This window comes from Nelumbo lutea, chromosome 8 (assembly GCF_056320005.1).
Source record: "Nelumbo lutea isolate HS-2025 chromosome 8, American lotus-T2T, whole genome shotgun sequence".
Taxonomy (NCBI): Eukaryota; Viridiplantae; Streptophyta; class Magnoliopsida; order Proteales; family Nelumbonaceae; genus Nelumbo; species Nelumbo lutea.
Window position 1 is genome coordinate 2,145,873 of NC_142691.1, and position 141,043 is coordinate 2,286,915.

Sequence of the window (141,043 nt, forward strand, 5' to 3'; positions counted from 1 at the left end):
AAATGTATGCAGATGCAGGCAAGGACTGAAACCTGACGGAGCAGACAGAAACCACGTGGTCGTCCATTTGAATTCAACGCCCTTACTCACCGGTGTTACCTTCGCTAGTTAAATGACTAAAATACCCTTCAATATTTGTTTAAAAAGCTTCTCTTTCCCAGACCAATAAAATAACCAGCCATCGCAGACACGAGTACACGACGATATATAAATATATACAAGGAACAGCAAGGAGAGAGGGCCGGTGTTGGGACCTTGGGCGTCTGTTCCGGTATCGAATCTGTTATTTTGCGAAAATGTAGGGTCTATTATAAGAAACCAAAACCCCAAAAATGCCCTTTTCTCTATCTTACGCAAGAGTCACGTGCGGTCTGATGTACGGCGTCGTGCTTTCCGCCGTTGGGGAGAGAGAATAGAAGTGTTGTTGTGTTGTTAGTGATACAAGTTATACACACAAACACAATATAGCGCCAGCGAGTAGCAAGTAAGTATCTCACAGTCTGCTAAAAATGGTCTGGTACGGACGGTTGCAGGCTTTAGGGAGTCCATCTTTATGGATAAAAGCAACGCGTCGAAGGAGATCAGCTTTCTTTTCTTCTGCTGCTGCTGCTGCTGCAGAGAATGGATCATGGGAGGTTTTGATGAGGAAGAAGCTTCTTTTAGGGTTCTCACTGGAGTCGCCAGCAGGTTACTATCTCTGCTTCTCCTCCTCCTCCTCCTCCATTGTTAGTCGTAGCCGTAGCTGCGCTCTTTATCTTTAGAGTGATAGTGGTGTTTCTCTCTCTTCTTCTGTGACCCCGCAAACCGCATTTTAAATGAATGCATTCATATCTTATGCTTCTGCTGCTCCTGCTCCTCCTGCTGTTTCTGCTGCTGCCGCTGTTGTCGCAGTCCTTACACCCTTGTCTTTATAGTTTCAGAAGCCCTAATTTCTTCTGTCTCTGCCACTTGACCTTTGCATTGCATTCATTACCCTAACTAATAATTGCTGCTGCGCCCCTCGTCTACTTCACCATCACGGCTCCACCACCTCCACCACCACCACCACCTACTACTACTACTACTTGTCTTCTACCACTACCAACACTGCTCTGTTCTGTCATTGCTTTTCCGCTGGGTTCCGGTAATCAACTTCCCTTTCCTCCAGCGATTTCTCTCCCCACCACCAATGGCGTCTCCCACTCGCTCCTCTTCTCCCGTTCCTTCTCTGCCTCCGCCTCGCCCCAAGTCCCCTCCTCAGTATCCTGATTTGTACGGCAAGCGTCGGGAGCTCTTAAAGGTTCAGATGCTCGAAAGAGAGATCGGCTTTCTTGAGGTCTGCAGCTTTTCCACATTCTCTCTCTCCTCTGTCTTTTTCTTCCTCTTCTTCTTCATCATCTCCTCTACAATTTACAACTGTTGGATTTGTACAGCCAGTTCCTGAAAATGGTATTTGATTAGATATATCTCCTATACATTCCAGATTCTGTACGATTATTATCTTTACATTTTCGTCGGATTGATTGGGTAAAACACTGCATCCTTTACATCAGAGTGAATTAGGAGAAAGGAATAGTATCAGCAACTAACTTCTTGAAAACATTAATTGGTTTTCCATCTCTTATCTTCTGGTCAAAATGAAAGCCGTCTTCTTCTAAACTAGCTACATTCACGAAATCGGGATCGCCCTTCTGGTTCAAATTGCACGCCTTCCTTGATTCTCAGCTTCCCACCGAGTGAAAAAACAAGCCTAGTAACTGACTCCCGTATTACCAAATCGACCTGCACTTTTCAAATTCATCTGCCACAGCTTAGAATTGAATCTTGCTTTTGAAGTTACATCCCTTCCTCCCGTTGTCGTATTTCATTATTTGAAAGAAATATTCTGGCACATGAATTCATTTCCGATTTTCTGAGCATAGACTTGGCTTATGTGGCGTATGCTTGGTCTAATCTGATAAATTACCTTGCTAGTTGAAAACCCAGAGTAAGACGGAAAAAAGGGATCGGTGAATGAGTTCCAAGAATGATTGCATCAAGACCTATATTAGTCATCCTCTATGTCTTTCACAGCTTACAACAGGAAATTTGAGTCAACCGTTACGATGGTTTCACCTAGTAGATCTCATGAGAGTTGTCATAAGGTACCCTGTATGAAATGAAACTAAATCAGATGACCAATGATGAACAGGAATTTCTTATTCTAACTTGTAGGGGAAAAATTCTTCCGTTCAAATAAATGTAATAAATTATAGACTTGAATAAAACAATAGCATTCCCTTTTATCTTCGTTGTGTGGCATGGTGCACTTCATTGTGTTCCAACTCCAAGTGTAGTGCAAGTTTTTACCAAAAAAAAAAGCCTACTGCAAGTAGTTTACATTCTACAGGACTTAATGAGAAACTGGTTATGCTATCATATTTGGGTGCAGATATTGCTTCAAATGAGAATAAACATGGAGCTTCTGGCTTCATTACAGCTTGGATTTATCGATCTTAGTCTGAAGCATCTGCAGCTTTTCTTTTCCTTCTTTTCCCATTTTTTTAATATAATCCACCTTGTTGAAGAAGATGACTTCTGTTTCTAAGTTCACTTTGAATAATTATCTCAGCCATGATTTACATGTTATCCTAACTCTGGCAGGGTAGCTTGTAATTAGATACCACAATTATGTTTCCAGGTTGATTGTCGTTTTAACAGGGATGACTATTAATTAAAACTTAGGCATATTGTAATTATAATATCCTGTGATAATTCAACTGTTGAATATAGAAGATGCTATTTACTCTGTTTAATTTATTTCACGAACTGTTAACACAAAGCAGGCATGTAGAAGGGGAACAACCTGAAAATATTGTTTATCTGTTTGAGAGTTACGGAAAATGAATAATGTCTTAATAGACAATTTGTTGCAAGCAGGACGAGTTAAAATCGCTTGAAGGCCTTCAACCTGCCTCTAGACGCTGCAAAGAGTATGCTTTTTCTTCTTCGTTTCTTCTTTTGTGCTTGTTCAATAGTTTCCTTACATAGCACCAGTTTACCTCATTTGACCGACCTATTGAAAGATTTTAATTGATGCATATTAGTCATTCTATGCTCTTCAGTTTATATCAGGAACATATGTAGGCTATATTATTAAAGAATTTGCAATTTTCACTTCGCAGGGTTCATGATTTTCTGATGGCAAACCCAGATCCTTTGATACCCACGTAAGATCTTACAACATCATATTTTGTTGTGGAAATTTGTAAAGTGATTCGATTTCTTATGCTTTTCTTTTTCAACCAGAAATCGGAAGATCCGTAGATCACATCGCTTCTGGAAATGGCTTTGGTACTTTTCCCGGTTCTTATCTTATCTCTTTTAATTCTGGAAGACATAAAACCCTGTTATTGCAAATGCATGCATAGGAAAGCATTTTCTTTAAATAGAAAACCAGAATGATGCATACTGCCAAATCAAAAACAGAATGGGAAATATTTTCTCTTACACAGTAAAATAACATATATAGATATATCTGAAATTCATTATAGGAATTATTGCGTTCTTCTCATGATTGAAAATATAAAATTTACCATGTCTTGAATCAACAATCATTTAATGCATGCTCAAATGAAACACTTAACTAATGCGTGCCTTTTTTTTTGTTTTAACAAGCATGCTATGTATTCTTGCTGTTTTTTCCTATTATTTCTTTTTCTAGCCTATAAAAGATTATTTCACAAATTTCTCTTTATGATTTGAACATCTTCCTTTGACTGCTATTCTCTTTATGTGGGCTATGTGCCATACACTTTTGAGCCTATGATGTTTCCATCATAACCACTGTAGATGTTACAAGTAAGCATTGTGGATCAGCCGTTAAGGAATCTCTGTGGGTTATTATGAAGGGCATATGATGTTTGAACAAGGTGTTTAAAGCAGATTTTACCAATGGTAACATACCCTAACATCTAGTGAAAGCATAAAAGTAATAACCAGTGACATTACCAAAAGGTGTTTAAATTTGCACATCCTGTTTTCTTCTTTCTTTTCTTGGGAAGGGGAGGCTCCAAGTCAGATTACTGTAAATGTAGAAACCAAAAACCTCCTAACATATGCCATCATGTGAAGGACTGAGTTTTGAAGGCATTCTTACCTTCTGTCATATCAAAGGTTTCTCTTCTCCCCTGCAAGGGGGTTGTTTGACTAGAAATGGTTCTGATCATTATTTACTGCTTACCAGAGATGAAGGAAGTAGTCAACCGTGACTAACTAGATTCAATCATGTTTACATGATTGTGTTGCAAATATTCCTTACAGGTTTGACTAGGAACATAATGATTTGATTTTAGAATACTCTTGTTACAAGTAGTGTTTTTGTTCTCCCATTTTGCTTTATTTTATAGTTGATTGGAAATTATTTTCCCTTTTCTCTTCTTTCCTTTATCTTTTTCTTTCCTTCATATCTTTTTTTCCCCTTTTGTATCAATTGGTCCAATTTAAATACTGAGATTCTTCCTTTAGTTCTCTAAATAATTACTTTCTGCATGCAAACCTGCAAGATCTTTTATTTTAGCAGACTATGCTTGTTGTATTTATTTCAATTAGGAACCAATTAAATATACCAAGCTGCTTGCAAGAGTCTTGGGCTTTGTATCTCATATGCACTCATTGCAGATCCAATCATCTTAGTCCTTTCAAACTAAGGAAACCTTTTGTGTTGGTGCCCAGTCCTATCAATACAAGGATAATGATATTATTCATTCCATTTGACATGTGTTATTTTTTACCTCCAAGTTGATTATTTGAGATGAGTTCCATTGGATGCCAGGATAATGCATGGTTACTAGTGGTTCATCTGTCATTGTGGATGGTATTAAGGCATTAAGATCCTTCTCATTTTCTTTCACTACAACATGTTTTTTGTGCAGTGGGAAGTCCTTCAACTTTTCATGGATTTGCTGCTGCTTCAGTGGGTGCTCACTTCGTTTATCAATGCCAATCTGCTGCAACTGCTGTCCATCAATGAAATGTTGGTTCTGCCGCTGGCCACGCTGCCATTGGCCACGCTGCAGCTGGCCTAGTTGTACTTGGCCTAGTTGCACCTGGCCCAGTTGCACCTGGCCTAGTTGCACTTGGCCTCGTTGCGCCTGTCTACGTTGCACCTGCCCACATTGCACTTGTATTCATTGTCACTGTCCCCATTGCCACTTGCCCACATGCTGCTGCTGCTTGGAGAAACCATCTTGCGGACAGTGTTGCACTCTTCCTTCTCTTTCTTGCCCAGATTGTGATCCTTGCAGTGGATGTACATGTTCTTGTCCTAAATGTACAAAGGTATGTCATTGTTCAAATTGTACAAAAACATGTTGTAGTCCCTGTTATCTATGTTAGTAGGCATTGATCATGTACGATTTCATAGATGGCTACCTTGTTCTTAGGCATGCTAATTTTATTCTATTGGAGTACAAGTGTTTAATAATTTTTGCCCCAGGTTGGACAAGTTCTATTTTAAGCTTTACAGGTAATAAATTTTGAATGTATCTAATGATTTATATTCTAGTTGTTCTGACACTTGTATTGAACAAGTTATTGGAGGTGCCAAAGGAGAGTGCACATTCTCTTTCCATTCAAACAGGCATGGTAGAATTCATTTAAAGGATTCTGCTTGGTTCCAACCCTAAGAGGTGAAAAGTGTCCAATTTGACCATATTTGATAAGCAAAAGAATTTGGTTGGATTAGTAAGAAATAGTTTAAGCGCTCATAATTTAACAATGAACATGGCACTAAAGAATAGAATGGCAAAACAGGATTCATGTAACTGACCCATGTAGTTAGGACAAGGCTTTAGATGATGATGATGAATCTCAGGGCTTTTTGAATGAAGTCCAAACTTTGTTTGGATACTACCATCTGTTGTATGGATATTTGGTTCATGGAAGTTTATGCTCTGCTAATTTTATGTAATCGTGTTGTTATTAGGAATAAAGAAAGTCAAACCCTTTCTATCTGGTGACCTTGTCCTTCTCATCGTATTATATTCTATTGAACCATTTAGAAAACTTGAAGTTGTCTTTATTCCGAGGGGATATTAGGATAAGATTTTGATGATTTGTGTAAGATAAAGTCTTGGGGGTGGGGAAGGGGTGAGGTCGGGGAAGAAATGTGCAATGGGAAAAGAGGTTACAAATGTACGCCACCTTATCTATAACAGTCTGGTTTCTAATTTCTAGTATAAGCAATTGACAATCAATTTGGCTTACGGTAATGGGGAGGGGTTTCTGGAGTCGTTTGACAATTCTGTGGCAGCAAATTTTGAGAGTTTAAAGCCTCCTCCAGTCTAACTTAGACTAGTTGGGTTAGATTTTGGGTATGAGAGTTAGGGCCTTCACAAGTTGCTTAAATCTTGATCCAAATGGCGCTGGCGGTTCTCCTTCAAATGGGTCCGGACCATTTTTGTCATGGCAACGATTCAGGGAGGTGAGCCTCAGCTACCATTGAACTCTTAGAGGCCGTCTTACACTTGGTAAATGCTGTCTGCGTCAATATTATGATTTGATTTTGTCCTTTCAGAAGAAAAAGTCAGGGATAAAGCAGTCCACATCAGAAATCTGAAATTAAGTCTATTAGTAGCCCCTATAAACTTTATCCCGTCCGTAGATTTGGCATCGATCCGTGATCAGAATTCATCCCACCTGTACGGATCCACGATCAGAATTCATCCCACATGGAGGTGCGGCTCAGATTTCTAGGGTGGATTGAACAATAAAAACCCCTATAGCCAATGGCATTAGGGAATGGAAAAAAATGCGGGCAAGCAGCACCCTCTACCACGTGATTTTGCTTGTGCAAGTTGAGTGAATCATATATATATATATATATATATATATATGAACTGACAGACTGACTTACAGTCTTACACTCCCATTTAATTGAACACATGCTGCAAGTTGCAGTAAGAAAAATCATCAACAGGTATTTAAAGAAAAAACTAAGATATTAGATAATGTCTAGTGGATGTTTATCTTAGAAAATGGTCGGAAATTAGGGGTGGATTTGAGTTGAGCCAAGCCAAATATTTGGTTTTTCGAGTTTGACTCGCTGAAATTGTGTTAGGCTTGAGCTTGAGTTCGAGTTTGATTTGAGTTAGAGATTTGAACTCGAGTTTGGCTCGGTTCGAAACTTGTAAGTTTGAGTTTGGCTTGATTCAAGCTCGATTATAAGTTGAGTTTTTTTTTTTTAAATAAAAATTATATATATAAAAATATTTTTTTATTTTACATGCAAAAAATTAAGAATTACAAAAATTATTTACTATTATACATAAAAATAAAAATATTATATATAAAATATTATTATATGTAATAAAAATTATTTATTATATATATTTATATATTTATATGTATATAATAAAAAATATTTATTAATTGTACAATAAATAAATATTGTACAATTAATTGTATATTTATATGTATATAATCGGCTCGAATCGAACCAAAAGGACTTTTTCAAGAGCTGAGTTCGAATAGCTGGTGAGAGAGATCGGCTGGTGGAAACTCGGACTCAGAGTCTATTAATTGTTCCTAAAAATAAATATGCCGATGTAATCAATTGTTTGAGTGATGGGAACACACAGTCCGTCCAAACAAACTGGACTGACAAATTTATCGCCTACTGGTAGGCATGCACGTGAAAATTTTGTTACATCCTAAAAAGAATATGGTAAAAAAGACAACCATACCAATTTTAGAAATTGCTTAATATGGACTTAAATAACATCATGTACTTAAAAACATAACCCTGTATTAATAATATATGCTGTTAAGATGTGACATCAGTTACTTGCTTAGTTGCTTTAAAGATCCAACTTTGTCATTTTATTGATCCTCCCCAATCAGATTGGGGCTGGTTGATCGTTTTTAATGATGTATCGATAATTGTTTGTAAGATAAATCAATTTTCCTATAATAAGCCCTATGTGGGTAACTAATTTTTTCATCTGAGGGGAAAATTGCAAAATATTATAAGATAAAACTGTCCTTTCGAATAATAAAACATATGGATAAAAGTGATTAATTGTTTAACTTGTAAGAAACTAGGTTATGGAAAAAAAAATGGGCTAAACATGAAGTATCACACTGAGACTTGGCCATCACTGCCATTTTAGCTGAGATTGTCGTGTCCGGCTTCCCACTTGGTTTTCTAATGGCTTCCATGATCATTTATAACGCCTTGACCACCATCTTTGCCAATTCAAGAGCTGGTTTATGCTATATACATGGTCTCTGCAATTAGGGTGTCAATTGGACTGGATTTTGTTCAATTTGGTCTAGTCCAATGTGAGTCCATTATAAATGGACCAGATCCAATTCAGTCCAATGAATATTTTGGACCGGTCCAATTCAATCTATTCAAACTTGTTTTTATTTAGATTGGTTTCAACCTAAATCTGGTCCATCGACACCTATATTCTTATCTTATATCAATGGACTAGATATTGACTTAAATTTGTTATGGATGGACCAGGTCCAATCCAACCTAATAAATATTTTGGACTGGACTGGTCCAATCCAATATCTCTTGTCGGTTGACACTCTTGTCTGCAGTTTTTCTCCCTCAAAAAAAAAAAATAATAATAATAACCATCTCTGGAATTAAGACTCAGTTTAGGAGTACAAATACAAATATGTCGAGTGAAAAACCTTATATTTTGTACGTATTTGCACTGTAGATATTTGTGTTTGTACTCTTTCCAAACTAAGGTGTATAACCTTCTTTGTTGTAAGCCAAAGGTCTGGATTTCCCTCCTTTGTTCCGGCTTTCAATTTCTGCAAACACCATTGTTGAGCTTCACTGCTAAATTCCTGATTCCATCACTGTTCCTTGATTTCTATGTTTTTTCCCCATTTGTGATTATATATATTTTAAGTCGCAAAACTCTGTTCTTCGGACCCACTTCCTGAATTTCAATTATTTGCAATAAACCGACTTATAAGAGCTTTGATGGCTCCCGTTGGAAATCTGGTTTATCTTTCAGCTCCTTTTTTTCGATTCTATTTTTATCTATGAATAGGCATTATCCTAATTCTATTATTCTCAATCTCAAGAACCAATCGGTTGTACTCCAAGCCTCACGTCTTGCATTCTTACCATTCACACAGAAGAAAATCAGTTCTTTGCTCCAATTGAGTTATCTACAAAGTACGGCAGAACTCTGCACTGAACTATTAATGGAACACAGAACTCAGACATTAGTAAGGAAGAAAATGACAATATTTGATAAGAATATCTTTTTCAAGAGAAGGGATGCATGTGTGCAGAGAGAGAGAGAGAGACTTTAGGAGATATAAATTGAAGAATACACTGCATTTCAGTAACCAGAAACGTAATTCCCTGGGATGCCACCCATCATAATATTAATTCCAACTCTTATAACATCCTTCTGTAAACTGCGACTCAAACGGCAGCAGCAACTTCTTCAAACACCTTCTAAACATCGAGAATAATGGCATAGTTTTCGCTGAAGTCTGAACCACTTGCAGGCCGCTGCAACGAATTATTGTGATGAAATTGTTCGCCAGAGAGAAGAGCAACTCCTAGGTGGCCGGAAAACACCTCACCGGTTAGAAATTACAGGAGAGCGCCTGATCTTGATCAATTGATCCGGCAACACCCTCATCCACATATGCATTGACAAGCTGATCAGCATCATTTATAAAAAAGCATGCATCATAGTCACCACCACTGGCACTGACCGTTTTTAATAAATTGACCAGAGTCATCCAACAGTGGTCCTAGCGGCAAAACGATTACAGGGGTGCTACCAGACCACATCCATGGCGTACTATGATAATTAAGCGGATCTTAAGCCAACCCTGATGCCAAACTCAGCGAAATATTCGGTCTGAGATCATGCACCCAACTTCTAACATCCCCAGTCCAATCCTTTTATTAAAAGGACCTATATGCATGGCTAGCTCCTACAGAATTTCAACTTAAAACACAGCAATTCAGGCTGAAGAAAACACCTCGGCACCAGAAGCCATCTTGGGCCATATAATGGGCTAAAGTTGTTGAACTGAATGACTTGATTGTGGGTGGGCATTTTGAGAAACATCAAAGTCGACTATGTTCCTGCAGCCCACCCAAGCTTCAGCAGCGTTGAATTTTTTATCCTTTGCCTGAAGAATAGCATCTTTCCAAGAGAATCATCTGCTTCGATTAATCTTTATGTGATTTCATGGTGGTTGCCGGTTGGTGGGGGTTTCTGGCCAACAAGTTTGAACGGATGAAGTATAATGAGCTAGAGCTCTGATTAGAAACCTATTGCCACCAATATTGAAAATTTCAGGATTATTAGCATTCACATAACAACATGAAAAAGCAAAGAAAAACTCAATTACCACAAGAATGACAAACTACAACTCATTTACTAAATACATTATTCAAGCACTGAAACTAAGATGGGGATTGGGTTTCCAAATTAAACAACTATGGTAGTGCAAATGATTTGGCTGCAAGTTTTGATTGCAGCTACAAACAGTGCAAATTCATTTGTACTGATGCAAAGCTATGATAGTGCAAATTGGCTGCAAGTTTTGATTTATTTTTGTTTCAAATTTTACCCTACTTTGTTTGTTTGTTTGAATTAAAAATGAAGTAAAATAAGACATAAAACAGAATAAAGTAAAATCCAAAACAAAATTAAACCAAAATTTACATTTTTTTTCATTTGTACTCTCATACATTTGTACTGATGCAAATAAAATTGCACTGCAACCAAACACAGCATCAAGATGATTCCAAAAAAAGTTCCTTTCTCTCACTCACATCTCGTTGAATAAAGCAAGGCTTACATCTTTGTTCCTTAAATATGATCTGCTCACATGGTTGCGTCTGCTCTTCAGCTTTGAAGAGTGAAGTAGTGAACTACTTTCTAATAGAGCAGGGGGCATCTTCACCGCCCAAATTGGACAGAAACATCCCAATCCCAAAACCAATCTGATTTATCAGGTCCTGGTTTTTCCAATTCAAGTACATGTTTTAGACGATAAAAGCCTGGGTTTGGATCAAATCTAGTATAGAATTTGCGAAGCAAAAACAACACCATCAAATTGCCCTCCTACTTGCATTAGAAAGGCCGGAAAGAAAGGAAAAAAAAAAAAATTGTGCATGTGCAGCACGAAAAATAATGTTGAACACTTTAGTTGTTAGAGCTGAAAGTAACACATTTTCCTTCTCGCAATAAAACCCTAGATCCTGTTATTTCCACTATTAAAGAAAATCTTAGGCTATGTTTGGAAGGAGTACAAATACAAATTTGTACAATACAAAACCTTGTTTTTTGTAATATTTTGTGTGCGTTTGCACTTTATATTTGTATTTGTATTTCTTCCAAACTGAGTCTCAGAATTTTTTCATGCAAAGATCTCAATACACTTATTTGCACTTTAGTGCAAACGAAAAGAAAGGCAAATTCTGGTTTAATTTTATTTTGGGTTTTACTTTATTCTGTTTCAAATCTTATTTTGTTTCATTTTTACTGTAATTAAACAAATTAAGATAAAATTTGAAACAAAATTTGCACGTAAATCATTTGAGCTACAAAAGTTTTGTATCAGTGCAAATTTACCAAACACAGACTTAAAGTTGTGTTTGGAAATGATGCAAATGGAGTATAAATCCTGGTTTATGGTAAATTTGCACTCTGGTCTGCGTGTTTGGCAACATTACATTTATGCATTGACAAATGATAGATCAATGTATATTTACATTGATAATAAGATGTAAAAATACATCAATAAAAAAGAAGTAAATAAACTAATCCAACTTTTCAATTTATATGAACCGTTTTATACTCTACATATTTGCGTTCACACTTATTTTATATTTGCTTTTTTCAAATAAAAAAAAAAACAATTGTATTTATGGGAAAGAGGTCTAAAACCCACTTTTATAAATAAAAAAACGCAACATATAAATTTAAAATGGACCTACTTGATGAACACCCGACTAGCAAGCTGCCAAGCTCACAAAGAAATTTATCAATTAGGTAATCCGCTCTGGTTATTCAAATTCTGTTTAGTTTTTTTGTTTGTTGGGTCTCTTGCTCTGTAATTCCCTTTCTTTTAATGTAAATCCATCAGTTACCAATGAGGAGTACTGAGTTGTAGCTGTAGCCTGTAGCTGCTAATCTAATCCGGTATTGCTGAGGAAAGGGAGCCACAAGGACAAATCCTTTTCCCTTCTCTCCCTAGTGTCCAAATTCCAACCACTTGATTTGTTATTTGCGTAAACGCCAAATACCATGCTTCAATTGGAAACTTCCCTTGTTGAATGGCAAATCCTCGTCTCGAACTCTCATTTGCGTTTCTTTTGGGTCTGTGCAGTATGCAAGGTTCTGGGAGATCCGAACTCGGGGGTAGTGGGCGTTACAGTCAAGTGCAGGATGCAATTTTTGCTCTTGCCACTCAAATCTCGTTTGTGATCCCGATTCCCCGAACATCACACACGATGTGGCAATATCACAAGATTAAGTGGACTATCACTCGGATGCCAAATCCAAGATAATAAACGAGACCAAACAACCCCAACCCCCACAAACAACCACGTTCTTACGTGGATCAAATCACACCGTTCGATTTACTGGGTCATGTTATTGCATTCATTTTCGGGACAAAAACCAGCGTCAGGACATCACTGTAATTGACTTGACACACAAAATAATCCCGATCTCACACTCAAACTACGAAATTGCCCTTACAACCTTTGTCCCCTTCCTGTGGCGGTATCCTATGAAAATTATTGAAACACCCGAGAATGGTCAGGATGAAATTCTGGCTGGGGTTGGATAATCTTATCCGTACATCCCACCACTACAACTTGAATCTTTGCAGGGTTACGTATACGTATATATAAATATAACAGATTGGCTTATCCTCATTCCTAGAAAAATCTCTACACAGGATGATGCCGGGAAGACATTATACCGGAAAGGCTAAGGGTACTGATGTAAATAAAGACAAAAGCCCATCCAATCAATTGAAAGACGACGTGGACAATTATACATAAATGGACGCGATGCGATGCGATAGCTCCTCTCTCTCTCTCTCTCTCTCTGTCCTCGCTTTTTTATTGAGTTGACGATGATTGAGGAGAGTGTGTAAATCCTCCTCCACCGGACAACCACCACCACCACGCCGACGATAAAAAGGAAGTTGAAGCAGAACCGAAGAAGGCTACGGCCACCGTCATGGCCATTTCGGTGCCTTCTATGATCAACTCCGTGTTTCTCTTTTTATGTGTGGTCCTTACTACCATCTCTCCCACGCTATCGTTCCATGGCGTTCAGACGTTCATCGTCCACGTGTCAAAATCACACCGACCTCCATACCTCACATCTCACCATTGGTACAGCTCCATCCTCCGTTCTCTTCCTCAATCTCCTCCCTCCACCAGGATCCTCTACGTCTACGACCACGCCATAACCGGCTTCTCCGCCCACCTCACCCAATCTCAGGTCGCCGAGCTCCAACGCATACCCGGCGTCCTCTCCATCCTCCCCGACCGTCCCCACCAACTCCACACTACCCGCACCCCTCACTTCCTCGGCCTTGCGGACACTTTCGGTCTATGGCCCAACTCTGACTACGCCGACGATGTCATCATCGGTGTCCTCGACACCGGTATCTGGCCTGAGCGTCGCAGCTTCTACGACTCCGACCTATCCGAAATTCCTTCCGGATGGAAGGGCACCTGCGAGACCGGCCCCGATTTCCCGGCCTCCTCGTGCAACGGGAAGATCATTGGAGCAAGAGCTTTCTACAGAGGATACGAAGCTGCCCTTGGAAGACCCATGAACGACACGGTGGAGTCGAAATCGCCGAGGGACACTGAAGGGCACGGAACTCACACGGCATCCACAGCTGCCGGAGCAGCCGTTAGAGAAGCTGGGTTTTATAAGTTCGCGGTGGGGGAAGCCAGAGGCATGGCTACCAGGGCAAGAATCGCTGCGTACAAGGTCTGCTGGAAACTCGGTTGTTTTGATTCCGATATTTTAGCCGCAATGGATCATGCCATCGCCGATGGCGTACATATAATCTCTCTTTCCGTTGGCGCGACCGGCTACGCACCTCCATACTATCATGATTCTATCGCCATCGGAGCGTTTGGCGCCATTCAGAAGGGCGTGCTTGTTTCTTGCTCTGCCGGGAATTCTGGGCCGGAACCGTACACCGCCGTCAATATTGCGCCATGGATTATCACCGTTGGAGCGTCAACCATCGACAGGGAATTTCCAGCGGATGTTGTGCTTGGCGATGGGAGAGTCTTCAATGGAGTGTCGCTATACTCCGGGGATCCGCTCGGCGATTCGGGTCATCTGTTACCTCTCGTGTATGCCGCAGACTGCGGCAGCAGACTGTGCTATCCGGGTAAGCTTGATCCGACGAAGGTGGCCGGGAAGATAGTCGTGTGTGACAGGGGAGGTAATGCTAGGGTCGAGAAGGGAAGTGCCATCAAGATATCCGGCGGAGCGGGGATGATTATGGCCAACACGGCCGAAAGCGGCGAAGAGCTCATAGCCGATTCTCATCTCCTCCCGGCGACTACGGTGGGTCAGACGTCAGGAGACAAGATCCGCGACTACATCAGATCAGATCCCTCGCCAACGGCCACCATAGTGTTCCGAGGGACGGTGATTGGGGCTTCACCCTCGGCTCCAAAGGTGGCATCTTTTTCGAGCCGTGGTCCGAACTATCAAACAGCAGAGATCCTGAAACCGGACGTTATAGCTCCCGGCGTCAACATCTTAGCCGGATGGACCGGGTACAATGGGCCGACCGATTTGGACATCGACCCGAGAAGAGTGGAGTTCAATATAATATCGGGAACCTCCATGGCCTGCCCGCACGTCAGTGGATTGGCCGCTTTGCTTCGGAAGGCATACCCGAAGTGGACCCCAGCTACCCTAAAGTCTGCCCTCATGACGACAGCGTACAACCTGGATAACGGAGGAAAGAATATATCGGATCTTGCAACTGGGAAAGAATCAACACCGTTCGTACATGGAGCGGGACACGTAGACCCAAATAGAGCCCTTGATCCGGGTTTGGTATACGATATAAGCGTGAATGACTACGTGGGATTCCTTTGCTCCATTGGATACGACGAGAAGATGATCGCGCTTTTCATCAGGGATGGCAATACAAGTGTGAATTGCAGTGCACAGAGCTTACCTAGTCCTGGGGATCTAAACTACCCATCTTTCTCTGTGGTATTTAAATTGAACGGCGGGAAAAATGTGGTGAAATACAGGAGAGTTGTTACGAACGTGGGAGATTCAGTGGATACGGTATACGAGGCGAAGGTATGGGGTCCAGATTCGGTTGAGATAAGTGTTTCGCCGAGTAAGCTTGTGTTTAGTGGAGAAGAAGAGAGGCAGTCGTATGAGATAACATTCAAGAGTGTGGTCCCACCAAATGAGACGGAGGAGCGTACAGCGTCAGCGTCCAAGTTTGGGTGGATAGAGTGGAGCGATGGAAGCCACAGAGTGAGAAGCCCAATTGCATTCTGGTGGCAGCCGGAGCTGGTGTCTTCCATTTGAATTTTAATCAATATACTAGTACTAGTGTAGTGGTCTAGCCGTGCAGGGAGTAGGGATAATCATCTGACGATGGTATTTAATATTCATGTTGGAATTGGAAATACTTGGATTTTATTTACGTTGGAATTGGAAAGACCCAGAATCAAGGAAAAGAATTGGAATCTACTTGATTATTCATTCATATACACTAAAAATTCAAATGTATATGTATGTATATCAAGAACAAAATGAATTCAAAATAACTTGTTGGAAACTTGGACCTAATTACCAGTCTTTTAGTATAAATACCAACACCCAACTTGCTTTTACGCTGAAAATCTAATCCTGCTCTGATCATCTCTCTTCCGTTTCTCATGCATAATGAATCAAAACAACAGGATTTTAATTACCAAAGTTAGCGGAAGATGGAGTGGAATTTGGTCCTTTGGATTCTAACATATTTTGGATTTAGTGGATCCAAGGCTGGTATTGTAGATATTGTTTGAGTTTAGTCAGAGGAGAGGGAGTAAGGAAGGACATGAGATGATAAGATGGGATAACATTCACCCCAATGTTTTTTGAACAGCCGTTGATTCAGGCCCTTGGACCGTTTGACCTGTGAACCGATCTGTTTTACATCAAATCTAAACTCTGGCCAAAAATTTTTTAATTGATTAGCGATCTGTTGACCTGGATGATAAAACTGTTGATCCATTTAATGGTTTTAATCGTTTCTTTTTATTATTATTATTATTTTTTCCATTGGAACAGGCAATTCATTCGGACCGATGGTCAGAATATTCTGATTCCGAACTGGCTTTTAAAACCTTATTCAACCTCCATATCCGATCATTCTAGTCCAAATACAACGAAATCAGCACTTGTGTAACAATGATTCTAAAAAGAGAAAAAGAAACAGAATTTCTTGTAGAATACATTTAAGTAGGGGTGTAAACAGATCGAATTCGAATCTGATTAGAAAATCCAATATCCAAATTTGATTTTATATCTGACAAATGTTCAAAATCTGAATTTGAATCTAATTAAATATTTGAATATTCAATTAATTAATTATTTTAGATAATTAATAAATATATAAAATAAATATTCTATTGATATAAAATATATAAATATATAAATTATTTATATAACTTAATTATTATATATAAAAATTATACAAAATATTTTATATATTATATATAAAAATTAAATAATCGATTGAATTTAGATATTTATTGAATCGAATAAGATCATATCCGAATTCGAATCCGATTAACTATTCGATAAGAATAAGATATCCGGCTTCAACCATTAAGTCGAATTATCCGAATCTAATTTGATTATACCGAATATCGAATTGGAAATCAGATTTTTAAATACTATTTACACCCCTACCATTTAAGTAGTTTCTCTGTTTCTCAAGTATATAGGGTACATTTAAGTAACTAAGCCTTATTTAAATTACAAATCGGATGCGGTGGGTGTGCTTTCGATTCAATTATAAACGGAATGAATCCACATCACCGTCGATCAGGTTTCAATTTCAGAGAAAACACTGTTTGTTTGTCAGCCCTAATTCCAAGTCCCAAGTGCTGCTTGGAACACTCCTTGGCATGAGCTGAAAGAAGGTTCTACCACATGGGCTGGTGTGGGCTGGTGCCGGAATGGGGCTAGGACCATCATTTACCTAATAGGCAAGAGCCCAGCTCTTGCTTAGCCAAGGGCCCAGGACCATCATTTGTATTTTTTCTTTTTTTTTTCTTAATTAGGTTTATAGATGTTAAATCGACCCTGTGACCCTCCTATTTTTTGTCACGTGGAGGGATATTATGACCAATCCAGGCCATCTATGAGATGAGGGATCCACTGGATCGGCGACATGTTCAATCCGTCCCGCAGTTCATAGAAGCCACAGGGACCATCTTGTGTGGGTGGATTTCAATAGGAATTAGATTTCGTTTGTGATTGTGTGTTGTTCATTGGTACCTGTGAGGTGGAACTGCCTTGCCACCACTGATCACACCATTAAGTCACCCTTTTTAATAGAACTTGTGATCCTCTTGGTACGTACATCCAACACTGATCATAGAACATCTTGATGTAATCTTCATAGAAAATTAGAAATACACGATAGAAACATTTGACACTCAATATCCAACAGAATAAGAATGAAATGGCGTATGGCTATTTCCTATTTTCCTCAATTACCCACGTTGTTTCATATTCTGCGAGGCTGAACCAACTCAAGTTCAGAAGGTGAAAGAAATAATTAAGAAGTTGAAGTTTGGAGAGATGGTAGGGCAATAAGTAAAATTTCAAAAACCAGCAATGTTCTGCAGTGAAAATGTCCCAAAGGAACATTATGTGTATGAAGAAAATGAGTCTCAATGACAAATATTTAGGCTCCAAGTTATGGATCAATAGTAGAGGATGTAAAGTTTACAAGAAAATCCTGTAAAGAGTTTAGGCATTAAAGGCTAAATATTTGAAAAATAAAAGCTTCTATAGAACAAAGGTTCATCAATCACAATCTTCATGGTGGAAAATGAGATGTTTGATCAAGAAGAGAAAGAAGCAATCTTAAAGGTGACATTCAGCAGAAATGAAACACACGATAGATTGCTTTGGAAGCCATCTGATAATGAAATTTATTCTGTTAAATCAGCTTACAGGTCCTTTTTAGCTCAACAAGAAGGTTGCTCATTACGTGATTCTCTTCACACATGGATCTGGAAAACCAAAATACCTTAGCATTACAAGCTTTTTGCATGGAAGTCGGTAAATGGTGGCCTGCTCACTCGAGCTAAGCTTTTTTCAAAGAAAATAGTAAACGAAAAGACTTGCATCCTTTGTGGAGAACATGACGATGAAACTGATTTCCACTTAATGGTGGAATACCCATTTGCAAGAGCTGTATGGATACAGGCCAATATTGAATTCAATCCAGAATCTTTTGAAGTCTAACCCATGCGTCAAGTTCAAAATTTTCAAATGGAACAAGGTTTGCAACAAAGGCTATTTGGAAAATGGGTTTTCTTATGAGATTGATATGGGAAGTGAGAAACCGCAAGTTCTTTCCAGAAGAAAAAGTGGATCCCGTGATCCCCTTAAGTAAGCAGAACTCCTTTTTGAATATGCAGAAAACCTTTTACATGTTCCACCAGCTTGATCAATCAGGAGGCTATATTGAATCAGAACGTTTCACCCTCTGGAGATGACACTTATTCTATTTCTGTTGACGGCTCTTTTGTCTCAAATTTGCAGGCTGGTATTGGCTTCGTAGTGCTTGTTATCCCCAACAAAAAATTTTGTTGCAACAGTTGGGAAACATTTGAAGGATTTTAAGCCCAGAATAAGCAGAGCAATGGACCATGTTGACTGCATTAAATTGGGCTCTAATTTTTGGTCTGGAACGAGTTCAAGTCTTCACAGATTCTGCTACTCTAAATTTTGGAGCCTGGATTTCTGAAAGCAAAAATCATATATACACTTTGAGAAAAATGGCATTCAGTTGGGTATGTGTCAAATTCAATGGAGGAGTAGGTTAAAATTAGAAATGGAGTTTGAGCAACTTAGGTTGGGTCAGGGTTCCATACCCTCACACAATCATCAAATCAGATTTCATAAAAAAACTGTCTCAACTTCAAAACATCGAAATAAGCCTTGAGGCAAGGAGACGTAACACATATATGATAGATAGTGTGTGCCTGTTTCAGAGAGGAAGAGAGTAGAGAGAGGGAGAACTTCATTTAGTAGACTAATTAGGTTAGTAATCTTTTTCTTGTTTTGTTGATAACGTACAAAGCATACAACTAACTCGAGCGAATGTAGATATTGTACCGAACCAGACAGCTTCCCACTCGGTCAGATTTTTTTTTTTTTTTTTCTTTTCCTTTGTTGATTGCATATCAGTCATCAGAAATCAAAACAGAGGACAGAAAGAGCAAAAATCCGTCCATTGGATTCCTCATCTTCATTGCTGTCCTGCTCTACCTGCCAAATCGTTTACGTCTCAAGAGAGACCCTCACCAGCTCACCTATCAAGCAAACAACAAATCCATCGCCAACACCCACACGCGACTCACGGGTGTGACCATTCATATGAAATGGGGCTTCGCACTTGGTGCTGAGCGTTGCTCCAGCTAAGCCAGCCAAATGCCGTCGTCCCCACCCTCCTCCCACTCGTGCCCTCCTCCTTCCTTGCCACAAACATCACGCTGTATTTCTGCTTCTCCCCAACCTCTCTGAACACCAGCCTCCTGGGCTTCACCGTTATTCCCACGCTCGCTGGCTCACCAACACTCACATCATACACTGACCCAGCCGGTCCCACATTAGTCAACTCTCGTGTGTATCGGACCATTCTCGTTTCGGCACTGAACAGTACAGAGAAGGATGGATAGTTTAGGTGACCCGGGTCTGCAAACCGCCGGGAGCAGGTGATATTGGGCCGCTTGGTGATCATCTGGATTTGGGCTATACTATAGTCCAAGGAGCAGAGGAATGCGATATAGTCCTCAGGTGTGGCGTCGTACACCAGCCCTGGAGACAGCGCCTTCTGTGGGTCCACATGTCCCGACCCATGGGCCCACGGGTTGGAGATTGCTCCACCAGCTGCATCACGGAGAGGGGATTTGGTGTTGTCACGGGTGTAGGCGGTGGTCATAAGGGCCGACTTGATGGCACTGGGGCTCCAATTTGGGTGGGCCGCCTTCAGCAACGCGGCCACCCCACTGATGTGTGGACACGACATCGATGTACCTGCATTCATCAGCGGCTAGGATCATCATCCAATCATAAAGAACAAATGATCCGTTGATATGATATGATGCGATCAACAGTTCAGATCGAAAGAGAGTGAGAGGGCTATCCTAACTATAACCCACTCAACAGTCACTTTAATCCAACACACACTGCACGTTTGGGCCCAAGCCCAGAGTCCAGACCCATGAACCCTACTTTTGGGTGGGCGGGTCATCATCATTTTCTTTTGTTACAATACGAACATACGTAAAGGCAAAATAATAGAAGAGTAGAAAGATGAAAGAAGCTTCTTAAGTCTTCCTCTTACTTTACATGATGATATATAATAGGGTAGGCCACTTACCAGACATGATGTTGAACCCGGTCTTCCTTGTATCTTTCACCAGACCAGTGGGTCCGACCGATTCAGACCAAGCTGCTAATATGTTCACTCCAGGTCCAATCAGATCCGGCTTCAGTATCTGGGGTGTTACCACGTTTGGTCCTCTCGAACTAAATGCTGCGACTACTGGTGATGGCGTTACATTCAGTACTGTCCCACCAAAACTCAGCACAGCCATCGGATTCGGATCTGATCTTAAATACTCCCTGATCATATCCCCTACCTTCCTCCCCACTGCAACCGCCGGAAGCAAATGGCTGTCCGCCACAAGCTCTTCGCCGCTGGCCGCCGTGTTCGCCAGTATCATGCCCAATCCGCCCGCATCACGAACTACCGCACCCTTCTCTACTCGCGCACTAATACCCCGGTCGCAGAGTACTACCTTCCCGCGAACCAGTTCCGGTTCAAGCGAACCAGGCAAGCACAAGTTGCTCGTCTCGTTCCCCTTGCCGTAGAACAAACTAACCGGTTTCGTTCCCATACCCTTTCCACTGTAGAGTGACACGCCGGAGAACCGCTTACCGTTACCGAGATGGGCGTAAGCTGGGAAATCCCGGTCGAGTGTCCCAGCACCAACGGTCGCTATCCACGGAGCAACATTGGCAAGTGATGCTCGACTTGGCCCACTGTTCCCGGCGGAGCAGGAGACAAAAATTCCCATCTCCATGGCCGTGAACGCTCCGATGGCGATGGTGTCGCGGTAGTAAGGTGCGGAACCACCCCCAAGGGAGAGTGATAGAACATCCACACCGTCGGCGATGGCCTGATCCATTCCGGCAAGTATGTCCGATCCGAAACAACCTGTGCTCCAACAAACTTTATAAGTGGCCACGCGCGCCCTTGTCGCCATCCCACGGGCTGTGCCGGAAGCATATCCGAGAAGGCTTGCATTCGCTACGTGTGACCCGGCCGCCGTACTGGCCGTGTGGGTACCGTGGCCGTCTCGGTCCCGGGGAGACTCCGTCTCTTTCGGTTTCTTACTGTAACTCGCACCAGAGGCCATGCGGTAACCCTTGGAGAAGCTGCGAGCGCCGATGAGTTTCTTGTTGCAAAGAGATGGGCTGAAGTCGGGGGCGGACTCGCACTCGCCACGCCATCGAGAAGGTACCTGGGGCATTCCGGAGTCATCGAAACTCTTAGACTCGGGCCAAACACCGGTGTCCAGGATGCCGATGATGACGTCCTTGGTGGCTTGGTCCAAATCTTGGGTACGGTGACCGGCCCACAAGCTCAAGTCGGTGTCGAGGCCTAGGAATTCTGGGGTACGAGTGGTGTGGAGAGTGTAAATGGAATCCTGGTAGACACCAAGGACGGAGGCAGATAGGCGGAGTGCCTCAACTTGGTCGGGGTCGAGTGAGGCGGCGAAACCGTGATAGGCAGTGGAGTAGGTATAGAGCAAGGTAGAGGAACCAGAAGAAGATAGAAACTGGAGTTGGGCGGAGTACCAGTCGTGGTGGGTAGCGTAGGATAAGGGCTTGAGATGATGTTTCATGTGAACAATGTACGTCTGTTTGGCAAGAACTGATAGACAGTGAAGAAGAAGAAGAAGAAAAGTGAAGCAAGACGACCAGGCCAAAGACGCCATGGCCATGGTGGGTGTGCGTATGAGGAGACTCTGAGAGAGAGAGGAAAGGGAATGGTGTGGGGATTTAAAGTAGGGAGTTAAGGAAAACGGCTCAACATGTGAAGTAATTACAAAAATGACAGTGCAGGTTGAGGGTGGAGACTGGAGAGTGGAGAGATAATAATATATGTAAATGGTAACGGTGCAATGGGACGATAGAGGAGATGGAAGTTGGGTTCGACGGCGTTAGGCGTTTGGCACAGTTGATGCCGGAAAATCAGATAAGGTAGGGCCCAAAAGCAAGTTGATATTTGATGATGTATCAATCAAAGTCATGACAGAGGAGGATTCTGTTCCTGTTTCCAGTAGAGCAGTGGGGACTGGGGACTGGGGGTGGAGTGAGTGTTGTTCTCCTTAACATTAACACGAGGAGGAGCTGGCAAAGGCAAACAGTCAAACACCATCCATGCAGTTTTGCTACTTTCTACTTTTCTCATTTCCCACCCCACCTCCCTCCCTAAAATCAGAAAAAAAAAAAAAAAAAGAAAAACCTCTGCCGCAATTCCCGGTAAAACGGTAATCACTTTTGAATTTCGACCCGTTCGTTGTAGACAGCAATAGGAGAGGAGACTAGACAAATATCCAGAATGTTGCTGTTACGTGTGACCCCGTGTGTGTGCGTGTGCGCGACTGTGCGGTGGTGGCAATAGTGTAATTTGGTTCGAATGGGGTCTCGGGTCTCCACATCCTTCAGGCTTCAGGCTTCTCGCAGGCTTCGGTCCTCCCTATTTGTTGGGAGATGGGAGTTTGGACTGCCATCTCACTCTCACATCCGGTGGTGTTGTGTTGGTGGCAACGGTTAAAAATATTTATGAGTGTTGTCTTCATTCTCTTTCACCAAACGGACTTGAGCTTGCCAGCCAACCACAGTCCCCATAGAGTGGGGCCATTCCATTCTACCAAGGGGTGTCCATTCGATTGGATTTGGTCCGATCCCATTGATGTGAATTCATTATAAATGGATCAGGTATAATCCAATCCAATGAATAACTTACATAATTTTGGACAGGTTTAACTTAATATTTGTACCATTCAATTTATTCAAATTCATTTTTATTTAGATTGATTTCGACCCAAATAATGGACACTTATATTTTTATCTTATATCAATAAACTGGATATTGGCTTAATCTAACTAAGTCTAATATAAATTTATTATGGATGGACCAGGTCTAGTCCAATCTAATAAAAATTTTGATGTGAATTCATTATAAATGGATCAGGTATAATCCAATCCAATGAATAACTTACATAATTTTGGACAGGTTTAACTTAATATTTGTACCATTCAATTTATTCAAATTCATTTTTATTTAGATTGATTTCGACCCAAAATCGATCAATGGACACTTATATTTTTATCTTATATCAATAAACTGGATATTGGCTTAATCTAACTAAGTCTAATATAAATTTATTATGGATGGACCAGGTCTAGTCCAATCTAATAAATATTTTGATGTGAATTCATTATAAATGGATCAGGTATAATCCAATCCAATGAATAACTTACATAATTTTGGACAGGTTTAACTTAATATTTGTACCATTCAATTTATTCAAATTCATTTTTATTTAGATTGATTTCGACCCAAAATCGATCAATGGACACTTATATTTTTATCTTATATCAATAAACTGGATATTGGCTTAATCCAACTAAGTCTAATATAAATTTATTATGGATGGACCAGGTCTAGTCCAATCTAATAAATATTTTGGATAAATTGGTCCGATCCACTTTATCTTTTTGGTCTGTCCAATCCATCCAAATTGATTTTAGATTTAACTGGGTCCAGTTCAAAACTGGTCCATTGACACCTTTAATTTCACCCATCAAACTTCCTAGTTCCTACTCTTTCCAACTTCGAGGCATATAAATAAAATAAAATTATAAAAGAAAATTTCCTATTCTATTTTTAAATGAAACCCTGCACAAATCGCTACGCATGCTCTCCTTCACTCAATGATCATCAATCTCCATTCTTTTTTACGCCTTTTCTTTTTTTATTTATTACTTCCACGCTGTTTTCATTTTTCACCTTTTTTTTATTCTCTTTTCTTTCTCCACCTTAACATTTTTTTACTTCAAATTCCAAACCCATTTCTGGGCCGCAGTAGTGAGCTTCGTAAACAAAGACAGTTCTCAACATGAAAAAAAGTAAGCAACCTTCAAGTTTGAATGGGACTATATGATTCCACATCCACGATTATGGGATGCGGTGGATGTATGATAGATACATTTATAAGCAGCTTCATAAAATAATTTGTTTGAGGGCCCTAAGTCACAATCGACGACGCAATAATAGATGGGGTGATCTTATGGAATGCCCTTGGATTAGCATCGCTGATAGTATCCAGTGGTCATGGTAAACGCTAAAGCCCATTGGCTATTATATTAATATGGAGCTCTAACGGCTACTTTTTTGAGAAATATGGAGTTGGGTAGTAGGAAATTTGGAATCCTACGACTGAGAGTTTGGATAAGGTGGTCCTTCAGTCCTTTGCTGTACCAAGTAATAAGTGTTCACGTCACACTTCTAAACTCTTCATTTGTTTTGTTTGTTTGTTTTTGTTTAGAGAGAGAGAGAGAATCTTGGTTGAGAAGGAAGTAGGAAGTGTGGAGTGGACATAATTAAAAACTAAAAACTAAAAAGGGCCATTTCCACTGGAGCACTATGGTATAATTTCTCCATTCTCACACTCTACCAACCCTATCTTTCTATTAAATTAATTATCACCGTTGTGAAAGTGATTGAAGTAATCAAGTAGGGAATCTTATAATATTAATTATACAATTCATCCATTCCACTTTCACAAACTTCCATCTCCCATCTTAACGTTTGTAGAGGCTCTCACTTCTCACTGTTTACTTTAGTAAGTCATTGCTCTCTGTCTGTCTCTCTCTCTCTCTCTCGATATTCTTTCATTCTTGGCCCAATCCGATTCATCTGTGTATCATTCCGGTAGTAGGAGAATCAATTGGGACACTCATCTACCCAACCCAACCCATAAAATTTTCAAGAAACAAAAAAGAATAGTGAGTTTTGAGTAAATCAATTGGGAGAACACTGCCGTATTCAGTATAGGATCAACCTGAAAGGTCATTATCTACTCTGTCAATCTAACAAGGAACGGCACCCTTCCCTGATCTTTCTACAAAATGGACGGTGTACGTAAACACGAGTCTTCTCGCTTATCATGTTGTGCTCTCCTATCAAGTATCAGCAACAGCAAACACATAAATAAAGAGAAAGAAAGAAAAGAAAGCGAAACACTGCGTAAGGCCTTTTAATCAGGTTTTGTCTCCCCGGCCCCTCTCAAAATTGGGATGTGTCCCCATCAACCCATCACCTCCCAACCAAACCAATTCCATTCGTCAGAGGGAGAAGGGAATTCTGAATTTAGAAGCATATATCCAAGACAGTAAACAATTCTTCGTTCGGCGACGACACATCATGTGGTTGTACAGAAAAGATTCCCTGCTGAAGCGCTCATCGAGTGCATGGTGCACCTCGAGAGCACAATTTTAAGTGCACAGACATCGAAGTGGTTAAGGCAGAGGCAGAAGGGTAAAAGTAATTTGTGAGCTTTTGTGGCATAATTGGAATGTTCGCTTCTTCATGCTCTCCCTCTCCTAATTGATGTTTTTCCTCTCAGCACTGACGCGCCCGTGGGGTTGACTGCTTTTAGTCGTGCCTCGTTCGAGCCTTAATAACAATAATTCCCCTTTTTAAATTATTATCTTTTGCCACTAATAATAATATGGAGGCTTTTAAAACGAGATTAGATTATCTGAAGCAATGGTTATATAATAAACTGTGGAACCATTGATAACACTCCACACAAGTCATATACATATATGATCCACAATCACTTAATCTCCCACAAAGCATTAATGACTAGTCTGGGACCTTACAATTGGTTCTACAGCCTACTAACTAGTCATCACTTTCAGTTAATCTGAATCCCTTGGATTATTATTTAAAACTCCTTTTCACTTTACCCAAATTCCCTTAAATTAATCCTGAGATTGCCACGAATGAAAATTGTACGATAATTTATTAAACTACCCTTCCATATGAAATTTTAAGGCTCATATCTTCATCCAAAATGGGCTTGGGACCTTTGGATTAGAAGAGGGTAAAACAAGAAATATCTTTCGTTATTTCGAAGAAAGAAGAATTGCTTAGAGGAGAACAGAACAATTAAGTGATTTAATAACAATGTACATTGCTTCACTGGGAAAAGGACAGAATATTAGGCTATTATCCAGTGCCAAGGACAATGATGTTTTTCATCGAGACAGATGTTAAGTTTCTTTTTCACTGGATGAGACACAAGGGGCGCATCCCTCACTTGGTTCTTCTAATTTCTTTCTACAAACCCTTAATTGGAGGCAAAGATCTTAAATGAACTAAATGGCAGTGTGTGAAAGAAGAACAAAGAAAAGAAAGCCTTGAGCAAAGTGGAAGGGCCATTGTTTTTTGATCCAGAAGATTTGAAGCAACTGGTGTTTCTCCCTGGTGGGTATTGCTCCAGCAAGTTTGTTAAACATACGTTCCCTATTATTTGACCTTTGACAAAAGGGAAAAATTGCAATTTTGTTTATACAGTCTAGGATAATGAAAGGAAAGTAATATTGAAACCCTCAAGTTTAATTCAATTTATGAAAACTTAGGGTATGTGTAAGTCTTTTACCCTAAAAATAATTAATGGCCTAATTGAACAACTTCTGTTAATGGTTACTCACACGGACACAGGTAAGTTCTAGCTAACAAATATGCCCTAACAGAGGGGAGTTTATGGAGGTTTTGACTTTTGAAAAGTCAGCATTAAGTTTCAGAGAAATGGAAAAGAAATATGAAGAACTTTACATCGTAAGCCTCAAAAAGTCAAATACCTGTAAACTGTTTTGCAAGAAATATGGTGACAAGATTCATATAGGCAACCCCATATAGTTGGGTAAGGCTTGGATGATGCGACATTGCCCTTCCAAGCCCGAAAAAGGAAAAACAACCCTTCGAAGGTCAGAATCCACACTAACATACGAAGGTATCAAGGTAGTAGCTCCCCATACATCCTGGAATACAACACTAGCTACGATCTCCCAAGTCCTAACAAATGCATATTAAGACCATGCGCCCAAATTGGCCAAAAGACTTGCAGCTTGATTCCCCATCTCGTTATAGAATATTTGAGAGATTCTTATAAATTTCTTGATCTAAGATAATTGATTTTGATGAGGGGTGATTTGGCCCAACTTGATGAATAGAGGACATGTGGACGAAACTTGTCAGCCAGGTGATGATTCAGCACTTCCGACCACCTCGGCAGATCGGTCACTTCGGGTGTCCCAGTCACTTCGGATTGCCCCGATCATAAGGTATCTCGGATGCCCGTATATGCCGATGAGACACGTAACAAATTCTAAAAGCTCGCCAATTATCTCCGAGCCTTTTGGGATCACGTTGCACAGCTGTAGATCTTTATCCTCATCCCGCCCGAATCGGGTAGACACAATGAGGTTTATCAGCCAATACGTTATCCACCTTTCGGAACAGAACAGACTCCTACTGCTCGGTGTAAGGATCTCGGAGAGGTTTTATGAGGCTCATGGCAACCCAACTATATAAGGGCATTAGCCCCCATAGCACAAGGTACGCACGATTATTTACTCACTAGCTTACTTGTATTCAAACTTTCAACTCGCTACCAAAATACTCGCCGGATTAGCCACCTCAAATTCTCTGATCCATTTTCTTACAGTTTGAACCAGTTCACTGAACGACCAACATCCAACTAACCCTTCGGCTAGAAGCTTCCAGATCGCACACCATCAGATTTGATACATGAAGCTTCAGATGTACCCATGAGATAGTCAGTGGGTGCACCGTGAACGCATGACTCGCCCACCTGAAGCATCAAATTTGATGCTGATACTTTATGACTGGAATTCATGTCAAGAGATTCACACCAAATGAACCTAGATTTTATTTAGATCCACCATTTTTCATGTAATCCATCTAGATCCCCATAGATTCAATAATCCAACTTAAGACCAACCAATATTTTCGTATTGGTAGGAACGCGTTTTGTTGGCAGAAGATCCCGATTCATTTTCGTAAAGGCCCAATCCTGTTACTCGAACCCGTAAAAGCAAACACATTTTGTCAGATGACTGACCCCATGTCTGGTTCAGTCAAATAGATGCCCTTCTTGGGAACTTAAATTTAGCCTATTTCTCCACAACTCAATTCAAGTGGAAAACTACAAGAAGTAAGCTCAAAGTAAATTAACAAAGTCCTCTAAAACCACATACACAAGTCTTTGATATGATTTGTGTGTGTGCGTATGTGTGAGAGAGAGAGAGAGCAGAAGAGACTAAAAAATATCAAACTGAATAATCATTTCATTAGTACTGGTTTAGTGTTGGTGAAATATACAAATAAATCGTACCGCTAGTATTTGAATCACAATACCAAGTACTCACTCTTTTTCTGCACAACAAAAAAGCATGCTCACTGTAGCTGACAAACATGCCACCTCAGCTACTATTGACTGCTAGTAGGTTCCCTGCCTTAAAGAATTCCAAATTAACCAACCACTTGCCCATCAATTGAATTTTTCATCTGTATACATTATCCCATATGTTGAGACCGATGTGTACAGAAGCAGTTTACATTAGGGAAAAGAGAACAAACTGTACTAAAAAAAGTGTAGATCAGATAATAACAATAAAGAGGGGGGAGGGCACCTGGAATCTCACGCACTTGTCTCAAATAATAGGGGTTGGTTTCCTCTTCGCTTCTCAGCTTCACCCTTCTCCCTCAAGTTTGGTGAAATGAGAAAATATTAGAAGAAACCAAAGCTACCAAGAGAACATATCAAGGAAACTTGAGTGCTATTGTTGATCTTGGATCTTCAACGAGATCAGTTCACTTTGATGCTGTTGGCCTCTGAGCCTTGAAGAACTTGGTAACCATCTCCGGAACCTCTCTGGACACCATCTGCTCGAAAAACATATACCTACCTAGTTACCAAGTTGACAATCCATTTGTTCAATTAAGGCATAAATGGATTAAAAAAATGCAGTATTTATACAAGCAATTTGATTTTGAACAAAAAACACCAAGGTAACTCATAACCAAGGGGTGGACCAAATTGGTAATAGGTAGATTACTGGTTTGGGCCTGGTCCCAGTCAAACTCAGTCCTGAACCAATGAGAAAACACCTAGATAAGGTCTCTCAGTAATAGACCCAGAACTGATCCAATTATCAATTGGACTTACCAGGCATTACCAGATAAAACCTGATTAGAACTAGGAGTTCTTTAATAGCTAATTCTTTTGCTTCTCTTTGATTGAGCTGCTTTCTAAGGGCCCATTTGGGAGCAAAGTTCGAATGCACCTTGATAAGCTGGATGGGCAAATTGGGTATTATGTTCACACTCTTTGGTGTTTTTTCTTTTTCAAAAATTAGTCAGAGGGGGTGGACTAAGGCCTCCAGCACTCTGAAATGGGTCAAAACCCCCAAAAGCCCATATTTAGCATATCTGTGACCTACCAATACAGGCTGGCTATGTTGCATGGTTCTTGTTTGGGAGAGCTGAAGCTTTGATTGAGCTGCTTCCACTGAGCCACCTTGAGGAAGCTACATAAAACAAGCTTCACCAGAAAGCCAACTTTTTGGCTGAATGACGGTGTATTCGGGATTTCCAGGTTTTTCACTAAACATAGCTTATAGGTTATACATGTGGGGCCCATCTAGCAAAGCCAAAAGCCACTCCGTGAAATCCCTTCCAAACAGGCAATCAGGAACATGACCATCCAGAATATTTGATGTTCTCAGCGGTCAAAAATATCCAATAGGAATAATAATCGACTTAAGAGGCCTCCTAGGTGAGATCTATAATTAGATTATGAAGAGAAAACATATTCTGCACTAATTTACTTACATATCTATTCTTTCATATATTGCCCGTCGCACTGAAGAGTTAAGGCCATAAGCAATTGAGTTGAATAAACCCTAAATCAAAAGCAATTAAGTAAGTTTATCTGCATAATGTTACCAGACAATATAGAGCACAAAGATGGTGCTAATTAGTAGAGTAATATGATATATAAATCAGCCATTTCAGTTCAACTCGTAAATACATATTCTGAAAACCCTACTCATTTACCCAGCAAAAATCACTCTTAATAAGAATGTTTCTGTGCAATCTATATGGAACACACCAGAGTTAAGGCCATAAGCAATTGAGTTGAATAAACCTTAAATCAAAAGCAATTAAGTAAGTTTATCTGCATAATGTTACCAGACAATATAGAGCATAAAGATGGTGCTAATTAGTAGAGTAATATGATATATAAATTGACCATTTCAGTTCAACTCGTAAATACATATTCTGAAAACCCTACTCATTTACCCAGCAAAAATCACTCTTAATAAGAATGTTCCTGTGCAATCTATATGGAACAAACCAGAGGCACAGGATTGACAACCATGTATAATATAACATCGTACACAGGCTACAAAGAAAATTTTCAATTAGAGAAATATTATTTATTAATAATCACTATCCATATTAACCTTAGGAATATTATATTGTTAATGGGACAATATCCCATAAAATACCTATGCAAACTCCATATACAAATGCACAATAGACTAACATCAAGGCAAAGATGTTGAGTTAACTTTCTCCCTTCTTTTCATCCCTCACCCCCCCCCCCCAAAAGGTCAGTTTTGCGTTTCTAATAACAGAAATTTATTGAGGAAGAGAGGGGTAAAAGAATAGAAGGAGATCAAAGGCGCAGATGTATGTGCAAGAACAGTAGTCTAAACAAACAAGTTTGTGCCCTTCCAAAAAAATAAATAAATCCACGTAATTTTTAGGCTAATTCAGGCATAGTTATGAGAAAGGATGTCATGATTTGCAAGTTCATGTGAATGAAAAATTAATTGCCCAAGGTCTAACAATATATATTATTCAAATGGATAGACCATATAACCAGTAATGAAAGAAAATGACATAGCATGACATTACATTAACCACTTAATTTTGTTTCAAAAAAGTACTAAAGATAAAATTCAAGAGACCAAAATACAAAGCAAAGGTAATATGAGAATGATAACGTTTACCTGATAGGTGGAAGCCAGGAAAACAAAAGCTAAAAAGATTAGGTAAATTAGGATTCAGTTGCAAAGGAATCTGTAAAGCTGATGAAGTTTGTGAATTTAATGGACTGGTTTGAGTTTTATAGATTAGTTCCAAAGCTAAGGATTGAAACACGCAGAAATCCATAGAGTTAAAGTCAAGGGGTGATATAATTAATGGAATATAAGGAAGTAAAATCTAAGAGGCAAATGAAGAAAAAAATTGATTCCTCTCAAGGTTTGGAAAGATTTGTGAGAGAGGATGATTTTGGTTAGGATACTTTCCAAGTAGGGCTGCAACTTGGGTTAGGTTAGCCTGAACCCAACCCCAAAAAATTGGGTTGGTTTGGGTTGGGATGGGTTCAAGTTCAGGTTAGGGTTTGGGTTGAAAAGCATGAACTCGACTTAACTTTGGATTGGGTTAGGGTTGAGGCTTTATCCAACCCAAACCTGACTTAGCTTAATATTTATATGCATAATTATCATATAAACAAGTATTTATGTAAGTACTATATATGCATGTATGCTTGTATGTATATATGTAACTATGCATGATGCATCTATCTATATGAATGAATGTTTATAAGAAAATGTTAACAATTATAAATTAGGCAAAATTTTTCTGTAGCATGATAACTATATCATTTTATATATGATGCTTTATCCAACCCAAACCTGACTTCGCTTAATATTTATATGTATAATTATCATATAAACAAGTATTTATGTAAGTACTATATATGCATGTATGCTTGTGTGTGTGTGTGTGTGTGTGTGTGTGTGTATATATATATGTAACTATGCATGATGCATCTATCTATATGAATGACTGTTCATAAGAAAATGTTAACAATTATAAGTTAGGCAAAAGTTTTCTATAGCATGATAATTATATCATTTTATATATGATAAAGTTAAAAATTAAATTGACCTCAACCCTTAATTATAGAAAAAAAGAACATTTGACAGATGGAAGTAGAGAAATTGGGCAAGCCTGAACCTAGCCCACGGCAAAACAATGAATAGGGTTAGCAAATTAAAAGGCCATGATCCACTTGTTGAAGATGAAAATTAGCCCTAGTTGAAGCCCACCAGTTCACTTCTGAAGCACACATAACAAAATAACAAGCCAGAAGTCCCTAGAATTAATCCTAGAAAGAACTCCTAGGCCTTGGGAACCACACAACCAAGTTGTAACTGTACCCAAAATCTCTTCATTCATTTAGAAAGCTCAAAATAGGGTGGTAAGAACTGTTGTCTGTTCCCAATGGTAAGGCAGTCAGCCTTACTGGATAAACTTATGGTTCTATTCCTTGCAATAAAATTCCTGGTTGCTCAAAGAACTATGTATAATTACATGGAGTTAAACATTACAGAACCCGCGATAAAGGACATGTCCACTGTCAGAACATAGGTGCGATCGTGTATCCAAGAATCAGAACCGAAAATCTACTCAGAGCACGGAAACACTAAAGCTTACGATATGCGCAGAACCCACTAAGGTAACAGTGCAACACTTGCGATGCTGCTCTCGAATACTTAAACGCTCCTGCAAGAGGGATTACACTGTACAACAAGCAAGCTTCTAGAAGAGGCCATAGTTATAAACGTGCTCACATGAGGACTCTAAAGATGGGAGTTCCCGATCCCATGGGATTCTTATAGACACGTGGCAAAACCTCAAGTCTCTTACTTGTTTGGTACCTAACAATTTTTAACCACTTTACCACAGTGGGAAAGTTTCCTTGTTCTCTCCATAACTTTTCTCTCAAACCCTAGCCTTTTTATCTATATAAGTAGGAGGGAATCAAAGCCTTCCAGAACAGACAACTTTCCTCCCACGTAAGACACCATTCTATAGCCCTAACCCTAGGGTTTCTCTACAACCTCCCCCCACCCCCCTTGGAAGCATGACCACTACGATCATGGAGTCCATGGCTCCAACACTATAAATGATATAACCTATAAAAAAAATAACTGTGAACGGTACAAGAAATTCAAAAGACATCCCAAGTCCCATCGTCATTCTATATTAAAGATGTTTTGTCCAGCTTCCTAAATTCTTGATTAGATTTTCAGTGGCTTTGAATAGTAGCAAGTAAAGAGGTTTATTTTAAATGCTAAATACATATTTTATTTTAAGAGTAAGAAAGACCTTTACTAAGACCAACCAATAGCATGCGATTCTTTTATGGACTACACCCATGAGAAGGCTCTAAATTTAACAAGAAAAATGCCCATGTTAAAAGAAACAGCGAAAAGGGCAATACAGGTTGGCCATGTTGGTTAGGTCCATTACCTAATTCTCATGGACATCAAATTGCCAAAAGAAAACCTTTGGAATGGATATTTGCATTCCTTAAAATGTTTAAATTGGAATTCCATAGAAATTATAATTCATATAAATTGAGCACATCCAAATTCCTAATTTGGAATTTCAACCTTAACTCAATCCATCCAAATCCCATAATCTAGATGCACCCTGCAGGTCATTACTTGATGCCAGTCCCAGCTACAGGTGTCTTGGTAGGGGTAGGGGTGAATTGCATACAGATCTAACCTCCAGCATTTTACCACAAAGAGGCCACTCTCAGAATCATTTGCATTATCATGTTTAACAACCAAAGAAACTCAGATAAGTTAGAAATTCTCATCAGACCCACATGCCACAGATATTTTTAGCCAGAACTCTCTCAGGGGACATCAAGTTTCCATGCCTTGGGTATCCAGATAGATAATCACATAAGTTCACAAGCAATCTTAAATAGAAGCATTTGGACATTTTTTTGACATGGATAGTTAACAGTGCAGGTCAAGTGGCAGGTTCAGTCTATCTTCCTCCTTAGGACAGGATTAGATCCAATTAGCTCGTCCACAGCTTCAAGTGTTGGTTATTTTTCCCCATATGACCATATCAAAGCTAGCCTCCCTTTTTCACAAGGGGTGCATGTTACAACTTCATGTCTCCCGAGGGAGAGATAGGTCAAGGATAAACTTAAATAGACAGCAGAAAAAAAAATTCCACAAATCCTTTTGTGCACCAGTTTCCTCAGTTCATGGCTCACTTCTAAGAACTCATCAAACTGGAAGCTTAGGATGATAGGATTGTCCAATCACAATGAATTCTGACCAAGAAATCTTCATACAAATATGTGCCTACATGCAAGGCACAAAGGTACTAGAGAGTAATTCTCTTTAGAAACACCATTCTTCAATATTGGGTCACACTGATGTCCTCTACACAGAAAGTAAGTTGAAATCCTAAAGATTATGAGAAATTCACTTCTAAGGGTTCATCAAATTGGAAACTTAGGATGATAGGATTATCCAATTTATCATGCAGTTGGTCCAACCGTCAAAAGAATCTTCTTCGTAAGAATGTGTGCTATAAGCTAGTTGTCCCTACATGCAAGGAACAGAAGAACAAGAGAGTATTATCTTAAGAAACACCACTCTTAAACTCAATATAGGATCAGAATGAAGCAATTCCTCAACACAGAAACTAAGCTGAAACCCCAAAGACTTTTGAGTAACAGATAGAAAAGTAGTAGGCGAATATGCTTAAAGAGACATACCATAAGTGAAGCCATCCCAACATCAAGAACGGAGAGCCAAAATATTTTGTGGTCTGGTTCAATAAAATCATGTATACGATTTATTGTTCCAAATGCCCATGATCCTATCAGAATCAGTGGATAGTAACCCCACCGGTTTAAAGCCTGACAAAGGAAAGAGGTCAAGGCCAGCAATAATGTAAAAGAATACTGTTTCATTAAACAACAAGAAACGTTCTCTTTGTAGGATATACTAAATTAACTAGCTATCAGAAAAATAAAAGGAAATAGAAAAATAACAAACTAGATTATATTTAAAAGCATACAGAAGACCTCTGGAAAGGTAGTTGAAGAGAATATGATTTTCCATGGGTAAATATTTTCCTAGCAAATCTTTTTTTTTTAAGGTAAATAAAGAAGAAAATTCATTAAATATAAAACAAATTACAAGAAATCCAAGTGACAAGGTATCACCCAACCAATGCACAATAACAATAAAAGCAAAAGACATCCACACAGATCTTTAGAACATATTACATCAAATAAAATTCATAGTGATCCAAAAATTCAATCCAAATTTTTCTCTTTTAAAACCTTCAAATTCTGGAAGAATCAGCACCCAATCCATAAGTTTTGCCCCAATGATTGCACCTAAAAACTCCTTGCTCTTCATTTTTTCTTCAAAAGTTCTATTTCTTTCTTTTCAAACTTCCCAACATACTGCAAATGGGTTGCAGCTCCAAAAAAACTTTGCTTTAATGTCTCCTTGAGCAATGGCCAAAGCTCAAAAATCTCCTTAGGCAAACTAGATGACCACCATTCCATCTTTAAGACTTAAGAGTCGGAAGAAATAACCCCAAATACCTTTTGAAAAACTGCAACTCGCCAACAAATGTAAAATATTTTCTTCCTCTAAAAGACAAAGCACACATCTATTTGTCATGTGAAAACATCTCTTCTTCATCTTATCTTGAGCGAGAATGCCGTCCATTGACACCAACCACACGAAATCCTCCACTCCTGGAGGGATTGGATCCCCCCCCCCCAAACACCCTCGACTGAAGTACTTTCTACCTGATTTCTTGCCAAGGCCTTGTAAAAGACCTAACCAAAAACTTACCATTCTTGCATTCCTTCAATCACTTTACATCTCCACCCCTGAGTCAATTTCCACATCTTGTAGTTTAGTCAACAGCCCGGCACATTCTTCCGCTTCCCAATCCAGCAAAGGTCTTCAAAAGGTAGGGCACCACACCACTTCCCCCTGCCTCACCTCATAACATTGAGAAATTGCCACCCCCTTCCTGCTCAAACTATACAGTCTTGGACATAGATCACAAAGTTTCCTCATCTCTACCCATTCATCCTCCCAAACCAAATATTTGACCCATACCCACCCTCAAAACAAGAAAGGCTGCAACAAAGAATGATAATTTCTATATTAGAGATCTTCATCTCTAATAGATCTTTCAATTTATATGTATGAGGACTTCCACACATTGGGTGAACTACATTGGCTCTCACAGTTCAGGTCTCTACCAACAACTATTGTGAATGACTCACAAAAGGGAAAAGAGAGAGAAAAAAAAATGCAAAGTACAAAAAGCTCACATCCTTCTTTATCTCTTGAGCATTTGAGCTTGCTTTGAAAAATCCCTCTTATTTTGTATTATTTGAATGTAGTGGAAAAAGAAAAAGGTAATTTTTCAGGATTTTCAGAACAAGATTCTAATAAACTTTGACCTTTGGCTAATCCACTCTTTAATTCTATCGTGGATAAAAAGAGTTGAAGAGGGAAGGAACGAATACATACACCAAAGAAAAAAAGGTAGTAATGCAAGAATTATCTAGAAGATCATATTTGATAACTAAGTACCTGATGGAACACATGATTTTACATGGGACCATATAACACTTTATTCACTGTGACATATAAAGGACACACATCCAACCATGTCTTGAAGGAAAAGAGGCACTTGCTTTAATTATCATGGTTTCTAGTGACACTTTGAACAGAACCAGTATGAACACTGTTTCTTAGCAGCATCAACCATGCTATAAGAAACTAAAAGTTGTTCTAATTTGTAAATTTATTCTTTTCTATTTTAACTGATAACTGCTTAACACTATTAGATTTTTTTTTAAATGAGGTATGAATAGTATGTCAAGCATCTCACAAACTGTGGACTACCCAAATGCCTTGCCTCCACAACCCTGTTATTTACATTACATTTGTGCCCAAAGCAACAGTTCCCTGTGTTTGGCTAATGCACCAACCAAGCTATGTGTTGATCTTTGCAGTTTGCACCCAAGAAAATGTAGATTCCATCTTCACTGCCAGATGTTTTATCTCCCTCATAACATGCCAGTGCTGCCATAGACCTTGGCCATTGTCTTCTATCCAAACCACAATCATCTTTGAGTCCCCTTCCATGATTATATTTTTTTTCCTTTTAGCCCTAAGGATTTTCCCAACTTCAGTCTTTGCAATACAGCAAGCAGTTCTGCTCCAATGGAGTTCCTGTATTTGGCAGTTCCAGATTATATGGCAAGAACAGTTCCTTTTCCATCTCCATACAGCCATACCTGACTTCCCAGATTTGTAAATTATATTCTAATCAGCATTAATTGAAATATTCCCAATTCTATCTTCATCACAGTATTATCCATAAATCCTACAGGACATTGTAGCAACTGTAGATGACATGTAATTGGACATAAGAGATTACAATGAAAGAAACATAACTCAAGCTAAAAGTAATGTTAACTAGCACAATCATAGAAGAAAAAAAGAGGAGAACAAGAACCATTTTTATGTCCCTTCATGTATAAAGATTTAATAGTCAAGCTCCTTGGAGGAAAACCCCTCATAGCCAAGGACTATTAATGATATAATACTTCTTATTCAACAAAAAGTACAAGAAAAAGAAAAAAAAAAAGTGGAAAATACCTTCATGTCAACTCTGGCATCAGATTGAAGTGATCTGTCTGACATGACGACTGCCATCTGGTTCACAAACATTGTGTAAAATGGTAAACCAGGTAATATATTGCACCAACACTGTTGAAATGCTAAAACTTCTCTTACATCCTTAAATATTCATTCAGTATTCTCATTCTCTAATTAATATGGATAAACAATTACATACACGGGTTGCATTGTTCAGCATACGTATGACTTGGAAGTATGTAACACCATTGAAAAGAATTGCACCCCAGAGTGGAACATAAAATGTTATGAAGTGAACCACCTGCAGCTAAAACTACATAGTCAATTAGACATGTAGAAAATGACTTGGCAAAAGATAGCATAAATAAACACCAACTCTGTCAACTGCCATGGAGAACTGCAAATCCAAATAACATTAGGTTTGCATAACTATTGATCAATAAAGCATATTTTCTTAAATCCATCAAAACAGTCCATGACATAGAAAGAAAACTAACACATCTTGTACTCCCTAGATCAACATTGCCAGCAGCCCTTCTTTTTTATTGTTTTTCTCCATTTTCTGTCAGGGCTGGTTTTTTTCTTTCTTGTATTTTTATTTATTTATTTATTTTTGGGTGGGAGGACAGGGTGCACTACTTGGTATTACAGTAAGCATGCTGCAGCTAGAGATTAGCCAACCCCAAATAGTTGGGGTTAAGGCCAAGTTGAGTTGAGATTCTGCATCTAGAGATTACACTCTACACATGCCTTTCCTGCACGTCCTGTTTGAGTCCAACACAATGCACCTAAGCGTCCAGTATCATTGCCTATAGAGCGTATGACAGTCATGACAAGAGAAGTTCCTGAAACAATGAATTAAATGTCCAAGTCAATTCTTGATGCCATAACTACACTCAAAAGCATGACACATCATATCACTACCATCTAAGCCTTACTTCAACTATATGGGGTCAGCTATATCAAGCATGACAAATCCAAATGACTCAAATAGTATAATGGCATCCATTACACTTCAAGACAAATCAACTAATTGGCTATCTAGGAAACAAGTAACCAATGAGGAAAATAGGTTTCCAGGAAAAAACAATAAGTTTGTAAGTGCATACCCCAAACATACAAGTGAAACATGGGTTCCAAATCCTCAACATCAGTTTTATGTCTAACAACAGTGCGATGAAGAGTAAATGCAATTGTTGTGGTCCATAGAAATGATGCCACACAAAAGAAATGTGTACTGTAGCCTTGAGCATAACAAAAGAACCCTTTTGATGGGTCCCTGCATCAACAAAGGGGAAATGAGATTGCATATGTCAGCAGAAATATAAGGAATTCAGAGGGACCTTGTTCATCAAGTTACTGTAATATATTTATCAAACTCAGAATCATTCCACCAAATCCAGTGCTTAAGAAGACAATAACTTGGCTTGACTCTAGAAAGCCTACCCAACTATGCTGAAGAAGCTGCAAAGCATATCCTGCAAAGAAATATATCATATCAGAAGTAAAGGAAGAAACACCAACAATCCAGATGCTAGCACAAGATTTTATGAGTTCAAAGTGTTTGACAAAAAACTGCAGGGAGATGAACAAAAACAAAATTCAGGTCATGAAATGTTTGAAAGGAATCTCCACAACTTAGATTCATATTTGCTATCAATATCATCTCATATCTAGTACAAATTAGGACCAGATCCATTAGTTTCATAATATACAAACTTTTCTTACAAAACTTGAGTCACATTCCTCTGTAGCAACAAAGGTTTTGTCTGGTGGGTGCCTTAAATATTAGACCCCCATTTGGGAGTTCTTATTAAGCACTTATTGGAAAAGTGCTTATTTTGGGCTGGGACCACACCAATAAGCACCTATATGCATTTCGAAGATAAGCCCAATTAAGTTGCTTTTTCAGGAAATAAGCCCATTTTGAATAAAAGCTACATATTTTTGCTTTTTTCAAGTACTTTTTGAAAAAAGTGCAAATTGCCTTTCTGGCCCACCTTCACCTGCTGCGTAATTTTCAAAATACATATGCTACCCCCCATTTGAAAGAAGCGCTTTTTCACCAAACACTCGTATGTGCTTATTAGGATAAGCACTTATTTATCCAAAAAGCACTCCCAAATAGGGGCTACGTCCAGTTAAAAGGCTTCTACCGAGTGAAATGCCTGAAATTGTGCATAAAAGTAAGCATGTATGCATGTAGAAGATAATTTGAAACATTAATTGAAAATAGTTGCCAGAATCCATAAACAAGGGGTAATAAATATCACCAGCATCTAAACAAGAATGACACAAATAACTTCATACACAAATTAATGCAATCAAATATTATTTATCTATCTATCTAAAACATCCATGTGGGCTAAATTGACCAAACAAGTTTTAAAGCTGGGATAACTGCTCTCCCATTAATCGGCTACTAAAGGACCATGGAGACTATTTTGTTAAAGAAATAATACTTGTGGCTCTCTTGATAAGCATCTTATTCTTTGTTGCACCAAGTAGACAAAACAAATTGCAAATCACCTTGCAAGATCAGGATGATAGGTGTACTTATATCATAGGAAGAATCTAACTATCTGATAGCAATTTAAGCCTCATTTTCTCTGTTTCATTCCACTAGCTGTACCTCACTTCTTTATAGTCCCCACTTTTTTTATTTTGATATAAATATTACTGTAAATCAACCAAAAAAACTTGTTCTCCATATGGTTGCTGAAAATATATTGCTTTGAAGTATTCTTTCCAATTCAAGATTTTTTAGTAGAGTAGAACCGAGATTCTCCTTTGCCGAGTAAAGTGAATTGGTGGTCCATGGAACTATTACTGTTTCCCAGTCCTAGGCTTGCAAGCATTGCAAACAGGGAAAAACCTACAGGCTGTTTGTAGTTCAAATGCCCCCGAAACTTCAACAACATGGAGATTAGAGCACTTTTATAGGGACTTTGTAACATTTTAGTTCATAAAGTCTTACACCAATCTTTCAAAACTAATGGGTCTAGAACTGCTGATACTAGACACTTGAGATGACACTTCTTATAGGATCTTAATGATACAACTGAACTAAACCAAAAAGAAAGAAATAAAATTTATTCAACTCTTAGCACTCCTAAATCAATGCTTTAAAAGTGCAAGCTGCAAAAAAAAAAAAAAAAAAACGCCCAATGGGATTTTTGCGCCCAAGGTGCAAGGCGAAGCATGCACTTTTTTGAAGCAAGGCACAATTAAAAAAAATCAAAATGCAAAAAAAAAGTAAAAAAAAAATCAAGATAAATCAAGAAAATATAAAAAAATAATATTAATTAAAAATCATATTTTAAATTTAAACTAAATGTCTAATAGCTCAAGTTAAAATACATAAACATATATAACATATTAAAAGTGAAAAATGCAAAAAAAAAACTAACTAACAAATAAAAACTCCAATCTCTTTATTTCTTTCCCAATCGAATTATTTCAAATAGTTAACATGATGTTAAACATCTTTCATTCCTAATTCTACGAGTTGCTTTTTTTACCAACTACCAAGCCCCTTGAAACAAGTCCAAACAAGTTCATGTTAGGGTCTTAAATTCTTAATCCACACAAAAAGAATGGTTTTATAATTTTAACTATGGTTCCTTATTAAAAAAAATGTCTTGTATTAAGAAGAATGGATGAATAACATTAGCAAAAAAGGGGTTCTTAATACAAGACATTTTTTAAAAGATATGGAACCATAATTAAAATTATAAATCCATTTCTTTGTATGGACTTGTGCCAAATATTGACTTGTTTGGGCTTACATCAAGGGGCTTGGTTGGGGGTCTGGGGGCAGAGCACCTGGCCTAGCCACTATGCTTCAAATGGCACAAAAAAGCACAAAATTTAACAAAGGTGTGTCTTCAAAGGGGTTGTGCCTGAGCCTAGGTGAGGCACAAATCTTCAAATGTACCCCACATATGCACCTAAGCACACCTGAGGCATGCCTTTTAAATCATTGTCCTAAATAATTATATCATGAGAAAACTACACATCCAATAAGGAATCAACACTTAAGAGTTTAAAATGTTTTCTTTAGTTTTCTCATTCTTTTTCATAATTTTAAGTTATTACATGGTTTAAGTTTTAGCTATTTATCTTCAGGCCTGAGTAATACTAGGCACCCATGCCACATACGTAGTTAACACCAAATCTCTTATTTGTCTAAGATGTGAAAGTCAAAGAAGGTTTTGCAATTTCCTACGACTAGAAATGGTGCACACAGATACATGCCACCACATAGGAATTTGTTGAGTTGATTGCTATTTCACTATCCCCACCAAAGTGCATATCTCCTAACAAGAATATATATGACTTACCAAGCCTTACATCATCGTCTGCCTAAAATGTATTACATTAATAAAATTTAACTTGAAAGCTAATCCATTGTTTGTTTCTGACACAATTTCTTATTTCCAGTTCAAATGCATCAAGGCTGCTTTTGTTTTAGCATTTTAAGAGCCACGCCCGAGGTGCAATTCACCTGGTGTGTTGCTGTAGTTCTAATGATCTTGAATTTGATATTTAAATAGGCAATATGCTAGTATAGGCTGTAGCTATGCTCTTTAGAGTTTAAATGATTTAACATATGTAGACCTCATAAAACCGTTGTGTAAATAAAATAGATTCTCTAACCAATTGAACTAACATTCTGCCCCCACCCCACCCCCCCCCCCAAAAAAAAAAAAAAAATTGAACCGACAGAACCTCATTTTCTCGTAAAATTTACATTTGCATATTGTTATAATAAATCACATTTTTCTTTAATTTTTTCATAGGTGGCATCTCACTTCATTCAGGTATGTACCTTGACTTGTGCCTCAGGTTCCATGAATCCGTTGTGCTTTGGTTGAGCTTCTCGCTTTTAAAACACTGGTTCGGTTGCACGTAGAACAAAGGAAGAACGATACTCAGCAGCAAAAAACACAACTCTCCTACTTTTTTCTGTTTAACTCAGAAAATATACCGTAGTGGTTGAGAAAGCTGCAAGGTTTGAATCTAGATTCTAGAGACCAACTCTCATTTTCCTATAACAGTCACTAGATTTTTGGAAAACCTTTTTTACTATTGTCTTTTACTTGCAAGTTGCAACTAAACAACGTAAAATAGCATTTTCCAGAAATCATTTGCTTTCCTTCATTCTACGAGCAACCAAACGGAGCCTCGGAATACTTGGAATTCAGATTTCATATTGTGAATTTTGCAGTTAGGATCAGTAATGGAAATAATGTGCAGTAATCCCTAGTCTTCACGAACTCGAATACGTAATACCACCTGATAACGCTTCTCAACAGCCAGCTCCGAAAATTTTATGCATTAAATTACAACCAAATATAGATATGCGTCTTAACCAAAAACCAATGCAGTTTATACAGCTCAACTAGAACATATAGTGTAGCCCTAAGTCATAGTAGAGGAAGAAGTGACCGACTTAAGCTTCAAGTATCGAAAAAAAGTAAGGAAAATTGGATCAAATTTCGAATTAAAGACGAGATCCAGCGACAGAACTTAAAGACATATTCTACGATTTGCACTAGAAATGGTATTTAAGATGATGATATGGGGAGAAGACTTACTGAGAGAGCAAGGAAGAAGACAAGCTTAAAAGAAAATTTGCGAAGCTCCTTGAGGAGGACGTAGCAGAGAACGATGAAAGAGGAGCCAGTAAATGAAAGAATCGAGGCCCCCGCGTTCACTGCCGTCAGAATTCGACGATCGTGCGCACTCAGATTTCCAATCATCTGCACTGTTGCCATCACGGTCGGAATGTGGTTTCGCGGCCACAAAAGAGGCGGGCCTCGATTATTAGGCGACGCGAAGTGGCACTGGCGATGGACGAGTGACGATTGTCTTAATTATAATTGACTAAGAGATTAAGATTACACATACCGTGACGCGTCGCTTTGGCCGAGTGGTTAAGGCGTGTGCCTGCTAAGTACATGGGGTTTCCCCGCGAGAGTTCGAATCTCTCAGGCGACGTTATGACTTCATATTTTTGTTTTCCATTATTCTTCGTATTATATAAACCATATGAAACAATAAAAGTGAATTTAAAAAAAAAAAGCATATAAATCCTAAAAGTGGAGATGAAAATTCAAATATAAAATCGAAATTAGAAATTTATTGTCAATACTAATCCAATCCGATTTTATGAGCTAATAAACATCAAAATCCGATTTTATAAATTCGAAATTAGAAAACCATTTTGTTGTCTTCTTCGGAAGGTCGCAAGAGTGAGGAAGTGCAGCACGCAAAAATCCCAAACCCAAGCCAGTCGGGTGAAAAACCATTATTATCCATTATTTTCTATTCTCATGAACCTCATCAAAATCGCATCATTTTAGTGAGATTCCTCATCCCCTCATTTTGGGATTTTAAAACTGCAGCGTTTCTCTCTTGCACCACAAAACTAGCGAAATGAGAACTACTAAAAATGTTCACTTTTTTTTAACACCCCTTCTTTGCAACCAAACAGAACCCAGTGGCCCAATATATTGGATTAAAACTGTAAACTTTTCCAATGGTCATATCCCGTAGCAAGAACAACAAATAATTGTCCTCTTTCCTCCAAAAGGCTAAAAATATCGGTATCGATATCGATTTAACAATTACAGAGGTAAATTAAAAGTGAAAAAAAAAAAAACATTCAAATCTCACTTTTATCTAAGCATATGCTTATAAACGACTTTAATATAATGCTACTTGGTAGCAAGTGCACCAAATAGAGCTCCCACAATTTTTAAGCATACCCAAAAGTTCGTTAGCAACTCTGTCTCAGTTTTGCACTTTACATATTAGAATTGTATTTGTAGTTGTGTACTCCTTCCAAACTGAGCCTAATAAAATCCAAATAGCCAACCACACAATGTTGATGACGATAAAAACGGAGTAATGAATTGCCTTTGGACCCTGTTCGCAGTGAGGAGGCATGACATGGGTCGAATTTGGGTTCGGATGTAGGTATAAAGCACTAATCTTTCAATAAGATAAGGTCTATCTCTAAAGAGAGTCCAGAAAAGACCATTCCATCGAGCAAAAATTTATGAAAGAATCGGCGGCATCAGTGATTTAAGTAAATATAAGTAAGCAGTAAGCACTCCTCTTGCACAAAAATAATAATTATAAAGTAATTAACAGCAGTTTAAAGAGAAATAAATTCTGCAGTTTTCATCATGATCATCCCATCGAAAATGAATTGGAAACTGCACAAAGAGCACTACTAGCTCTGTACTGTCCAGGGCCAGAGATTCTCAAAGATTTTTAACATTACACCAAAATAGAAAGATGGGATCAAGGAGTGATTTATCATATCCCTATTCTGGTTTTTCTTTTCTACTTCCATCCAGCTAATAACAAACATATGATGATACAGGCCCAACTTCCAGTACGCCTGGTTGATCCTAGTGGCCATACTTCTGAAATTCCCACTCGCTGTTATCTGCAAAAAAATATATACAAGACAATATTGTGAAACAGGATCCATCCGCAGAGCCGAACAAGGATATGAATATAGAGGAGGAGATGTCCAAAATAAATAAATTACCCAGTGGGCAAACTTGACGGGTTTTGAGCCATCGGCTGATGCAATGGAAGTGGAACGCATGGTTGCAAACACCTATACCCCACACAAAAAAAAATGATTTGTTTAAATCAGAGAGACTAAAAGATAACAAACAATAGTGAACTTGGATAAAGTGGGAGAAAATACTTCCAACATAAAAAAGCTACATGTGAAGCGGAGTTGATGAAGTGTAAATAACCAACACATTGGCCTAAAAGCCCCAGGATAATACAAACGTATCAGGTACAGTGGATTTTGGTCCTGGGCTTTGATGAATCATAAAGAGTGTAAAAATAATATAAAACATCAACTTGAACAGCCTAAACAAGTTCACATAACAGTCTAAATCAAAAACAAGCATCTTAAAGTCATATGCTTATAGCGGATAACAAGGCAACACAGTCACACACAGTACCAACAAAGTCAGATAAATGAAAGGTCATAGCATCACACTCACACGAAAGTATCCTCATTTATCTGCAGCCAACCATCTCAAATACCACTAAAAGCAAACAGAACACAGACCTACAACTTTATCATGTTTAAACTTTTAACAAAAATATTTTAAATCTTTATTTGTGATGTCATGGATAATTTGATCAATCGGTTAGAAAAATCTTACATTATGAACCCTCAAATTAAACAATGAAATTCTTAGTTTGACACAATAAATCCAAATCACCTTATTTTCCTTATTCTGACCTACTTCCAGTTAATAAGGACCTTGTTACAGTCCCCAACAATATCAAATTCAAATCGTCTGTGGATATTAAAGAGATTGGCAACAAAGAATATTACAAATGAACCAAACACTGAGATTTTACTCCCATGACACAGCCACCTATTCAGGTTTGCCAGGGTTTGACACCACTGGCATATATACCAAAAAAATGATATGCAAAAGGCCCGACAAAGAGATCAACCAAAACAAACTTGCCAAGGAGCCCTAGGCAAGTAGTCTTTGGCAACAGAAAGACCAATCAAAATACTAATCTCATCTAGATATTATTTTCCTCTTTAACAGGCATTAGCTCCCAATAAGCTACGAAATCCTTGGCCAAAAACAGTATGTCAGACAATGGTGCACTATAATTTCTAGACATGTATGAAAGATTGTATGCTGAGAGAACAAGATCTCAAACACAGCTAAAATTCTCCCAGTACCTATGAGAGCTTAGATGATAGACCAGCTTGGTGCCCATGTGACTACAATAACACTTAAATCAATATCCTGGTGACTTGTGCAAACCGCAAACAAACTATATAATGGATTAAGTATAGTATATTTCTAATATAATATAAAGTATATAAAATCCATATGCAAGAAAGTAATATCAGAAGGCATTTGATAATATTTTGCTTATCGCTGATTATTATTTACATGTAAATGACACAAGTATCCATCCATCTTCCGAGACAGCCATCTCAAAAACCAAGAATGCTTATCAAACCACTTTCAATCAACAAGCCAGCTCATATTCCCACTTTTGACATGAAAACATACAAGAAAAAGGAAACAAAAGAAATAATATCAAGGAAAAGTGCAAGATGCAATTCATCATGTTTCAAAGATTATTTTTTCTTTTTCCCCATTTTGGTATATATCATATTATTTGGTATGGTGCATCTGATCAAGAATAGAATAATACTAACACATTTAAGTAACTGCTATATCAGGGAAAGCAATCACATTATTTGCTCCTCAACATATCAGATATGGAAAATTGGGATCTATGATCAAAGGTTTATTTTCTTATGAAAATAGCTACCAAGAGAGGCAATACATCTGCACAGGTGCATAACAACTGGATGGATAATAAACAATTCCGATACAAAAGATAAGGTATTATGGGTGGAAGAGAATGGATAGAAAGGAAAACAATTTTCAACAAGGAGAAAGGGAATGGAAGAGAGAAAGTAGGAGTTTTAGGAATTTAAAGCAAATAAGAAGAGAAGAAATGTTGTGAGTGCTTATGTGCTAGAAAAAAAAGGATTAAGAAGAAAAAAAAAAATATGAAGCAAAATGGAAAATTAAGACACAGCTATCTCAAAAGTGAAGTGAATTTTAGAAATTTTTTGAGAAATATTGTTACAACAGGGAGAGCCACATAATGATCTCTCTGCTATAATATATAGCATAGATTATGTGATGTTTTGTTGCGTGAAAAATTCACCATTGACTTTTTTTAGTGTTTTCCAATATAAAACAGTATGAAATTAAAAATATGGCACATGTCAACATGGATAATACCTAATATGATCTAGATGTATTTCAGACATTTATAAGTACACTGAAACCTTACTCCAAGTAAACAACTTGCAACAAATGCAGACGATACAGCATTAATTATGTTTTTTTATCAACAGCTGCATTAAGTATGCTTCACCTTATGGGACTTGCTTGGCAGTCAAGCAATTGAAACATGATTACATTCTAGGACCAAATCCCAGTTACAAGAGATAGCTCCATCAATCAAAAGTTCAATCTGGATATAAAACTCTTTATGGCATTCAATAGAATGCCAATTCAAACAACAATATACAACAATCTATTCTAATTTGGCCAAGAAAGAATATATCTTCCAAACAGAAACATCATCTAATGCAAGTGATAATGATTCTGAACCAAAACAAGCATAATCAGCATGAAAATTATCTCAATACCTGCCTAAGATGCCCCTTTTGGGCTTCGTCAAAGGGATCAGTGAAGACTTCTCTTTGATAGGTAAAGATCAGATGATTATTGTAGCATAACCATTGTTTATCGAACAGATGCTCCGAGTAGTAACTTTTTTATGTCAATATATGCCCAAAATTTAACATTTTCTGATATAGGAAATTTTTTCAATGTTCAAATCAACTAATCAAGTTTCAATTGCCACCAATGGAAAAGGAAAAAAGGAGGTTCCTTGATCTTCAGTTGGGTAAATTTTCTAGTATATCCCTATTCTCTTTCATTAGAAGGGGAGAAAACAACTCAAAAGACACACACAGACATAGGAAAACTTGGTATTGATCCCTAACCAGTATTTTGGAAGCAAGAAGCACAACTAAAACAAAGAAAGACTGCTAGAGTCTAAGGAGCAAGAAGAGACACGCGTCAGCAAAGTGAGGAACCACCTATAAAAAAATTAAAACTTAAAACAATTCATAGTTACCAATGCAACCGGGTGATTCTAAGCAACAGTAGAATTGATATGCATGCTCAATGGTATACAAAACTACAGACCTAACCAAAATTTAGTTCTTTGTTTTATAAAATTCTTACACCTAGGCAACTAGGGCTACAAAGAGCCCCACCATCACCTAGAAGCCTTGACAACTATGGCAAAGAACCTTAAATTCCCAAGGCTTGAACCCACACCTCATCAAACAGAGGGATGCCAAGTAACCAACTAAACAATTGGCTCATCAGCAAAACACCCAATGCCTGGTCAACTAGACATTGCCATTTTTTACGAAAGCCGTGGGCCCATGGTATTTACGCAAGGGGCACCATCAGGGGCACCTTCCCATCTAGGCAATGCTTTAAAAACTATGCTTATTGTACTTTTTTATGGATAACTGAAAATTTTATTAAACTATACTTATTATATAGCTATATGCAAGTCCAAATTCTTTAAGAAGTAAAGTCCTATTAGCTTAATTGGTTAGGTTGTCATGTTATTAAGACAGAAGTTGTAATCCTTGTAGGTTCAAGTCATGAACGTTTTAAATGTTCAAAATTGAAAATCATAACTACAACCTACAATGTAGTAAATTACCGATTCAAACAACGAAATGCAAGGTCACAGAACCTTGATTGTATCCTAACGAAGGAGAGATAAAATGGGTCAGATAGAGAGGCATTCTGTAATAAAACTAATGCCCCCAATCCAAGTGTAACAAAGGAATCATCTCAATTTTTTATTATAGAAGGATAAGAACTCTGGTTTTTTTCCTGCGTAAATTCTTCCCTATGAGGGGTGTTAATATACAAGTGTTAAGGGTGCAAAACCTGATATGGGAACTAAGAACCAATAAACCAAAACTAATAGAGCATATTGGCAGGCTAGAATTTAAAAAGCATGCATACCCCAAGCCACCGTGCACTCCTCGCTTGTTGCGCTCGCTTGATTAGCTTGGCACTCGATACCTGATCAATCGAACAAAACTAGCGAAGTTAAAAATATCACAAATTTTATTTAAAGAAAAAAGAAAAAAGGAGAATGGTACCGAAATAGAGGGGAAGAAAACTAAAAGGAGCAAAGGAGAAATAGATTCAGGGCTGCTCACATAGATCCATGATGTGGTTCCTGCAAATAGCACAGTTATCCACGACGATATCTACACCCACGAGAGAGAAAAGTTAACAGTAGATTAAGGTGAAAAAGAGCAAGAACCCAACAAACTTAAAACCCTAACCCTAACAAGGAGAGAAGGATTATCAAAACGGGGTAACAAATTTCGAGTTTCTATACGATGCATATAATCAGAAAAAAAAATGGGGGAAAAGAGAGACGACACGGAAATATGATTAGATGCATAATGTATTCCATACCCCATGCCCAAAGAGCGACTGCATTCCACTTCTTGATCTCGAAACGCTTCGGCTTCTTCGTCGACGACGAAGACGAAGGACCAGCTCCACTGGAGCCCTCGCCGACCGGAATCATGTTGATATCAGTGTCCAGGGATGCCATGTTGGTAGAACTGGGTGGAGAGGAAAGAGTTACTTCTAGCTACTAGGGTTGCCGGACAATTCCCGCTACTTGGTGGTTTCTGCTGTGGAATTTCCGAAGTCGATTTACAGAAATAAATATAAAGCAAAGAACTTTCCTATTTACTTTCAAACAAGGGAAAAGGGTTTATTAATCCCATCAAAGTTTAAACAACCCATCTCCGCCACGTTGATGGATTTCATGACTAATCTAAACCGTCCATCAAATAAGGACTTACTTCATTAGTCAATCCCATGGTCCCTGGGCAGTGATCTTCTATGGCTTATCCACACCAGAATGTATCCCTTTCATGTTCTTCCATTCGGAGAGAGACACCTGTTAAAATACACGATCACTAATTTCTCCCGTGCGAAAATAGAATCCAGTCTGGCAGTCTCCAATGTCCATAGCTCGAGTGCACTCTACCTCTACTCTACTACGAATCTCCACTGTCATTAGAAATTCGGAATTCCTTTTTCCTCTTAAGGTTGTATCCACCTCGACTCCGACGCGAAATCCTTTCCTCCTTGGGTTGTCTCTCTCCACCGCCATTCTCACCTGATGCGGTAATACCCGTTCCGTTTTTCGGTGGTTTTTATTTATTAGACTGTGTTTGGTTAATCAAACCAAATATTCGGTGTTTCTTTTGTTTTCTTGGGTGTGATTTAAGGGCTCCAAATATTATTCTACCCAAAAAAAAGTACTCCAAATTTTGAAAAAAAAAAAAAAGCTCCAAATATTCAATAGCTTTGATTTGATTATTTTTACCCGAAAATTTTGAATTTTTTCCCCAGTTTATAGAATTTTAACTGGTGTATTTGGTTTGGTTATTGAAGAGAAAAAAAAAAAGTGCCACTTCAAAAAATTACATTGTTTTCACTAATGTGGCATTTGTTTCTTGTTTTCAAAAACACAACAATACACATGGTAAATGCCCCTTTAAATTTTCATTAATTTATTTGATTTTCACCAATATTCATACTTTTTTTTTTTTTTGTATTGAAGCAACAACCGATTTGTTTTGGGACAATTGCTTGTGTTTTAAAAAAACTAAAACTTGCACACTGGTGAACACCTCACGATTAAGGTGGTGTTTGGAATCAATATTGTTTTTTTAGAATTGATTTTTGATAAAAAAAAATAATGTTATATTGGCATGTAAAACGTTTTTTTCTTTCTTTTCTTTTTTTTCTTTTTTTTTGGTGCCATTTGTTGTTGTTGTCAATAGACATTTTTCAATGCCATACCAGCATACCATTGCTAGTAACAGTAAAAAACAATAAACACCAAACCCGATTTCTGTATAACAATGAACATACGAGTAAATTTTATAATCCTAACACTGCTTGTCCGTTTTCTATGTAGTATTTGCAGTATGATAAATAGACAATATCATTTTAGTGAAGATTACTACTGCTTTGGTTGATGGAAGAAAGGCAACCGGTAATTGTCTTGATTTTTCCTTTGTCTCGTGGAAGGATATAAATTATGGTTTTTAAAATTGAACCGGTCAGGGGTCCGGTTACCGGTGACGGCCGGCCCATTCTGACAAAAAAGAAATAAAAAAAATCGAAAAATGGTCAAAATGATTCGAATGGTTAATTGGTCGGTTCAGCGGTTTGCTAACCAAAATCAACGGTTTAGGGAAAAACATAACCGGTTAGGTGATTGGTTCCCAACTTTTCCGGTCCAATCCGATTTTGAAAACCATGATATAAATGGGTTGTTGAGCTTATTTGTTTTCATCTCTTCCATGTGGGTAACAGAAGCTGTGTTAATAGGCTAGAGACTCAGAGATAAACAATACAAATTGTTAGATAATTTCATAAATTAAAGAAAAATAAATTAGTAAAGAATAAATTGGGTATTTAAAAAATTTTAAATGGTTAGATGATTTTTTTATCACAAAGTTCAAGAGGTTTTTATCGCAAAAAAAATAAAAAGAAAAAGAAAATCTATGATGCGGAAAAAATATGGTATGGGAAGAGTTTTGACCAATCAAAACCTATTCATGAATTTTGATAAATAACACCTGATTGACTACCATGTTTATAATTTTACTTGATTGGTCAAAAGTTTTTCAGATATCATATATTTTTTGTATCATAGTCGAAATAAAGGGAATCTTTGCCACTAACCCCATGGTACGAAAGACGAAAAGATAAGAAGACCTATGCGACCAGAAAATCTCCCAAAAGCTCAAAATGGGCCAAAATCATAAAGCTTCATTTGAAGCTTCTTTTCTTTTCGCTAGAGGGCCTTGATCTTCTATCATTCGTATGCAAGATAGGATCACATGATCATAGGAGCCCTAACCGCAAGTGAGAACTCTAGCCACACTCGTGTCATGGTCTGACACAGGCTTAGCCTTGCCTGCGCTTGGTAGGCTTACGTTAAGGGACACCATCGTCATTTTCGCCCGTAAGATTTTTGGGAAAAGTGATGTTATCTTCAGACAGACCTCCAAAATCTTAACGTACTTTTTGAGGAGGGGTGGCCGACCTCTTTGGGTACCTAACCTTGGCACTCTTAGACCAACATCCCTTGCGGGGGCGGCCCTGGTTAAGGCTAGCATGACTACTAGGGTTCCTCATGGGGACAGTGCATGGACCGGCATTGCACTGATAACACTCAAGGGAGGCTTGGCATGTGGGCCTGGCTCAAGCATGACCCTTCACCATGTCAGCCCCTTGCCCAAGCTGAGTGAGCTACCCCATTGCCCATAGCGCACGGGTGCGTTCCGGCCCAGTGGTTGCCTTTCATCATGGCACACAGGTGCCCACATCATCGACATACAAGAGACCCATCACATCGGCGTCCAGTTGCCTCACGTCATGGCCTTTCCCCTTTAGCACGTAAGCGACGCCTCCCATGGACCAGCCAAAGCCAGCCGAGTGCCCCGGCCATGCGACTTGAGGTCATGATCCAATGCTGCTGACCTTGGTGGAGCCATCTCATTGGGCAACTCCTAACCTCCAAGCACACATAAGGCTTGTCCTGGCCTACCTTGGCCTGGACGCCGCATAGGTTTCTTTCGCTGTAGAACTACCCCCGTGACACTTGGTGTCAGAGCAGATCAGCATAGAGCCAGTTGAAGTGGTCATCACGACAAGCAGCACGTCGTGGGGTGCGGTCCCTAGGCACTTCCACTAGGGTACATGCAAGCAAGCATACACATCAGGCCTGGTAAGAGGCCATTCATCGTATCCCCATTCCAATGACCCCAAAACAGCGCCCTTGTGGGGGCAGACGCATTGGTCGCTGTGCTCATGCGGGGGCAGACGCATGAGCCATTACATGGAAGGCATATTGAGGCATTTTGAGTGGGGGAGTGCCATGCTTCCTCATGGACATCGGTTGTTGTTCATTTTAGTGAGTTGTGGGCTACATCTTGGTTTCATGACAGATGACCCATTGTTCCGTAGCTTGTTAGAGGCACTACTGAGGCATGGACAGTTTTGCACAGAACGAGTCCTTGGTTGAAGCCACAATATTGGAATGATAGGAATGTGGGTACACTAACTGTTGGAGCATGGCGGCCCTATACCGGAAAAGCATCGGATGACATGCTCAGTTCAACAAATAGGCGGAACATTCGCAACAATAACTCACATCACAAGGCGAGTGCATATTCGACAACATCATGGGTAAAAGTTGCCACACTTGCGCACATTGCGGCCAGATCTCCTTGAGGCAGTAGCACATTGGGACCCCCTCGGAGCGAAAATGTAGCCCGAACCGGCGAGGTGAAGTGTAGTTTCAAGGGCCAATAGAGCATAAGCCATGACTAGGTTTGAGTAACCTGCACACGGTGAGGCGAAGTCTGCAGGCCTGCATTGTGAAAGGGTACACCTAGGACACACGCCAACAGCAAGAGTAGATCTATCACATCATGTTCGGTAGCACCACCGAAAAGCTACCAAGAAGACGTTCGGGCCTTGAGGTAAAGATGATACATGGGGCGGACCTCCGTGAAGCAACACACAATTTCTTCGAGGGCCCTTCTTTCACCCTTTCAATGGCATAGCCATCTCGCGGTTTGAGTAACCTCAACACTAGGGGTGAAGTCTAGGCATGGCGACATGGTGAAATGGTTTCGTCCCCAAAAATGGACACCAACATAGGCGAGACCCGGTTGGCCAGGCAAGCCCAGGAACTGACATAGAAGTGGATGGCACGGGACACAGACGCCCATTCACAAGAAAGGCCATTGTCAAGGATGACAATGGATTGAGTAGGGGAGCCTGTCATGGTCTCACACAGGCTTAGCCTTACCTATGCTTGGCAGGCTTACGTTAAGGGACACCATCGTCATTTTCATCTGTAAGATTTTTGGGAAAAGTGATGTTATCTTCAGGCAAACCTCCAAAAGCTTAACGTACTCTTTGAGGAGGGTGATCGACCTCCTTGGGTGCCTGCACTCTTAAACCAACACCCATTGCAGACCGACCCTAGTTAATGACTACCAAGGTTCCTCATGGGCGCACACATGCTCATGGGGACAGTGCATGGATTGGCACTGCGCTGCCGACACTCAAGGGAGGTTTGGCATGCGGGCCTAGTTCAAGTATGACCCTTCACCACGCCAACCCCTTGCCCAAGCTGAGTGAGCTACCCCATTGCCCATAGTGCACGGGTGTGTTTCGACCCAGTGGTTGCCTTTCATCATGGCACACAGGAGCCCCCATCATTGGCATACAGGAGACCATCACATCGACGCTCAGTCACCTCACATCATGGCCTTCCCCCCTTTAGCACGTAAGTGGCGCCTCCCATGGACCGACCAAAGCCAGCTGAGTGCTCCGACCATGCGACTTGAGGTCATGATGCCATGTTACTAACCTTGGTGGAACCATCACATCGGGCAACTCTTACCCTACGCTAGTGACATTCGGGCAGTTTATAATGACCCAAACTTCAGTACGGTTCCCCTTTAGTTCCCTCTCAGTCTCAGTTTCAGAGCAGGGTCTCGTCGGGGCAATCCCCGGAGGTTTCCTTCGGACAAGGTTAGTTCTTAGCTTAGTGACTTTACGCATCTGGATTTCATTCGGTATATCGGAATTTGCTCATTTTTATATAGGAATTTGTTCATTTACAGTGAAAATATTTGTCGACATTCAACTCGGTAACATCTATTTACAAATGTTTGTTAACATTTTTAAACAGAACCTGAGATTCCAACTTTTACAGTGGAAACTTTTGTCGACAATTAAGGTCAAACTGATAATGATTTCAACCAGACGGCGGAACAGCTCTGAGATTAAATGAGGTTGGTTCTGGCATTTTGCAGTGTCTAGGATTAATATCCTGACCATAAAATAAGGTTGGTTCTGTTATGCTCAATTTTTAGGAATACAAAAGAAACTGTCAGCTTTTCACTGTAAACTGAGATTTTGAACCTTCTCCTTGTTCGGACCAAAAGACCCACTGCAAGCTGGTGTTTTAATTTGTCTGATAAGGTTGTTACCGCATATTTGGGTTTGACTTTTGTCTCCCTGGGGCCATATTGGTGGGCTTTATTTAATGTGCGTTGATCTAAGTACCCTGTTCTCTTTTCTAGGTCATTTTGCAGTCTAGAACATACAAGTAAACTCAAAATTGCTCCTACTTATTCAGTGAACCCAACCCACTTTATTAAATTTCAATTAATCAACCCTACTAATTGAGGTGGTTCGGAAAAAAAGATTGAATGAGGTAATCCATGTGTTGTTTTTCTGCATATGTTACAGTTTTCATAGAATTTCTATTTTGTTCATGGCTACCTAAGCCCATTTATGGTTGTGTTATTATTTTATTAATATAGGATACGGCAAAGAAGATTGGAATTAGGCTAAAGTAATTTGTTCAAATCATTTAGGAAAACGTAGGATATGAGAGATGGAGATCACAAATTTGCATTCTTCATTTTGATTAATGACTTTGTTCAAATAGGTTGCTTGGGTAGGGAGATGTTCTTTCATTTCATGATTAATAACCTTGTTCAAATAAGTTACCTTGCATGGTGAATTTTCCACATTGAAATGATAGACAAACTTCATGTTAAGAAAGCAATCGAGAAGCCATGACTGTAGTTGCTAATCTTATAGTATGTACGATGTGCAATTTGTATTTTTTTTCTTTTTTACTGATCTGTGCAGTGTGCAATGTATATTGTGGTCGTATGCCAGTCATTGTTGTTTCCTTCTCACCAGTAATGGAAATTCATATGGCTTCTTTTATGAACATATGCCAATTATTAAAATGTAAATATCACTCCCCACATTCTATACTATTGAAGGGAACACAACACAAAAAATGCCAATGGATGCCTTCCAACATCAACGAGATTGAAACAAGTTTGCAAATTAATTTCTTAGGCCTGGTCACCCCCATTCAAGCTTGGCCTTTGTGACACCTCCCCTGGCTAAGGAATCAGCATCTTCATTTGTTGACCTTGGGATCCATCTGAACAAGCAGTTTAAGTTGGAACCAGACCAGGCACCTCACTTCACAAATGGGATGTCTTAGGGGCCAAGGGCCTTTCAATGTTGTTTCTTCGGGGGGATGGTGGTGGAATTCCTTTTGGTGCCTTGCTTCAGGAGGCCTGAGGTATGTAGTAGATAAATGTAGATTTTGTTTTTGCTTTCAATTTCTGATTATCAATTAAAAAAAAAGTCAATCAACACTGGATACCTTGCACTTCTATTGTACCGAGCAGCTACTTGGGATCTGTAACATGTCCTGTAATCTGAGCAGTTACTTGTGGCTTGCTCTTCTATTGTATTGAGTTCTTTCTGACTCAATAAATTTATTACCTTACCTTTCAAAAAAAAAAAGAAAAAAAAAACTTGATACCTTGCACCAATAATAAATTCCAACCTGAGGAGTAATTTGTTCAGCCCTCAAAGATGTTCCTTCTACTGGGCTACAGTGGCTGAGCCATTTTTGTAGTTCTGTCCAGGGTGTAGTAGCCTGCTGTCTTCCAGGGGCAAATCTACCAACTGTTTTCTAACCTATTAACATTGAATCCATTGTGGGTTTGTTGAATTCATCATTAGCTAACATCTGATGAGATTAATTATAATCTTAGTCTCTTGGTCCTTATTACCAAATATTCATGAGTTCCTTTCTCACCAGACACTCCATAGAAGATCAGCCTCATAATGCTACATATTCCTAATTTATGTGAATTTAGGAAATAGCTTATTATTGAAAGATCTAAAACATCCAAAGGAAGAATCTAATAGGCACCAAAAAGATGCAAAGCATCCAAAGTAGTTCTATACCTTAGATATGATGGAGCAGGAGAGAACTGAGTAGTTAACATTATCATTACTCTTCTAGTAGACACACATGAGGAGACAAGCACTGGTGTTTTCTTTTTCATTGGAGAATTTCAATTGTGGAGCAGGACCATGTCAAAGAGATTTCACCGGGAAAAGTATAGGACTAAAAGTGTAATTCTAGGGCTTTTAAAAATGAAGCACAAGCAAAAGAACCCAAAGGATCTTAGACTGGGGGTAGCTCATCCTCCAATCCAGGTGCGGGCGGGATTCCATCTGAAGTCTCTGCTATGACCAGCAGGAGACCTTACCAACCAGCTGATTGGCACCATGCCTATTAGTTATATGCAGTTCAGTAATGCACTAGGCCATATGGATAACCTTTGACTACAAAGCATTTGTATTCCATAGACTATGTGTGCCAACAATATGATTTGGATTAAGTTTACATTCTGAAAGCTGTTGATTGTTGGAATATGTGTAGAGAACTGCAAACCTATTATTTTGAAAGGTATTTGAGGTGTATCCCTTGAGGCATAGCTGGTAGAGTTAAAGCATTGCCTAGGCAGTTGCCTAGGAGTTTTAGATGCCCATTGCCCAGACAACCAACTAAGTGGCCACTAGGGATGTTAGTGGGTTGGCTTAAGTGGTAAGCCTGCGCTGACGTGATCCTATTGGGTTAGGATTGGGTCAGCCTTAATTGGCTTTTGGGTTGGGTTTGTGTTTAGGTGGGCTTGTGCAAAACCTGACCCATTGACATTGCAGCATTGAAATGTTTGTATTATATAAGCTTGGTTGAGTATAAGTATACTATACATGGGATGTTCAGGTCTGGTTCGGCACCTCTCTTTAGTTAGCCAGGTGAATTTGAATTGGAGTTAGCTTTGGTTCAGGTTGAGGTAAACCCGTACTGAACCCTAAACATTGACACCTCTAGTGGGCAGCACTCATATAAATGTTTTAACTGGTGTCTTCTGCAGTTCAGTCAGGGGAACGAATAATGCAGTATGAGCAGTCAATGGATATGGAGGAGACCCAGGGTCAGATACCAAGGCTTCTTGACATTGTGTTGTATCTTTGTGAGAGAGGCCATGTTGAAGGTGGTATGATATTCCAGCTGTTAGAAGATTTGACAGAGATGTCAACAATGAGAGATTGCAAAGAAGTATTTGGTTATATAGAGAGTAAACAAGACATCTTGGGGAAGCAAGAGCTATTCGGGTGGGGGAAGCTTGTGATGCTGAGGACATGCAATCAGCTTCTTCATCGTCTTTGAAAGGCAAATGATGTGGTGTTTTGTGGACGAATTCTTATGTTTTTGGCTCATTTCTTCCCATTGTCAGAACGTTCAGCTGTTAATAAAAAGGGAGTTTTTAATACTTCCAATGAATCCAAATATGAAAAGGATGCTCCTGATGGCACTTCCGTTGATTTCAATTTCTACACTATCTTTTGGAGTTTACAGGAGCATTTTTGTAACCCAGCTGCCACAACTCTAGCTCCTATTAAGTGGCAGAAATTTGTGTCCAACTTAATGGTTGTATTGGATACATTTGAGGCTCAGCCTTTGAGTGATGATGATGGAAACACAAACAATCTTGAAGAACAAGAAGCATCAACTTTTCGCATAAAGTATCTTACAAGCAGTAAATTGATGGGTTTAGAGTTGAAAGATCCAAGTTTCCGATGCCACATTCTCCTTCAGTGCCTCATATTATTTGATTACTTAAAGGCCCCTGGGAAAAATGATAAGGATGTGCCATCTGAAAGCATGAAAGAGGAGATCAAGTCTTGTGAAGAGTGTGTTAAGAAGCTTTTTGAATCGATTCCTCCTAAAGGGAAGGAGTTTCTACACTGCATTGAACATATATTAGAACGAGAAAAGAATTGGGTTTGGTGGAAACGTGATGGTCGTCCCCCATTTGAAAAGCAACCAGCAGAAAAGAAAATGGGCCAAGATGGATTGAGAAAACGTAGGCCACGGTGGAGGCTGGGAAATAAAGAACTCCATCACTTGTGGAAGTGGGCAGAAGCAAACCCAGATGCTCTGACTGATTCTCAACGTGTTCGGATCCCATCAGTTATGGAATATTGGAAAGCTTTGGCTGAAGATATGGATATATCTGCTGGTATTGAAGCTGAATATCACCACAAAAACAACTGGGTCTATTGCTGGAAAGGCCTCCGTTTTTCTGCTCGACAAGACTTGAAGGATTTTCCCGATTTACTGAATATGGCATTGAAGGGGTTGTGCCCCCAGAACTTCTTCCACTGGAAGTTCGCTCTACGTATCACACAAAACCTAATGAAAGGTCTAAAAAAGCTAAAAAGGAAGAAGAGATGAAGGGTACTGCTGAACAAGTGGAAGATAATCAGATCACAACCCCTGCAACTGATATTGATGGTGGAGTTGGAACTGAATTTCAGGACGCAGCAGCAGCGCCAATGGAAACTGATGCGACTGTTATTAGTATCCCTAACAGTGGAGCGGCAACATCGGATGAGAATCAGAAGCAGAGGCCTGACAAATATGTAGTTCCAGAGGCAGGGCATTTAGAAGTAGAAGTGGAAGCCGAGGCTGAGACAGGGATTGTAGATGGAGAGACTGATGCAGAGGCTGATTGACATGTTTTTTCTTATTCTCTGTTCCTTCTATTTGGGCTTTACCTTATTCCGACGATTGACTTGTTTTACTTTCATCATCTAATGGAACACTAGAACAGGTACACGGAAAAGAAGCCTCGTTGTAAGTTTTTGATTTTAAGTCAACCTGTGTTTGTACTCTTATCAGCCATTTTGTTGTTCCTTTTCTTTGAAATATGTAAAGTCAAAGATTTTAGATATGTTATTTGTCCAGGCTGTGTTAAGCTGAAATTTCTTTTCTAGAGCTTTAGGCCATGTTTGGTTCACTGCCAGTGGCCTCATTCTTTTAATTCCTGTCGATTCTGAAAAAGAATGGGCAAGAATGAATGAGATGCAAGTGTTTGGATATTCATTTCTTGCCGCAGGACTCATTCTTCCCAGAATGAAATTTGGGTCTCGACAAAAATTTAACATATTTTGTGGCACGAAAATTTTTCGTGCCCCATCCTACCAATTCTTTTTTTTTCCCGTTCATGAACCCTCGTCCCTCCCTCTCTCTCTCTCTCTCTCTCTCTCTACAAGGTAAAGCTGAGGTATCTCGATCTGTTGAAGTCCTAAAGTTAAGATTGACTCTCTCTCTCTCTCTCTCTCTCTCTCTCTGTACAAGGTAAAACTAATTGTCTCTCTCTCTCTCTCCCCCCCTCTGTATAAGAAAATAATTATTTTATTTATTAATTTTTTGTTTGTTTGATAATTAGGGTAGAATGCATTGCTGGAGTTTGCGAGGATTGTGAAGGTGAAGGAGCAGATGGTTGCTGGTACTTTGCACCATCTGACTCTGGAGGTGATCGAGGCTGGTAAGAAGAAAATTTATGAAGCCAAGGTGTGGGTGAAGCCATGGTTGAACTTCAAGGAGCTGCAGGAATTCAAGCCGGTTGGAGATGCCCCCACGTTCACTTCGTTGGATCTCGGTGCCAGGCGAGGTAAATGATATTGGAATCTTTCTTTGCCCTTGAATTTTGAAGCAATATTGAGTCCTGATTTTAAGGGGATCATTGACTGTAGAATTGTATATACATATTTTACATTTAGCTTGTTAGGGATTATCGGAATTAATTCTAGGTTTGGATGCGATTGAGAATGCATGGCTTCTGCAATCTTGGTTTCTTGGATTTTCATTCCATTAAATATATAGGGTAGGGAATAGATTGTGTTGATTGGGAAGAAATGATATCTTTGTTATTGTGCTTGAGTGGGTCTTCTTCAGAGATTTTGTAGGCTTCAAGTATTTGGTGGATCTCCATTATTTTTGTTCTAATTGGAGGTGCTAGAATTGTTGGAGTCAATATTATCAAAACCAATTTGGATCATGAAATCACGAACATGAGAAGCTTGAACCAAAGTGAAAAGATTTAACTTTTTAATTTGATGCAACATCATGAAATATACATATATAAGTGTTATTAAACCTTATATAACTTTGTTGTTGATGGCATAATATGATTATTAATAATAATTTAACAAAATTGCTGCATAAATTTAGTTTGGTTTTAAATGCAAATAAATACTTGATGTAGGCAACTCCTTGACCAATTAGACAGATCATGTTATAAGTTTACAAGTATAAAATCCATATCACCAACTAGAAGTTTGAATTTGTTGAGAAGTAAAGGAAAATAAATAAAACTTTATAAATGGATATTGTTGAGTCAATACTCAATATGTTGGCAACCATATTATCTTCCATCTATATCTTTATTCTCTTTTTTGGTTGTTCTATTTTTGTTTTGTTTTTTTTTCTTGTTTTGATCTTTAATGGTAATGTCTTAACTTCTCCTTTGAATTTCCTTTATTTGATGAGATAGCATTTTAATACAAAAGAAAAAAGATTTTATTAGTCTCCAGAACCACAACTGTTCCTTGTGGGTTTCTTATGCTATTTAATTTGGGTTGATGTTTATTGATCCAAGTCTCCAACATTCAAAGATGCCTTCTTCAAAAAAAAAAATTATTAAAAGAGTGTTATATGGTCAATCTAAAAGGGAAGCATAGACTTGGGCACAATTTAGAATTGTTCTAAAAAGTAATGGCAATTCAATGAGCACTCATTAAGTCATTTTTGCCCTACCATGTTTTTCATTCATTGGCTTGATTTTTAAGACAACAAGATAAACTGTTAAGTTTTTCTATTTCCAAGAAGGTGAGTGACAAAGTAGTCACCTTGTTTGTATCAAGTCTTTGGGCTTTGAACATGCTTCATCTTTCACATGCAAAATACAATAATTTCCTTTTTCTGATATAAAGGAAAGAAATTAATTGACTTATTAATGCATGTTTCAACCCCATTTGCATTGTTGTGGGGGTTTTTTACTTTTTACATGATTTCTTCCCCCCCTTATTAAAGGGTGATTGGTATTCTACTATTTGTACATAAAAGCTCCACCCGTGGGAACTTCTATCATGTGAGATTTGGAAATACAAGATATCCAGATTGTGTTATGTGCCTAAACCTGAAAACATAATTAAGTTTCTTTCTTCTTTTACTTGTTTTGTAAATGCATGTTCAGATTCTTCAGGAGGACAAGAATATGACATATTCACATTCTTTTAGAATCATGCTTGACCTAGACCAACCTCTTCTCATTAAGCACTTTACCCTTCAACATCCAAAGCCTTCCCAAGCCATAGGAGCCGATAATGTACATGTAACAGGCCATGCTAGGGGGTCGTGTTTAAGTAAAATTGGGCCAAATATTTCCTAGTAGTAATTATTGGCCAATCATGTAAATCCAGATGGCCATGGACCAGGATGGAGAGCAATGCCAACACATGATCCAATTGTCCAAGATGTAGAAAATCATGCTGTGAAGACTATCCAGCAGAGGTCAAACTTGTTGACCCCTTACAAACTGCTGGAGTTCCTTCATGCTAAGACAGAGGTCGACATCTTCTGCTTTCTTTGGTTCTTTTTTCCCTATTATTTCTTTAGTAGCAGCTTTACCCTTTTGTTATTAGCTATTTAGCTCTTGGCACGGGGATTGCATGCATATTTTCATCTTACATAGTTCGGGAAGATAGATAAATGATCTTATTGTTTGTAATTCATGCAGGTGATTGAAGAAGTGGCAAAGCTCAATTTGCTTCTCAAAGTCAAGAGGGGAAATAAGGAAGGAAAATTTAAGGTTGAAGTACATAAGAATGTTGAAGGTATCTTTTATTTGAATCTGATGGAGCAAGATCACTCATGAGTCATGACTCTGTGCACTATCCTAACATGCTAGACCTGTTCATGGGCCGGGTGGCCTGACGGGCCGGGCCCCCTGGATGGGCTTGAACATGTTTATAGGCCTGCGGGCTTAAACTCGGGCCAAAAAGCCCGACCCACAATAAATTTGATCCGGGCTCGGGTTTTGTCAAAATAGCCTGGCCCGGCCCGACCTAAAATTAGACTTAAAAAGGGTTATGTGATTATGTCCATTTGAATAATTTTTTTTAAGAATGTAAAACTGTGTTTTAAAACGTAAAAGAAAGGGAACAAAACCATCTTGTAGGCCCATTGTTCATTTAAATAGGAAAAAAACCATATGAATTTTTAATTCTAATTTGAATAGGGAAAATTGTAATTTTTTTATTAGGTCGGGCTTCGGGCTCAGGCTCGGGTTCGGGCTTTGGGCTTTTTATCAGGGCCAGGCTTGGGCCCAAGTTATAGGCCCATTGGTCAGGCCGGGCTTGGGCTTGGGCCTAGCGTATTTCCATTAATGATGAGTAAAAGCCCGGCCCGGCCCATGAACTGGTCTATAACATGTTAATATGTGTGGATTTATATAGACATCTACTTTAGTGCTTTGTGAAACTTTAATCAATACTGCCTACAAATGAAAGAAATGTCTTGAATAATGTTTACATGTTACATAGATTAGAAATATAGCCTATTATAGATGTTGTCTTGGATGCTTCTTTTCTCTTGTTTTCAAATTTGAATATGTTGCGCATACATTTGGGCCTTATCTCTCTCTAGCACCTTGATGAGAGAGAATTGCAACTGCAACTAACCTATATGATTATGACCCCAATTTTGTCATTCAACAATTGTGGTTCCTCTATCGTGCTTTGGTGCATACAACATGGGGGAACAACTTGGGCTTGGGGTTTTAGGTCCGCGGGCTGGCATGACCTAGCACGACCCATATATATTGTTTATATGTATTTTATATATATCTCTATATATAATATTTATACATTTATATATATAATATTTATAAATTATAATTATATAATAATAAAGTATATAATATACTAATAAAATTATAAAATAAACAATTGTTTTCAATTTTATTATACTAATTTATTTAATTATTGCATATGTAAGCAATTGTATACATCAAAATTCATATAAAATTAAAATTTTAAGTTTTTTTTTCATTTTTTTAAATAAATAGCTTTGGCCCAGCCTGGCCCACAGCACGGTACGGGCCCACATGGGCTTGGGCCGTGGGATGTGCCGAGCCAAGCCCCAAGTTATCCCAGGGAAGGGCAATACGACACAACCTGCACTTTACGTGGACCCGACATGGCATGTTTTACACCTTTAACCCTTATATTATTATTTTGATTAATAAAAAATGAATGAGAATGAAACTTGCAACAAAACAGGTTAAAAATTTTACTTTCATTCTTGCCATAAAAAAATCATTTTTTTGGGGGGAAAAAAGCATTTGGTTCATAGTAATATTTTCTCATTCTTCTCATTTTTATTCATTTTTTTTTTTATCTTGAAAATTTATCTTGGGTAAAAACGAGAAAGAATGAGAATTGAACCAAACATCACCTTAGTTGCTATCTGGTTTTTTTCTATGCTTATTCAATCCTGTCCATCCTTGAATGAACGAGTAAGTTACTGCCAGTCCAGTCATTAATAATTTGAGGGAGAGTGTATCACTCCGGCATTTTGGTTCATAGTTGAGCCGTGTCAGGCCCAATTCTAGGCACAATCCAGACATCATGTATTAAAAGTTAAACACCTGAAGTCCAACTACACCACATAAGTTCCGACCGACCATCCAAAAGTCTCTGATTCCTTGTCTGTGTTTTCTGAGGCTTTGCTAGTCTGACGAGTCAATTGTTTTTGGCTGAACATGAAGTTATGTTCGTTCGGCTATGTATTGTCTAACTTATACTGGGGACTGCCAGCCATGGAAGAGCAACCTTTTAATTATAATACGCAATGAGAACGTGGCCAAATCAGTCGGTGCTGGGCCGAGTTGGTCCACATGTTTTAGCCTATTCTGAACATAATACATTTTCTTTTATCACAGGGAATTTTCTCATGTTGCAGTTTTGTTTTGTGACACCAGGAAATTTGCAATCAAAATTCTAAACCACAAGTCCTGAGAAGTCTTGGAGTATAAGCATCTTGTGAAGAAGCCACTGCTACGAAGAGACGTATAAGAGAAACATTTCAGGATGCACGGACTTCGGTAAAAGAAATTGAAGTCCAGAGGAGCTTTGTGATATTCCCAATTGGGTGGAGGTGGAGCCAAATTAAGTCCAATCCAAGCATTATTTTGGGCTTAATATACTGTTAAATAAATTTGAGTTAATTATCATTATCTGTTTTAAAATTTATTACTTTTTTTTTAAATTTCATTAATATTTTTTAATGCTTATTTATGGTTTATTTATTATTTTTAAATAAAATTTAGAGAAAATAAAATTAATAATTATTAAAATTAAAACTAGTAATGCTGTTCATTTTCAATTTCATTAATAAATTTATAGTAGTATTTAGTGTTATTAATTTTGTACTAATTTTTATAGTAATATCTATTGAAAGTTGAAGGGGTTAAAAGGTCTAGAACTAGATAAAAAATAACATATATTTCAGTAAGAAATGATTTAAGCACTCATAATTTAATGATGAATATGACATTAAATATAATGATGGGATAGTAAAATAAAATTCATGTAGCCAACCCCACTCCGGTTTTACAAACCTGTCACCTTTATAGTCTCCCTTATTTTTCTCCATGGTCATTAGCTGGTGTTTATCTCTTATTTTCCATAAGGTTTGTCAGTTTATTGCCTAAAGCCAAAACAAAAATATCCAAATCTTAAAACAGAAACCTAAGACTTCAAACAAAACCACTTACCATTGTTGAACACTGAAATTGAACTTCCTTCCTGAAAATGGTTCCAATTAGCAAAGATGGAAAGGCAATAGAAAACAGAAAAGATGGCTTCCTCGGGTGATCAGATTTTGGTCATGTCTCAGGCATAACTTGGGAGGCCAAACTTAGAGAAAATTCCGTATTACACGGATCCCCAAAGCTTAATGTAGACTTGGTCCCGTTTCATGTCTTTCTTTTTGTGCGGGCTGTCAGCTATTTAAAAGTTCGGTAGTTTGTATTTTCATCTTTTCCCGTTTGGTTGGAGGAAGGTCTAGCCGCTGAAAGACTATGCCCCAAAAAAGATATGAGAGGCTCGATTATTTCGAAAAGCTAGAAATAGAACTTGCATTTTTCATCTTGTCTTCACATGAAAAGATGTGTCTTTAACCAAATGGTCTACAGGTCAAGATCTTTATGTAAAAGTCCATTACATCTTTTGACTGTTAAATCTTTTAGAAGATCTTTCAAAAAAGACTTGCTTGAGGCTTTTAAAATAATTGTTTGATGCAAGAAAGCGCAATAATTACACTAAGAGGTTTATTGGTATTGGTGAACTTTTATTTCCTTTGAACTCTGAATGCAAGAATATTGTTCTGAATTTTGAAAATTATTAAATATCCATTTTGGCCCCCATATATGAGAGTTTTTGTTTGTCTTTTTGGGGGTATCATCGGAAAACAAAAAAGTTGTATGATTGCATTTTAAGTGATAAAAGATAAGAGGAAACGAACAACCGTTTTTCTCTTGAAATTAAAAGATTTCTCTTAAGAGATAAGATTTAAGAGGAAACGAACAAGCCCTTGGTCTTATTGAGGGAGGTGGGTGGGTGACTGTGCTAGAACGATTGTTAATTAGGGTTCACAATGAATTACTAAAAAAACGAACCAAACGTTAGAAATTATGATAATCCTAATAATTTCCCTACATAGGTTGACCATCAAAATTAAGGTTAATTAGGGTTCATTGCTATATTATTGGTCTAATTATCTTACAAGCAAAATGAGAATCTCTCTCTCTCTCTCTCTCTCTCTCTCTCTCTCTCTCTCTTGGATTCACATGATGAGAATGGATGAAAACATTATAGAGTACATGGAAAACACATCAATAGAATGTTGCACCTGTCTTCATTCTCATACTCATACACACACACACACACACGAGAGAGAGAGAGAGATTCTCGTTTTGCTTGTAAGAGAATAGACCAATAATATAACAGTGATGTTCTAAATTCTAATGGTCAACTAGAGAAAATTACAAGTATTTTCATACTTCTAACGTTTGATTAGTTTTTTTAGTAATTCACTATAGACCCTAATTGACAATCGTCGTATCACAATCACCCACCCACCTCTCCCCATAAGACCTAACTCTTCCCTCTCTTTCTTGCATCAAACATTTGTTTTAAAAGCCTCATGCAAGTCTTTTTTGAAAGATCTTCTAAAAGATCTTATAGTCAAAAGATACGGTGGACTTTTGCATAAAGATCTTAATAGCTTATAGACCGTTTGGTTAAAGGCACATCTTTTTATGCAAAGACGAGATGAAAAAAGGTGAGAAGTTTCATTTCTAGCTTCCCGAAATAAACTCGAGTTAAGCTTCCCACATCTTTTTGGGGCATAGTCTTTCGACGGTTAAATCATCTCCCAACCAAATGGGAAGAGACAAAATACAAGCTATCGGGGCTTCTATATAAATAACTGACAGCCCACGCAAAAAGATAGGCCAAATGGAACCAAGTCTACATTAAGCTTTGAGGATATGTGTAATATGGGATTTTCTCTAGGTTTGGCCTCCGAAGTTATGCCTGAGACATGACCAAAGTTCAATCACCCAAGGAGGAAGCCATGCTTAAACTTTGACAACTTATTTCATTCTGCCCTCCTCCACGATTGTTGTGATCAAGAGTGATCGAAGAGCCTTCGCTAACGTTGAGCATCTTGGACAAGTATGTATCAAATGATTTCCTCCGCCATTCCACAAGCTTCTCCTCATAATGGAATCTCATCTTTTCCAAATAGTAGCTAACATTTAGAGGGAAAGGGATCGTGGGGCTGAAGAAGTGGAAATAGAAAATAGAATTACAAATATGGATCAGTCTTAATATTTAATATAGGGTGAGCCCCATTTTTATGGAAGAATGGAAAGTGAGAATAGAAGGTGATGATGCTCAATCCGAGGTGGTGCACGAACTGAGGAGAGCAGCCAGATAATCCTTGCTGGCTGGGTGGTGCCGAGCTTACAAGGACGGTGCCGCGCTATGTATCCTACGGTCAAGAGAAGTCAGAGGCCCGAGGAGTTGTCCCTGGGTAGATACTTTGATGCTCAAGTTAGTGAGAGGGCAGTGAATGGGCCAAGCAATGAAGGTGTTGCCCCAAGCAAAGTAACAATATGGGTGCTAGAAGTTGGAACCCCTTACCTGGGGCATGTAGCTGACGTGGCTGGAGGGACCAGACGGGGGGACCACGATAATAACATAGCTCAGTCAAGCCAAGCCGACCTGGCTGAGCTATGACGATATGGTCGGGCTATGTAGACGTGGCTGGGTGATGATTGGGCGGCCACGTGTCTCTCAGGGCCAGCTCAGCCATGACCCAAACACCACTCCCCCAGTTCTGAAGTCGAGGGATGAGATTCAATTGGTTCATTGCTCGGCTGAGGAACTTTGGAGCTGTTGTCTGGTTCTTTCGCTGTTCGTGCAACGTTGGTCATTGCCGAGGAATCTTCCAATCATCGGCTGCAAAACTTGAATAAGAATTGAAATTTCGGTTCCAAAACCACTCCCAAAGTTCTTTTGGCGTCAGGGCTCGGTTCTGGTCGGTGTTGAACATTTTGGTTGGGTCGACATTCTTGGGTGGCCCACCGAGGATCCGCGTTGGTGGTTGGACTGGTGCTGAGGGTCGAATCGACGCAATTAATGATCGTAACCTTTGCATGACGGGGCCATCACTTCGGTTTTTGATGCTTCGCGCATATGTCATCGGTCACGTTGATTGGTCTTCTGAGGCATTGCTAGAGGTGTCTCATTTGTACCGTTGATCTCTTCTCGGTTCGTGCTCCTAGTGGCTATAAAAGAAAGGGGGGCCCTTCCCCCTGTGTCATTTGGGAGGAAGGTAGCTTGCATTGCTCGTCGGAGTGTGGTGCGATTGCTCAATAGTGGTTGCTCAGTGGTGGTTACTTGGCAATTTTCCATTCCTCGGCTCGGTATGTTTTCCTCATCCCATCGATCCCCTTCCTCTTTCGGGTCCTCTATAGTAGTTCCAGTTCTAGCTCTTCCCACGACTCCAACTATGAGCCAGAGCTGAGGGATTTTGTGGCCGCCGAAGTCGAGAAGGCTGAGGCTGGCCCTTCTGGGATGGAGGCGGAACTTCCCCTATGGGCAGGTCATCGGTTTGGAACCACACCCTACATCTTGATGCCTGGGGATGTGGATTAGATTCGAGCTATGTATGTTCGTAGCCCAACGAAATGGCTACTGATGCTTAGTGTGATGAGATATGTGTGTACGAGCATAGCTTGGAGGCTGGGCTGAGATTCCCATTGAGCAAGGGGGTTGCTGAGGTACTGGGCTGGTATAGGGTGTTGCTGGTGCAATTGATGCCAAATTCTTTCAGGTTCTTGCTCGGCCACATGTTTTACTATGTAGTCTGTGATATCCTCTTCTGTTATGCGGCCATTCTTACATGTTTTCGGTCTCGGGCTTCTTCTACTAGGTTCAATTTCGCATGCAGATCTTCGTCATTTTGCCTCTCGTTAAATAGCTCGGTCCAGATAGTTGGGGAACCTATCCCCACGGGGACTGTGGCATCGGTCCCGTAGGTCAGGCTAAAAGAGGTCTCTCTGGTGGCAGTCTGCGGGGTCGTCCTGTATGCCCAGAGTATGCTCAACAGCTCCTCAACCCACTTTCCCTTGGCTTGGTCTAGGCACGTTTTTAGGCCGTGTAGTAGGGTTCAATTGGTTACCTCGGTCAACCTGTTACTCTGGGGTCGTGCACTGTGGTAGTCTGACGATTGATCTTTAGGTCGGCACAGAGGGTTTCGAACTTCTTGTCGGTGAACTGTGTTCCATTGTCCGTGATGAGCACACGAGGGATGCCGAAGCGGCAAACAATACCCTGCCAGAAGAATTTTCGGGCATTATGTGCGGTGATGCGTGCCAAGGCTTCGGCTTTCACCCACTTCATGTAGTAGTCCGCTGCTACCAGAAGGAATTTCTTCTACACAACTGCGGTGGGAAAGGGACCGAGGATGTCCATTCCCCATTAGGTGAACGACCACAGGCTGGTGATGGAGGTTGGAGTGCCGCTGGCAACTGCCACACCTCCGAACTAATTAGGCGGCATCTTGCTTCATCGTCGGCCAAAAGTAGCCCTACCGGAGTGCCTTATGGGCCAACGTGCGCACGCCGGGATGATCTCCGCAAATGCCCTCATGTATCTCACTAAGGACGTAGTCTGCTTCGGCTGGGGGTACACTTCATGTACGGGAGAGTGGAAGCGGCGGTAGAGCTAGCCCTAGATAAGGCAGTACCGAGTTGCTTTGTGTTGGAGCTTCTTCGCTTCTGCCCGGTCTTCTAGGAGAGCGCCTTCTTGAAGATACTCGGTTATGGGGTCCATCCAGAGTGGGCCATGCTGTACTGGGAGTATGAGAAGGGCCATTGGTGTGATGCTTGGCTGGGCTAGTGTATCCTGTCGTACAGTCAAGTCAAGGTTGGTCTGTGGCGAGCTGACTAGCTTCGAGAGGGCATCGGCTCGGGTGTTCTAGACTTGAGGGATCTACTGAATATTGAAATGTTCAAGCTACTGAGTGAGCTCCTGCACCTTTTGTAGGTCGCTCACCATGGAGGGGGTCCGAGCCTCGAACTGGTCGTGGATTTGGTTAACCACTAGCTCTGAGTTGCTGAAGTCCTCGATTCTTCGGACCCTGAGGTCCAAGGCATGGCGGAGCCCAGCAATTAGGGCCTCATACTCGACCTCATTATTGGACGCCTTGAACTCGAACCTGAGGGCGTGTTCCAACATTGCATCGTCTGAGCCGAGGAGGATGAGGCCGGTCCAGTTCCTCAGTGGTGAATGTACATTCTGTGATGAAGTCTGCCAGGGACTGGGCTTTGATTGCCGGTCGGGGTGCATACTCGATGTCGAACTCAGTTAGTTCCATGCTCCACTTGACTAGGCGGTCTAGTACTTCCGGCCTCTGTAGTATCTGCTTAAGGGGTTGGTTGGTAAGTACTTGGATGCTGTGGGCCTGGAAGTAGGGTCTGAGCTTTCTAGCGGCTGTGATGAGAGCTAAGGCTAACTTCTCTAGGTTGAAGTACTGAATTTCTGCGCCGTGAGGACTTTGTTGGTGTAGTAGATTGGCCTCTATACCCGGTCATGTTCCTTAATCAGTACCGAGCTGACAACCTCGTCTCCAGCTGAGAGGTAGAGCAATAGCTCGTCCCCTGGGTATGGCTTGGTTAGAAGGGGCAGCGAGCTCAGATACTACTTCAGCTCCTGGAAAGACTGCTCACATTCTTCGGTCCAGTGAAAGTTTTTGGGATGCTTAAGGGCTTTGAAAAAAGGGAGACAACGATCCACGGATTTGGACATGGATCTACTAAGGGCAACTTTTCTTCTAGTGAGTCGCTACACCTCTTTATGGGTCCAGGGAGATGGCATGTCAAGGATGGCCTTTATCTTCTCCAAATTCGTTTCGATCCCTCTTGGTGTCACCATGAACCCTAGAAACTTGTTGGAGCCGACACCAAAAGCGCACTTGGTTGGGTTTAGCTTCATTTTGTATTTTCTAAGGGTGACGAAGACTTCACGAAGGTCGGCCAAGTGATGCTCGGATTTCTTGCTCTTCACGAGCATGTTGTCGACATATGCTTCTACATTCTGGCCGAGTTGTTCTTTGAATACCTCGTTCACTAGCCGCTGATAAGTGGCGTTGGCGTTCTTGAGGTCGAAAGACATTACTCTGTAGCAGTACATGCTGCGGTCGGTGATAAAAGTTGTCCGCTCCTGGTCATCCGGGTGCATCAGGATTTGGTTGTAACCTGAGAAGGCATCTATGAAGCTCAATAGCTCATGCCCCGTCGTTGCGTTGATGAGTTGGTCGATCCTCGGTAGGGGGAAGCTGCCTTTGGGACAAGCCTTATTTAGGTCAGTGAAGTCGATGAAGATCCTCTACTTTCTTTTGGCCTTCTTCACCATTACGACATTGGCCAAGCAATTGGGGTACTTGACTTCCCGAATAAAGCCGACGTCGAGTAGTTTTTGTACTTTGTCGGTGATCACTTCTCACCACTCTATGGCGAAGCTCCTCTTTTTCTACTTCACAGGTCAGGAGCGTGGGTCGACATTCAACTGATGTGTGATAACTTCAAGGTCAATCCTAGCATGTCCGTTGCTGACCAAGCGAACACGTCGGCGTTGTTCCTCAGTAGTTACACAAGTTCTTCTCGGAGGTGGTCGTCTATTAGGGAGCTGACTTGGACTATCTTTTCGGGATCTTCTTTGGAGAGGGGGACCTAGATGAGGTCTTCCACAGGTTGGCCGCGTTGTTCCTTTACTTCATCGCGCAAGTCATAGGCCTCCGCCATCAGTGTCTCGGTGGTTGGACGTGGTCCTCGTCAGGAGAGCTGATAGCAGTGTCATGTTGTTCTCTGGTCTTCCCGCACCACCCCTATGCTGTACTTCATCGAAAATTTCATGGCAAGGTGGTATGTTGAAATTGTGGCCTGTAGAGCGTTGAGGGTCAACCTTCCAAGGATCACGTTGTAAGAAGAGGGGCAATGTACCACGATGAAGTCTACCATGGCCGTTGCAATGACATTGTTGTCTCCGATCAAGAGGGGAAGAGTTACTTTCCCAGTGGGCAAGAGGGGCTCTCTCGAGAATCCCATCAAGGGAGTGTTGACCAACATGAGCTGTTCTCTGTTGATGCCAAGCTTTTCGAGTGCATCTTCGAACAGTACGTCAGTAGAGCTCCCTATGTCGAATAGGATTTGCCGCACCTCAAAGTTAGCCACCTCGGTCGTGATGACCAAGGCGTCGTCATGCGGTGTCTAGACCCCTCGGTGGTCGTCGTCGATGAAGGCGATAGTTGGGCTATGCTTCTTCCTATGGCCCCGGTCGTCGATCTTGCACAGTCGAGCATATCTCTTCCAACCTGAGTTGTTTTCCCCACTGACGATGGTTCCTCTTGATATGACATGGATAACACTAGCTGGGGGGCCTCGGGTTGGCGGTTGTCGATCTTCATCCATTCTCCGCTCTTCTTGGGCTGGCTTCTCACTTTTGTTGATGAAGCTGCTGAGGTAACCATGCCTGACCAGATCTTCAATATGGTTGCATAGGTCGAAACAGTTCTCCGTGTCATGGCCGTGGTCCTTGTAGAACTCATAGTATTTGTCTCGATTCTTCTTGTTACTCTGCGTCTTCATCTTCTCGGGCCACCTGATGTAGTTGTGGTCATGGATTTGCATCAAAATTTTAGACCACGGAATATTGAGTGGCATGAAATTCCAGTATGTCGGTGGAGGGGTCCGAGGTCTATGGTCTGGTCGGCGATCCTATCTCTTGTGATCTTTGTTCGACCTCTCGGACTTCTGCTCGCTAGTATCTCTCGTCTTCTTGTCGGGCTTCTCATCTTCATCTCTGAGCTGTGCCTGAGCCTCTTTAGCGTTGATACACTTCTGCGTGTGGCTTAATAGCGCAACTAGCGTCTGAGGAGGATTTTTGGAGATGAAGTTGAACGGGGAAGGGCGGAACCCATGTTGTATGGCCGTAATTGCGACTGATTGGTTTAAGTTCCTGGCCTGGAGAGCTTCCTGATTGAACCTCGCCAGGTAATCTCTGAGGGTCTTAGCCTTCCTCTGTCGGATTTTCTTGAGGCCGACCGAAGTTTTCCAATGCTTCTGGCTAGCGGTGAACTATGCCAGAAACTGGGTCTCTAGCAAGTCCCATGACGTTATGGAGCACGGTGATAGAGATGAGTACCATGCCAAAGTTGGACCTTGCAGGGTGGCTACAAGGGCTTTGCACATCAGCCCTTCTGACGTGCCGTGCAACATCATTTGAGCTTTGAGTGCTGCAACATGGTCGAAAGGGTTGGTGTTCTTGTCGTATTTGTTGAACTGGGGGCCCGCCATCCTGGGGGCATCTTGTCCATGATTTCCTGGACGAAGGGCGGCTCTTTGACGGAATGCGTGGCAGCCCGCGCTGGCTGGTCCACGGCGGGCGTCACGCTCTTGTGGGTTTAAATGCTTTTCAGTTCTTCTAAACGTTGTCCGAGCTCTCTGATCTCAGCGTCTCTGTCGTCTAGGGACGTAGTGTGGGTGGCCTTCTCTTTCTTAGGTTACGTAAGGCGGTCCTTCATTGAACTTGACTCGGCAACGGAGACCACAAAGGGCGGTGTCCTCTTATCGAGCCTCTCTTTGGCAGGGATCCGAGCTGACTGGCGTGTCTGGCTATGGTGATCCTACTCGCGGGAGCGAGCGGTAGAGGCGGGCCTTCGGGTCGTGTCCTGCTTCTCTCGCTCGGACCGTGCTTCCCTCACATCCGGCTGATGTACTTTGGAGTCCTCGTTCCGAGGATTGTCCTTCGTGCGCGTCGGGGTGTGAGGGGGGACGACCCGGTTGGGAGGCACGGTAGACTCTAGTGCCTGCACGAACTCAAAGATCTTGTCAACCTTCTCTTGCATAGCTCAGAACTGCGCTAGGTCCACCGCGACCGAGGGCTGTGGGGCTTCCTGATGTGAGGAGTTGTGATGTCAGGGCTCTTGAGATGGGGACCGGTCTGCTGATTCTTCAGACTGGTTTTTAGGCATCTTGATCGGTTTTGAGGTTGCGCGGCAAAGGATTTGTTTTTTCAGGAAGGCTTCTTGTGCGCTCCCATAGACGACGTCGATCTATTGCTGCTCAATCCGAGGTGGTGCACGAATTGAGGAGAGCAACTAGATAATCCTTGCTATCTGGGCAGTGTCGAGCTTACAAGGACGGTGCCGCACTATGTATCCTGCGATCAAGAGAAGTCAGAGTCAGAGGCCCGAGGAGTTATCCCCGGGTAGACACTCTTATGCTCAAGTTAGTGAGAGGGTGGTGAATGGTCGGGCTGAGCAATGAGGGTGCTGCTCTGAGCAAAGTAACAGTATGGGTGCTAGAAGTTGGAATCTCTTTCCTTGAGCATGGAGCACCTTTTTATAGCTAGGGTTTCGTCTCCTGGTCGGATTAGGCTTATGGGGAGATCGGGGTGGAGTCCTACTCCTCGGTAGAGTTGTCTTCCCACTCCCTTGTCCGAGGTTGAGCTTATCTGTGGGGCGTGTAGCTAACGTGGTTGGAGGGACGAGACGGGGGGACCACGATAATAGCATAGCTCGGCCGAGCCAAGCTGACTTGGCCATGGTATGCCAATGTGGCCAAGCTATGCTGATATGGTCGAGCTATGCTGACGTGGCTGGGCGATGACTGGGCGACCACATGTCTCTCAGGGCCAGCTCAGCCTTGACCCCAATAGAAGGGAATTGAAAATTAATTAAAAGTTCCTATATGTTAATAGTGTAAATCAAGGTTTTTAAAGTCGAATCGAACAATAGACCGGTTAGGGGTCTGGTTTTCAGGTCGAACCATTCGAATCGAACAAACAGCTCATTTTGACAAAAAAAATTAAAAACCACCAAACCATTAAAACGGTTCAAACAATTTGATCGTCTAAATCAACGATTTACTGACCAAATCAACGGTTTTTAGGGAAATAACGATTCTAGGGTAAAACAGAATCAATCTCCTTGACCGGTTCCTAATTTTTCCGGTGTAACCATCCGATCTGATCCGATTTTGAAAACCATGGTGTAAATGGGTATATATAAGAGGAATTTTACTAGTCTCATTTTAGGTTAGGGACAGATAAAATTACATTGAGAGGTGGGTTTTCATTGGGACTGGATGAACTACACCCTACATGGGCAAAGAGTTCCCCTAAAGGCTCTAATATTAAGAGGAAAAGTAAGAACGTTCCATTGATTTAATCAATAACGAATCCCTCATCTATCCATAAATGAAGTGAGGTTTTCTGGGGTCGCCGGCCAGCTCATATTTGAATCAAATAGAGAATTGGGTACATTATAGTTTCACCTCTCAGAATCAAACATACCTGATAATGTCAAAGCAATTAATAGACAAAATTAAGCACCGCAGAGTTTGTCTTAACAGCTTAGGTTATTTATATAATAACAAGAGGCGAAAGGGACATTGCTTATGAAATTTTGGTACGATGAATGACCTCACCATTCACCACAGCACTGCATCCGCTGCATGCCAACAAGAGAAAAGACGGACAGATGAGCTGAGACAACGGTTGTACCAAAACTTACAACTTAATTTGATATAAAGATGAGACTCTTTCAATTCTTTCTTGCTTCAATCATTCTACTTGCCTTGGCATTTCTCTTGTTTCTTGCTTTCTGTATTCTTTCCAACCATGGGCCATGGCCCGATTTTTCGTTTAATATTGATTATATTATTTATTGATTACTAATAGTAGGATTCAATTCCGGATCTCCTGCACTCCCTAATCCCTATATATTAACAACCTCTACATTTTTTTTTCTGCACTCTCTACAAATCAAACACCTTAATTTCTTCAACAATCCATCTTTGTATGAATTTTTTCTCTAAAAACCTAGCAGTGGGAGTCCTCAAAGAGCACTCTAATAAACCAAAATCAATCAAAGGTGTTTTGATAGCAACCCAAAGAAAGGAATTTTCCGGCCGGTGAGTTGAAGGCCAAAACTTTTGAATCGTTATTTGGAGTTTGAGAAGGGAGAGAGCAGTGGAGGAGGACAAGGAGGTCTGGTTGCCTTCATTCATGTTCTAACATTTTTTTCTTTTATTTATTTATTTATTTATTATTTTGGATGTAATTTAAATTCTGCAAAATTAATAAATAGAATCCGTTCAAATAGACTCTTTTGGCCCATTGCTTTTGCTAAACGTATTTATCGAAACACTTATTCGGGTTAAGTGCATTTGTCCATATTCTTTTAATTCCCAAATAAATTAAGGATATGGGAGATGAATATCAATTACCCAACCAAAAAATTAATTTACCGAAAAAATACAATATAATTATATTTCTTAAAAAACGAAAGCCTCTGGCTGTAAAAACATCACTCATTTCAATACAATATCATTTGGCCACGTGCAATGCACAAGTCTCATGGTCTAGAGTGTGGTGGAGACCCATGTAGAAAAGATGCCATATCCAAAAACATGTTGCTGAAGTTGCCATAATAATTATCGTTGCATTTAACTAAAAAATATTAAAAAAATGAAATGGGGTTAGGATAATTTTGTCAGCATAAAGGTGGATTTGTGGACTTATCTTGGATGTGGGATCATGCATCATGGGATAAGTCATGCATACATAAGCAACATCATCCAAAATTTTCCCAACTCTCTGAACCACTTAATTAATATTTGGCAGTTGCTACAATTGCAAGCTTCGATTCTACCCATGCCACAACCATTCCAACTTTATTATTATTAATCTATTTTTTTTTTATATATAAGGAAAATCTATGATGCAAAAAAGATATGGTAGGGTAAGAGTTTTGATCATTTAAAATTCACCTATGAATTTTGATAAATAATACTTGATTGGCTATTATGTTTATATTTCAGTTGAGTTTTTAGTTGAAGGCGGTTGTAGATGTCAACTGATTCTCCTTTCTCAAATTATATTTCAATTTCCTTGGAAATTTATGTTTTTTTTTTGACTTTTTCTGAATTTAAGAAACGAAATGTGGGGCTATTTAATTTCTTCTACAATCAATTCGATTTATTTTTTATTAGGAAATTAAATGTGATCATTTCTTATAAAACATGGTCATCTATTTAATACCAGTACAGATTTATTCTAGATTTATAGTATTATTATAATTACAATACATTGAGCATGTGATGGCCTATCACTAATAGGGTATATATGTTATGTATAAATTGTTTTTTTATTGGATTCTACTATGATACTAGAAAGATATGATATCCAAAAACTTATAACCAGTCGATATCATAAAAGAGGTGACTATATTCACGGGAGTGTTTTAATTACTCGCTCTTCGGGTATCATGTCGTTTCGGTATCATAGATTTGAGAGAGAGAGAGAGAATGTGTAAGAATTAAGAAAGGTAGTTATAACGGACTGAGACGCTCAGCGCCTCAGCGGAGTGCTTGTTTTAAGCAGGTGGTCCCTGGTCCGACCGTCCGGGCCAGGCATTTAGAATATTTTAAGTAGTGAATCAGTGATATATTATATTTTACCCCACTCAACTCAATACTACACTTCATCTTAAAAGCATCACCACCGTTCATAACTTTGAATAATTAACACATGTGTCCCACTTGCTGATCTCAAAGAAAATAGAACTGATGCCCTTTGATTGCATATTTGCATGTTGTCGATCTGACTCTTATCTGCCAGCCTTGGGCCCCACGTCTTGCAAAATATTCTCTCTCTTCCCCTTTATTATTTGGTCAACTTTAACCCCTTTCCATAGCACAGGCCAGAAATCTCTCTCCCTGAATCTCATGGCTTACGACGATGAGATCCACCCTTACAATGTGACCCACAACCACCGGAATACAATCTTCCGGTTGCCGAGACGCCGGAAGATCTTGACGACACGGCGACGGAAAGTGCAAACGATCCATCTGGGAGGGAAGAAACGCCGTGGAGGGTTGTTCCTCGTGAAGGTTTTCCGGAAGATCCGGCTGCGGTGGCTGAAGCTGCAGTACTCATGCATGTTGAAGAAGTTGAAAGACTGGTATTACTCGGTAGTGAAGGACCTCATAGAAGCTGGCGCTACACTGGAGGCCGTGCAGCAAAGGCTCATCATGGAAACTTATTTCACCGTCCCCATCATGGGCGTCCCTGCCACCACCATTCCGTCCTCCTTCGGTCCTAATCGGCCTCGCCCCATCGATTATTTTTAACATAGTACAGACGTAGAGCAACTCAGTCGGTTTTTCTCTCCCTCTCTTTCCTTTTTGTTTGCGTTTAGTTATTTTTCTAGTAATCTCCGTTTTTTGTTTTTAATTTCATCGTGTTGTTTTATTGGCTGAAAATGTAAAAAAAAACTCCATGATCATTTAGTAGACTGCTTACCTTAATAGGATCTCGAACAGGGAGGAATATAATCTATGAAAGGGGCGGTGATATTAGCGATGAAGCAGAACCAGAGCGAAGGGATCGAAACTTAATTGTTTATATTCATGCCATATTCTCTCTTTCTATATATATTCTGTTGAGCAAACTAACAATTGCCCGAAATGAATCTCTATTCTTTTGGCTAAAAAAGACGGGACTGGTCATTTGTTGAGCTTGATTCAACGTTTCAGCTGCTTCTCTAGATCTGCGTTGTGCTTTTAATTTGTTCTTGTAACAGTCGCAACGCACGTGGCCGCTGGCCGGCGCCATGAATTCCTGGTTCTCTTCCTATTCACGTACGCAGTTTAGTTTTTTGTACTTTTTTGTTTATGTATTTAATGGATAACTAAATGCCGGCTTACCGACATTACATGTGATTTTATCAATAATGAGTTTTATTTTAGATAAAATACTGAAACTTGCTCTTAGTTATCCGATATTACTGTCTAAAATCTCCCCTGGGTTCTTCACCTCTGCTCCCTTTCTATGACGAAAGACGATGACGTAGGGCTATCAATTTTTTGGAAAACCCCATTTTTGCCCATGCCAAACATTGTTGAGTTGAACATTCATTGAATTACACCGAGAAGCTCATCAGGCAAACATTTAAAATTACTTTAGATATAATTATAATTTGATGTAAATATAAATTAAGTTTCATTTTTAATATCGTAGATATAATTAATATATCAAATTTGGTCCTTTGCAGTTTAAACCAAATATTAATTTAACAAATGGGCGGAGGAAAGGGGTGGTGGTGGCGATGTTGGAGGCCGGAAAAGGAGGCGGTGGAGGCCGGAGCTCGTAGTTCTAGGGGTACCTCAACAAACAGCATAAGAACGCAAAGTAGCACAGTACTAGTACTTCTCATGAACAAATCCTCTTTTATTTACCTGTTGTTGGTTGAAGTTTCTTGTCTTTGATTGGGTTTGTTTTTGATGGGTATGAAGATTATTATATAAATTGCATTGACATTCGATGGATGATGGATCTTTCCAACTATATTTCTATTTAAAAGTTTTTATATAAAACCTTACCTTAACCGCTGCCCGTTCTTATAGTATTAATTCAATTTTTATATTTCAGTCGACTATGTTGTTTTTGCTCGATCGGAAGCGATTTCTCATGAACACTAATGAAAATCGTTTCAGAAATATCATAATAAATAAATGAAATAAAATTAAAATAAATTAGTTCAAAGTTCAATCCATCCCTGATATGATGCCTGTACATCTTTACTGCAACAGACTGATGGGATACACTCTTCATTCTTGTGTTCTCAATCGTTCTCTCTCAAATGGAATACAATTGTGACCGACAGTGCTTGACCGTCAAGGGATTTCACAAGTATTAAGAGAATTAATTAAAATTCATTCAGAACCTGACCTAACATTTCAAGCTTTTAATATGGTATCAGTCTATCAGAGCTTTTAATATGGATCATAGTCGTCCCCATTCTGAACCTGAACTGAAAGTAAGTTATCAAAATAATTAAATAGTAAAATTTTCAAGAAAATTATTAATGGTCCACCCAACTTCAGCTTCATTTAATTTCATTAAATAAGGAACTCACAACCACCACAAAATTTTAAAAGTAAGGAAAGTAGTGCGATTGGCTAAGGGAGAATTATATTTATATTTCTAAGGTCAGTATATTTGTAGAATTTGATTTATCAAAATCATTGGCTGACCACACATTAACAAATTTGTCTTGTGTGGCTTCATGAATCATGAATACCAAACCCAGGGGAAACCCCATTTAATTGTGTTTAATTCTCTTTTAGCGAAGTGTATAAGAGTGGGTGGGTGATGGGCATAGGGAGGAGTGATGGGTTTGGTATGTTGGCTGATGGAGTTAGAATGCCCACCTCCACCTCGCAAAGCCCAAACCAAAGCTGCCACGACACTCATACATACATTGTCCTGATAGCTGCCTCACTCCTATTTATATATCGGTTCTAGACCTGTTCATTAGTTGGGCTTCGAGTCTGACTTCACACTATCGGATTCAGGTTTTAAATCGAACTCATTAAAATTTAGCAAAATTCAACTCTAAATCTGGCCATGAATAAGCCTAATCGGAACGTAGAAAAATCTTCGGACAAACCGCAGACAATTACAAATAAGAGAATTAAGAAGAAAAAAAAAAAATGCTGCTGCACGGATTTGATGGGACCAAATGCCTACATAAATTGAGAAAGAGGAAAAATAAAAAAGCATATGCTCTGGTAACAATACTGAGATCTTGTATTATAGATCCGGATCAGACAATGTATTATAGGATCCGGATCCAGCAACCTTACTTTCTTTGCCCTGGGAATCAAATTTTCATTTAGCATTTAATTACTGAGATCTTGTATTAATTCGGGAGTGCTAGCTGCTGCAAAAATGTCCCTTTTATTTAATTCTTCTCCAAAGAAAACAGATTAGAGAATCCAACAAAAAAAACAGAATTACAAGTACAATTATTATTATTGTTATTTTGAGTCACTGATAGCTTCAAATGTGGGGACATGTTATTCCCCGTCTTGTATAGCCCCTTTTATTTATTATCAAAAAAAAAAAAAGAAAGAAAATCACTCAACCTGAGGATATTGATAACAAAAGGGCTGATTATTTTGTATAGCCCCTTGTATTTGGTTCATTATTTTGGATCTCATTCTTTTAATTTTTGCTTATTCTAGGCAAGAATGGGCAAGAATGAAATGACATTAGAGTGTTTGGTTACAAAATTCTTGCCATGGGCCACATTCTTTTTAGAATAAAAAATCAGCTCCATAGCACAAAAACTGAGTAGCCATCACCATGAAAAATAATCATGCCCCATCTTGCTTGTTTTCATTCTTTGAGGAAACTCTTCCTATAGAACTGATGCCATAGATGTTTACATTTGCAAAAGTATTTTTACAAAAGTACTTTTATGAAAGCATTTTTATAAAAGTACTTTATTAAAGAACTTTGCCTACAAAACTGTTGCCATAGGTGTTTACTTTTGCAAAAGTATCTTTTTGAAAGCACTTTTGTACAAGTATTTTACTAAAGCACCTTTACAAAAGTACTATTATGAAAATACTTTTACGAAAGTACTTTTATAAAAGCTCTTTTGTGGAAGTACTTTTGTGAAAGTTCTTTTATAGTAGCACTTTTATGAAAGTACTTTTATAAAACACTTTTAACAAAAATACTTTGACAAAACATTCATGCCAACTGTTAAACATTAATTGTTTAGACCTAGGCTAGCAGTTTATGAATACCGACACAATTTTTTTTAAGAATGAAAATGAGCAACATAGGACACTTGTCAATCTAAAAAAGAAATAATTTTTAGAAAAAAAATGTTTGGTTCATAGCAATATTTTCTCATTCTGCCTATTTTTACCAATTCTTGTCTATTTTAGAATTTCATCTTGGATAAGAATGAGGATTGAACCAAACATGGCCTTAGAGACCCCTGTGAACCCGCATATACATAACAGAAAACAACATCCCACCCATGGCCCACACTGAATCTTCTGCTCCAGAGTGCTTAAAGCTTTAACTAGAACCTGACAGTCCATCTCAATAACTAACGGGGACAAGCCACCATTGTTTAACACCTTTAGGCTATGTTTGGTTTAAAGGAAAAGGTAGGGAAACCTATAAAAGGTTTATAAACGTTTTCCTACCTTTCTCTAATTTTTCCTTCATACCAAATACAGCCTTAAGGGCTGCATCCACCTCAATTTGAATTGATGATCTAGCTCGAGACCGACTGAAGCCCGCTGCTTTTATAAAGGTGGAATTCGGATTTTCTCCTCACAGGGTGTATTTCACATCAACCTCACAGCATGTCGTAGCAGTGCATTGGGAATATCTCCCACGAATGACAATATACAAGTAGGAAAGATATTCCTGATGTGTGGTTGCAAATGCTGTGTGGTTGGTGTGAGGTGCAATCTTGTGAGGAGCAAATTTGGTCTCATAATGATAAAAGTGTGATTCTGACTTCTTACTCAATAAAATAGAATAAATAGACTGATGTCTAGGTTTGTGCTTGTAATTGGGCAGACTACAGGCCTGAGGTCCGGCCCACTATAAATTGGGGCAATGAATGGGCCCTAAAATAGGCCTAAATTAGAGTTTGGTCTAGGTTTGGGTTGACCTGGGCCCGGACCAATGTACACAGTGCAAAATGGGCCTAAGTCTCCCTTGGCACAATCCATCCAGACTCCCCTTAGTACAAGCAATGAAAAGTTGGGAAGAGCATATAAAGAATGAATGGAAAGCTGTGGTGCCCATAAAGCTTCTAAAACCGTCATCAGAGTAAAAGCCCAATGACCTCAACTATTAGGTCATCAATGTATTACTTGATTGATGGACGGAAATGGATGGAGGGGTGTGGAGAGTTGACCAAGCAACAAATTGAAGTAATGAAACCATCGGGTTGACAGGCTTATGACCGTTCAAATTCAAAAGAATGGGGTGGTCGTGGCCTCGTGGGTTAAGCACTTTAACCCAACCATCAGGGGAGATGGGCAATATTCGTGGACCGTGGACCCTCAGTTGGTGCACCGCCCCATGGATTTAGGTTTATCTGCGGGTGGGTTGGAGTATTATGTGTGAAGCTGGCCTGCCGTTTCTTTTCTTCTAATTATTATATTATGGTTTGCCAATCGGTGAGGTGAGACAAAAAAAGGCACAAAGGCAATTCAGTCAAACCGTCACGCTTTCACACGATTTCAAAATCCATGGATTGGAAGGTGACTCCTCTTACTCACCCCTTGGTTTTCAGCACACATCGGTTATCTTGATACTACACACTACACACGGATGAATGAAATGGTTGATCAGCTGTCTCTTCTCTGAAATCTGGACCCAAAATGATCGTGGGAGCCTAGTATTTAGAATCGTTGCTTAGATATCGGTCATATATAACTATCTAAATTTATTTTAACTCATAACTTTTTTTTTTTTTTTCTGAAGCAAATCAATTAAAGATGTCGACACCGGATGATAGGACCATTTTCTCTGGCAGTACTGTACTAATGTGCTAGTTGGAAAAAGAAATGCGAAAAAAAAAAGGTTGGGAGTGTGTTGATCTTTTTGACGAGTTGACTCTAAAAATGGAACCACCAAAAGAATAAAAGAATATTATATTTAGAGCACGTTTGGACTACAGGAATAGGGTTTGGAATTGAAATCAGAATTCTGATTTCAACTGTTTGATTGGACGAGAATCAGAATGACCCGGTCTGATTTCAGCTGTTAGATTGGACAGAATTAGAGGATTGCCCCAATTTGAGGGAATGACTATTCTCCCCCCACCCCACCCCCTTTTTTGGGAATTCCATCCCAAATGATTCTTAATTCTAATTCCATTTTTTATCAGGATCAAATAAATTATAAGAATAGACCATTCTAATTCTGATTCTCAGAGAAATTTTGATTCTGATTCTAACTAACTACGAATAAAATGGACCCGTACTAACTCTTTTTGGCAGTAGTATTGATTAATTAGAGGGCATGACCTAATAAATAAGGTTTCCTAATTTTTATTTTATGGATCTTGTTTGAACTTGTATGGAGTTGGGATTACTGACCACTGTAAGAAAAGATGCTAGTCACATCTTCTCCAGGAGACCCGGACTGGACTTGGGATTCCATCATGGGGATATGATTGCTAGTTTACCAAAAGAAGGCCTTTTCCATTTCCATGCGAGTTCACATCTCCTTCCCACAACGCCTCACTGCACACATCCTATAGTTGGAATTTAAATAAAATTTCTTATAAATGGAAATTGGAATGATATATTCTCATAGTATATTTGATTCAGGCAAGGCTCTGAATAAGCTGCAATTGAGGAAAATCCTCAGATAGTAATGTCATTTCTTCGAAAATATAAATTGGATTTCAATTCCAACACCCCTTATTCCCATAAATCAAATGGGCACTTACATTTAGGGCTGTTAACGGGATAGTTCTAGGTCAGAACCAGGTAAAACCGGTCCTGTAATCAATCCAAACTCTATAAGGTCTAACCGAACCAATCGGTTATTGGGACAATGGGTCTAACCCGACCCATTGACAACCCTACTTGCATTCTTTTGCTTTGTTTATGAAATCTGGATCACCTGCCGATACAATATATTCCCACACCCTATTAACATCATTTGACACCATACATCTCATGTATAGTAGATTCTAGGAGCCAGTTTTATAGTGGGTCTCATGAGATGTGTGGTGTAAGATCTAGCTGGTAGGGTGTAGAAACCTGTTTTGTGAACTCCAAACGAAAATTAATACCCTTATTACATTCGCTTTTTTTAAGAGAATGACTGTTGAGTCCACTTCAAAATTCAAAATTCTTAGCCCCATGTGGATCGATGCCAAATCCATGGGCAGGATGCAGTTTCTGTAGTGTATTTATTTTATTTTATTTTAAATTTTTATTTTGGAAAACGTGAAGACTATTAGCAGAAAGAGCCTCCTCTCTCGCCTCGCTCAAAGTCTTTAAATAATGCCCTGCTCAGCAATCCTAGCGTAAGTCATCTGTGTGTTTTTTTTTTTTTGTCTTATTTGTTGCTCTTCTCTACAACCAAAGAACCAAGAATTCATAGATCCAAGCAGAGATTAAACACATCAAAGAACTTCAGATTGGTGGGTTTTGAGAATCATGGCAGGGGTAAATGAAACCTTGGGTTTGTCTTTGGTGGAGAGAAGTTGTTTACTTCCTTCTTCCGGATCTCTTCTCAATCATCGTTTAAATTGGCAACCGAACAAGCTCCGCTTTACCCCCGTTTTACTTTCTCCGGAGCAGAGAAGAGTGCATTTGAGGAGAGTTTCAAGGATCCCAATTGCGGCTATTAGTGAGAATTTCGTCATTGTTGCGGTGGAGGAACAGCCTGTGAAATTTAAGGTGAGAGCTGTGGTAACCGTCCGGAAGAAGCACAAGGAAGATTTGAAGGAAACGATCGTAAAGCACTTATATGCTTTGACAGATAAGATCGGGAGGAATGTTGTTTTACAGCTTGTAAGCACGGAAGTTGACTCAAGTAAGTCCTTTTGTCCTATCGATTTTTGTTGACTATTTGTCTTCTACTTTGAACGAATTCATTTCTGAGAGTCTCTGTTATTTCTTGACAGAGATGCAAGCCACCTTCATTTTCAGATTCCTACTAATTAATATAATTCTGATCCAAATAGGCCGATTCCTTTCTTCTTCTGAATTGTAAATTTCGTTCTTGTTCTCCTTGTTCTTTAACTGATGTGTTTTAACCACTTTCCCTAATAATTTTGATTGATCTAGTTCTTTAATTTTCTACTTATATTCTGAAGAAACGAAGGCACCGAAGAAGAGTAGCGAAGCCGTGCTCAACTGGTCGAAGAAATGGAACGTCCGGGCGGAGCGGGTGAATTACACAGCAGAATTCACGGTGGACTCAAGCTTTGGGATACCCGGAGCCATCACGGTGAGTAACAAGCACCAGAAAGAGTTCTTCTTGGAGAACATCACCATCGAAGGCTTCGCATGCGGTCCTGCCCACTTTGCTTGTAACTCGTGGGTTCAATCCACGAAAGATCACCCGGGTCCCAGGATTTTCTTTTCCAACAAGGTAAAGTAAATTAAATGCTCTTCCCTTGGATTCACGAACACCAATTGTGAAGCCAGATTTTTTCTTTATTTAATCACCTCTCAACTCAACTCTCAAGGCTGAACCGTTGAAAAAGATTGGGCTATGGTTAACTGAGAACGTATGACAATAGTGGTAAGGGTAGTAGTCTATACGAGTGTCAATATCTCATTAGCTGAACCTAGAAAAAGATTGGTCGAATGGATAATATTAAATTCGGATATCTCATTAATATTGTTTAATTAATCGAATCAAATTTAGATGTGATCTAAGTTAATTTGATAAATATTTGAATTCGACATTTATTAAATATATATATATATATAATATTAAATATTTTTAATAATATATATGTAATAATTGAATTAATTGGTCGAATTTAAATTCAGATATTTTCTGATTCGGTTCAAATTGGATATTAAACTTCTAATAGTGTTAATAGTGTTAGTATATATAGTCATTTAGTTTAACTTGTGTGTATACACAAGAAGCCAAAAGGGTGATTTCATTGGTTTAGACTTTTTTTGGTTGGCTTGAGCTGAATTTGTTGGAATTCTCAATCGACAGCCATATTTGCCGTGGGGGACACCGGATGGGCTGAAAGAGCTGAGGGAGAAGGAACTGAGAGAGCTGAGAGGTGATGGCAAGGGAGCGAGGAAATTGTCTGATAGAATCTTACGACTACGATACTTACAAGGATTTGGGAAACCCTGATAAGGGAGTGGAGTTTTCGAGGGCAACTCTGGGGGGTGAAGACATCCCTTATCCAAGACGATGCCGTACTGGCCGATCTCCAACTGAGACCGGTTAGTTCATTAATTTGCATCTCATCTCTTCTTCTATGTACTTTTGCAATTATATATATAAACAATATTTAACTTTTATTACCAAACTACACAGGTACCAGAAGAATAAAGTCAATAAACCACGGATGTCAAATTCTTTCACCAATTAAATTATTAATCTGTGGGCATTTATTCAAAAGTGGATTTTGGTTTTTGTGTATATCTACTGTTTGGGGAAGATAATTTTTAAACGTTTTTTCATTATTATGTAAAATCTAGTGATGATTAATTATCATAAACGTTGTAATTATTAATTTTTTCGATTTTGCAAACAAATAAAGTATAAGTTTTGAATTAGAAAATGTAAGATGAAAACTAGAAAATAATACATATATCATGATTTTAATATTAAAGTATAAGCTTTGAATTAAAATAATACATATATCATGATTTTAATATTTTCCTTAATCATTCAAGGGGAGATATTCCCAATACACAGCAGTATTGATAGTGATGTAGGAACAATTTGTGGATAGTAAATCTAGAGTGTTTAAAACCATACTGACCTAACCTAAGCGACCTAATTCAACCAATCACCTGTCCAATTCTGTTTTTCGTTTTCACCTAACCTAACCTGGATTTTTCCAAAAATACTATTGTATTGATTAGTAAACCAATGACTTAGATGGTTGAACCATTGAATTATTTGATGGGGGCAACAATTTCTACATCATCTTTATTTTCTATTTATTTTATTTTTAAAAAATCTCATCATTGTATTAATTTTAAAAACATCATAGGCTGTTCTTTCCAAGAATAATTGAACAGTTCCACCCGAAAACCAGTGTCGGCCAGAGCGTTAATTTTGAAAAACTTTAACATAAATTAAATGTAGGTGTTTGTCAAGATTAATGAAGAAGGAAATATTATTAATGTAATTAGTACGTAATAATAGTCTGGTGACTGGTCCATTGAAAGCATTTGAAGGAAGAGGACTGAAATGCCCTTAACTTAATTATGCGTGTTGGTTAATGGTTCCGTTCCAAATTTGCACAGACATGAACGCAGAGAGCCGTGTGGAGAAGCCAGTGCCCATCTACGTGCCACGGGACGAAGCCTTCGAGGAGTCGAAACAGAAGACATTCTCAGCGGGAAGGCTGAAGGCCGTGCTCCACAACTTAATACCTTCCCTGGTCGCCAGCCTCTCTGCCGACGACAACCACGACTTCAAGGACTTCTGCGACGTCGACAGCCTTTACAAAGAAGGTCTACTCCTTAAATTGGGGTTACAGGATGAGCTTATGAAGAAGCTTCCCTTGCCCAATATCGTAAGCAAACTCCAGGAGTCCAGTCAGAGCCTTCTTAGATACGACTCTCCCACTATCGTTTCCAGTGAGCACGCCCATCACCCAACCCAACCCATTTCATTCATTTATTATTGTATCAGTCATCAAAATATTAGTTACACAGTGCTAGCTGATGATTTGAATTTTAAATTTATTGGAGCAGTTAAAATCACAAGGCCATCTCCTTGTGCTGTCGCTCAAAGCCTAACATCTACATCTCTCTCTCTCCCTCGTACTTGTAGGGGACAAGTTTGCTTGGTTAAGAGACGACGAATTCGCCCGTCAAACACTTGCACTTGCAGGCATTAACCCCGTCAGCATCCGGCGGCTTGAGGTTAGTAATTAATTCTTTTTCTTTCAATCCTAGCCTCCTAGGGAGTAGGGAGGAGGAGCTATAGGCTGCTTGTATGACTATTGTTAATTCCTTATATATCCAAATCCAATAATAAAGAAAATAAAATCATCAGGTTTTCCCGCCAGTAAGCCAGTTGGATCCTGAGGTTTACGGCCCACAAGAGTCGGCACTCAAAGAAGAACACATCGTGGGCTATCTGGGAGGCTTGTCTGTACAACAGGTATCTAATTACATCTCTGTATCGGCCGCCCGGTAATTAGCTGTTTTTACTTTTGGTTTGTTTGATCAATATTTATTAATTATAAACAGGTGTTTTAATTTCAGGCTATGGAGGAGAATAAGCTGTTTACACTGGACTACCATGACATTTACCTCCCGTTTCTAGAGCGGATAAACGCTCTCGAAGGCCGGAAAGCTTATGCCACTCGTACCATCTTCTTCTTGACCCCGCTTGGCACATTTAAGCCTATAGCCATTGAGCTCAGTCTCCCGTATACAGGTTCCCATTCTCAATCCACCCGGGTTCTCACTCCTCCTGTGGATGCCACCACCTCCTGGCTCTGGCAGCTAGCCAGAGCCCATGTTTGCTCAAACGACGCTGGCGTTCATCAACTCGTCAACCATTGGTAAGCACTAAACAGCAGCGGCACGGCAGAGCCACACTTTTTCACTCGCAAAATATTAATGGCTTTGACTGTGAGCAGGTTGCGGACTCACGCCAGCATAGAACCTTTCGTAATAGCGGCGCACAGGCAATTGAGTGCAATGCACCCGATCTTCAAGCTTCTGGATCCACATATGCGATACACCTTAGATATAAACGCCCTGGCACGCCAGACCCTCATCAGCGCCGAGGGTGTCATTGAGTCCTGCTTCACTCCTGGTCCATACTGCATGGAGATCAGCGCTGCTGCCTACCGTAGCCTCTGGCGCTTCGACCTTGAGGGCCTCCCTGCAGACCTCATTCGCAGGTACTTCTCTCGTCTCATCTTCAAGTTTTTTTCTTCTTAATCCTTGTACAGTGGCTTAATTATTAATTTCGCGCGCAACTGATGCAGGGGTATGGCGGTTCTTGACCCAACACAACCTCATGGCCTAAAGCTCCTCATTGAAGACTACCCTTACGCCAACGATGGTCTCCTCATCTGGGACGCTATCGAATCGTGGGTCCGAACCTACGTAAACCACTATTATGGTGATTCGAGTTCTTCGATTCGTACCGACACCGAACTCCAGGCCTGGTACGCCGAGTCCATAAACCAAGGCCACGCTGATCTTCGGCACCAAAGCTGGTGGCCCAGTCTCTCCACTGTGGATGATCTCGTCTCTATCCTCACCACCCTCATTTGGCTTGCGTCTGCTCAGCATGCTGCCCTCAATTTCGGGCAGTACCCTTACGGTGGCTACGTTCCAAACCGTCCGCCGCTCATGAGGCGATTGCTACCGCAGGAAGACGACCCCGGGTATGCAAATTTCCGGGCCGATCCGCACCGGTTCTTCCTCTCTTCGCTGCCGACGTTGCTCCAGGCCACACAATTCATGGCAGTTGTGGACACTCTGTCAACGCACTCACCCGACGAAGAGTATCTTGGAGAGAGACAGCAGCCCTCTACCTGGTCCGGAGATGCTGAGATTATTGAGGCACTTTATGGGTTCTCAGCGGAGATCAGAGGGATAGAGAAGGAAATCCAGAAGAGGAACCATGATCCAAACCTCAGGAACCGATGCGGGGCCGGGGTTTTACCGTATGAACTACCCGTTCCAAGCTCTGAACCTGGTGTCACCTGTAGAGGGGTGCCCAACAGCGTTTCCATTTAGTTCCAATGGCACCTAGCTAGACTAGCCGAATAATTAAGGAAGCATTCCTTGAGGAGTTGTTAGTGAAATTACAATGGAGATCATCATCTGTGTTTGGAAATTCTTAGTGAAATTGTCATTCCTCGAGGAGTTGTTCAAAGTGAAATTGCAATGTATATAGAATACCATCCACGGAATGATGGAAGAGTAGTTGCTCATCTACATGAAAATAATATTAATTAGGTTGCATGTGGAAACTAAATGGGAATGAAATTAATCTTTTCATTTGGTTTCCAAGCAATTTTTTTTTAAACCACTGTATTACCACTTAGAAGGGAACTGGAGCATCTCATGTCTTCCATTTTTTTATTAATGTAGCAGACGAGAAATCCGATCTATATTCACTGTACCTTGGACATTTGTTAACTTCCCATTTTCTTAATTGCCAAGACATCTGATTTTCGAGGTGGATTAAGAATGACCTGATTTCCTCTTTGCTGTTTGGACCATTCATCTGTGAGAAAGATCACATATACTTTTAATTGGTTCCATCTCAGTGATACATTTCTTCCAGACATACTACTTGATCCATGCCTTTCTTGGCAAATGGTTCATAAAAAATTTGGGTACTCCTTGTACTGGGGGAGAAGATACAAAAATATTCAGATTCATGCCATCATTTGGGTACTCCTTGTACAGTTGAGGAACAATGTATTCCCAGTCAGCAGTGTTTAAAAGATACTGGTCTGGCACTTTGTCCATAATCTAGTGTACAAAATCTGCCTGAAGAAAAAAAAAGGAATTATTAACATAATGCTTCCAGTTCCAGTGCTGGTTTAATTAATTACAGATACATCTTATCTGATTGGCAAGGTTATTTCCTATAGGTTGGCCTAGACCTTGAATGGTGCACCCAAACAATTCATTGGGATTAGAGTTCACCACCTGAGACTGATTCCACAGGGAACTTGAAGCCTCAAAGACTGCAGTCTCCAAAGACAACTGTCTTGATCCCATTCAACTTGAGCTTTCACCTTCAGAGTTTCTCAATTAAATCATGGAGGTTGCTTTAGAAGGCAGTCAGGCATAATAAAGTCACTTACAATAACTAGCTTTAAATACATGGCAAATACCAGCCATAACACTATAATGGCCTTCCCCTCAGACCCAGAGATAGATACTAAAGAGTTATGTTGACCACAATCAAATATAAAAGATAAATTCATACTAATAAATGGAAAAACTTAAAAAATCAAAGTTCTCTCAATATGTATGCTTTCCAGAAAGAGAGAAACATAAAATACCCATTGTGAGATGAAGATCCAGACTGCCTAAACTCAACCATTGTTCTATGATAGATGGTTTGGGTAGGCAAGGTAAGGTTGATGATGCTTACAAATTGTTTGAGAGAATGGTTACCGGCTTCTGGAAGAATTGAAGACAAAGGATTACCAACCCATAGTGGTTACATATGGATCAGTCATTCATGGGCTTTCCAAGATTGATAGGCTTGATGAAGCATACATGCTCTTTGAAGAAGCAAAATAAAGAGTAGGCATAAATGTAGTAAGGTATAGCAGTCTTATTGATGGCTTTGGAAAGGTTGGTAGAATAGATGAGGCATATCTTATCATGGAAGAGTTGATCCACAGGGGATTGACACCTAATGTGTACACATGGAACTGCATTCTTGATGCGCTAGTGAAGACAGAGGAAATTAATGAAGCCCTTGTCTACTTTCAGTCCATGAAAGACCTTAAATGCACCCAAAATGCCATCACTTACAACATTATCATAAATGTCCGCACAGAAAGCCAAACCTCAATTGGTTTTTAACTGATATGTCGTCTGTGTCAAATACAATTACAGACATTATGAATAATTTTATTTTAGGTGTGTCAAATACAATCCAAGAACAAGCTTTTGCTTTTTAGGTACTTATGGATGTAAAGAGAAAAGTGATGCAAGAAGAAAAAGGTAGCTACTGTAGTACGTTTTTTTGCAAGTTACAAGTTGCCTTTTAAAAGAACTTTAGGTGTTTAGGAATGAATAGGGAGTTCTATTTTTATCTGTTTTAGTTTATTAAAAGTTCTATAGGTTGTCAAGTGGGTGTTGATTTGTTTCTGTTTTTCTAATTTATCTAAATACCTTAGGTATATTATGAATAATTTTCATTTGCTTGCAGTCAATTATTGGGCTGACTGCTAGATATATCTTAGAGTTGGGCTTGTCTTGAATCAATCAATATATCTAAATACCTTAAAATTAAAAATTGTTTGCAGCTCAATATGTAAGATTATTGAGCTAGCTTGTCTTGAATTTCAAGAAATAGAAGGGTAAGATAATGACAAATTCTGTTGGTCAGCAAGACAGCAAGACATTGGACTGAAACTCATCCCACGAAAAGAAAAAAGAAAAGAGAAATGTGTGGACTCATTTGAGCCACATCTCAGCTGCTACTGTTAAATATGAATAAACATAACACAGAACCTATTAACCAATCTAGATAGAAATCGGGATAAAGTGGTTGCTTGCTTGTAACTCTAAAATCCCTTAATTAATTGTCACTATTCATGTTTAATCAGACTGCTATCTAATTTGAAATTAGATTAGAATGTTATTGTACTCTTATGAACTTGATAGAGATCTTTCAGACTTATTAGCTACAAAGATAGAGCTGAATCAGGTAAACAATAAAATAAACATGGAAAAATTCAACCACCATACAGAACTAATGACCAAATAACTCTACTCACATAAGGATGCATTGCAAACTGAAATTGGGAAAAAAATTAAAACACGTTTAATATTTGAAAGAAGAGCTGCTAAATTTAACATTCATTTCGAGGTCAAGTATAAACAACTAAATTTAGCATGCATTTCAGAACTTATACTAAAGATCTATATAACAAATACTTTGCTAGAAAGGAAAATCGAAGATAACATACCTTCCTGTGGTTTGGTCCGGTCTACAGCGGAAAAACTGGGGAGGACTGAAAAAATAAAGTGAGAGAGAGGAGAGGAAGAAGAATAGGAAAGAGGAGAGAAAAAAAATTGATGGTGATTTACCTCATCGTCACCGTTGTCGGAGTTTAAGTTCAGATGACTACTTGGAACATCAACTGCCGAAGGAGGGAGTGACGAGAGAGAAAGGGGAATGAGGGTTAGAAAGTTGGAATCGGGTAGGGAGAGGTTTGAGGGGTTTCTTTTGTCATTTTGGTTTTTTTCTATATTAAATAGCGGTAATGGGATTCCGATTCCGGGGGGGTCAGGAATGGCCATTCCCTCAAATGGGGGATTGCCAATTTGCCATTCCGCCCGGAATGGAAATCGGATTCCGTTTCCACCCAACCAAACGGGCAAACGTCAGGAGATTCCGATTCTGGACTTACATTGAAGTATACATGTGATGTAGAATTAAATACTGCTTCATCCAATGAAATCTCAAGCATCTTAGGGGGATATTTGCAGGAAGCTGAAGTTTTTGAATTCTTATTATGGTAATAGCTGGGATTTACAACCTCGACTGCTGCCATGAACACTCCATCAATCTCAAATTCAATGGATGAATTACTCAACAAAGGATCATTAGCAAATGTGACATTCAAAGCAGCGATCTCATCCACTTGTATTTCTTTGGGAAGAGTATTCAATAAAGCTTCAAAATCCCCTCTTTAATTTTTTTGGTAATAGTGTTCTGCACTGCAGAACTTATTTGTTCTTCAAAGGCATCTACAGTTCTGGAAAATAAGAGGATTATATAAGACAGTCTCACAATGCATTATGCTTCAACAAGAAAAAAGATATAAAGACCATAGGCAGAAAAAAAAAAAAAAAAAAACATAATGCGGAAAAAATGCCTCCCATTCCATCCAAATAATCACAGAGAAGAAAGTACAAGATCATATAATTGGATGGAAATAACACATGCTGATCTAATGCTTTCTCAGCTCATGTATATAGATCATATAACTGGAGAGGTTAATCAAGAAATCATGTTTACCTCTATATTCATGACTGACTTCAACCCCATCAAATATGCAAACTTTAGAATCTGCTGATATTATCATAACTCTTTGAGAACCATCCCTAGAATCTGTGAAGATAGGAAAATAACAAGATTCAGAAAAATACTGGAAAATAATACTAACATGACGCAAATTACAAATTATTAAGAAAGAAAATCCTAAGGAAGTATAACATAGATTCCAGTAATCCTGTTGCAAGAGGACTTCTTCCTACCCTGTATGCAAATGTGCATCTAGCTCTTACTGATTATCTATATAACAAAAATAAAGGATGTTAGCCTTGAAATGTAACAACTAATAATCCAGGTTTGATGCTTAAAACTTGTGAAGTTATCAACTAAAAATATAAACAATGAATCTGATATAGGAGCATATGGCAGCTTACTGGATGGTGCCACAGGGCATCGACCGAATGAGATCCTGGCCATCCACCTCTAACTGCCTCCAATCACTCCATCGCAGGGTCAGGTATAAAAGGGGTGCTTACTTTCAAGGTAAATCTATGTTCTTCATTCTTGTTCTTTAGCTTTTCTACTCTTGAGTGACCTCGCTTGATTCCTTGTGCCAATCTTAATCTAACCCTTCTCAAGGTGCTTGACTAACCTGACCATCAAAATTACCACCCTTGAATTACACCTGGGACCTCTAACACATGCTCTCTTCTTGCTCTTTAACAAAATTATTTTATTACCCTTAGCCTTATCTCCTAGGCAGCAACAGAATCCCTGTATAATGAAAGTAATAAATCAGTTACAATAATATAGCAAAAGAAACAATTTCGTGGTTAAACCTTAGTGGCAAGTTACAATTCAATTCTGTTGAGTTGTTGGTCCTGATGTTTCAGCAAATCCTCGGCGGTAGCCTTAACCGTTTGAACGTTCTGGCCTTGAATTTCATTTTTAGCGGGGGGTAAGAATGGTAACAAAAATTTAAGAACTCCGATGACGGTAATCAGTAATCGAATGGAATAGATTTTCTTTCGTTGTGATTTGCTATTTTCCCTCCTTCAATCTTCGGTTAGGAACAGCTCCTCTCCTCAACTTCTCTAGTCCTCCATTGAAGACTTGTTGAAGATTGAGGTTTGAGTCTCTTGACAGGCGACCAAGGTGAGTTTTTTCCTCTTTCCTGTGCAAAGATACTTAGCCGTCCAGTCCATGTGACCTACCAGTGACATTAAGCCTCCCAAGTCCCAAAGACCTTACTGCTAGCCTTTTAAGATTATCTTTGTCTTGTATTTTTTTCACCATACGTCTCTCTTTATTAAGTGTTCAACGCCATTTTTGGTATTGCATCCATCATTACTTATTGATTTCTTATCTTTCTATTGTTGGGTTGTATGCATCCATATGCATGGTTCATGTTACTAATTAATTTCTTCTGTTCTTCATTCTATTCTTTTTTTTCTTTTCAGGTGAGAAGTGAGATCTCAAAACAGAGTACCCACCGTAACATAAAGTGAAGAAGAAAAAAGAAGCGGGCACTATTGGTTCAAGCCATTTTCAGGTAAACATAAAATAAGAAACAAAGGAGAAAGGGTTAGGGTGTGTTGGGGCGTTGGGTTAAGGCCTTGAGGGTAGCAAACCGGAGGCTTGAGAGTCGGGCCAGAGGATCGTGACCTGTGACTCGTGAGGGTTAGGTTCGAAATTGAAGCTCGAAAGAGTAGTAGGGAGTAGACAACGACTGGAGTTCGATTGTTCCATCTATTGATTGTACAGGTTTCTCTCTTTTCCCTTCTTCTTTGCAAATGTTAAATCTCTGTCTTGCTTCCACATTTCCTATACATGTCTGATTTTGTTCTTTTCTTAGCCTCCTGTCCCACCGAAGACGTCTGTGAAGTTGATCGAGTTCTTTCTCGACTAAAGCTTAGGAATTTGAGTTCGAGGTTGCAAAGTTGAGGTAGATTTTTGTATTTATTCCACCTTAATTTTCCTGAATATAGCTCAAGAAGGAAAAAGGACATGCTAAGAGAATCACAGTCTCAAATTGCCGAACTGATTAGAGTAAGTTTGCCTTGATTTCTCCTTTTCTTTTCCTTAATGTTTTCTGAAATCTGGGGATATTTGGTCTTTTACATTAGAAAACTATGTATGCAATTTCTGATCTATATACAACAAATAGACTCGAGAATTCTCATCCCAGGTTCAATTGGGAATTTCAACTTGAATTAAATTGGACCAGGTGCACTCATTAAATGCCAGATGTTAGTAACTTGGCATCAACTTGACCCAAATTTCACCGCAATACTGCATGCACTTAGTAGAAATCACTAATTGCAGATTTAGTCGAGTTTCTTGTGAAAGGAAAGAGGGGGAAGATGAAGATTTCAGCAGTAGAGAAGAAAGGAGAAGAAGAAAAGAGTAGGAAGTCAACCGGGATTGTAAAATTAACCCTAGCCGCCTACCTCTCATTATATTTTTACTTAACTTAAATGATGAGATATTACAAGGATGCCCTTAGTAGGGCGGCTACTAATATAGCTGAACAGTCACAACTTAAAAAAAAACATAAAGTAATGGGCCTAAAGCCCAACAACTTCCTAACTAAATAAAAAACAACTCGGACCAACTCAACACACTCATTCAATGTCTGATGCCAGTTTTATGTTCATTTCTTAGAGATGTAGTTCATTTGGGAATTCCATGGTCCATGAAAAATATGAAGGATTTTGTATGATGACAGATTTGAGCTTCAAGTAGGTTGAATAGAAACAGATGTTACAACATTTTAATTTACCAAGAAAATGCATTCCAAGAGGTAAATTTGTAATATAGATTATTTTCAGAGGTATTAACATTAAGGTATACAATCTATCAAAAAAATTCAGATATTCAAAGCCCAATTGCATTCATAGGTCTTTTTTTGCTTTTCAGAGATCGGGCTTTAGACTTACCAAACTCCATGTAAATCAGTTGCAAGTTGGTGAACAACCTTTTCCAGCATCTACAAAATATCTTCCTGTGCCCCACAGTTCAATGCCGAGTTCTTCTTTCATTCCGTTGCTGTGTTGCCGTTACATGCCATTGGTTTCAACTTCTGTTATTTTTCCTCTTCGTTGGCCATTCTCACCTTCTTCCAATTTTAGATGCTTCTCGGGTAATGCCACTGAGTCAACCAGGAAGCAAACATTCATTCAAGGCTGTGATTATGAGCATTGGCTTGTTGTTATGGAGCCTCCCAAGGGGAACCCACTTCGAGATGACATCATTGACATATACATCAAAACTCTAGCCATGGCCTTGGGAAGGTAAGGAGGAGGAAGTAGAATTGTTATTGTTATTTATTATTGAACTACTGTATTAGACCAACCTGACTCACTAGGTCCAACATATTGAGTCTTCTCTTGTGTAGGTAGTTTCTCCTCTTCTTGATGCTTAAATTTTCTGTTTGGAGTTTTATCCCGTGTTTTTGTAAATAGTCTTAATTTTTCTTCTTTTTGTTCTTCATCTTTGCACTATGCTGATCTTTTTTCGATTTCTATTGCAGTACAGAGGAAGCAAAGAAGTCTATTTATTCAGTTTCGACCAAGTATTACTATGCCTTCGGGTGCAAACTTTCCCAGAAATTTATTAACAAGCTCAACTGTAAGATGCCATCCATTTATCATTGTTTTCCTGATCTTTTCATTCGCATTTTGTACTTACACCTTGATTTTCACAGCCTTGCCAAATGTGAGGTGGGTTCTACCTGATTCTTATTTATATGCCAGTGAGAATGATTATGGAGGTGCTTTTTCAACTCTCACTTTCATTCAGTGTCCTTGGTAATTGTTTTGTTTTTATTTACTTGTGTATATTATATTCTTTTTGTTCTTCACCAATTACATTGATAATTTGTGATGTATATGGAGATTTAGGCTGCACTATATGGGTATGGATTGTTTTCCTTATAGGATTAGTTAACATTATAGGCATATTTTTTTGAAAGGTAAAATATCATTGTATTAACTGGATGGAGAGGGCCCCTCTAATATCAGTGCTTTATGAAAAAAAATGGGATATTTACTATACCCAAAGATCATATCAGAGTCATTGTCAAATATGAATCTGTTGCCATTGATTACAGAAGCAAGAGTATCTAAAGTTTTGGAACTGCTTGAGGGCTTTTGTAAGCGTAATTTCAACCAAATTTCTGAGATACTGTGTGTGTGGTTTTTTTTTTTTTTTTTGGGGGGGGGGGGGGGTAGAATCTGGTTTACTCATCTGCATACTCAACTGAAAAGAGAGAGAAATCAAATTGTTACAGGATTTCTGGTTTACTCATCTAATGAGTATGGATACAAGACTTCTGGGTTCAGTTCCTGTTGGAATTTATGTTTTTATCTAAATATGCCAGCTTGTTCTATCAGTGAAGTCTGTTAGAATGAGAGAGAGAGAGAGAGAGAGAGAGAGAGAGAGAGAGAGAGAGAGAGAGAGAGAGAGAGAGAGGTGGGAACAAATGACAATATTAGAACAATATCATATGTGTAAGTGGGCAGGTAGTTTGATCGTTAGTATATATTTTTTTAATGGATTCATTAGGAGATATTTTGGGGGCAGGAAATTATTGAAGTTCAAAATGCAGCATTCTGGTAATAAAGCTGGTCAGTGCTGGTGCAGTGATTATGGATGATTCTTTAAGTTCATGTTGTTTCCATAGGTTTAAGAATGCAGTGAAGCAGAACCAATGATGATGGTAGACTCTGAGGGTCTTTTGCACAAATTTCCCAGGCTTGTTATTTTTGAAACATGAATCTTCTAATATTATTTCCTATATTTTCATGATGACTAAATATCCCTAGAGGCTCATACAATTTGGGAATAAATAGCTAATTTTTTATTTGAGCATTATACATTATTTTGCTGGAACTTAGAATGACTTATCCAATTCATTCCTTGGTATTGAATTACCTCCTAGTACTTCTGTTCTTCACAGGGAATTAGAAAGGGGCATTTTTAATTCTGCGTTAAACATTAAAAGCAATGTTTCTTGGCATAATGTGGTTTGCAGTCCTCCTCCATGTCCAGTTCCTGAATTCTGCCTTTATCTTCTAATTTTGGAATTAGCATCAAAGTTCTATCTATTGGAAAAAATATCAGAAAATTACAATGTATTTTGCTTGTGAGAAATGATGAATAAGCTGAAAATATCAGACATACTTAGTGTTTTTCCTTTGCAGTTAAGGTTTTCCCCTTATGCTTCCAGACTCTGGATTCTTCCTTTGTTTTCTTATTTTGGCATTAGTGACAAAAGTTCTACATATTCAAAGAAAAATCAGAAAATGATAATGTATTTTTAAAAGGGCCATTACTAAATGGTGATTCTGGCACTCTAGGGTCTTGGGAGAGGTAAGCTGGATATGGACCTAATCTTTGGATTTTTTTTTTCTTCTGCATAAAGTGCTTACTCTCAGATTTCAACCCATGTTCTAATGTCTCACATTATCATTTTATATTTATGCAACAAATCAGCTTGATTCACATTTCTCCATGGTAATGTGCTTAGATATGAGTTCCCATAAAAAAATGTGCTTAGATATGAGCATTTCTTTGCTGATAGAACTAGTCTTCTGAAGTAGGTATTTCATTCACAGTAATGGTTAGCTGAGTAGCTATGCGGCTGTGGCCATCTTCACCATGTCATGGCACACAGCCATGAGCCTGTTTTGACACATGGGTATAAATACAACTTTTCATGGTTTCTTATGAAATCCCTAGCTTCCTTCATTACTTGTCCTATTGCCACTACCTCTCTTCTTTTACCACTTAATTTATTATTTCCACAGGAGAACCATTCATTGATGGAAAGGTTGTTCCATATGAAGACAAGTACCATGTAGATTGGCTGGAAGACCGAAATGATTCCAGATCTGGAAACCCAAGGCCTTTCAAGGAAACACTAAAGAGAAGATAAAAAGATACAATTTCTGGTCATATATCTAGATCCAGAGCTTACAAAGACCAGGCTTGCAGGTATGTGCCTTAAACACTTATCTTGTAATACTGCACCTAGGAAGAAGAAGAATACCCAAATCATGGATAGAGGATAAACAGAAGTCATCCTGTCCGAATTGACATATCCAGCATTGATGAAACCTGGTATCGATTAACCCTAGTAAGGTAATAGTCTTTCTAGTAACCCAAAATGAGTTGTTATTTTGGTAAACTAATGAGGATAACTGATTTACTATGTACTTGCTCTGTTTTCTTCACAGAAATGCATGAGAATATCATTGAACACACGATATACCATTGAAGTTTTGCCTTTGATATTTCTGAGCTGGTATCAGGATAAAACAGCAATTGTAAGATGCATATTAACGGACTCCCAACTTGATAAAAATAATTTGTTGGGTGCTGGACATTTGTCCCATGATTGGAATGGTTTCATGGAAGTTGAAGGCCTCAATTCTTCTTTTCTCTTAGCGTACTATACCTGAAGGTTTTGCAAGAAGATTTACAATAATCTTCTGGCATCTTGTCTTTGATCCAGATCGTCCTTCTTGGCTAGCTACCTTTATTGATTATCCATCTAGACCATTGACATCCAATTGAATAATTCATCACAAGGACGCCCGTCTGTCAACATTGATGGGATGGAGTAAATATTGGCCATTTCATGAGCCAGGAAATTTTTCTCAAGTCTTAGCCTGATCTTTTAGTTAATATTGCTATTTGAATTATGAGAATATTGTCTTTTGAGGAATGAAAGCTAACATCTTCATATTAGATAAGAGTCTATCATCCATGAGTGGTACCAAACTATCAGTACGTTGCTCTAGAAGCTTTGTACCACCAACTTCCACTGCAATTTTACATGACAAATTCTGAGTTATTGACACAGCATTCAAATATGAAGTAACTCATTGAGGTTAATCCCTTCAAGGCCTCAAAACGGTTTCTATATTTGGAACCCAACCGATCTCTCTGTCAGATCTATATGAGAGGGACGTATGCATTGTTTATTATAGTTTATCTCCAAGTTACCCTATCATGCTTGTTCAAGATAAAAACTACATGGAAATTGATTGTGCAAAACCCCCCCAAAAAATAATAATGACCACCAAGACTGAACCTTCATTGGAATATCCGTGGTAGGGGAACAATGTAAAATGGAATCCAAAAATCCATGGACTTGTAAAAAAAACCAGGGCCTTTGGTAAAGCTGGCAAGCTGCAAGTCTGCAACTTCAATTTTTTTGGTATTTACGCGGTTTTTATCTACAACGGCTTCACTGTCTAGTAACAAAAAAAAAAAAAAAAACTGAACAACTTCAGTGTCAATTCTTACACATGGAGGTGAGAAATGCAAAGTCCAAAGATCCAGGCTGGGGATCGGTCTAGAGAAGTACACTCTCTTATTGTTCCGAACAATAAGAGAATCTCATAATCATGATTATGTTTCTGAACTGCATGCCCTAATCAGAGAGGTAGTCCCCCAACTTCTCAACAATCAAGGTGGTACACTGTCTTGGAGGCGTGGATTCCCCAAGAATTATGGTTAGGTTGTCTCCTATTTGGAGAATCCAATAAGGAATAAAAAATAAAAAAAATGTGGTTGTTCACTTTGTTCTGTGATGCCATGACCCTTTGGTTGGCTGTCCTTGAATTATGAAGTGTCATGGCCCCCAAGAAGTAACTGAACAATAACGCTGTCTGTTGGTTCCATGAATTCTGATTCTGTCATAATACAATAGGGGTCTAATGCTTAAATTGAAGAGTGAATCACTCAAGGCCCCCACATGCTCCCGTCGTGCAACATTGCATATTAATCGATAAATCCTCAACTCGAGTGAAGGCCCAATAGAATAGTCCAGTATTATCTTTATATTCTACCTTCCTCGTTTCTTCAGCTCAGCCAAATACAAAACGTTGATCAGGGTGGCAACCCATTTGGAGACTGGAGACTTGAAACCAGAGAGATATCCACCACACGTTGCCTAACCCTGTTTTATATATATCATTATTCCCATTTTGATGATATTCCAATCCATGCCTTGTCTTTCAAAATTGAGACACTCTTAGTTTAGGTCCCATTTGGTTCAAAGGAACAGGGGTTTGGAATTGGAAATGGGATGCCATTCCTGGTCGAATGGCCATTCCCTCCCCCTTTCTTGGAAAATTTCCATTCCAGCTTACTCCAATTCCCATTTTGATTCCAATCTGAATCAAACAGATAATGGGAATAGGCCATTCTGATTCTAATTTTGAAGGATTTCGGTTTCAATTTCAATTCTGATTCTGGCTGCGAACCAAACATACCTTTATATTCTTAGTTTAATTCCAGATTTATGGCATACACACCACAATACCACGTCATTCTCAAAACCTTGATCCGGCCAATTGATTCTTCTATTCATATATTTTTGCATAAACGTCATTGGAATGGGATAAGTAATTTTAAAAAAAGGAAAGATCTCATCATACTTATCTACCTAATCAAAACTCATCCATGGGCTCAGTAACTGTATCAGGTTTTATCCAATCTTGGGAAGTCTTCGAGATGTCAAATATCATTTTGCAATCACATGGAACTGCATATCTAATAAAATATTTAGTTGAATCGCGTGAGAACTGAGAGATGCATTCCTCATTGTTTGTGCTGATGATTTGATTATATTCTCCTCTAAGGTACTACCTCCATGTATAAATTATTAGAGATATTGCCATATAGTTTAAAATTCCTATAGCTGAATATACAGCTTGACAACCTTCTGGATAAATTCTTATAGCGCCCACTGTATAGAAGAAAGAAAACAAGAAGAAACAAAGACCAAGAAAAGGGGGATTTGCTCACTACACAGATTATTGGGCAGACAATTTATCTAAATGCGAGGGTTGGTGAGGGGTTGGTGTTCCTTTCTTCATCTTGTTCAAGTTGCCAAGTTTCTCTATGTTGATAATGTTTGAATTTTGACTTTGATCAAGTTACTTAATTAGGTGGTTGTTTCTTTGTCAAACCTCAAGCTTTAATCATTAAATAGGATTAGAATTCAATTTTTTCAAACAAGTTTATTGTTATGTGACATAATCCAACTTCTATATATCTCTCTTGCAGTGCCTATTCTTGTTAATTAGATTAACAATTGAGATGGTGACACCCTGTGTCTGCAATCTAAGGCTTTGAGCTTGCAATTTTGGAGTTCACATCTGCGCCCCACAGGGGGGGTGGATCATCGGAAGATGTTCCCAATACACAGTGGGGATGTGCTGTGAGACATTGTGGGGCTCAGATTTGAACTCGCAATTTTATGCTTTTAACACATCCAATGGTTGTAGTTATTTTCTAGTTGATACCTATTGTGGTGTTACAGAAATTTGTGGCCTATGTAAACCAGTACCCTCCGTAAATGTACAGTTTACTGGAATTGAATGAATGAATGAATAAATGGGAACCGTGTACATGATTATTGGCTGAACTGCTCCTTTCAAGGTGTTGCTGAAAGTAATAATGTTGGAGACTAGGATATATATATTGTTAGATCGTTTCTGGATGGAATATACATCTCCGCTCCACAATGTTTTATAGTACATTCCCGTTGTGTATTGAAAATATCTCCCGATGATAATACCAAAACCAAAGAGATCATTATTATCAGGAGATGTTCCTAATACACAGCGGAGATGTGCTGTGGGACGTTGTGGGGTGGCCCCTTGTGGGGCGGAGATGTGAACTCTTCTATATGATGGGGGTTTGATTTATTAACAATAAGACTATCAACCTCAATTAGCTCTTAAACTATCGCTGTCTGTGCTATTCTATGCTAATCTCATCTCCTTATTATTTTAGTAAGATCAGGTAAAAAATAAACACCTATTGGTTGGTGCTAGACGTGATTCAAACAAAAAACAAAGAAGGAAAGAAAAGAGGTTTCCTTCTCTGATAACACAGGACCGACCTTTCCACTTTCCAGGCGGTGGCTTCTTCAATTGTATAATTAATTATAATCTTGCCTCGAGCCCTTTTTTGGGCTTTCTCTATGAATTTTATATTTTGAATGCTTAACCCTTTCTATTTGATAATTGAGACTGAGAGAGGATTGAATTTTCCAAGTATTGAAAGAATTTCTAAAATGACCAAGAGGTCCGTCCTCACAACAATATGGACCACTTTATAAGTTATAACCTTACTTGACAGTCACTGATGATGATAAAATAAAAAAAAGAAACCCCAGATAGCTCGCTCCGTTTACACAAGCTCCATCACTTCCTTGAAACTCGGAAGTAAAATCTCTGTACAGTAGTCAACAGTGTGATTTACTGATTTACAAATCTACAAAGCTACTTCCCCTTGCTTCTGTACTGCTTTTGGGGAATTCAAGCCACTACCAAAATTCTTATATAATGTAGTATCAGAATGGACCGCCGGAGATCTTGGTGTCCTTATGCGGTGTCGGTGGCCACGGTGGTGGCGACGTCCATTGCCTTTCTTGTTTTCGTCTTTTTCCTCCTTGTTTGCTTCACCTTCCTTTCTATCCTCCTTTGCACGCTGGTGGTGGTGGTGGTCATTCTCTTTCTTCTTGTCTGCTTCCTTTTCCTCCTCCTTCTTACCCACTTTGACATCACCTTCCTTGGGGTTTTCACTTGGAGCTATATACACGAACGGTCCAATGGGGATGTCGTTGTTATAGGTTTGTATAAGCTCCAAGGTCTTAACCACGGTGCCCATTGTGGGTCTGGACTTTGGGTTGTGGCTCAAGCATTGGCAAGCCAATGCAGCTGCCTTCTGAGCTCCCTTGTTCGAGTACTGCCCTTCCAGCTTTGGGTCCATAATCCGCTCTAGTTTGCGACTATCATTCAATAGTAGCCTTGCCCACTCTACAAGGTTCTGTTCTCTAGGGCCACGGTTCTTGTCCATGGATCGTCTTCCCGTCAGCATCTCTAGGAACACCACTCCGAAGCTGTATACGTCACTCATTGCTGTCAAATGACCTGAAAATTTAGCCACAAAAATATCAAACTGTTAGTGGGTTCTGCTCAATTTCATTAAACATCGCAACTTGTTTCCTGATATATAGAGAAGTAAAAGGGTAAGGCTATAATTACCAGTCATGACGTACTCGGGAGCTGCGTAGCCTTGGGTGCCCATAACACGGGTTGAGACATGAGTTTCATCCCCTTCAGGACCGTCCTTGGCTAGCCCAAAATCTGAGAGCTTAGCTGTGTAATCCTGTAAGAAAAATGGACCAGAGGAAAGTTAGCTATATATAGGGAGACTCGGAGAGATCAATATATAGGCCATTAGTTCAAGCCTGTAGACTAACTGACAGTGAATGAGAAGAACATACCGAGTCTAACAATATATTGGAAGCTTTGAAATCCCGGTATATTACAGGTTTCTCCGCTTCATGCAGAAATTGGAGACCCTTGGCAGCTCCCAGCGCAATTTTAATTCTGGTTGACCATGGCAACGAAGCAGAATATCCTGCATTTCCCAGAGAAGAGATTCATTAGACATAATCCTTCATTGTCTAAAGATAGCGAGAAAACAATAATTGATAATGGTTACTAAGTCAAAAATATTTTGCTTTTTACGATTAATAAACTGGAGTAAACGGAACTGGGTGCTAATTAACTCTTCTGCAATCTGCAAACTCAGACTCTGATTTTTAAATCATTTTGTCGAATTCCGTGAAATAAAATGCACAAAACTACAATAACATTTGATATAAGATGATTCCTTTTTTATCTCTCGGTGGAAATGTAGTGAGGATTAGGAAGACAGGGCACCCAATTCCTAACAGGCCATAAACCTATATATATATATATATATATATATATATATATATATATATATAAATCCAACGATGTTACAGAAAGGGAGAACAGACGTACTTCTGAAGAGTTGATTCTCTAGGCTTCCTCGCACCATGTATTCGTATACAAGAAGTCGGTGCTCGTCCTCACAGCAGTATCCGATCAACTTCACGAGATTGGGGTGCCTCAATTGCCCAAGAAATATAACTTCAGCCTGCAAATCAATACATAAAAGTACATTTAGCAATTAACGCAAAGATGCAGCAGCACCAGAGAATCGACCAATCAATCTATTCAGAGAAGACTTAACCCAACCGGTTGGGTTCATCTAGCTAATCAGTTTTAATTTCCATATATCAGATTGAATATTGATGAAGAGAAATCAAGCGCAGTTGGTGTAAATTCTCACCAGCCACTCCCGGTGTCCTTGCAAGCCCTCCAAGTCCAAGAGCTTAACGGCCACAGCCTGCGCCTTCAACCCAGGTCTGAGCTTGTCATCGATGAACCCCTTGTGAACTGGGCCGAACCCGCCCTCGCCCAGGAAATTGCTTGACGAGAAGCTCTGCGTGATCACCCTCAGTTCTGCCAGCATAAACGCATGGAGGTTGGAGCCGATGACAGAATTCGAGATATCATCGGCCGACAGTGGTGAACCCGGGTTGCTTATGTCTGTCAACGATATCCACGAAGAAGAAGTTTGCTTCTTAATTCTCTTCTTGGGTTCTTCCGGCGGGATCTCCGCCCTGTAGCAACCGGGAACGAAGGATTTCCACGTTATCTTCTTGGTCATTTTATTTGTCGGCAAAACTTCAAACCCAGAATCGATGAAGAAGCAATCGATTGCAGACCAATCAAAATAGAAGAACTAGAAGAGATGAAGCCGAGATTGAGTATGAATAATCCAATGACCGACCAACCACTCTCTGTTCTCTCTGTCCCTTACACAGAGAAAGAGAAAAGCTTTGTGTATGATCTCCACTTCTGTTCGGTCCCTGTCTCTCTCTCTCTCTCTCTCGCTCGCTCTGTGGGTATATATAATTTGTTTTTTCCGTTCAAAGTTCTTTCCTCCGCGACATGGAAATGGAAAGGAAATCTCGTTGGAGACTTGTTATGAGATACGGTTTGGTCATTTGGCATGTATATATAAATCTTTCTGAAGGCAAGTCGTAACTCGTGAGCCTTTTCCATGGTTCGGTAGGTTTATATGACCAAATTACGTTTCTGCCCTTTGACTTTGTGAACCTCTCGGCTCCCCCTCAACCACTGATTGTGATTTCCAAGCAGCGTTCCATCTTGATGATTCGTCCAAGTTTTAATAGGAAAAACAACTTCATAGACTTTCTTTTCCAAGAAAATGAGAAAACAATTTGAAAACGGCTTGTTTGTTTGAGCTATCCCATAAATATCCCGGTTATATGGGGGACAGGGAGTGAACACGTCTGAATAGAGAGTTGCTTCTCTTCTTCTTTCCATGTAATTTTACATCTTATTCATGCATCATCCAAGCCTTATCCTTTTGCTTTACACGAATTTTATTTATTTCTATTCACATCTCTTTTGCTTTACAGTCAGTCTACCCATAGTCTTTCTAGCTTTTTCAATTTGTAATAAATCAATTTTTTACGGGTGTTAAGTTAACGATTTTGATTTTCTATGAAAATGATCAAATCATCTTTAGTCTATTTTTTCTTATTTCATAATCTATTAGAATCATTCCTGATTTCTTATAAATATTTCTATTTATGATCCTAATATTTTTAGTTGTTTCACACAGGGTTTTCAAAAATCGGATGGGACCGGAAAAACCAGGAACCGATCACCCATTCTACCTCATAATCATTATTTCCCCAAAAACTATTGATTTGATCAGCAAACCGCTGATTCGGGTGGTCAAACTGTTTGAACGATTTTTTTTTTGTCAGAACGGGTCATCTGTTCGATTCGAACGGTTGAATTGATCATCCCAGGAACCAGACCCCTTACTAGTTCGTTGTCAGGTTTGATTTAAAAATCCTTAGTTTCGCATATTCATCTTAGCATACATATGTTTATTACGTTCAATTTTTTACATATATAGTTTCTTTACTACTCAATACTCTTGCTCTAATACAACATAGCATAGTCTTACAATGTAATTATTTTATAGAAATTTCTTTTTAATCTAACACATATATAAAATTTCAAATGTATTTCTTCATTTTGCCCGTCCTACTTTAATTCTTCAATGCTTCCCTCCGAATCCTGTATTTTAGAAAACGAATTCATAAATTATCTTTACTATATAATTTTAATAATTGGCTTCACGTCCAGACCATAAAAAGTTAAAAGTGTAAGACGAAGACTTTTGTATGTAGTTTGTATTTTGGTCTGAAACTGCTGCATAAGCAACAAAAAAGAAATTAATACTTTGGAGGATCGGAATTGGATGATAGTTGAGACTTGGCTAACGCCGAAGAGCTTCTAGAACTTATTGGCCTATTTTGTGGAAGCCATGTATGAATAAATAAATAAAGAACCCCTCATTCCTCATCCCTCAAATGGGTCCACTCGAGTTTTAGCAATTGAAGGTGATTGCTAACCTACCCCTCAAACAGTCTAAGACTAAAACCCATCACAACCATAAACCCAAAAGGGGCTGTGATCATCGACCTAATTGACTTTTTTTTTTTTGGAGTTTATTAAAAACATCTCAGGTGGTATGGATTACAGAATAATGAGGATATAAGAGTGAATAGATTAAAGGTGCGCGTGTTGCGTGTGCGTATACGTGTGCGTGGGTAGTGTGTAGTGTGTAGGTGAGTCCGAGTCCGATTCCGAGTCCGAGTCCGAGTCCGCCCGTCTGTAAACGCAGAAGCTTTCACACCATTGTTTCAGCCGCAATACCCTGCTGAAACTGTTGGATGTCAAAGCCATGGTAGGTATGCTACGACCCGACCCTATCACCCATCATCTCTCGTCAGCTCCAACTTTTACACCACTCGGGTCAGGGGTGAATTTGTCATTTTGCTATTCATTCGTCAAGTCACACGAATTTAAAAGAGAAGATGATGATAATGCCAACGCCTTTTGTTTTTTAGTCGGAGTTGGAGAGGTAGAGGCGTAGAGCTGAGCCTTCTTCTTCTTCTTTCTATATTTTTGGTGAGGTCCGAGTGCTTTTGACGCGTTTGGGGTTTGTCTGATTTCTTCCGCGGCCGGGAAGGAGTCTTTCATCCTGATGACAAGAGCCAGCCGGCCATCTCCCCCTAGCCACGTGTCAAGCCTCAACAGGGTGTCACCATATACAGTATATGAATCTTGGATTTCTTCTTCATATTAATGAATCCCGCTTTACCATTTCACACAAATGAGAAGAGAGCAAGAAATAGAAAGAAGTGACTGTTTATATTTGACCCTGACCTGTACGAATTAAGAAGAAGAAATAGTTGAAACTGTCAAAATAATAATAATAAGAAGAAGAAAATGGTAGCAGGCTAATTAGACTCGCAGTCAGTAATTGAGGCCCAATTATCTCATCAGAGTTTAAACTCTTTATACCTTACAGTATTCATTCATTCATTCATTCATTCAATTGCAGAAATTAAGTTTTGGAGACAAACTGACAAAGACTTTTTGAGATTAATTGATTTACTATGTTCTAGATGTGCTTCCAATAAATTAAACAATATAGTAATTAAAAAGAAAATATGGTTAATGAAGTGCACTACTTGTTCTTGATATATAAAGGAGGCTTCTAGAGCATATATTTCCAAAAGGGCAATTCTTTCATTTCATTTTAAAGAGCTCTTAATTCAGGACATGTGCCTTAATAATGAAAATGAAAATTCTCTTGCACTATATCACACAATAAATGCAATTTATACACAAGTTCTTATTTTCTTATTTTTATTGGGTGATTTATATATATGTATTAAATTATTAGTTAAAGTAGAGCAGGTGAAACTCATGGTCTGCTAATTAATAGATTTCTTTGCTATACATCTTGAAACCCAGAAGCATTCATTCTGGTTTTACAAGTTATTGTGACACATATTCACACAACTCTTCAATTTTCATTTGGTTTGAGAAGGTCAAAGATAAAAGGGTGGTGAACAAATTAATCAAACCACAACAACCATACCTTAAATACCTACTCTATGGAATTTTACCAAACAATCCCAATTTTTTAAATTTTAATTCAGTAACAAAAGTAAATATAGAAGAAAGGAATCCTATGTTGGTTGTATTGACTGATCCAGATGCATATGCTGATATCATAGACTTGAATACAGGGAATAGAATTGCTTTTTTACTTTTACTTTTCAAAATGAAGAGACTGCAACTTTACAAGGAATTAGTTATTATGAACCAATGGATTAATTGTCCAATAACAACCCAAGATATTATAAATACTAGTGATGTTGGCTGCTTAAGGAAGAAAAACAATTAAATATTAATTGAAATGGACTTCTTAGCTACTATCATTTTCTTGGTCTACTGAAATGAAAAGGAAATGCAGAAAGAATTGATACATGAACCGATCTTTAATTCTTAGGGGGGAGAAAGAATGAAAAAATCTTGCGCTCATCGCAAGGAATCGAGGAAAACACCATCGTAGGAATAAGCTGGTTGGGTATGAGTGGATGGACCATATTTATCCCAGTATCAATATTCATAGATGGATGGTTCAATTTCGGTAAATTAACAAAACAAAAACATAGACAGACAAAATCATTCATGGCCATTGGAATTCTTCAAGGTTATTAATTAAAGTTTAATTCTTTCCTTAGCGCAGGGAACATTCTATAATATTCTATATAAATCTATCTGTGCGATCTAGTGTTTCCTACTGATAGATAATTCGGACGCCGGATTGAGTAGGTTGTTTGTCCTGACATCTCCTTTCTTTTGAGATTTTTGGCATATCTAGTTCGGAGGTGGTTTTATGCCTAGAGATGGATTTCATGTAAGCGGGTAGTGTTTATCTAATTGTGCCTGAAGCAAGCGGGGTGATAATCAGTTCTTTCGATGTGGCATCATGATCCCAAAGAAATCGGAGACAATTGCCCACTTAAGGAGAAGGAGAAGGAAAAGTTCGCTTAGCATGTTAGGCAGATCGCTAACTGAACTCAGGTTAAATCAACAGAAGCAAGTTGCCTCTCATGATGACTTGATGTCTTGTTGTGCCCATTCGCAATTGATTTGCTGAGGTTGTGTTGAGGATGTCAGGACAAGTACAAAATTTGTGTAATGCTTGGCGCTTCCTAACTTATTTATATGGTGCTAAGATATCATCCATCTAACTGTTTCCAATTACCATATTTCATCATGTCACTGGGGAGCCAAATCACTCTCCTAAGTCCCCACTAAACGAATGCTTCTGACCGCTAACACCACAAATTCCATGCGTTTGTAAATTTTTGCATTCAAAACCTTAAATTTTAACTTTGAATTAAAATATGAACAATGAACTCAGCAAAAGAAGCAGAAATAATATATTTGTACGAAGAAATCGGGGCATGGTAGGTAAGTACGCATGTTGTAATCCAAACTAGTGTAGAGATCCTATCTGTAGAGTGTAGAGTGTAGAGACTACACTAATCCTGTTAATTAATCAATTAAACTTGGACATATTTAAATTAGACATGAAGCAATCAAAAGCGTTATATGGCTGCCACGTCTGTATCAAATTCATAAAAATTATTAATGAAAAGGACCCAATTGTCCCATGCGGAAAATGCTTTGTATGAACTATGAAGAAAGTTTAGTGGATGATCTTGGCCGTCCAATTTTATTAATATTTTAACAAAGGCATGAGTTGCAATTGATATTGAAAAACAAGGGCAATGGAGTGGTAAAACGTCTCCATCTTGGATGAAACGATAGATTAATTGAATGGGTGGGATCAATTGGTTGAGCTACTCGTTGCTGTCTAAGGTCAGGATCAGGACTCGGAATTCAGAAGTGTCACTATTAATATTAATAATTAAGCAAGGGCCACCAAATCCTTCTAGAACCAGCAGAACAAATTAAAATTAGAACAAGGAATACAAACTTGAATATCGTAGAGACGTGATCGATGGGTAAGTCCATATGCATCGATCAAAAGATTCATTTCTGCTCTGTGATTGTGTCTTTAATTCAGTTTCTGATGCGACTGGATAACAAACCGTCACCCATCGAGGTTCCATCTCCATGCGTGTCAATTTGCGCCCCACAACACAATTTTATACTGTACATATTTGTATTTAAACTCTTTGTTAAAGTCCATTTCAATTTTCCATCGAACATTCGTGAAGTGGCCAACCAAAACATCGGGTCCTGTCCTCACAATTTTCACATTCCCTTACAGCCTTGCATTCCAGATTAAAATCAAAATAGCCCTATGCATTGACCAGATATTAAATAATAAGCTTTCTTTCTTCGTCTTTTTGGACATTATTAAATTTTACTAATAATAATTATTAGGTTGGGTTTGTACAAATTTATCAAGGATGGTGAATTGGTGACGGAGCGTGACCTGGTGCTCGCTGGTGGAATTGACGAGATCAGCTAGTTAAGTCGTAAGAAGATAATAACCAGAGTACCTGGAGTGTTTTATTTGGGGTGAGCACTCCTGATGTTTAAGTTAGGGGTGAATGTGCTATGAGAGTTAAAAAGCAAGAAAGTAAAAGAGCTATGAATGTTAAATTGCATGTATCTTCCTTGGTTGGTTGAAGGGGGTGCATTTATATAGGTGTAGGTAGTCGTGAATTTCACATAGTGTATTTATCTAGTTACTTTCGAAGGAGGTGGCGCAGAAGCCAGTTCTATCGACGAGACAACGTGATCCTAGAGGATTTGGGGACATTAAGTTGCACATAACAGAGGTTGATCTCCACATCATGCAGGTTGCCAACTGGGCCTCAGTCAAGTCATTGAAATCACAATGGGAGGTCACCCCATGCCGAGGTTTCTGGCTCGGTCTTGAGGTTGCCAGCCTGATCCTATCAAGGTGCCTACAGGTCAGCCTTGCCGAGATGGCTAAGAAGCAATTTCAAGATGTCTAAGGTACATCTGGGGTGAATCCGATGTGCATCCGTGGTGGATCGAAGGTGCACCCATGGTACATCAGAGGTGGATTTGAGGTGCATCCGTGGTGAATCCGAGGTGAATAGGAAGTAATTCCAAGTGACTTGATAAGGACAAGGACATATTACCGCCGACGTGACATCAAGGTAATTATTCAACAGTTCGGAGACCGCTCATCAGATCAGCCCCCAAACTAAAGCTTAAAGATACATCTCCGATCAACCTAAATTTAAGGAAGATTGATTCAAAAGAACCTGGAATCAAATCTTTGTTACTAATGCTCTTTCCGATGTCAAATCAGATGCGAACATATATCTATGGTCAAACCGAACCCGGCATTCCATATATCAGATTCGTAATTTTGTTAGTATTCACCCCTTAAATTGATATGCCTTATGCTATAATAAAACCTTTTAACTGTAGACATATTTTTCGTTTTGGCATTCCTACGCTTACGAGAAAGGTATAAAGGTATTTGTAACCTGAAAACTTTACATCAGAAACCCATGTGAAATGGAATGAATGCCAGATTTCCAGTTGCCATTTGGATGACACCGAAAAGAACTATGCTAGATTCTTATTTTATGAAGGCACGAGTATTGCACGAGGTATTTATTAGTAATAGCTGGCAGAAAGGAAAAAGATTGGTCCACTTTATATATTTTTGTTTACATACCACCAGCCACTGGACCTTTTGTGAAGGCAAATAGTGGAGTATCCGCATCACCATTCGGAGGCCCCAGTGCTCCACCCCAGGAAATGAGGATCCCCACTATGCCACAGATGGCTGTGAGCCTGTGTGACTGTGAATGTGAAAGCTTAGTACTCTGTACTCTTGCTATGCTCGTTGGAAATCTAGGACCATAGTAACGAGCAGCTGCCAGGTGAGAAACATACGTATCCAGGTAAGTAAAACCAATTTTTTACTTCTTGTATCAACAGAAACAACAGTTTTGAGAGATTTAAACGACTTTGTTAGCATGAAGAGCTTTTGGTAACATCGCCTCTTCTCTGAAATGGCTTCGTGCAAAAGACTATTGCTGACACTGCCCCTTCAACTTTCTTCGCTGCCACAGCAAGCCAAAGCGTTTGCCTCAAGGCACCGAATTACTGGGCACTAGGCTAGAATCTACAGTGTAACGGGACAAAGTTACAAAGAAAAATCATAGGAGTCCAAGTAAACTTGATTTTGGCGGGTATAACATAAAGGAATGGTAACACCAATCAGTGAGGATGACCAAAATGAAGCCCATCTCGATGAGCTATTTCAAATTCAGTCCATATACCCTTGCAGCTTGACCAAGATGCTGAAAAGAAACTTCATACAGGCTTTTAAAATATTGAACTCGTTTCAAGTGGGGAGTGAACATAGGCCTATTGCTTAGGTGGGGCCGTCCGCAAAAGCCCAAATTTAGATTAAAGCTCCTGTACAATGACGTCCGTATAAAAGAGTTAACTTCAACAAAACTCAATTCCACTGCGGCAGAACACGGTTAGCCATGGCCAATGAATCAGAGAATCACGAATCCCATCATTATGTAAAGGAAAGAAACATAAGCGATGTTGTGGCAAAAACGTGTGTTAATTTAGGGTGGTAAAACTGTTGTGATCATGCCTCAAGCTAATGTTTGACCTATCCACACTTGTGCTCAATGATTCGCTCTCGTCGTTCAAGTGTAACCAGGTAATCAGACATCGGAGTAATGGAAAGCTAGGATGTCACGATTCTTACAGCCCAAGGTTATCACCCATACCGTATGTAATGGACCACAATACGGGCCCATTTGGTTAATTGGAATAGGAATCTGGAATCAGAATCAGAATGGCCCATTGTGAAACCCCACCTCAAACCCTATTTCTCTTTATCTAATGACTAAGGGTGTCAATGAACCAGTTTTGGATTGGACCCCGTCCCATCCAAAATCAATTTGAACGAATTGGATTGGACCAATCTGGTCGAAAATATTTATTATATTGGATTGGACCTGGTCCATCAGTAACAAATTTATACTGGATTGGGTTGGATTAAGTCAATGGACCGGATTTGGATTGAAACCAATCTAAATCAAAATGAATTTGAACATATTGGACAGTCCAAATTGGTCCAAAACAGTCATTGGATTGGACCTCATCCATTTATAATGGACTCACAATGGACTGGATTGGATTGAACCAAATCCCGTCCAATTGACACCCCTACTAGTGACAACCATCCTTGGAAGTCATGCATATCTTATGAAATTCGATTCAAAAGAATTTCAATTCCAATTCTTACTCAAACCAAACCAAACCAAACAGACCCTAAGGTTGGCCTCAGCTGGATGGCCGGTTTAGCTCTTGCAAATTATAATTCCATCGGCCTTCATGACGCTTGCATTCGATATTCCGGGTATCGAGGGAAAACTACATTAAATAACACATCAACTGCAGACGTTTCTGTGGAAACTTGGAATCCTTTTCTATTTTCCTCCTATGACAAGACATGGAAGTTGCAATTATTACCAACTCCGGGGATTTTAAAACCGTTAGAACCCTTGAATTAATTATTGGATAAAGGAAAAGCGATTTAACTAAGGAAACATGAATATAAACGACCTTTTGTTACTGAAAACTCAAATTTGTACACTCACTTAACACTTCCCGGACAGGCAGGAAACCCGCATTTCTTCGTATTTAAATGAAGTGCTCCCGGAAATTTACACCTGCTAATAAAAAATAACAGCCACCAGCCACCAAATCACCAATCAATAAGTGGTGGACAATCGAAATTACTAGCCTAGTCAAAAGCACAGTTTGACAGACTTAAGTTGAAGATAATGAGAATTCTAGCATACCTCGCCGTCTTAGATGGCCACACAAATATCATATATACAAAAGAAACACCCTGCAATATACACTTGACATGAGTACATCATGGAAGGGAAACTCCAGATAAGAAATATAATAAGAGTTTCCCAACATACTCAACTCAACAAAGCGTTGCCCCAAAACTGTTATAACCAACCTCTAAATGCAAAAATGGAGTGCCACCTAATGCAGAAATCCAGGAAGTCAGATAATATCCAGTAAATACTAGTAACCTGATTAACGTAGCAAGACGATGCTATCTGAATACAAGGCTTCCATTCTGCTGTTGTCTCAAATTTTCAATATGCGAGCGATAGAATGATTTTAGTGCCTTGATATCACTGCCCTGTAAGCACATGGTTAAGAATGACAGCAACATTAGTGAAATGGAAGTTTATTATATCTTTAATTCTATAAACTTCTAATTGCTCAACAATTTTCTTTTCAAATGGTCAAAAGTTCCAATATTTTAATTTAGTAATGCCCACAATGACTAGGCCTTTTGGGCTCAAAGTTGACCATATAGAAGAAGAATATGCAAACATGCCAAAAATTTTTTGCACATGGAAAATTCCTGGGCCGTTTAGAAGTCCCCCCAAACAACCTGACCAAAAAACTCTTGTCCTCTTAATTATTAACTATAAACAGCAGTAGTAATAAATGATTTGAGGGCCCGTAATATAACATTAGATGTGGCACTTAACATAGTCAAATGGTAGAACAGGATTCATGTAGCTAAACCCATATAGTTGGGACAAAGAGTTGAATTGTTACATCTTATACCTGTAACTTTTGACAGTATTGCTCAGCCAAACCTTGGGGGCAGTGAACTCTTGGGAAACCTTTTGATACAAAGTGAATGAGAAAATCATCACCAAACTTCTCATACATAACTTTTTGTGCCACAACAATTTCTCCAAACAGAATAAGCTGTCATTCAGAATCAGAGAAAGCAACAATGTCAAAATTATCATGGAGGCACACTGCTAATAGTAAATGATAGCATACACAACATTTTCAAAATCATAACAAGGTGTGCATTTGGAATAAAACCCATAATTAATTCAACTAATGGAAATTTTTAGGGGAAAGGGCTTTCTGATAAGTAAATCCAAGGGCCTATTACCAAATGAAGGTCCTGGCTATCTGTTGTCTTGAATGGGGTAGATTGGATAATTATCAAAAAAAAAAAAAAGAAGGGGTGGATTGGATATGGACTTTACCTTTGGCATTTTTTACACAAAGTGACTGTCAGATGTCAGATTCAAATCCACGTTCTACACCTGTCAGACTCAATCCCGTCTTCTCAGTTCAAGATCAGCCCCCCCAGATATTTGTTGTCCTTATAGCTTCTCATATTTCAGCCACATGCAGAGATGATTTGGCAATTTAAAACAATCCATCAGAAAGAGGACTTTCAAGATCAGTCCCCCAGCCCACCACAAAGTCCAGTCAGCTGTACTGAACTCACTGCATATTGGTCCTCTTCCCAAGTTCTACTCATGTAAAACAGACTATAAACCTTGCTCTGTTTGGATAAACTTTCATTTATTTCAGAGCTTTGGGCTGTGAGAAACAATCAACGGCTGGCTCTTCTACTGGTATTTTTCTTTCTTTTTTTTTTTTTTTGTTTTGGGGGGTGTCAACCAACTTCTGTGTGTTCTTTTGCAAGGAAGTGTAGGTCCCACAGAAAGTGAACTTTCCCTTGGTAAATTTTTAAGCCCCTTCTCAAAGAAACATTCAACCTAAAAGCTTAAGCTGTTAAGTGAGGTCCTTGAATAGGTTTTATTCTCTAACATGTCCCCTCACACGAAAGCCCATTGGGCTTGAAGCGAGGACAGCACAGGTCCACCCATACCTTGTGCTGAAACTTAATTTATTATAATGGGGGTGACAAGAATCGAACACTAGACCACTTGGTCAAAGTGGCTCTGATACCATCTCAAAGAATCATTCAACCTAAAAGCTTAAGCTGTTAAGTGAGGTCCTTGAATAGGTTTTATTCTCTAACACCCCTCTCCCAAATTGGTAAATTACTTACCCATTAAGGAGGAAAATTGGCCAAACTATTGTGGGACTAAAATGCCCTTGCCAGCAGCCCAGCACACAATAGGTAGTGCTCTTTTGGGAAATCGCCTCATTTAACCAGCTAACATTTCCTGACAAAAGAACACAGGTAAAAGGATTTACCTGGGTAAACAACTTCCTGGCAAATAACGAGGCCCTGAAGCCAAAACACAGCCTAAAAAGCCATGTGCTTTTTTAGGCTTTAAAAGCACAAATCCTAAAGTTTATCGGAACACAACCTAAATGTTTTATATCAATCTTTTTGCATATTTGCAATCTGTATTACCTTGTATTTGACATGGCATAATCTCAAGAATGCATCAAGTCAGTACCCAGACATGGACTATGGCATTGAATAAGGAGACCAAAATGATTACTCGTCACCTTACTACTTCGACAAAACTGACCATTACCATCCTCTCAGTTCAGTTAAATTTGTTCAGCAAGCTCAACGCTTCAAATGTCTTATCTTCAATGCTAGATGTATGATAGTGGAACGAATATGATAATGGAGACTTTTCAGAAAAAAATCTTTTTATGATTCTCTGATTAGATATCCAGTGAATCATTATGAGATTAGGGTGGGTTTGGGGTAATCATCTCCAGATGGCCAGCTATTTCAGGTAATAATAAGGCTTGGATTTCTTTGAGTTTTGTACCATTTGTAGCCTGTTTAGATTTACCAGGAAAAAATTGAACAGAAGGGTAGTAAAGGAAGAAACGTCAAAAGATTTCTAGCTGTTGTTTCATTCACTATGGATTTTCCTACTGTTTCACCAATAGTCTGAACTCTGAAGATGTATCTCAGTCTTCATTTGATGCTGACCCATGGTCATTGTATATGTCTTGGCTTGTAAGAACAGATGCCTAACATCAATTTCCCTAAAATGAAACTAACATCAATATTCAATGACAGAAAAGCTGCAAAGATTTACACATTCTCTACCCCTACTTAGAGCCAAATGCAGCCTAAGTAGCCCACAGACTGAACAAAGTGTAGTTATCCAACTTTGAATCTCAAAAAAAATTTGTATTGCAACCAAGCATTAAGGAGAACATAGAATGTTACTATGACACACTCCTTAGCATCGAAGTGATGTGATAGAACCCCGATTCAGCCATCTCAGGTTCTGAGGGTTCGGCCAGGCAGTCTACCAAAGATATGGCACCTCCTATCAAATTTGTCTACTCCAGGAAGACACGTCAGCATAACTAATCCACCCCCCCCATGTGCGGGCAAATCAGGTTGTTATGCATGAGGAGCAGTAGTATAAATATCTCTGTGAAAGTCTGAGGAAGAGCAGAAAACATTACCAGAATTCCTTTCCTTCTTTTTATCTTCTTTCTTAGGAGGAAGAGCTCCCTCGAAGTAGATCAGTTTTGCTGTCTGGCTTATCATGATGACATTTATGCTTAAAGAAATCAAGAAAATGTATGCCTCAAATTATCTAATTACCTTATGGAAAAGAGTAGCATAAGGTAACTAGTTTTATAGTGATTTCTCAAGAACAATATTGTCCATCCAAGACAAGATAGAAGAGAAGGTATCCATGGAACTTCTTTTGATTGATACACGAAAATGGAACTTTAACAGCAATATATAGATCCAGATAAGCAAACAGACAGTGGACACCAGTACAAGAAAGCATGGTAGAGGATCTTACAGTGTTGGCATCACGGAACTCAAATGACTTGTCAAGCACACTGTACAAGCAACAGTTCATTGCAAAGGTCTCAATTATAAATCTTTGGAAACCAGGCACCTGAGAAATTTTTTTCAGCTCAGTATGAAGAAAGGAACAGAAAAAGGCATAACCAGCAAACATTTGAAAAGTGGCTTACCTTTTCTTCCACATTAGGTTTGGCACACCAGTCTTTGATCAGTCTAATAAAAATCTGTACACATGTCTGAATAGCAGATACAGCAAAAAATATTAGGCTTTAGTCTAAGAAAAACCTGTCAGCATTCATCATGCAATGAAGTCTAAGCCGAATAGTAAGTTAAAAACAATAAGCACCTTCCTAGTAAGAATATCCTTGTGATTGCAAGAAGTGTATAAGAGTAACTGCATTATTAGATCCAAGTAGACTCTGCTTTTTGGGGCAAGAAAAACTGAAGATAGGTCATGCATAGTTATCACATGAAGAAATGTGTACAATGTCCTCTGAAGTTCTTCAAGCTCACGAATTTCCTACAAAATGAAGCAGGCGCTCTTAGCATGCATGTAAAAAGTGTTAAATAACCTCTATGAAATCATTGCAAACAAATGAGCCACCAGAGAGCACTTAAAATAAATCCAAGGTTCAAAATATCAATACAGTCCGATACGCCGGTTGGGGTGTATCGGACTGTAAGACTCACTTCCTTTTTTTTAGTTTTTTTTTTTTCAACCTGGTTCAGAGGAGTCGGTTTAAGGCACATCTACCCCATGAACCGGGACAGGCCCCGAAACACCCACTGTAGGGGTGTATAGGGAGGCAACCGATACGGCCTGATACATACTGAAATTTTGATCCTTGAATAAATCCTTTATGCATGGCACTTAGATACACTATTTCTTCCATTCAAGTAGCATTCCATTTTTTTTGGTGGAATCCATTGAAGTAGCACCCAGGGTTATTAGGATAGCCCAGTGCACAAGTCTCCCACCAATGCAGGGTCTGGGGAAGGCCAAAGGAATGCAGGCTTAACCCTGCAGATACACAGACAGAAAGGCTGTTTCCATGATTTGAACCCTGGTCACCCGGGTTGCAATGGAGCAACCCAATCATTGAGCAAGGCCCACCCTCTTCCCCAAAGGAAAGGATAAATGAGTAAAATAAATGTTAAGGGAGCAAAGTCAGGGATAACCATAAATCAAGTGAAAATTCTAACCATCAAATTATAGATGATATCCACTCTATGATACAAAAGACATGTAAAGCAAACATTCTTCAAACTCAACTGCTAAAAGTAAAAGATTCAATTCAATGACCTAACTTCATATGTTTAACATTTTCAAACACATTTGACAATGTAGGTTTGTCAGTAATATGGGTCAAGACCTAAATGAATAACCAGATACCTTACCTCAGTGTTACTTCCAGGTCCAGAAGGAAATGCATCCCTTGGTAGAATATGAAAAACTCTACTTGCAATAACAGGGAAAATCTCCTCTAATATATCACCCACCTTGGTACTGAATTTGCATATAAGCTGATTGATTAATATGAGAAAACCCACCATCGCTTTTGACTGCAACTGTCATAACTTCCAAAAATCATAACCAAATAATTGAAGTCATGTAAAGAAAATATTGTCAACTAGCATCTCATCAAACCTATGATTCAAATCAGTAATCAATTACTTATCTGGACATTAAAAGTGATTGACATAACCACATCATATACAATTTTAAGCATTAAAAGATATGGCATGAAAACACTTTCATCCTAGCATGCAATGAGAAACATTAGACTGAAAGGTTATCGAGGCAAAGCTTGTAAAATGAAATACAAGGATCACCATAAACCCCACCTAAAGAGTGTGGTGCATCTAGTGACATTAAAGTCAACAATAATAATTAATGTACATGATAAGCAATAATTTTTTTTGATCAATAATGATAAGCAATAATTTAAAAAACAAAAAGGAGGGAAAAAGGTAGAATAAATAGGAAAGAAACACTGAATATGGGTAATGCCCTATAAACTACAAACGTTAACAAGAATGGCAAATGGCAATACCAATAAAGATTCATACAGAAGGAAAAAATGGCCAAAGCAGAGGATGCTGGTGAACTAACAATAAATGAAGATAAAAGTTAAGATCAAAATTCTATTATACCTCACTTTCAGCAAGCAACTGTTCCAATGCCTTGGGAAGGTAAGGAAATACAGACACTCCCAAAGTGTCCACCATGCGGTGCACAAATGATGTAACCTGCATATTGGAACAGTTAGCATTAGATAATAGTGTTGTTAATGCAATATCTGAAGAAAGTAATACCACATACACTACTTACCTTACTCCGCAAAGGCTCGATTTTTGGAAAGACCACAAGAATCTGAAGAAGGACATCAAGTGTCTGGAACAAGAAGAGCCAAATACAACTTTAGGGATGCTGTAAGAATCCATAATTAGGATAGCTAAATACTTGCCCTGTATGAGTTCTTTTATTTTTCTTGTATGTGTGTGTGTGGGGGAGTCCATGTTCTTCTCCTTATTTACTTTCTGATTTTCAAATAGGGTGTGGATTTTTTCCTTTTTTCTTTTTTGGGAGCGGGTGCACTAAGATGGGCTCTATCAATCATTTCAGAAGGATATATATACACGTAGTAGCAAGAGCTTTCATGTTTACAACCTAACCCACCCCCACCCAGTGACAGGGTCTTCTCTACAAAACAGAAACAGTTTAGTTAAATGGTCGAGACAATCTGATTAGACTGCTTTAATAGAAAGCAAAAAGGTAACGCCTTGATAGGCTAGTTCAACCTTGCAGATAAGCAATCCAGCTGGCTGAGGCCTAGAAAAATAATCATAATGTCACACGTAACATTGCGCTAACTACCAAAGTCTTGGATACTGACCTGCTTGAACATGACACCAATTGCAGGACGGCTACAGGTGACAAGACGCTCACTGAAACCCTAGAGAACAAACAGTTTCATAGTAAGCACAAATTCTTTTGCATATATGATGTATGAAAAGAAGGTTCCAGTCAAAACTCCAACATGTGATAAATCTTGTCTATTGATTACTAATTTGATTGTTTTTTATTGATTACCAAGTTTAATCTGGCTACAACAGACAATACCAGTGAAAAGTCTTATAACTAGGAAATGAAGGGTCAAACTAGCTGAACAGGAATGCAGGTCAAATTTGTGACTCATGAAAGCACTAAATTACTAGCAACAAGACAATAATGAATAATGAAGCAGTCAGTGAACAATACATTATCATTGCAGCCCAAACAAAGAAGGCTACCTTAGAGGTACAACAATTACAATAGAATATCCTTCAATACATAACAAGAACACTGAAGAAATATAAATATCAATCCAGACAAACACAAATGAGTTAGAACTGAAAAAATAACAACCAAACAAAAAAAGATTAATCACCCTATAATTAATAAACACAAAATATTCAATTCCTTAAATATGCATAATACATATAAAAAATTAACAAATGTAGACAAGCAGCAATGACTGAAGTTATAGCTTACAAGCATCTCCTAATACTATGTTAAATGACTTAACAATGGGATGGAAACCTTGCTTAGTGCATTGATTGCCATGATTATTTGCTGGATAATAACCACTTTTGCGGAACATTCTTCAGCATTTTGTACTTTGGCTTCTAAAAGCAGCACCTCGACCTGTTTGACATATTACATTTTGTACCATACAAGTCAATATCAATTTGATAACCAGGAGAATCAAGACTATAAAAATACACCAAAAAATGACAAAAAAGAAAAAAAGCTCTTCCCGGTCACTAGACATAAATATAGATCCTTTAACAATGGTAATTCCATCTTAACCTGTTGACAAAGAGGAGTAAGTAACAAAGAGAGGTACTCAGACTGCTTTTCTAGTGGAACATCCTCCATCCCAATTAATAAACCAATTGCCTGCAAAAATGTAGATACTAATTAAATCAAACTAGCTGAAGAAGAAAGCACCTCCCTCACAGTTCATATGGTAAAACAAACCGTAAACTAGATAAAACTGAGTTATACCTCAAATATGTGAGTTCCATCTTCTGATCCAGAATAAATCAACTCTTTTGATGTCCAATCTATATGTGTAAGATTGCTCACGGTATCTTGCAGACTCTGTTAAGCAATCATTACATTGAAAAATGTATTAAGGAATTTAAAGGAAGTTATAAAAGAGAATAGTAAGGATCAGAATCATCATCTATAATGTATTATAAAGAAAGGAAAATGTTTGAGCAGAAGAGACTGTGAGAGGACCTGAATACCTGCAAAATTGTCTCTACAAAAGGCACAAGCTTTGCTTTCAGCAGTTTTACAACTCTCATAAAGAAATAACTTGCCCTTCGACTCACATTAAGATTTGGATGGTATATGCCCCTTTTATCAAGAAATGCAGCCAACACCAGTGGTATGTACTGAGTATTCTCCTGAACAAACTTTATATATCTGGTTATTGTCTCTAAGTATACAAGTGCCACAAGCCGATTAGAATGGCAAGAAATCCGTGCAGATAGGATCATAGGCACTAATTCCTTCAAAAGCCCACTTCCAGCTCTCATTTCCTCATCACTTATTGATTCTCCAATGGCATAGAAAAGAGAAAGCGCAGACTCTACCTCTTCAACATTCTCATCTGAACTAGATACCAAGGCAGTAGCTAATGAATTCCTGATAAATACCTGGGTCACATCAGGAGCAACACGGCCCACACTACGAAGCAACACAAATAAATCCTTTCGATGCTCCACCATCCTATCTTCCTCTTCTCTCCCAATCTTATCCGGCATATCAAGGTTATCTCTATAGACACGATCATAGCAAATTTGTGCACGTATCACCTCTAATATCTGACTCACATGAAGCACTTGTTTCTCCCTCAATGGTGAAAATCTCTTCATTGTTGCAACATAGCCTGACAAAAATTGGACGATGCTGAATGTGGTGTCTACCTCACAGTTCTGCATTACATAAAAGACTGTGGGAAGGACTTCATCCAGAAGCTCCATTGAGATCCTCCTGTTCTCTTCTGAATCTAGACGTTTGAAACAATCCAAAACCTCAGCTGCATAGCCTGTAAGCATAGCTGCCAACTTGGAAACTAATTCAGAATCCACATCTTTGTACACTAAACTGAAAACCCGACTAATTTGAAGGCTCTGCAAGAGTGAGATCTTGGACTGTGGATCCATCCGTTTAGAAACCATTGCTAGAACACAACCAGCGGCAGCACCCCGGAGCTGCTCTGGAAGCGCCTCAACCAAGATGAGCTCAAACAACAAGGGGATGAAGGCATCATTAGCAATTAATCCAATGTCAATCCAAAATATGTATCTCCGCATAGAATCCAAGACACTAGTGCACAACTCCGGGTCAGAATTCCGGTACAGGGAAACAATGTCATACCAGGTCCGGACAATCTGAGGCACGCATTGTTGCCTCATTGCATCCTTAACCCGTCCAGCCACAGCCACTTCCTCAGCACCACGGGGATAATCTAAGCTGATCAGCTCATCATCCAGAGTGTTCAAAACCCGGCAGAACATATCAATCACTGGCGCACCCTTGCTCAGGTGAGGAAGGAAATCAATGAAGACGGATGACCAAATCAAAGGATACTCAAAGTATATGAGAGTGACTAACACCTGAGAAAACTTGTTCTTTATAAATGCCGGACCATCCAAAACCCTAACCAAGTTCTTATCATCTGAACCTTCAAAGCATGCAATCGATAGTAAAGATTTCCTTATATACAACTTCTCATCAGGAGTCAAAGATGAGTACCGGAGACAGAGAACTTCGTGGAGAGTCTGCAAGGACCAGAACCGGACTTGGACAAAATTAGTGCAAATGATGCGTTCTATACAAAGGCGGCAGATCGACGGAGTTTCTCTGACCTGTTGACAATAAGCAACTGCCTGGGATTTCAGGACGGGATCTATAGTACCGGATTCATCGAAACTAATGAGTATAGCTTTCTCAAAGTCGTCCATGGGGGTCCTAAGAACCTAAAACCCTAGAATAAATCCTTACCCCCTAGAAGAACGCGATTTTTTTTTTTAGTTTTTCAGTCCTTTCTGCTCATCTAAACTGGCAAAAACTATGGAAGCTCAATTGATTTAATAGATTTTTTTCTGTTTACCGTTCGCCAAGTTAATTTCTTCTGCCGCAACTTACGATAACTGATGGAATAAATTGCCCAAAAAGAAGAATAATATTAGCAGCAGTAACGCAGTGGAAGCTCGATTTCGGGGGAGAAACAATGAGAGTGAATGCTGTAGAACATCGATCGAAACTTACCTCGATCGAACATGAGACAATACAGATAATAACTATCTTTAATTTATCAAAAATTAGGGTTTCCTTTCCGCTCAGATAAAGAAAGTTTTTCTCTTATTTTGATTTTTGGAGGGGACGGAGACGGAGACTCTGGTCGTAAGCCTTAACGAGCGAACAAGAAGCTACGTGCGATTTAAGGGTTGTTTTTTACCTTTTTTAGTCTTTTAGGGATCAAAATTAATTAAATCTCCCTAGTTTTCAAGAAAATTACCGAAAAAAACTGGTTTTTTGGCACCGAAAAATCCGATTCAGTTAAACATAGAGCCGCCCCCGTTTCAACTATCTTGATTCACGGAGCGGTTTTTTCTGTGAAATAATCCAACACATTATAACCGCATATCGTAGTCTTATTACTTTCCTCTTAAAAATTATATCGTAATCTCTCTTACGGGAAGCAACAGTGTGTTTTGACTGCATAGCGGAGAGCGCCGTGTAGTTGGCGAGCGGCTAATAGAAAGGAAGTGGCCCTCGCAAACGTGCCAACTGGCTGAGATCACCGTTCACTGACTGGTTGTTATAGTGGACACCAGATTTAGTCTTCCTCACACCATTCTCACACAATACCTACACCCGTGGATTTGGAACATCTCCATATATATTTTTTTAATTCATTAGAGATGTTATCAATGCACAGCTGCAAGTCTTTCAATACTGTGTGTGGTCAAATTTTGTGAGTACTAAATCGGGAAACAAATGGGTTAAAACGGCTGCTCACATAACATTATCTATATCTCATTGTACATAATAACATGTAAGAGAATGAGATATTCTCTATGTGTGGCTGCAATGATATGTGAATAGGTGTGAGCAGAGTTGTCATGTGTAAGAAATCCATATTCTAGTTAAACTTATAGTTCAAGGTAAGATATTTTATTACTGCTGAGCATCACTACGTTCCTAATGGCACACGTATGAAAAAATGCCACACAACAGAGGCAAAGTTGTTTCTCAAAGATGTCCTCACAGCTTTTTGTAGTCATGCATTGGAAATACCTCTAAACTTGTTTTTTCTTTCATGGAGAGATATTTCCAATGGCTGTAAGGAAATGTGAAGATGACCTTGTGAGGACCAAATCTGATTTCCTCATTTTTACTTGTTTTTTCAAGTGTTTTTAAGCCATTTTCAAGTAATATTGAATGCTTCAACATATGTGAGGGCAATTTATGAAGAAAACCTCATTTTTAATGTTTCTTGCAATGGAAACAAACAACATTTTAGCCAACTAAAAAAGTGGAGGAGATAGGAGTGCAAGTCATGTGGGTTTAAGTTCAACCCAAGCCCAACCCTAAGAAGTGAGTCTAAGGCCCAAACATGAAGACCCAAGGTCAGGCCCAATCCATCCAACTTGGATCTACCCTGGACTGAAATCTGATGCTCTTGGACTTGGTTTCGGCCACCTAAGGCTGCATTTGGTTTAAAAGAAAAGGTAAAGAATGGAAGGCTTAGGTTTCCATGTCTTTTCTTTCGAACCAAATACAACCTAAGAGTTAGGCTCGAGCTCTGTTTGAAAAATAAAAAGGTCCAAACTTTTAAGCTTAAGCCCAAATTGAGGACTGAAAATCAAAGCCCAGACATGTAAAATTGTAGGCTGAATCGGTTTGACATCAATTTGGGCCCACCCAGTTTACAACTTTAGAAGAAACATTTCAAACAATATATCTAATATATTTACTAAAGAGTCATAGGCCAAGCTTCAAAGACCAATTCACTTCTATGGAGCTGGATCACAAGGGGAGGAGGCGTGGGTTTGTGGGAAGGAAAGTTTTCCACTTTGTGCTAATGGGTTGTGTGTACTCTATCACTGATCCCACTATTAAGATTCATTAATGGATCAAATCTATATGTAGGTAAAATGATTCGAATACATTCCATTTGGAGTAAAGGCGGGATTCTCTCCAACTGTTTTGTTGGGCCCAAACATTGAATCCCTATAAAAGAGTAAATTGCTGAAACCTCTTCTAAAGTTTCTGATCGTGACATTTTTGATAATAGTAATTTTTATATCTCAATTTTACAGTTGCAATTAAATCCTGTTTGTTAGAATTCTCTAACAAGAGATATAAAAATATTCAAAATACCTATGCAAATGTTAATTGATTAAAATATTTATTTTCCACATTTCCCCTTCATATCAATAACTACCCCAAACCTTTTCCAAATTTCCATTTATATCCAAGATATGATTCTATCCAACTATTTCATTGGGACCCGACCGGGAGATGATCGGACTGTTTGATCTAGGAGTTGGTCATGGCTTCAAGTCGGTTTTGAACCCATGCACCGTTTTAATCAGGATTGAGAATGGATAATCAAACCTCTTGACCTAGGAACTGGTGGTCAAAATGGTTCTATCTCCATGTTGACTTTTAAAACCATGGTATCATATGTCAATGCTTGCAAAGAATAGTTGTGGAAATATTCAACCCTTTTCGCTGTGTTAGGACATTTAAACAACTACGATAAAAAGGTTTTCAAAATCTAACTGTTTTTTCGTCTTTTATCCTTTTTGTTGTTCGAGTGGTGTTCATGGATCTGTGATAGTGTGTCAATTGGTATTTTCTTATTTGCAATGTTTTTTGAATTGTCGTTGACCCGAATAACCTAGAAACTGTCTAAGCAATCAATTCCGTTTCACCCTTAATCTGTTTCTGGGTCAAAATTTGTTGACTTGGTCAAAGAACCGTTGACTCGGGTGGTTGAATCATTGACTCGTTCCACCCGGACAGCAGTTCACGGTTTAAGAAAGTGACATAGAGGGGAGAAAGTGAGAGACGAACTCAGATTTGAGATCCAACATATATATATATATATATATATATATATATATATATATATATATATATATATATATATAGATAGATAGATAGATAGATAGAGAGAGAGAGAGAGAGAGAGAGAGAAGAAAGAGAAGAAGAAGAAGAGATTGCAAAGGTTGGAGAGAAATCGATCTCAGTTCTAAGATCTCATATTTGAGATTTGTGTTTGTTGCCACCACCACGCTGTTGCTACTGCCATTATTGCCGCCGGTGAGCGTCGAATCCTCCTCCTCCTCTTCCTTCCCTCCTTCTTCCCTCCTTCCCTCCTTCCTTCCTTTCCTTTCTCTCCTTTTCCTTTTTCATTTCTCTCCTTCATTTATTTCCTTCTTTCTTTCTTTCTGAAATGACAACTCCATAATCTCTTCTCCATTCTCATGTAAAACTTTTATATGATAATATTTACCCTAATAATGCAAACCGTCCAAACTATTTGATTCAGACAGTTGAACCACTGACCCAAAAACCGGTAGCTAGAGCGATTTTGTTTCCAGGTTGGTTTTTAAAACCTTGCTTATTTGTTTGATAATGATAGCCAAGACATTCTACTAACAAGAAGTAAATAGTTTTGGGGGGACTGATGCTCTAGAAGGCTTGTTTGGTGATTGGATTGGATTTATTTGGTTCATGGTTGGAATCAAAATCAAAATGTCAGAATTGGAATTGAAATAGTCTATTTCATAGTCTGTTTGGACCAAATAGGAATCGAAATGGAAGATGTAATAAGCTGGAATGAGATTTCATTCCCAAGGGAAGGGGAGGGAATGCCATTCAAGGATGGCAATTTTCCCCTTCCTTGACGGGGACCCAACTTCCTTGAACCATCGGGTCGGGGATGGGGATTGAGGTTCCCGCCCCGACCCCGGTTATATATATTTAAATTTTATTGATATTAAATGTATATTATATATATCAAAATATATTTAAAATATTATTTATAATTTAAAATTTTTATTTATTTTAAGTAAATTTATTTTTCAAAAAATACTATTATCTAAAAAAATTTAGGGATTTGGATTCCTATGGGAAATCAATCCCCATTGGGGATCAGGGATGGAGGACAAGTTTTATCCTCAGTAAAAATAGGGGACAGGAATGGGAGTTAATTTTAGAATTGGGGGAAGGAACGGAAAATATGATCCCGCCTTGCTGCCATTCCACTAGGAGTGGAAATTGATGAGGGGTAAAACGACTCCAATTACAAATTGCCATGTGGAAACCAATGCCTTCCTACAACACTTTGGTATCACATGTGGCACGACCTTGCTTCAATACACCTCGACATATTGGCTTATGTCATTCAAGCCAACTTTGACCCCACTTAATAGCAACACAACAGATTGGATTACGGGATCCCTAAGACGCGCCCACTTATCGTTCCAAGCACCAACCTACTTCCGACCTGGGCAGCCAATGGCATGGGTCATCACTCCAACCTTACGAGGACTTCGACCTCAACTTACATGGCATGTCTCCCATTATCCGTTTGCATCAATTAACGCCCCTAACACGACGCCCACCTGGCAACGATAAGCCTGATTCTTCTGCTTCACGGGGAACTAGACAAGTGCCTATGCGACGCCGTGCAGATGTGCTCCATAAGCAACAAACGGAAAGCCCTATCACCTCCGAATATGTCAAACATGTCACACTGAATCTTGAAGCCTACCTTAGGGTGACCCCACATCCTCATAAGCTACGCTCACTATTTTGCACACTTACTATGCTCTAACTATCTGCCTATTAGCTCTCATTCACTTTGTCAGCTTGGACTGTTGGAATCCCCACACGGGCTCTTTCGCATGTTTTCATCTTGCAAATACGACATGCCAACCTCACTCCTGTCGTCCAAGCTGTAACTACCAGCAGTGAGTCAATGTGGATTCACCTTCAATAATAGAATTCTAACTCCATTCAATCAAACAGTTGGAACAGAAATGACCCTGTTTCAATTCTCATTCTATACCTATATTCCCGCGAACCAAACGTATCTTTAATGTTGCGTTCCGGTTTGCAAATGTCAAAATTTAAAGGGTTGGGTCATGGGTGATGTGTTCGTCTAGCGATTTTTGTGGGCAACGCTTGCTTGTCCCAAGGTGGGAACCTGCCACATTCATCAATCGTCATTGGGAATGTGGTACCTCTGAGGAGTCACGGCCTTTAATATCACGCACAAAGAAAAAAATTATATAAATTATGGTGCAAGTCCTTATATTACTTTTATAATTCCAATTGGTAGATATTGTTTTCTACTTGAGGAGTCAACCGATCCAAAATCAAGTCAAGGTAGGTCCCAACTGCAAGGCTTGAACCCAACACGAAAACCAAAAATCGAAGGCCCCTATGTAACAAAATGTCAAGTTGGATAGGACCATTCCAATTTCCAATTTAGAACTGTTAATCTTTCTCCACTTCATTTTTTTTTTCGAATGTCGATGAAACAACCACTAGCCCAGATAGTTTATTGAAAATTTTATGAGCTTTTATGATCATTCAAGTTTCAACAATTAACTACTTAATTTCTGTTTACATAGTGCAATTCGAAAATCCATATGTGCTTCTTTACCCTTTTAAGTTTTAAAAACAGCTACGGCACAAACCATCTAATCACAACTTTACCCTCAAAAAAAAATTTGAAAAACTAGTCTTAAGCCTATTTTTCATACATTTATGTTATACAATAATTATATAATAATATTGATGATGCACCATCTTGTGCTCCCTACTGGTATATAGTTTAAATGTCAAATTGAGTAGGTCATTTCGTTGAATTGTAAGAAAGTGATTATTAAAGTGTCTGGGTTATTTTATTCATGGTGGATACTTTGATGCTAAGTCAACGAACTGGTATTTGATTGTAAGAGAGCTAGAGAATTTCAAGAGCTAAATCGCACGTACCTTGTGAGGTTGGAGGTGAGGCCTTTATATGGGCGAGCTACCGTGAGCTACAAAAAACGTATCTGGGATCTCCGGTCTGTCTGATTCGAAAGTGGTTTCACGCCTAGAGGTGGACTCCGTGTAAACAGGTAACATTTATCCAATCCCGCTCGAAGCAAGCGAGGATATAACTGGCTCTTCCGATGTGGCATTATGATCCTGAGGAATTCAGAGGTGATGACCCGCTAAAGGGGGAGATCACTAGGCATGTCAGGCAAGTCGCTAATTGGAGTCGAGTCATATCAATGGAAGAAGATCACCTCTTATGCCAACCTGAAATCTTGCCTAGTTGTTTGTAGTTCGGCCTTTCGGAGTGGTGCCGAGGTTGTCGAGGCAGTTGTAAAGTCTTCGAAGTGCTCCTAGGGTTTGCTTACGTGGTGTTGAGATGTCACTCTACTATTCTGCAATGCCACATCTCATGATATCATTGGAGGACCAAATTACCCCTCATCAATTGCCTCCACTCCTGAGTTCGGTGAGGGAGTAGTATTATCCCGAGGTGATTCGGTCAAAGCTCCGTCCTCGATCATGGTCCAACCAATGGCTTAGGATCGGATTGGCTCGATCAGTCCGACCTAGGCACGAGGTAATGTTAAGGGATGTGCAGAAGCCACATAGCCATTAGGTCGCGCAAACGTCAAAAATGCGCTAAACTAATTTCGACTAAGAATACAAACTATCGCATCATTGCAAACCATTGGATCCAACTGATCTCAACCATCCATAGTTTGGTTCAACTATCTATAAATACGACCCTTAGGGGACCAATCCACTCACTGGTGAGTTCGTTGTTACTGGCACTCTTATTCGGCCTATAGGCCGCACTACTTCTCCACTGAATCCGACTAGGGGGATGTCAGCCAGTAGCAGGCCCTTTCTCTCCAGCTCCATTTGCTTGAACGCCTCCAAGAAGATGATATATGTTGACCTGTTGAAGTTGACCAGAATCCACTTTACCTCGAAGTCATTTATTACTGACTTGACCACAAGGTTGTCATCATGTGGATATTAGATCCCGCGAGCGTCATCCTTGGTGAAATAAATTACTTCCTCCACCGAGGGCGCTTAGGCGGGTTCTCGTCCTCATGCACAAGCTCTCGGACTGAGTTTTTTCTAGTTGAGGTGCTACATCCTACCACAATGGATCCGTATCATGTTGATTGCACCACGAATGGGCCACTTTTCTAGTGGTGGGTCTTGGGGAGGCTGGTCTCTACTCGACTACGGTGCTTCTCGGGACTGGTCAATAGGTTGGCAACGACCTTCCTACTTGATGAACTGCTTCATGTAACCTCGGCGGACCAGCTCCTCGATCTCGTCTTTGAGATTACAATAGTTTTTTGTATCATGGTCAATATCCCGATGGAAGTGGCAATACTTGTTCTGGTTCCTATTGGCACGGTCTCCCCTCATCCTAGGTGGCCATTTGATGTTCGACCTTGTCTATCTGCATCAGAATTTTTGCCCTCTTAGCGTTAGACTAGTATATTGCAGTTCTAGACGGGAGGAGTGTGAGAACGCCAACCTGAGGACCTACTACCTCTGTAAGGGGACTTGCTTCTTTGTGGTGACCTACTGTGTCGGCTATGAGGGGACTTGTTGCACCTCAACAACTTACTCTTCTACTTTTGCTTGTTGCTCCCAAACTTGTCCTCAAATATTGGTTGTTTCGTTGTATAATTCTAGGCTAGGGGCCTTAAAGTCCTTGGGCCATGGGGCCATGAGGATTTCCTCGGCCAGTGGCAAAGTGCGAGTCACCGGTTGTGTTAACAAGGTGGCGATCTAGCTCGCCTCCTTTTCCTTTTCTTTCTTTTCAACCTCCTCATTGTCATTCAGGGCAAGGCGGCTCCTCACCACATTGCGATTTGCACATCTGCGATGCCTTCTTCGGGACCCCTCAGTGGAGTTGGTGGCCTAAGACGTCACAGCTCGTGTTGATTCCACAACGGAACCTGGTTCTGGTTGTTGTGACTGCGAGGTGAGTCCGATACTTGATTTTGGTTATAGTTGTCGTGACGACAAGGTGGGTCCAATAATTGATTCTAGTTTAGGTCATTGGGCTGTTGATTTTGATTGACGTTCTACCCAATGACCTACTATTGTTGGTGGTGCTACTACCGCATCCATGATAATGCAGCAAAGTGGCCTTCCAACATTCTTATTCGTAGGTCAATCTTGCGAATGAACTGCACTAGCTCGTTGAATTGGCGACTATCAATTCCTACAAGAACCATGGAGAGCTCGACCAGTGGAAGAGGCACGTCCACGGTGGGTAGAGGGCAGTTAGAGTTTTGTGTGATAGGGATGCCTAGTAAGGTCAAGGGAACGATGAAAAACCCAATAGTAATAGAGGGGATCTCAGTGCGCATGGCGTGCTGGTCCTGCCCCCTTGTGATTGCTCCATCAGCGCGTACGTTGTTGACGGGGGTGTTGCTGGAAGATGCTATCAAAGATGTAGTTAGATAGAGAGAGAATGTGGTAATACAACTTTTGTGTAGCGTTCCCACAGACGATGCCAATTGATGATGTGCGATTTGATGCTCCCTGCTGGCAGATAGCTCGGATGTTGGACTGAGTAGGTCGCCTAATCAAGCTATAAGAAAGTGACTATCAAAGTGTCCGGGTTGCTTTACTAGGGGTGGACACTCTAATGCTTAAGTCAACGAACTTGTCATTGATTGCAAAAAAGCAAGAGAGCTAGAGAATTTCGAGAGTTAAATCATGCGTACCTTGTGAGGTTGGAGGTGAGGCCTTTATATAGGCAAGCTGCCGTGAGCCTCACGAAATGCATCTGGGATCTCCGGCCCGTTTGGTTTAGAGGTGGTTTCACACATGGAGGTGGGCTCCATGTAAGCAGGTAATGTTGATCCTATCTCATCAAAAGCGGGTGGGGTAATAACCGAATCTTCTGATGTGATGTTGTGATCCCAAGGAATTTGGAGGCGATAGCCCACTAAAGGGGGAGGTCATTCGGCATGTCAAGTAGGTCGCTAACTGGAGTTGGGCCAAATCAATGAAAATAGGTCACCTCTTACGCCAACTTGAGGTCTTGCCTGGCTGTTCATAGTTCGGCCTTTTGTATTGGTGCCGAGGTCATCGAGGTGGTTGTGAAACATCGGAAGTACATTTGTTTGGTTTTCTATATAAGTAATGGTGTTCGATAGATATCAATCAATGAGTACTAGGAATGCAAAGAAGTACATTTGTTTTGTCATCTATAAAATAGCATTGACAAATAAACTTAAGGCCCCGTTCTTCTGTCATTAAAGTAAATTCATTTATTTGTGTTCTTTTATCATCAGGTAGGTAAATGAGATAATTTTCCAAAGGAGTCTTAATAGGAACATTTTAGTCTTTATAATAATTTGGGCAACCTTTTCCCTCCATAGGAAAATGATGTACTCACTTAGGAGATAAATAATACTTACTTTAGAGGGGATTGATTTGTTTCCTCTTGCTATGGATTTCTATGCCTCTTTATCACATGTGATGAATCATGAACCAACTTCTGCGGATTACATCTCGGTTGGATTGTTTAATCTGTAATAGCTATGGGCCTAAGGCAACTTCTGATCCGGCCCATCCAAAACCATCCAGTTGGTTACCGGGCTGTAGAATATAGGTTAACAACCCACTGGATCGAGTTGAAATTGGTTGGGTAATGGGCGCCCATTGGGTATTGTCATAAGAGATTAGATAGAGAAGCAGAAGATGAGAATGAGCAGATGATTTGAGACCACCGGATCTTTAAGTTTTTTGTATGATTTCAGACTATATGATCCTTTAAGCTCCTTTTCCCTTTTTTAGATGTTGTTTTTTCTCTATCTTACAATAGTCACTGATTAATAGTTAAACAGAGATGGACCTTCCCTTCAAATTAGAGAAAGAAAACACAGAAATAGACTTATTCTCTTTATTTATTTATTTATTTTTGTGGGTGGGGGAGACAAAGCCATGATTTGAACCTTGTGAACTACCAAACTGCTCTTGTTTACCCAAAGAGAAGAACTAGAAACAAAGGAAAAACAATAATTGGATGGATCACAATCAAACTTAAGAACTGAAATTGAACAAATATATTGATTTGTTCGATATATAGCCAGTTAAAAAAAATTGAATCACCAGACTATGGTATGAACATGTTACTGTTTCAGCTCTTTGCAAACATCAAAAGAAATGTCCATTTTTTGGTAAGTTATTTATCCAGGTAAATGCAGTTATTTGGGTAAGTTTTTATTGGGAAACACTTATTCGGGTAAGTGCATTTATCCATATTCTTTTATTTCTCATGTAAATAAGATAATGACCATTTCAGCCATAAAATCTATTATTAAAAGGGCATTTTTAACTCATTCAAGTGTTGGCAACTTTCCTCCTAGGTGAGAAAGTTATTTATCCACCTAAGAGATGGGTATTACTTACCTGGGATACCCAGGAAAATAAACTTTCCATGGTCCCGGTATTCACCAAACATTGCTTAACAGTTGTCCTTTCACCCGGGAAAAGCCCTCCCAAATGGACACTAACTAATTAGGAGGCCCAAATACCTTGTATGAGAAGGTTATGAAAACAACGAGGATGATCTGCACTCTGCAGTAGTATTCGATGAGTTCAATTAGTCCTCGATTGCTTGTTGCTTCACCTCTATCTATTTCATCTTTGGGAAACCTTTTCGAAAGATCAGTTCATGGTGGCCTGAATCTCTCCATTTGACATTTGACATCTACCTTACCGCGACGAATATGGGTTCTATCACGAATAATTAGACCTGGCAAAAAATTGACCCAATCCGCAAATCTGACCCAATTTATCCCGAAAAAATAGGGTTAGGGTCTCATATTTTGCTACCCGAATGTGAAAATGACCTGACCTCACCCAACCCGAAAAATTGGGTTGGGTTGGGTCATGGGTCAACCTATTGACCCGATTGTCAAGTCTAATTAAGATTATTTATGCACTGTTAGAAGATTCCACTCTTTAATTTTTTTCTATTTAGTCTCTACTTTTTATTATTTACTCTTTAAATTGTTAAATGTTCAAGTTATTTATTTTATATTTGGAATTTTAAGGTTAATTCTTTTAATTTTGACATTTTTCATGTATTTTTTCTTTAATTTTTTTTAAATTTCAATTATTTTTTGGGATGACACGAATTGACACATGAATCAACCCTAACCCAAATATTTAAGGTTAGGGTTTAGCATTTAACAACCCAACCCGAAATAAATCTAAAGTACCTTGACCCAACCCGAACCCGACCCACCCAACCCAATTGCCAGTCTACCAATAACCAACGATTCCTCCTTTGAAAAACACTTCACATCTACACCATCTACCACAGTACCACACTCATCTTTGAAAAGTACTTGTGCGCATTTATTCATATACTTACAAAGTTTACTTGGCATTAACGTGGAAAAATCAAGATGAACTTAGCTAATCTTATCTTGACAATTGAGACCAGATATTTTTGAATTCTAAAAGGAAGACCTCATTTTGATCGTATGAGTGGGGCACGGCACGGTAGACAGCGACATGAAAAAAAAAAAAAAATTAAACAAAGAAGGTAACTTGGCTTTTCTGCAAACCCAGTTGTTGATAACTTGATACCACTACATGTATATATAAGTATATTATGTTTGTTGTGCCCCGAAGTCTAAGAAACGCTTAAAAGACCAAAATATCCACTACTATCATATCTAAATTTGTTATAATGATGAGGTTCGCTAAGGGTGCTTTTGGTCATTTGATGTCTAAAAGTAATGATGCTATATAACTTATAAAATACAAGTTGATAAATAGGAACTTGACCAACCTTAGTTTTTCCTTTTTTTTTTTTTTTTAATTGTGAGATGATATTCTCTATATCATATTTTTATTTGGTTTTTCTATTTAATACATACATCACTTCAAGGATTTAAATACGATATTGAATTAGGGTGATACAAGATACATTACTAATAGAAAGACATCTTGTATGTGCGTATTGGACCGATACAAGTGCATATCGGCCCATATCACATTGTATTGGCTGACACACACCAATACCAACCGATATGCACCATCTTCGATTAAAAAAAAATGCAAACACTACTAATAGAGTGATTTGAACCTAGAATACCGCATACATGGCATTGAAAACCTTAAATTCTCCATCAAACGACTTGGCCATGCCATGCGTTGTGATATTTAATGAAATAACACATTTTTTTATTAATGTCTATCCAAATAAATAATCAATATTTATGTTTAACAATCTCAATTAAAAATTAAAATAAATAATATTTAAAATTAGCATTTTATAAACAAATAGAATAAATAATCTATCAATTCTATATTTACATCAAAAGGAGTACAAAAAAATATATTTACATCAAAAAATGATTTTAATCTTAAGAAATTTATACAAATAAAATATTAATAGTTGAATAATCACCTTACTACTTAAATTTTATAAATTTGCACATGATATATATCTTGCAAATTTTATATATTTTTATAATTATTAATTAATACTTTAATTTACATTAAATGACAATATATTTATTATTTACGAAAAGTATTTGTTTTTGCAAAATATTCAAGAATATAATATTAAATTGAATTTATTAAATCCACTAATTTACATTTATATGAAAATTTGATTTTTAATTTCAAAAAAATTGTACAAATAAAAATATTAATAATGAAATAATGATTTTAATAATTGAAAATTATGAAATTGCATATGATATATATCCTATAAATTTTAACCAATTTTATATATTTTAAGTTAAAATTATATATTTTATAAATTATTAAATGATGATTTAATTTATATTTGAGAATTTAATATTTAGTTAACTTTTTCTTGTTAATGTTAAAATGTAAAAATAATAAACTATAAAATAATTGATATAATAATTAGAATAAATATAATAAGTCCATCTTTGATTATTAATTAATGCATTGTATGATATCTATGCATTCTGCTATTAATTATAATATATTTTTATATACACTATTAAATATATATTTTTTATATATTTATACATGGCTATTTGACCATAAACTTAACGTTATTAATATATTTATGAAGTTTTTATGTATTTCTTTAATATATCTTATTTTTAATCTGTATTCATACGTTTTCAAAACATATACTTATCTAAATTATCTAATACAATACTCAATACCAATACTTTAATTCTTGCATTCACTGTTTTCCCATTATTTCAATTATTTCCAGCGTTTACAAAAGGAGACAAATAATGTAATCTCACGTTTTCTGGATAGTCGTCATACGCCACCATAAACAAATCTCTTTTTTTTTTTTGAAAAAAAAAACAAATCAACTAATTTTTTTTCACCATAAACAAATCAACAAACAAATAAGTATTTCATGGAATAATATTGAAGTGGGGGCTTATACGTTATACACTTTACACTTATATCAGACGTGAAATCCGGCGTAGCCTTTGGGCTAAAACCTAGTCATGACCTTTCGATGTATTCTGGGCCCAAATTAATTTCATCATCAAATTCATCATGGGGACATGGGCATGGGCCATCGCTAGGGATGATGGTCTTGTTTGAATTGTCCGTTAAAGAACGGAACGATCAGGATCGTTTGTCAATAGGCACCTCCCATCTTTAGAACCGTAGATGTTGGGCTATAATTACCTTGAAGAAACTATTTTTCGTTATTTTAATTTTCGAGAGAAGCTCGGCTGTTTTGAATAAAAAATAATATTAATTGCAATTACTCTTTTACCCAATCTATGCTAACGTGTCATGTATATGAAACTTAAAACACTAAGACAGCCTACGCTGTTTTTTTCCCACGCAGGCCGCAGCCACTTTTTCCAATGTTCACCGTTTCACGTTGCTTTCTACTTTTTCACGCTTTTTTTCGTCCATAGGAATCTTTTCCAAGCCACGTCATCATCTACGTCATCCGTATAATTATACGTACAGTAATACAACCTCCATCGCCACTGAGTAGTCAAGAGCATCAATCATCGAATCCGCATCCCGTTTGTCTCAATAAATTCCCACGTTAGCCGCTCTTCTCCCTTATCTTCTGATCCCGCTCGCTCCGGCCAAAGATCTGGGAGGAGAGAGAGTGAGAGAGAGATCAGAGACAGATGGCTCGCTTCACTTTTGTCTCGTTCGCCCTCTTTTTCTTGGCCTGCAGT

At 39.0% G+C, this 141,043-nt stretch overlaps 12 protein-coding genes, 2 long non-coding RNA genes, 1 other non-coding gene and 1 pseudogene across 48 annotated transcripts in view; 9 read left to right on the plus strand and 7 right to left on the minus strand.

Moving 5' to 3' along the window:
* Window positions 1-242: 242 nt before the first annotated feature.
* Window positions 243-5,516, plus strand: LOC148842144 (uncharacterized). The gene is made up of 5 exons (XM_088957070.1): window positions 243-1,315; window positions 2,899-2,951; window positions 3,144-3,188; window positions 3,268-3,312; window positions 4,893-5,516. Exons 1-5 carry the CDS (start codon window positions 1,169-1,171, stop codon window positions 5,353-5,355), a joined length of 753 nt encoding a protein of 250 aa, XP_088813196.1. The 5' UTR covers window positions 243-1,168; the 3' UTR covers window positions 5,356-5,516.
* Window positions 5,517-9,213: 3,697 nt separating this feature from the next.
* Window positions 9,214-10,804, minus strand: LOC148842145 (uncharacterized). The gene is made up of 2 exons (XR_016103690.1): window positions 10,683-10,804; window positions 9,214-10,285 (listed from the first exon to the last, which is right to left on the minus strand). It is a non-coding gene; the product is annotated as an uncharacterized LOC148842145 (long non-coding RNA).
* A 1,874-nt stretch (window positions 10,805-12,678) lies between these two features.
* On the plus strand, window positions 12,679-15,692 carry LOC148842146 (Subtilase family protein). Its single transcript, XM_088957910.1, has one exon. It carries the CDS (start codon window positions 13,215-13,217, stop codon window positions 15,564-15,566), a length of 2,352 nt encoding a protein of 783 aa, XP_088814036.1. The 5' UTR covers window positions 12,679-13,214; the 3' UTR covers window positions 15,567-15,692.
* Window positions 15,693-19,293: 3,601 nt separating this feature from the next.
* Window positions 19,294-22,710, minus strand: LOC148842147 (subtilisin-like protease SBT1.8). The gene is made up of 2 exons (XM_088959737.1): window positions 20,653-22,710; window positions 19,294-20,306 (listed from the first exon to the last, which is right to left on the minus strand). Exons 1-2 carry the CDS (start codon window positions 22,280-22,282, stop codon window positions 19,627-19,629), a joined length of 2,310 nt encoding a protein of 769 aa, XP_088815863.1. The 5' UTR covers window positions 22,283-22,710; the 3' UTR covers window positions 19,294-19,626.
* Window positions 22,711-28,707: 5,997 nt separating this feature from the next.
* On the minus strand, window positions 28,708-43,851 carry GCR1 (G-protein-coupled receptor 1). 5 transcript variants are annotated; one of them, XR_016103108.1, is made up of 10 exons: window positions 43,580-43,835; window positions 39,426-39,457; window positions 39,089-39,258; window positions 38,730-38,824; window positions 38,179-38,280; window positions 37,980-38,036; window positions 35,051-35,194; window positions 30,274-30,344; window positions 29,073-29,325; window positions 28,708-28,947 (listed from the first exon to the last, which is right to left on the minus strand). XR_016103108.1 is itself a non-coding variant. In XM_088957071.1 (9 exons), the coding sequence occupies exons 1-9, from the start codon at window positions 43,757-43,759 to the stop codon at window positions 29,220-29,222; spliced, it is 957 nt and encodes a 318-aa protein (XP_088813197.1). In that variant the 5' UTR covers window positions 43,760-43,851; the 3' UTR covers window positions 28,708-29,219. The 5 variants fall into 5 exon arrangements, 4 of the variants coding, with proteins under 4 accessions (XP_088813197.1, XP_088813200.1, XP_088813201.1 ...); XM_088957071.1 differs by having other exon boundaries at window positions 28,708-29,325; window positions 43,580-43,851; XM_088957074.1 differs by having other exon boundaries at window positions 28,708-29,348; window positions 43,580-43,836.
* A 49-nt stretch (window positions 43,852-43,900) lies between these two features.
* Window positions 43,901-43,982, plus strand: TRNAS-GCU (transfer RNA serine (anticodon GCU)). The gene has a single exon. It is a non-coding gene; the product is annotated as a tRNA-Ser (tRNA).
* Window positions 43,983-45,105: 1,123 nt separating this feature from the next.
* Window positions 45,106-50,576, minus strand: RBX1 (RING-box 1). Its single transcript, XM_088957085.1, has 5 exons — window positions 50,105-50,576; window positions 49,840-49,890; window positions 49,640-49,699; window positions 45,547-45,618; window positions 45,106-45,441 (listed from the first exon to the last, which is right to left on the minus strand). The coding sequence occupies exons 1-5, from the start codon at window positions 50,244-50,246 to the stop codon at window positions 45,404-45,406; spliced, it is 363 nt and encodes a 120-aa protein (XP_088813211.1). The 5' UTR covers window positions 50,247-50,576; the 3' UTR covers window positions 45,106-45,403.
* Window positions 50,577-55,139: 4,563 nt separating this feature from the next.
* LOC148842151 (cysteine proteinase inhibitor 12-like) lies at window positions 55,140-65,844 on the plus strand. Of its 4 annotated transcripts, XM_088957084.1 has the most exons (6): window positions 55,140-55,270; window positions 55,431-55,533; window positions 60,873-61,092; window positions 62,903-63,048; window positions 63,220-63,316; window positions 65,464-65,844. In XM_088957084.1, exons 3-6 carry the CDS (start codon window positions 60,918-60,920, stop codon window positions 65,484-65,486), a joined length of 441 nt encoding a protein of 146 aa, XP_088813210.1. In that variant the 5' UTR covers window positions 55,140-55,270; window positions 55,431-55,533; window positions 60,873-60,917; the 3' UTR covers window positions 65,487-65,844. The 4 variants fall into 4 exon arrangements, with proteins under 4 accessions (XP_088813210.1, XP_088813206.1, XP_088813208.1 ...); XM_088957080.1 differs by lacking the exon at window positions 65,464-65,844 and having other exon boundaries at window positions 63,220-64,057; XM_088957082.1 differs by lacking the exons at window positions 55,140-55,270; window positions 65,464-65,844 and having other exon boundaries at window positions 55,458-55,587; window positions 63,220-64,057.
* LOC148842152 (THO complex subunit 1 pseudogene) lies at window positions 58,343-60,983 on the plus strand (annotated as a pseudogene). Its single transcript, XR_016103274.1, has 3 exons — window positions 58,343-58,355; window positions 58,507-60,249; window positions 60,868-60,983. The product of XR_016103274.1 is annotated as a THO complex subunit 1 pseudogene (transcript).
* A 12,948-nt stretch (window positions 65,845-78,792) lies between the features above and the next one.
* Window positions 78,793-80,445, plus strand: LOC148842153 (uncharacterized). 3 transcript variants are annotated; one of them, XR_016103497.1, is made up of 3 exons: window positions 78,793-79,273; window positions 79,441-79,758; window positions 80,172-80,445. XR_016103497.1 is itself a non-coding variant. In XM_088958814.1 (2 exons), the coding sequence occupies exon 1, from the start codon at window positions 78,844-78,846 to the stop codon at window positions 79,246-79,248; it is 405 nt and encodes a 134-aa protein (XP_088814940.1). In that variant the 5' UTR covers window positions 78,793-78,843; the 3' UTR covers window positions 79,249-79,273; window positions 79,441-79,872. The 3 variants fall into 3 exon arrangements, 2 of the variants coding, with proteins under 2 accessions (XP_088814940.1, XP_088814939.1); XM_088958814.1 differs by lacking the exon at window positions 80,172-80,445 and having other exon boundaries at window positions 79,441-79,872; XM_088958813.1 differs by lacking the exon at window positions 79,441-79,758 and having other exon boundaries at window positions 78,794-79,273.
* Window positions 80,446-85,995: 5,550 nt separating this feature from the next.
* Window positions 85,996-91,765, plus strand: LOC148842154 (linoleate 13S-lipoxygenase 3-1, chloroplastic-like). Its single transcript, XM_088959017.1, is given in 10 exon segments — window positions 85,996-86,494; window positions 86,778-87,055; window positions 87,641-87,748; window positions 87,750-87,879; window positions 88,915-89,250; window positions 89,447-89,538; window positions 89,672-89,779; window positions 89,884-90,185; window positions 90,264-90,530; window positions 90,618-91,765. Coding segments are annotated over 10 exon segments (2,760 nt in total). The 5' UTR covers window positions 85,996-86,115; the 3' UTR covers window positions 91,378-91,765.
* A 106-nt stretch (window positions 91,766-91,871) lies between these two features.
* Window positions 91,872-96,464, minus strand: LOC148842155 (uncharacterized). 4 transcript variants are annotated; one of them, XR_016103584.1, is made up of 7 exons: window positions 96,076-96,294; window positions 95,770-95,987; window positions 95,360-95,452; window positions 94,426-95,096; window positions 94,305-94,349; window positions 92,302-92,390; window positions 91,872-92,139 (listed from the first exon to the last, which is right to left on the minus strand). It is a non-coding gene; the product is annotated as an uncharacterized LOC148842155 (long non-coding RNA). The 4 variants fall into 4 exon arrangements; XR_016103583.1 differs by having other exon boundaries at window positions 92,256-92,390; XR_016103582.1 differs by having other exon boundaries at window positions 92,051-92,390; window positions 96,175-96,464.
* On the plus strand, window positions 96,355-102,093 carry LOC148842156 (plastid developmental protein DAG). 8 transcript variants are annotated; one of them, XM_088959022.1, is made up of 8 exons: window positions 96,355-96,490; window positions 96,796-97,099; window positions 97,191-97,384; window positions 98,255-98,628; window positions 98,868-98,965; window positions 99,042-99,144; window positions 101,146-101,479; window positions 101,575-102,093. In XM_088959022.1, exons 3-7 carry the CDS (start codon window positions 97,343-97,345, stop codon window positions 101,159-101,161), a joined length of 633 nt encoding a protein of 210 aa, XP_088815148.1. In that variant the 5' UTR covers window positions 96,355-96,490; window positions 96,796-97,099; window positions 97,191-97,342; the 3' UTR covers window positions 101,162-101,479; window positions 101,575-102,093. The 8 variants fall into 8 exon arrangements, with proteins under 8 accessions (XP_088815148.1, XP_088815144.1, XP_088815147.1 ...); XM_088959018.1 differs by having other exon boundaries at window positions 99,042-99,107; XM_088959021.1 differs by lacking the exon at window positions 101,575-102,093 and adding an exon at window positions 100,936-101,036 and having other exon boundaries at window positions 101,146-101,256.
* Window positions 102,094-105,395: 3,302 nt separating this feature from the next.
* LOC148842157 (serine/threonine-protein kinase RIPK-like) lies at window positions 105,396-108,231 on the minus strand. The gene is made up of 5 exons (XM_088959696.1): window positions 107,525-108,231; window positions 107,194-107,329; window positions 106,647-106,783; window positions 106,405-106,528; window positions 105,396-106,290 (listed from the first exon to the last, which is right to left on the minus strand). The coding sequence occupies exons 1-5, from the start codon at window positions 107,903-107,905 to the stop codon at window positions 105,632-105,634; spliced, it is 1,437 nt and encodes a 478-aa protein (XP_088815822.1). The 5' UTR covers window positions 107,906-108,231; the 3' UTR covers window positions 105,396-105,631.
* Window positions 108,232-116,595: 8,364 nt separating this feature from the next.
* PSD (ARM repeat superfamily protein) lies at window positions 116,596-127,251 on the minus strand. 14 transcript variants are annotated; one of them, XM_088956495.1, is made up of 16 exons: window positions 125,045-127,243; window positions 124,800-124,895; window positions 124,602-124,691; window positions 124,332-124,436; window positions 123,646-123,705; window positions 123,081-123,143; window positions 122,903-122,998; window positions 122,147-122,317; window positions 121,095-121,268; window positions 120,919-120,984; window positions 120,741-120,839; window positions 117,793-117,939; window positions 117,243-117,355; window positions 116,997-117,046; window positions 116,793-116,864; window positions 116,596-116,632 (listed from the first exon to the last, which is right to left on the minus strand). In XM_088956495.1, the coding sequence occupies exons 1-13, from the start codon at window positions 126,767-126,769 to the stop codon at window positions 117,266-117,268; spliced, it is 2,982 nt and encodes a 993-aa protein (XP_088812621.1). In that variant the 5' UTR covers window positions 126,770-127,243; the 3' UTR covers window positions 116,596-116,632; window positions 116,793-116,864; window positions 116,997-117,046; window positions 117,243-117,265. The 14 variants fall into 14 exon arrangements, with proteins under 14 accessions (XP_088812621.1, XP_088812624.1, XP_088812626.1 ...); XM_088956498.1 differs by having other exon boundaries at window positions 116,793-116,867; window positions 117,131-117,355; window positions 125,045-127,241; XM_088956500.1 differs by having other exon boundaries at window positions 116,596-116,864; window positions 122,147-122,311; window positions 125,045-127,251.
* Window positions 127,252-140,585: 13,334 nt separating this feature from the next.
* LOC148842159 (pro-cathepsin H-like) overlaps window positions 140,586-141,043 on the plus strand; it is a 3,944-nt gene continuing 3,486 nt past the window's right edge. Inside the window, exon 1 of the mRNA XM_088958686.1 lies at window positions 140,586-141,043. This exon is cut by the window's right edge and continues 146 nt beyond it. Coding sequence (XP_088814812.1) covers window positions 140,993-141,043 — 51 coding nt within the window. The 5' untranslated portion in view covers window positions 140,586-140,992.

Bases quoted from the DNA above. Each gene is read 5' to 3' on its own strand.
- PSD (XM_088956495.1), bottom strand. From the start codon at position 126,769: ATGGACGACTTTGAGAAAGCTATACTCATTAGTTTCGATGAATCCGGT. The intron at 124,437-124,601 runs GTTAAGATGGAA...TATGTCAAACAG, and splicing joins TTACTCCTCTTTGTCAACAG to GTCGAGGTGCTGCTTTTAGA. The intron at 123,144-123,645 runs GTCAGTATCCAA...TTCTTGTTCCAG, and splicing joins TTGGTGTCATGTTCAAGCAG to ACACTTGATGTCCTTCTTCA.
- LOC148842144 (XM_088957070.1), top strand. From the start codon at position 1,169: ATGGCGTCTCCCACTCGCTCCTCTTCTCCCGTTCCTTCTCTGCCTCCG. The intron at 3,189-3,267 runs GTAAGATCTTAC...TTTTTCAACCAG, and splicing joins CCAGATCCTTTGATACCCAC to AAATCGGAAGATCCGTAGAT. The intron at 3,313-4,892 runs GTACTTTTCCCG...TTTTTTGTGCAG, and splicing joins CGCTTCTGGAAATGGCTTTG to TGGGAAGTCCTTCAACTTTT.
- RBX1 (XM_088957085.1), bottom strand. From the start codon at position 50,246: ATGGCATCCCTGGACACTGATATCAACATGATTCCGGTCGGCGAGGGC. The intron at 49,891-50,104 runs GTATGGAATACA...TCGTGGGTGTAG, and splicing joins AGTCGCTCTTTGGGCATGGG to ATATCGTCGTGGATAACTGT. The intron at 45,619-49,639 runs GTATGCATGCTT...TGTGGGGTATAG, and splicing joins GGAGTGCACGGTGGCTTGGG to GTGTTTGCAACCATGCGTTC.
- LOC148842153 (XM_088958814.1), top strand. From the start codon at position 78,844: ATGGCTTACGACGATGAGATCCACCCTTACAATGTGACCCACAACCAC.
- LOC148842146 (XM_088957910.1), top strand. From the start codon at position 13,215: ATGGCCATTTCGGTGCCTTCTATGATCAACTCCGTGTTTCTCTTTTTA.
- GCR1 (XM_088957071.1), bottom strand. From the start codon at position 43,759: ATGGCAACAGTGCAGATGATTGGAAATCTGAGTGCGCACGATCGTCGA. The intron at 39,458-43,579 runs GTAAGTCTTCTC...ATTTCTTTGCAG, and splicing joins TCTTCTTCCTTGCTCTCTCA to GATATGCTTTGCAGCTTCTT. The intron at 29,326-30,273 runs GTAAGTAAATTA...TTTTTCGAGCAG, and splicing joins ATATATGAAAGAATAGATAT to ATGGTGTCCAGAGAGGTTCC.
- LOC148842147 (XM_088959737.1), bottom strand. From the start codon at position 22,282: ATGGCCATGGCGTCTTTGGCCTGGTCGTCTTGCTTCACTTTTCTTCTT. The intron at 20,307-20,652 runs GTAAGTGGCCTA...TGATGAATGCAG, and splicing joins CGGGTTCAACATCATGTCTG to GTACATCGATGTCGTGTCCA.
- LOC148842157 (XM_088959696.1), bottom strand. From the start codon at position 107,905: ATGACCAAGAAGATAACGTGGAAATCCTTCGTTCCCGGTTGCTACAGG. The intron at 107,330-107,524 runs GTGAGAATTTAC...ATTGATTTGCAG, and splicing joins AAGGACACCGGGAGTGGCTG to GCTGAAGTTATATTTCTTGG. The intron at 106,291-106,404 runs GTAATTATAGCC...CTAAATTTTCAG, and splicing joins TCCCGAGTACGTCATGACTG to GTCATTTGACAGCAATGAGT.
- LOC148842151 (XM_088957080.1), top strand. From the start codon at position 60,918: ATGGTTGCTGGTACTTTGCACCATCTGACTCTGGAGGTGATCGAGGCT. The intron at 61,093-62,902 runs GTAAATGATATT...ATGTAAATCCAG, and splicing joins GGATCTCGGTGCCAGGCGAG to ATGGCCATGGACCAGGATGG. The intron at 63,049-63,219 runs GTCGACATCTTC...TAATTCATGCAG, and splicing joins TCCTTCATGCTAAGACAGAG to GTGATTGAAGAAGTGGCAAA.
- LOC148842156 (XM_088959018.1), top strand. From the start codon at position 97,343: ATGCTAAGAGAATCACAGTCTCAAATTGCCGAACTGATTAGA. The intron at 97,385-98,254 runs GTAAGTTTGCCT...TTTGCTTTTCAG, and splicing joins AAATTGCCGAACTGATTAGA to AGATCGGGCTTTAGACTTAC. The intron at 98,966-99,041 runs GTAAGATGCCAT...TGATTTTCACAG, and splicing joins ATTTATTAACAAGCTCAACT to CCTTGCCAAATGTGAGGTGG.